A 105,569-nucleotide genomic window follows, 5' to 3' on the forward strand; every position below is an offset into this window, starting at 1 on the left:
TGCACCCCCAATTTGTTAGACCTTTCAGCAAATTCATCAATTTACCGATTACGTTCTTCGACTGCAGAGATTTGACTTCAATTACAAATCAAAATGGGACAATTTTGTTCTGATTACACATAATTGGGTCTTTTTCTCCATACCTGTGAGGTTATTTGCATTTGAAATCAACAAATAAGCCTATATAAATCTCTTGGGATTTACTTCCGAGCATACAGAATAAGATACACATATATATTTGGCAGTCAAGCCTAAACTGGAATCACTATTTGTTTTCAAGTGCTCTCAGGCGCTGTTTGAATCCGTTGCAAATACAATTACTAGATCGTGTGTCTTGAGATTATCAGTATGTATTTGTTTTCTCTCGTACATATCGATTCAGATTCGCATCTCTTTAAAGGCGAAGAGGAATACAGCTTGCTTATCTACGACGTCAGGAAATAGTGTTGGGTTGAACACAGACCTGTATGGTGCATAAGAATTTGAGAACAGCGCAACCTATGTGATTTGAATTCGTTCAAGTTACCGACCTTTGTGGATTATTTGGATATTAATGAATACATCGAGCGAGGCCAGTAAGACAGTGACTGTTTTGGTAAGAAAGTTACTAAAAACTTTTGTGACTTCTTAATGTTCATCTGTTCATACTTTTAACTATACTGTGATAAGTGTATGTCATATATGTTGTACAATGTACCACTGTATACGAAAATGTAATAGAAACAGAGCAATGCTTGTAATAAATTACTTTCTTGTTTCATTCTATATCAGTTGACATACTGCTTACGTTTGCCAGGAAGTTTTAAGAGTACTTAAAAGTCATCTTAGCCAAGAATTTTATTAGATAGCGATGTCTAGTACGAGTTCGAGATTCCTACCTAAATTGTGGCGTGTCGTTCAAATCTAAAACTATTAAACAACAAAAAGAATAAAAAAGCACATAGCTATATTACAAGGTACTCAGCACAGAGAAATATTACATGAAAATAAGATAAATAAAGCTAAAGGCATTATTTACCATTTGCAAATGAAACAAAAACCGAGCTTTCGTGCTTCAAAATAGTTCTAAAATGTGAGTTAGGGATAGAAACAACGAATGTAAATATTTAAATCAGTATAATCGATGTTAAGCATGATTAAATACAAAATTTGAACAATAGTAATAATGAAAATGTTTCTAGACTAAACCATCTACAGTTATGGTTTAGTGAGAAAATTAGTGATATCTCTATTCATCTCTGTTATCTATTTAAGGCTTTATCGCAAAATTTGTACATGGTAGGCTGTTTTGTGATACAACTGACCTACAATGTGATATTTCGACATTTTTAAAATCACTGCTTCCGATGGTAAACAGTTCCTGTAAAGTGAAGTTGAGTTGTTATTGTTGAATAAAAACATGTTAGATCCCTTTCTATTTATTGACAAATTAGGAACTGTGATGGCAGTCTACTGTATATAATTATGTAATAGATTATCCGACTGTTGTAAAGAGTGAGCTATCACGAATGAAAAATACCCCAAACTATTTTAATTACAACTAAGATATTGTATAGTATGAGAGGACATATTTATCAAGACAACGTTATGTTTTGTCCAATAGCAATAAAGTGCATTTCGGTTTTATGTTTACTCAAGGTATAAGAATTGGATCCGTACCGGACATCAAGAATGAGACACTCCATCCATCGGAAGAACAAATAGTATATTTTTATTTTTGTTTTCCGAAGGAAAATAGCACCGTCTTTAAAAACATGATTTATACCATGGAGCATTGTAGCTCCATGTTTATACCTTGTATTGTTGTCTCCATCTGATGATGAAGTCAACATCGTAATCTGAAACCAATGTCGCGTGACTCATTGTATCGAGTAGGATAACGCCTCATTAAACCACGATATTTACTTGTCAATAACATTATCTTCTCGTCACCACGACAAACAACCTTACCGGAGGATTCAAAACATCCTTTCCAAATCTTATTGAAGGCTTCGTCATCTTTTTTCAGGAAATGACTGACGGAAAATTTATGCAAAAATAAGGGGGAAAAGACAGGAAGTGGACAGTTTACTAGCAATAACAAGAGTAAAGATAATGGCATAAGACATGATGGAGGAAGAAGTCTCACCAATTTGTCTTCCATCTCGACACCTTATTATCAGAATGACTAACCAAATCATAGTTATGGGTGTTTGCTATACTAAATATATTCTATATCCTAACTACAAAAAGAAATATGTGTTAATCATTACAAGTTTGAAAGGCGATGTGTGTGTGTGTGTGTGTGTGTATTACAGATACAAATACAATGTGCACACTAAAAATTAATTACTAAGATAGTGCTTCCCGAAGTGAAGACAAGACAATTTTCATACAATTTAAGACATTTTACACATCGTATCCCTCAAAGTGAAATGGCAATGCACACTCAGTTGGCTTATAAACAAGAGTAAAATCACATTTAAAAAAAAGATATAGAAAATTAAGCAAGAACCTACAAACAAAAAATAAACACGAAATTTCAAACTTTCACGAATATCCAAACTACAAAGAAGAGTTTGTGTTCATCCAATTGCTGAACAGGCTTTGATGAGAAGCATCGTAGAAGTAGAAGTAGAAGTAGAAGAGATAACGCTCCCACTGTTATTTACTCTATAACATTACATTATCAGTGTTTTTCGCATTCTAGCAGTTGCAAGCTCTTTTCCGCATCATCATCATCATATAGATTGCAGTAATGCACTTACAGACGATTCGATCATCACGGTAATTAAACAAAATTGAAACGAGACACACGCCTAGATCTCCACTTGTGCACACAAGTGCACACAGATGCACACGCTCGAGCAAACTTCGGCAACCGTTCATGGAAAAGAGTGTAAATTATTTCTTATTCATTATTTGTTTCCTGGTGCAGTAGAGTCATCAGCACATCAAAATCTCACAATTTTCTGTCATTTGATTTGTCTGCCAAATGAGGCGTCTAAAATATTGTCTCAAAATGTCAAACGTCTCTCCCTATGCAATGATTTAAAACATTGCATTGTGGCCCATGTTAAGATTCTTTGTTGTCTGTCAATGTTTTTTAATTGACATTAATATGTCAATTAAAATAATCTTTAAAAAAAAAAGAATTATGGTCCTCCTTATTGTAGATTCCGCAACCTTACGCCAACGATTGATGAGACCTTTAAGGGATTTCTTTCTGGTTCTTAAAAAGGTGATCATACTAACAGATTGTTGAAGATTGCTTATATAATATTCCTATAAATCTTTACTCAGAGTGAAAATGATTATTATTCAGTATTAAAAGAGAGCTGGCATTCCACACAGTAAATCCTGCATCTGTCTAAACAAGATACTTTCTTAAGTCGGTAGAATCATGTTACTATGTTTGAACTGAATGCAGTTTATAATGTCATTAGATCAACCAGCTGCCGAATTCATGTCAATTATAGGAACTCATAGCATTGCCCGCGATTGACAACGGTAACAAAAAATCCTAATCCCTAAACTAACATCATTAGCAGCCAAACCCAAACGAAAACTGAATTGCTTCTTCTTTTAAATAACCAACAGCGATGAATAACCACCGATCCCATTATACGTTTGGCCACGGGATAACCATCCACTTCAATCAAAGAATTTACGATATACATGTTATTTTCGTCGGGCTATTGACCAGTGTTGGACTTTGGCGTTTCTAAGTCTCTCCCAGACATTTTAGGGTATTATTCAACGCAGACACGAGTTGTACGATGTTTTAGGATGCAAGAGACAGTGTTACAAAGAAAAAGCAAAGAGAAGGCGAATGGGTAATAAAATCCTAGCCGAATGAAGCAGTCACTCGAAGTTTGCAGTCTCATGTCCAATGGTGACCTTAGAGCAAAGATGGGATCAGAAAGTTTGATTTATTTTTCTTGTGCCCATAAGTACGTTAGCAAATACTCTATAAAAGCAATATATGTATGTATGTATATATATATATATATATATATATATATATATATATATATATATATATATATACATATATATATATATATATATATATATATATATATATATATATATATATATATAATGTGGCGCCTCATTTGTTTTTTGCTTTATACAGTTTTTCTGCATGAATTGTTTTCTCACTTCATTTGAATTTAGACATTGTTCTTTTTGTGTGTAAATGCTTTCAAAATTGTGAAAGCAAATAAAACTTTATCACGATGTTGTATATATATATATATATATATTTACATATGTTTGATACCTGTTACATTGTCTTCATTGTCACATAGATTACGAAGGGAAATTGTACACACCGACACACACATACTCGTATTCACTGCACCTTCCTGAATGCCTTCGATATTGCTGTTGCCAGTTACCGCGGCTTCTGTGGAGTATGTTCTCGTTTCACTCACTGCGAAGGCATAGGTTTTCTACACCTTGACTCAGTAAAGCGCGCTGCGTGAAGGCGATCGGGCGGCAGCATGCACACGCCACGCCATAAAAGGATGTCGGCGCCGTTTGATAGAAGATTAACACATGTGGGGATCATTCTAAATAAACCGGTTTCTCTCTCCTTCTCTCCCTGCATCATTTGCAAGTTGATAAAAGCGATTGATGTTGGAATTCCGAAGAAAATGTTGATCCGAGGTTGCTGACGGGAACACAAGGTTCCGACGCGGTTCTTTCAGTTACTACGGAGGTTTTTTTTTTTTTTTTTTTTTTTTTTTTTTTTTTTTTTTGTTCAATCACTAGGACAGCTAAGGGAGGGAGACGGTTACAGAGAGTGCTGGCTGGCAATTACATAACTTACATTAATGTTCACATTTTCAATTTTCTGCAGGAACGAATACGACGAGACGCCACAAGGGCATGCAGTTCAGCTGACAAAAGGCATAAAATTTCCGCAGATATTGTACTTTTGACAGCTAATCATCGAAAGATGCATGCAGAAATTTGCTTCCTAGTTTTGGCTCTGAAAAAAAAAACACAAAAAAAAACATCAAATTAAGAACAAACAAATAATAATAATATGTCCTTAATCAGTAACGGTCATTGACTGTTCCGAAGCGATTCTAAAGCATCAAATACATTTAAACTATTTAAGAATCATTCTTCACTACTCATCCCTCACTCACAAACGAACAAAAAAACAAACAAACAAACAAACAAGCAAGCAAACAAACAAACAAACAAACAAACAAAGCGTATAGATTGACCAAGGACGTTTGAGAATAGTGCGACGTAAAAGCTATTCTCAAGTTGATCAAAATTCCGCTATGTTTCCAAATAACTAGTGTTCAATCAACTATCGTATGATGTCTGACATAATAATTGTTCCATGTCTGGGAATAAAAGAAGGTAAATACAGTCAAGCTGAAAACAGATAGGAATAGCGAAGTATTGAGGTATGTCCAAATCTTTCTTGCGCTGTTTGTATTTTCCCCTGTTTTATTGCGGTACTCTCAATACCTGGGCAAACCGTCCTCATCTATCATACTCAGATCTGAAAGCAGTCCTTTCAGGCTTAAAACCCGCCAGATTGTCCACTGTTCTCCCCACCCCCATACAGTGCAGAGATTGCGATAAGACACATTGTCAATCGTAAATCACATTACTCACTTCTACACAAAACAGTGCTACCCTGTTTTTGATCAGTTCCTTTTACTCGTGTTGCCTTTCGGTTTTTACCCCCTCTTTCACTTTTATTCCGCGCGAATTACATTTTCCACCCTTTTCAATTCACCCAAGGACATGGACTCTGATAGGCTGTGTCTATTTAGTACTTTTTAATTTGATTCTCTGTTCCGTTGTTGCATATAGACTAAGAAGTTTTCTGGTCTAACTGGAAGACCACCACATATAGTGGTGGAGCATAGCCTCAACTAGACCAATGAGGTTCTCACCTCCCTGACTAAGTGCGGCTAACTACAAAACACATACATTTGATATTCAGTTCTCTCTATCATTCTTTCTTTCTTTCTTTCTTTTTTCTCTCTCTATTTCCCTAGTTCTCCGCTCACTCATGTCAGTGCTTTCATAATCTTTTCTCTAAAAATGGCATTAGTACAAGAAAATAAAGTCAACGTCCATCGTGATGCGTTTAGAATGCTGAAGGCATAACGTCTTCGACAAGACCAGCGATACCAAGCGTTAGAATTACAGATTGTATGCTATTTTGGTTCTGTTGTTGGCGGTGATATGCGAAGCATACTGTTTTCATTCAGGAATGTTGAACGTTCATTCTTTTTTCCCACTTCTTAAAAAAAAACTATCATAAAGATTAAAACAAATAGTGAATTGTTGTTGTTTTTTCGTTATTGTTTGCATGTCGTATCCACTGATCTGCAATATGGTTCGATCAGTCCTTCTAAATATCCGTTCGGCTCTGGAAAAAAAAAAAAAAAACCGGGGGGGGGGGGCAATTCAATTCACCTATTCTAATTCTTCTTTTTCCAACAAAACATAACGCAGAATAAACCAGGAATTACATCATAAACATAAACATTCGACTTTGCAAAAGATAAATGATACAGATAAACATAAGAATGCATACTGGCAAAAAAAAAAAAAAAAAGTTATGCTTCAGTTGAGAAAAAAAAAGAATTGAGAGGTCCACTAAAAAAAAAAAGGTCAGTACGACTCGTCTAATTTCGTCCGGTTATCTTCGAGTATATTTGTTATAAACTTTGTTTTGTACGGGGAAGGAGGAGTCACGGTGATATGTGCGGCATGTTAATACATACATATTGTATTCTCCTTCATCCCATGACTTGACTCGTACCCGATAAGTAGTATTCTGTTCAGTTCCGCCTTCCTGTCACTTGTATCGTTGTTGTTATCCTTTCTGCTCTTGTTGTTTTTCTTCTTCTTGTCATTGTTGCTGTTGTTGTTGTCCTTCTTCTTTATCTTCTTCTTCAAACTATTGTTTTTGCTCTGAAATGGTATGTTCGTGCTTTCTTTTTATATCATAAATTTTGTTTTGACCATTATAGTTAGAGAAATAGATACAAAATAGATGGAGATATACAGATCGATAGATAAACAGAGAAATCAATAATTGATATCACTACTCTCCTTGTTTCCCGTTAATTTGTCATTGTGTTTTGAGTAGTGCTGAGGAGAGGGAAGAAAGAGGGAAAACACACGAAAGGCTATACAACAATCACACAACCAGCAGCATCTTTACCGTGTGACTGCGTATTGATCTTGTAAAGCAAGATTGAATGCACTCGGTATCACCATTCCCTTCTAAATATTGACATCTCCTCACCCTTTCACCCGAAACGAGTTTCCCCTCCACAGACGCCACAATTATGTCATGTAATACACGTTATACCTTTATGGCTTTATGACCCTGTAATTAGTTATTGGTACAGGAAACACAATATGCTACAATCGCAGTCCCAAGAGAAGGTCTAGTAAGCCTTTTTCTGTTTGCCCGTGAGACGATTAGCTTCATTTTACTACTAGCTGAAAGTTTTCTCGAAGTAATACGTCTTGGGGCACTGTCCGTATAATCATTGAATAGGCTACTTCGTTGTGTCAGGATCTATCCGCTGTTTACCACCGTAAATGGACTGAGTAAAGGAAGGGGTAATAGCTGCCAGCACCTAGCTTCATTGAGAGTGTTTGGGTTCATTTAATAGTCCTTCAAATGGAGCGTAGAAAAGGGATCAATGGGCACACTTGACAATCGATAACACTCTGCAGTTGTAAAAGAGTTCACGTGCAAGTATGCAAATGACTAGAATAGCGAAGTCCTATCGAGAAAAAAAATGTGTTCGGGCCTTGGACCTTGGACGCCATGTTTCAAATCTAGAAAAAAAAAAAAGACTGAACAAAACTGGCCACGATGGCCGAGAGAGCAGACGCCTCAGCGAACTGGGAGTATCTTGTTGTATGATTACAGTACAGATTAACTTTTTATCCATGACATAGCTGGTGTTCAACACCTACTGTAGGATCTCCCATCTTGAAATCCTAAATTAGCGATTTCATTCAAACATTTGATATTATTTCATGGACAGACTGGAACCGATCAAGTTAGTTTCATCTGAACTCATATATATGAAGGTTCCTTTATCAAATATTCTGTGCAAAGTGTGTGAAGTGTGCATGTGTGTATGTATGTAAGTTTTAATTTCTGTTTCTATGAAAGAAAGTATTGCACGTGCGGGAAAGGTATCGTGTCAAAAATGTGTGACTATTGTTACTTTGTATACAGCAATATCAGCTCATTATGTTATATTTACATTGTCTGAATGTAAATGAATACTGTAAAGATTATTGAAAAATCTACCTTGTATTGGTGATGTGAATAATGATGATAAATGACGCAACGGAAGTCATATTAGATATAAGGATATGAGAATCATTTCATAAAGTATAGTGCGACAATTCAAAGGAAAGTTGATTTTTCGTACGGTATACAATGGTATATCCGACTAAGAATTGATCTCGTTCACCTTCAGTCATTTTCCAACTGTCATCCTGTGAAGCGATCATGCTAACCCTAAATTTCCTCTGCTGATCTCTGTTTCTTCAAATTATTTTCTTTTGCAGAACGTTGAAATGTTTATTATGTGAGAAGAGGGATCTCCTAGATTTGTGAATATGAGTGGTTTTCAGAGGAGACGAAAAGCAATGATTGAAAACTTGCGAGAGGATTGAGAAAGGGGGGCACGTGAAAGGGGAGAAAGCTGAGGAGAAGTTTTAAAGGCACTGTTTACCATTTGGAGCAGTGATTAAAAAAAATGTGCGAGTTATCACATTTGATGCATATGTGTAGGTCAATTGTATCACAAAACATTTTACCACATAAAACTTTCCCAGTGAAGCCTAAAATATAGGGAGATCAGAACTGTATAAGACGATTTATTCTAGAAACAATAATTATTCTAATAAAATTATTCTTAACATTTTTTATATTTAACAATACCTAGCACTAATTATACTGATCGACATTTTTGCATTGGTTGTTTCTATCCCTATAACTCACATTTTGGAACTATTCTCAAGTACTAAAGCAGGGTTTTTGTTTTATCTGTAAATGGTAAATAATACCTTTAACGGCAAAGAGTATTGACGATCAGTAAAGTACACCACGCTGAGGAGAACAGTGTTTAGCCCTTCCCCTCAGAAATATAGCAATCTCAAGAGTTCTGATACTGGACTTAACCATGGAGTTTGAATAGAATACAGCAGGTGGCAATTGCTCTGTGAAGCACCCATTTATTAGCCTTGATATGAACTACGATCATGTGACATACTTACAGACATTTGATGAACACACGTTGGCCTAGTAGAAATCTAGTTTCATGGTTTCACTTGTGTCGATGAAGCCGAGAAACACGATTGTGTGTAAACGACCGCCATATGTGAAGAAAGACGCCATTGCAAAAGGGTGAATACGTACATCTTAATCTCTCTTGATTTTTTTTTTTTTCCTATTCAGTTAAATTTTTGTATTTCGGGACAAAGCAGAACTCGCAAATAGCAACCAAAGTTATTTCGTTTTCTTGTTGCACGTAGAGACAGAAATCATTGATTTCACTTTTTCCGTTCTTCATCCGTCATTAATGGGGAAGTTTTGAGTTTTCTCCAAACCTGCTTTCACAAGCTGTGAAGGACATTTTCTACTCTTCGTTTTCTCATTTCCAGATACTCGTCAAGAGCATGTTGTAGGGGTTTAAACATTTTTGCGAGATATCTGACCTCATTAGCCTGTCAGGTCATTAATTATTCCCCAAACTATCAATTAAAATGTTCTTCTTGGCTTGTGTAGCGCCCGGGGGTACTCGGGAGGGGCGCGCTGTATCTCTCAAGCACGCCATCAATCTCGGAAACCGTGCAAATGCGCGCTGCCGACGACCGCGAGCGCAGCCCCTTGTGTGCTGGCCTAGCGCCGCCTGCTTGCCCGGGGAAGTTGAGATAATGAGTTTTCACGGGTGATAAGAAACCGGACTATATGTTTTTCTTTCTTTCTTTCTTTCTTTTTTTTTTGGTCACGAACCACAGAAGCCTGATTGACAGCCGTGAAGATTCGTTTCTATTATGATTTTCCTGTTTGTTTTGTAGGTAGGATCACCTACAATTGCATAAAATTAATTTCGAGCTGAATGTTGGCCCAAGGAGAGTGCGCAGCTTCGTTCAGAGCGAGGCAGGCTCAGTGACATGTAGTGCTTCTTTCCTCAGGACAGATCGCAAACAAGTCCTTCTTTACACCTAAATCTCACCGTTTGTTGATTATTTTGTTTGTGCTACAAAGTCAAGACACGTCACAAAGGAGCACGCTTTACACTTGTAAATTATCCAGACCATGCAGGAGGCATCAACCCCTGTACTAAAATCTAGTCATTATCGCCTTTATTTGAGATTCGGAAAGGAAAGAAAATCACATTGAAAGCCAACGATTAACACAAAAATTGAGCAAGGCACAGCTACCGCCAAGATTTAAAAACTAATGAAAGTATACTAAGGGACATGCATAAAGTAGGGGCATACCTGGTAGTATTTTTAGTATTGCTATCAAGCATGATTATCATTATCGCTATTATTTGTTTCATCCACTTTATCAATTGTAAAAACGAATTCATGCTTTAGCAGTTACATTGTAATTGTGTTATATAAAAAGTCTTATGTTGTTTCAGTGCAAAACAATCTATGAGAGGTCTAGTTCCTTTCCACTAAAATATCGCCATAGAAGATGAAGTATAGAAGCTACAATTTGCTGATTGATATATATTCGATCATTATTACCAATACGAGTAAGGATAAATTTCCGGGCTGATTAGATGAAATTAAGACTGGGGGAAGTGTCTGCCACATGACGCTGACAGTGAGGTGTCAATCATGACTCAACACATGAATTGTGGTCTTCTTGACTTAACGCGTATAGCTGTTGTCTTCAAAGAAAGGAACTAATAGCTGACAGCTATTTCGTCGGGCTGCGCCCCTTATCCCCTCATTACTAGTTAAACGTTGCTTAAGTTGTTATCCTAATCGAGCACCGCCCATAATTTATGCCATGCTTGTAACAAGAATGGGTATATTATAGCAACAACAAAAAAGTTTAATGCATAAGTGAGGGTACCTTCATTACGCATCGAGTGTAATATTGGGCGGCCCCTAAGTCACTGATATAGATTTTAACACCTTGCTTTAATATCTTTATTACGATGTGTAAGGATGAAAATCCTTGACTGCCCCCCCCCCCCCCCCCATGGTCCCCCAGCGAGGAGTAGCGAAGCCAACAACTGAAACGGGGTGTGAAAAGTGCGTGCAGTACACCGCTAGAGACTTGATTACCATCGTACCGTTTCAAGTCGGCCACAAAGAATGTCGTTAATGTTTAAATGGAGCGTCATTTCATGCCTTTGTGCAGAACTAGTCAGATAGAGCTCACTTCATTACACGCTTTGATCCGTGGTTATAATCTCATTACACCAATGCCTCCCCGTTTGTAGAGCTTCGCTAATCCCGGCAACGCTGTGAAGATCAGAGGAGGGGCGCGCCACGATCAAGGGATCCTTCGCAGTCTCGCGTTTTGTCTTCAGAGAATGGGTCCGGGTCGCCTCGAAGATAGCCACACAGGAACCATAGTAGCCCAACAATGGCCCAAGCCGCGTTTAATCAATGCCATAATAGTCCCTCAGAGACCTATCACAATATGTAAGGAACACGCTACTCAGGAGCTGGCTTTTCAGGACAGCATTCCGCGAAGCGTGTAGTTTTCTTATTCTCTTCGCTCCTTTTCTTAATGGCTTGTTTCTTTACTTTTTTTCTTTCTCTCTCTCCAAACAAAGTCGTTGTGGTAGAACAGAAGTGGAAAACAACAACAACAACGACAAAACGTATGATGAAACTCGGACTCGTCTTTTAGACAATATCAAAGTATTAGTAGTCGAAGGAGTCTTTCTCTATTACCATCGATGAATAGAGACAATCGAGGGTCTAGTTTGGTCCTAGCGCCACACAGTCTGCTGTCGAGCCCACCACCAGGGAAAGGAACATCTCCCGCCCCTTCTTCCATTCCTCCATCTGAAAGAAGGACAAAAGAAGAAGAGCGGTATTCCATGCCAAGACGTACGCTATAAGGAACTAATCTAGGCAACATCGATGTGCTTCATGACTTCGAAGTGACTAGTGCATCAGTTGTTTTGACCAATAAGGCCCTAGTCTAGTGTCTTCTTGGTTAAACAAGGGAGGTACCAGTCTAGTACCTCCTTGGTTAGACACGGGAGGTACTAGTCTAGTACCCTCTTGGTTAGACCAGGGTGTACTAGTCTAGAACCTCCTTGGTTAGACCAGGGGGTACTAGTCTAGTACCTCCTTGGTTAGACCAGGGAGGTCCTAGTCTAGTACCTCCTTGGTTAGACAAGGGAGGTCCTATTAGTATAGTACCTTCTTGGTTGAACCAGAGAGGCACTAGTCTTGTACCTTTTTGGTTGGAACAGGGAGGTACTAGTCTTGTACCTTTTTGGTTGGAACAGGAAGGTACTAGTCTAGTAGGTGCCTACCTAGTAGGCGCCTTTTTACAATTTTTCTTATCGCAAATAATTGACAAATTGCGCGACTTCGAAGAAAATAAGCTCCAATTATTCAGTGCTTTAGTAGTAGCCATTATATAAAAAATTTTTCAATTTGTCTACCATTTACTAAAAAAAAAAAAAAAAAAAAAAAAAAAAAAAAAAAAACAAACACAAGAATTTATTGATTTGAATACACACATAGCATTATCATCGTCATTCTGGTTCTTTCTCTTTCTTTTTGTCCATTCCTTTACTCTGTAGTTATAGAATGTTGTTGTTTTTTTTTGTTTTTTGTCTTTGTTTTGTTTTGTTTTGTTTTTTGTTTTTGGTTTTTGGTTTTATTGGCGTGTATAACTCAGGATTGAGTATTTACGTCCATAAGAAGAGAAAAAAGAATTTAGAAGAAATGTAGACTTTCATCAATACGTTTTCGCAACGGAGTGACACTCACTTGTTGGAAATGTCGAAATGAGAAACGCACACACACACACACACACACACACACACACACACACGCACACACACACACACACACACACACAAACACAAATATCGATATTCGATATAGAGTATTTAGAGTGCAACAAATGAAACGTGACATACTTACAGCACCCAATTTCTAATACAGAATTGTAATCAAACATCTCACAGATTGAGGTTTGAGACGGCAACACACACATACGCAATTAACACACTCATAATATGATGCACGCTCAAATTCTGACGAACTTGTGTGTGTGGTCACAACCATTTGCAACACACATGATTTCAGGCTGAATGAAAAGAATTTTACAATACTCTGGCCTGTAATATCAATAGTTTATTGTGCTGCTGGAACATGTGGCACATTCTAAGCAAAACATACACGACGTTTTAATGATTACACTTGCGTAAATGACGCATCATTGTTCGGGATCCGCTAGTAATTTGTAAGAAATTTCGTCTAAGAATTATTCATTCAAGAAGTCATAAGCAGAGTTTGATCGCAAAAAGGATTAAGCGACATTTTCACACAATAAAGTAAGTCCTTCATCAGGCAGAGCAAAATATTTTTTTTCACTAATGTCTAACTTGTCCCATAACAAGGAATATTTTTTAAGTTATGATTAAAGGTATCCCATATTTTCTATTTTTGAAGTTTTTTTTAGCAAATATCTGATATTATCAATAACGAATTCAATTCCTTTCGTGACCAAACTCTTCATATCATTATATTTGTCTTTGTGCGTGTTTGCGGGTGCATCAGTTTCTTCCTTAAAATGCATGTGCACTTGTGGATGAATTAGGCTCGATGACAATCCGGTTAACTTTATTGCGTATATAAAGTATGCAGCAATTCATCTACTTTCTCTTTCATTTTCCCATTTTTCTTTTCTGGCGTTTTCTGTCTTTTTTTCTTTCGTTGTTGTATCGGCCTCAGTGTAGCAACACGGCTTAACTAGGAGCAAGTAACTAACTTAACCAGCATCCTGGAATCCCTAGGCTAAACATGGTTTATTGTTCTTTAAGAATATTCGAGAATGTTCGAGTGAGTACAATATGCGCGCATTGTGTGTTAATAATGTGTATATTATGCCATAAAATTCAGTTCTCCGTTTTGATCAGCCACTCTGGAATGTCAAGAAGTGACAGTAAAACTGTATAAACACTCAGTTGTCGCATGTATCTTCCATTTACTGATAGTAGTAACTATGACCAAATTATGATAACCGATTGTATATTCCTATTGAAAGTCAGTATGGGATAAAGCAAGAATGAAAAAAAAAACAAAACACGCTCCATTCTGTTATATTGGTACCATGACAAGTTTTGAGATGTATTCTAAGCCATGCTGTTAAATTGCGTAGATAAAAGTATCAGATACACAGCATGCAGGAGACTCTACATACACTCACCTGATGATATCCCACCAGAATACCACAAGGGAAGACATACAAACAGTAAAATCAACCTTCAAAATGCACCGCGTCGCTCTCCGTATACATCTTGGCGCCTTATGTTTTTTTACACACTTTATTTCACTCGGCGCATTACTTGTTTTAAAATAGTCTGTCTTCAAGACCCAATACTGAGTCCCTGCGATATCTTTCAAACACATCAAGGCAAGTTTCAGTGCTTGTTTTGCTTGTAAAAGACGAGACGAGAGATTCATCACTTTCAAGAAGTTAAAGAAAAATTGTTAACGTTACTAGCCCAGTGCGTGCCTATTATGTTCCTCTGGCAGTGGCGATGCCATCGATCTAAAGATCCAACGACTTGATGGAAAGTAATTCCCTACCCCATTGATCGTTCTCAATTGATACCAACACAACTAAAATACGTCTTCAAGAGGGACAAAAATATATGCCATATCATTTATCAAATGAAAGAGGATTTTAATAATCGTATCTCTCAGAGCGCTGTCTCTGTAATAGTGAAAACGATAAGATATCTCAACCGCCCCCCCCCCCCCAAAAAAATGAAATAAAAAAAAAGAATAGTGACAGTAATTTGTACCTCTCTCGAAATGTACCTCAGTTCTTGGAATGATGCCATCATTAATGATTACAAATCACAATAGGTATTTTCATGTCGAGCAAGCACCTCAACTGAAATCAATTTTGTGTTGGTGAGCCAGGGGCGACGCCCTGAACATACAATGTTCGTGGGTATCAATTTTAAACACACGTGCAGATAAATAACCGTATATCTTCACCGACTTACACTGTAAGTACTCTGCAAGAAAATGAATTTATCTGTTTGGTGACGCGGTATAATCGATACCACTAAACTATAACTTAACTATAGTTATATGAAGAATCATAAAATTATCGCTTTGTGCTTAGGTACGTATGTTTCTGTTTGTTTGTGTGTGTGTTTATTCATCTGTTTATTTTCTTTGGCTCTACAATTTGACTGAGAGAGCAAGAACATCTAAAGCCGTCTTGAGTAGCTACTAAGTTCACGGTAAAGGTTGAACATTTGTTTTGGCATTAGGTAAAGATGATATGAGGTAAATTTTGCATGAATTTGGCAAATAACTGTAAAAAGAATGAAAAAAAAAATACGTACTTGTAGATCATGCAAACAAAATTGAGATGTTGACGACTGAAAAAGAAACACCTCGAAGATGTAAATGACCAACAAAAAAAAGCAAGCGTATGTGAAAACTCAACTGGTTTGATAGACAAAAATAATATACCTCTGTCATCTCATGTTCTTCTTCACTTACGAGGAGAAGAAATGACAATTAGACAGTGACAGCAGTCAGATAAGTAAGTATTCTGAGAAGCAAAACGTCAAGACAAATGTCAAGAGCTGTTGCAGGTAGTCGTGATAATGAAAGCACAATGCTGCCATCATAGACTCGTCCTTTACAGACTGTACCTGTGTACTGTCAGAGTTGATGGAGTGTGCTTTAAAGGATGTTACACTACAGCTCGCTCCTGCTGTGACGTTATGTCACGTGTTGTGTATGACGTCACACATGAATAATTGCCGCCTCGTTTGTAACAACATCCCTACGATTTCCTGTAAGATGGTAATCAAGTGAATGGTGCGACATATAGTTCACACAGAGTCAACATTGCTGAGTTCATGCCATACAGTTCAAAGCAATGTATCATTTACTAGTAAGTAGTCTTCACAAATCATTCATGAATAAAGAACATTTCCATTCTTTAAAGCATATAGTGATGTGATGGGTACTACATCAAAATCCTTGTCACTAAGCATTGGTAGACAAAATAATGTTAGCACCTTTCGTCAACGTGTAATTCATTCTTCAATCGCCTTCGCCGAAGCAGAGAGAATGCACACACAATGTAGCAAATGAATCAATACAAAAAAAAAAAAAAAACAAACAAACAACTCGCTATCTTTCGTGACATACTATACGGACTTGGTCCATTTACACGCATATAGCAGCGGCAGCAATTACCGATCCCATGCTCAGAGAGAGTAAGACAGACAGACAGACAGACAGACACATAGACAGACGAACAGACAGAGGGTGAGGGAGTGGGAGGTGAAAAAAAAAAGAACAAAAAATATCATAACAAGACAAGGTACACATTATAACTGATAGCTAGATACATACAATTTAGACACAATAAACTCTTCACAAATAAAGGTATATTATATGACTATTTATAACTCTTAAAGCATTTATCCCTCGTTCTTTGTCACTAATCTACAGGTGTTTATACTGTGAATTATACAGTAATCACATACTATCTTTTTGGTTTAAACTTTATCACACACAAAATTTTTATATTTTGACACTGCCAAACGTATACACGCTTGAGTGTTTCGGGCCAGTGCTGATACGACGTATCACAGTGAAGCACAACATGAAACCTTGCTGAATTGCACAATTAAGTTTGAGCAATTACAAGAGACAAGATTGAATTCGAAAACAAAATAAAGGCAACAAAATAATACAATTTCGTGGTGCACTATTTACATCTATGACATGATGTGTCTTCGACTTCTGGAGAAAAAAAAAATATACGAGAAATTATTTTCGTAAGTGGACAAGTGCGAGATATGAGCACAGAGCACTGTATGAGACAGTGCAGAGACTTCTTCATGGTTACATTTGAGCACAAAGAGTCATTCTATGTATAGACATTAGGAATTGCACCTCACTTTACGCAAGCTTACTATCCACCGAACAACATCGGTTATCAATAACACAATCACAGTTATTGTTACGACAACCAATACTGACGTGAATGTTCGTTTTTACGTTAAATATGTCTCACACTTTGCTCAATACATTGGGATGGTGAAACATGCTTTAATTCATCAATCTTGGTGTTATCATTAGAGTATGCATCCAGTCGTCTTCACAAGAAAGTGTTTGTAGTGTAGAAGTGTGGAAAAACGCGTTGATTAAGCTGAGTACATTCAGAAACTCGCGGTTCACACGTCTTTGTTTTTAAATATTGTGCGCCATTTGCGGTACGCCCATGTACTGCGCTCTGGAATCCATGTTTTGTCCGTACCAGGCGTACTGTGGATGGGAATGATGGTACGAGTGAGAATGAGGTGCGGCTGAATGCTGGGCTACATGCGAGTGATAGTAATTATCTCTCATGGCGACTGGCATGTCCATGGACGAGCCGATGTTTCCCCCGTGAGCGCCAACGGCGTTCCCACCCGTGGCAGGCGCCCCACCACCGGCGCTGCTTCTGCCCGACTCGCTCGTTTCCCAGCGGGCTGCTGATGGGATACCGCAGCCGAGTCCCGGGGGAGTGAGTGGGTGGCTCATGGTCATATTGTGATGCGGCTGAGTGCCGTGGTGCTGCGCCACTTGGCCGAGCGGCGGAGAGGTCGACTGTCCCTCGACGTGACCCATCGGTGTCGGAGGCTGCTGATGAGAGGCTGAGTTTCGGGGTAGCGGAGGGGCCTGTGGTTGTGGCTGCAGTTGCTGATGTTGAGGCGTAGGAGGGGTCTGTCCACCATGTTGCGAGTTCTGCTGGTGTGGTTGGCTCCCAGGTCCTTGTTGTTGACTCATTTCATTTTGAGAGGACGAGTTGCTGTTGTTGTTGTTGCTATTGATTTGGTTTTGTTGTTTGAGAATCTTCTTATATTTTGACCGTCGATTTTGGAACCATATTTTGACCTGTAAGTTAAATGGAAATATAAGGACAGAAAAGGATGGAAACATCAAAGCGATACAATTTTACCCAAACTCTGATGACGTAATGGCACAATCCATGCACTTTGGCTAGCAAGGCTTACCTAAATGAAGATATTGCAGAAGTGCATTTCAAAAACTTTTATCAACTTGCAGAAAGCAACACATGTTATATGTCAAATTGATTGGTTAATTACAGGAAAAGTAGATGATAAGTGTCGGATAACGTATAATTGCTAAATGAAGTCAATGAATATAACAGTGACACAGAGTGAGAGGGTTCACAGAAACAAGAAATGTCGCCTCTGATATGAATTGGGCAAGAAAACAACAAACAAATTTCGACGTTTGCTTATCGGTATAAGAACACGTCTAGTTTTTATATTAGCGAAAGGGGAGAAGATAAGGGAGGATTGACTCCTCTATTTTCATCTCTCTCTCCGTCTCCCCGCCCTTTCTCATTTTCTTTCTCCGTTACTTTGAAAGCGAACTAAGCAGCTAGGATACCTGATGAATATTCATTAGACGACTTTATGGCCAAGTCCGTGCTATATGTACAACACGGAAGAAGTGCCCAAAAACATTGAGCGGTGGTTCCTTCTCAACAAAATTAGTAAACAATAATCTCATCATACACGTGTATGTATTTATTATGAGTTTGATCTGGCAAGCCTTGTATCGGAAGGTTTCTATCGCCTTCTCTTTCTTGCTCTTTCTGTCTCTCCTATTATCCCCCTTATCCACGAGCATCATGTTGGACCCCCCTTCTCTTATTGCATTAACGTATTGTATCATCGGTTGCCAAAAGGTATTGGCGACCGTTCTGTATGGTAATTCATAACACATGTACTGTAATTATGTCACATAATGTATTTGTAATCAAAATTGTTGAAATTGTAGAAACTGGTTATAATGAGTATCATATTTGTATTATAGTATGTTTGATTATGTTGATAAAAATTGGTAAATGATGCCATACGGAGAATAAATAAATCAAATCAAATCAAATCAAATCAAGTCAGCCGACCTGAAGTGAGACTGCCGAGTATTCAGTATGATTATCGGAAATTAACATAAGTATTAATTCAAAAACAAGGGAAAATGACACGAGATGCAGTAATAAAATTTCTGGAATACAGACTAATCGGAAGCATTCTAAAGAGAGAAAAGTCTGTAATCATAACATTCATGTCGAAGGATTACAACGAGGAGGTTTGTGTGTGTGCTTCCATACAAATTCAATATTATTCAGTCATTCGTTCTATCAATTATACTTCTCCGTTTACTTAAAAAGCCAAGTGAAGTGTTATTGTGTAATTCGAAAGATAAGGCCGTAAAGGAGACGATTAGCTATTACTATTCAATAGTTGAAAGGAAAAGTATTCGCTTTTTCTTTTTGAATAATTCAGTTCATGTGTAGATTCGCAGCTCTGTTACTAAAACACGCTGTATCTTTTTATCAATTCGGAAACAGATTTCTTCTCACTTTTGTTTTCATTGTATTTTGCTAAAAAATGAACTGCCACAAAATTTGATAACATAGTCAAACATTCAACAATGTTCAAACTCAATTTCATTGTTCTGGTAACAACCTTGCACTGTTAACAAAATATTTTAACAAAACATTGGTAATATAAGAAAAAATGACAACACTTGTAAGGATTGAGAAGTTATGAGAAACTGGCTTGAATTCTTATCTTGACATAAATCTTTTCGTGATCCATCAATCAATTACAATTGAAAAGAACAGAAGCCGTCGTTCAGAGGTGTTGTCGGGAAAAAAAATGGGGAAAATCCTTAGGCATCTTTGTAACAAGACAAGGTATAACCGGGGTTGACTTGGTATGCGCACAGGAAGCGGAGAAACAAGCAAATTAGCATTGATATGAAAGCAGCTTCAATTAGCCTCGGGGTCTGCAGACTCGTAAGCTCGTGTTAAATGCGATTAATTGGTCGGCAAGTGATTGTCAAAATTGAAAAGGTGTACCCACAGCTCACACGATTTGTTGTCGTGAAAGAGTGGAGTAAGCCCGTCGCTGATACAATCACAAACACCAAAGAACAATTTGGCGCGAGGTCAGGCGTAATTGTGACGATCCATGAGACATAACTAATCTTGTTTCTTTATGCCTTGGTCGTTGAAGATTGAAGAACATGGTCTCAAAATACTGTTGAAATTTCCTTGACGTGTCAAACAGCAGTCTGACGAGCAATCTTACTCTACATTTAAAAACGAATTTGTCATTTCCTTGATCGAAAAACTGGCCATTACTAACTTTGTGTAATTTCTGATAATTTTGATTACCTGTTATAGTAAAAACAATTCAAAAGTGGCGATGGATTTATTTTAGCCTTATTCTAACTTAAATAGTTATGTGCAAGGCACACCACAGCACCCTGACTGTTGATTCCCCGTAATATATCATGGCATCCCAGTCACAACTGTATTCGAACTTCAAGAATAATAAAGTATAAAAGAAAGTGTAAGTGCTGTCCCAACATGCTTCACAACGGTCAAAGACGGCGCGCCGCGGCGTCGGTAGGGCCTAAATAGAACACGCAAATATTGTCATCTATTTGAGTGCATTCCGACAGATTAGCACCTCGTTTGGCCCAAGAAATCGAAGTGGAGTGCCAAAGTAAATACGAATGATTTGCAAAGAGTGCATGATAGCAAGGACCTTTTCATGTTGAACCAACATGATTATACCGGGCGTCGGGCTTCAATGCGCAGTATATCCGCGTATACCCTCTCACTTGAATAACGTTGTACCTCCCCTTAAGAGTCGTCAACTTTACTTAATCTGCTTTGACTTTTCGACTAAACCATTAGTAATTAATCCTCCGCTGTGGGGATCAGTCCCACGCGGATGAAGAAAAATGAGTCTCGGCATATGTTGCATACATGAAAATGAAGTATTAGGGGAGATGAACATACAAATATATGATTAATATATAATAGGGCCAACTTCACGCGAAAAACTGATATGCATTCCGGGTTGGGTTAGGAGAGGGGCAGGAGATTAAGATTATTGGCGAGGAATTAAGAGAAGTTACTCATCAATCCGTTCTTGTCATGGATTATACCTGAAGATGGCATTTAATCTCAATCATGTCTCAATGATAGTCATTGCAAATCCTAATAAGGTAAGTAAGTGGCATTCAGGTTCCTAATGAACGTGATTGTGTGTCTCAAATAAAAGAAAAAAAAAGAGGAAGAAAAGTCACTACATACCACTGACAATTTTAGATGTATGCATTATAAATTTGCTACCTACCGTGCATTCTTTTTTTTTTTCTTTGCTATGCTTCATTAATATTTTTGTTCACACATAACAATATGTTGATGTATTTTCCCGTTCGGTCTGTTCCTGGCTGGCGTAGGAAAGGTGGAAGACTAAAAATGATGTCAAAATAGATTAGTAATTTTATCGAATTAAGTGGAATAAACCAAACAGAAGATAAAAGCTTGCATCAATCGCCTCGCAAGTTTCAAGATTCTCTGCAAATAATTCTCTCAAATATTCCTTTGCTCATTAAAACAAAAAAGAATGAAATTGATAACATGTATGCCCCTTGCATTAAGTTATTACAGATTTTCGGTAACTTCGCAATAAAGGCTTCTGAGGAAATAAGAGAATGATTGCTAAAGAATCGACCAAAGACAAGATTTTAGGATGTTTTTTCAACAATAAATGTGAACTGATGACGTCATTCCCTCGTCCGCGTTATATGTCTGGTTAAGACCAAAATAAATGACTCGTGCAAACATGCAATACTTTCAAGGGGAATGAAGCCTGCACTTACATGTGGATTGAGTGCGTGCAGAAGTAGTAGAAGAACACATCAGTTAAAGCTTGAAGAATATTGAACAATCATTTCAAAAGTTATGAATTTTTAAAGTTTTGATGCAGCCATCGCTGGATGAGGAGACTGCAACACTGTGTGAAGCATGGGAATTGAATAACGAAAATGTCAAGAAAGTCAAACATATTTCGATTTTCTAGTATAATGAAAGACCTCTTGATTTACCTCTTATAGAGAGCAGGGTGAATTATATTGTTCTTAAAATAGCTTGTCGTTTTAGAGTCACAGGGATGTGTACTTTTCATTAAACACAAACTTTTGTGGAATTGTCTTTATATTGTCATTATATCGTTTTCCATATGCGACGCCCCGAACTGTAGCAAGTTTCATTTAACGATGACAGCACCAAAACTTTAAAAATGTATAACTTTTGAATGGAACTTTCAATGGTGTGTTCTAGTAACAGTGTTAAATTCACTCAATGTAAAATCATATTCGCGTTTTATTCCTCTTTAAGATTGTCTTCTTTTTCTCCCATAGTATCATTTTTTTACCTAGAGTATAAAGATTCATTTAACGACATTTAACCTGTTGTTCAGCAACTATGCAAACAAAGAAAAAATGGTTCATTCAGGAATTTATATGTCAGATCTGGTTCTCTTTTAGTCATTATTATCACTGCCAATACCTCGTTAATTTATATCACATAAGTCGATGATCTAGCCAGTGGGACGTTTGTCCCTAGCGCAATGACTCCCGGAAGATTGACCGCTAGTGACCATCTCGCTGTCACGCCTTTGTGAACGCCCATGGCGAAATGGTTAAACAGTGGCCTGATCCACAGTGACAAACAAGGACCCCATTCTCTGTGATTTCAAAGGCATCAAGGGTATTTTAATTAACGCGTAACCGATGACACGGTTCCTACACGGCAAGCTTTATTCCGACGGGACATTGTGTCTCTGGTGTATACAGGGCCTCCATCCATAGCATGTAACGTCAATCAATGATCGAGTTCATGCATGCATTTTTTTTTCCAAGGCGCATCGCAGAAACAGTCATCGGCGACGCCACATTGGCTAGCTTGCGTTGAAAGGGTTGTATACTTAATACACTGTGTTTAATGAACACATGAATTGTGCCCAACTTCCGCCTGTAAATAACATGTAGTGCGTATATTATGTTAGTCCTGATTAATGGTGCAACCACTGCGATTAAGGCGTAATCCCGGATTCCTAGCTCAATCCTGGCCCAGACGCTGTTTTGTTGTCACTGAAAGTCGGTTTATCTTTGCTTCTGTCTTACAATGGAAGAGTAATGATGTCCCCACCCCCCCCCCAAAAAAAAATAGATAACGTGTCGTCCTTGATACTAGATCGGATACATCATTTACAAGGTGATAGTAATGAAAGGAACAATAATTTGCACTGAAAGGAAAGTAAAGGAAATGGAATTAAATGATCTCAAAAGACATGGAAACTCTTCTGCACTTTCAGATTTTAGTGCTGTTCATGTTCGTCAGTTATTTTAGTATGCTTCGTTGAACAAGATATTACAAACTAGTCACCATTTTATAGATAATAATATAATCTCTAGTACTATTTATTGCACATGCGAGGGAAATCGATAATGATACAGCCAAATTATTACTTACTTTTAGCATGCGATAAAAAAAAAATCTCTAACTGAATTACTAGTTTACCTTTACAATCATTTCTTAATTATGAATGCTGATAAACTATTATGATTAAATGACGAAGAATGCTTAAACGGATACACGACAGTTACAAAGTACAGATATGCCCAATAAGGTAAGAAATCAAATCGTTTCCCCGCAATTGAAGGAAGCACAACTATCCAATTTGTTCACACGAGCATTGTAGTTTGTATTCTATCCTCTGTTTTTTTCTCGGGTGATGATATCAGTATGAAATGCAACATGCTGAACAGTTACATTCTAATCATGTCTACTAACAGTTTTAATGTTAGTGCTACAATAGCTATTGCAAAAGGATATGGAAACCCGACAGCGTGTTCGTCAAAGCCAAAGTTAAAGGCAAAGCAGAAGTAACGGGTAATTCTAAGGGCTGCTTCGATTTTGTAAAAAAATAAGTATGAAGGATATCATTATAGCTTTATTATCTAGTGCTCTTGCTTCCCATTATTAAGCTGTGCTTTAGAATGAACTATTTTTATTTGTTTATTACTTTGCTTTAAAACCCCATCACTTGATAAAAAGATAAAAAATGAAGAGTTTGTTCGCAAAAACCGATAAGTCCATTTTTGAAGATTTTGAAGTACGGTCTCTGTCATAAAGTACAAAATAATACCTTTTAAATGATATATTGGTCACTACATAAAAAGGTACATTTTTTAAGTCATGGTCAAAAGAAGCAAAAGTTTTCTTATTATTCTCTTTATTTTTCTTGACCTTTAATCACAAATATCTCCATTTGGCAAATATGGACTTCTCGGTTTTTGCGAACAAACTCTTCAAATCTTCCAAACAACATTTGGCGATAGTCACTTTCAAAAGAGGAGATTTTAACAAACCAACAACAACATGTTAGACTTCTTATGCATAGTCCTTTTCTTGCTTTATTCTTGAGTGAACAAACAGAGAGATGCATCAAGAAATAAAACATAACTACTGTCAAATCGTTTCCTCCCTATACATCTAACAAAGCATACGTTGAAAATTTGAGCACTTCCGTCGATTGTCTATGAATATCAAACATCGGTTAATGTCAACTTGTGATAAGTCTATTAGTGTGACATAACTGACTGTAAAGAGGTTTAAAAGAGAATCATTCATTCATTCATTTCATTCCATTTCATTTCCGACGAAAGTATGCAATATTACTTTTGCATATATAAAAGGAAAGTACAAAGTGACTTTTGCACACTCAAGTGAGATCTAAACGCAGGCCATTTTTTTTTTTTTTACAATAAAACAAAACATACTTCTGTATAGATAAAGAAATGCATGGGCAAATTGTAACTGAATCGTAACATTATTCATGGAATTGTAGTGCTCGTCAGAGAAAAGCAAATACAAAAATATCAATAGTGTCTGGGAGACTGAAATTAATCAAAAACGACATGAAGTCACTTGAAACTGATGAGAATATTCTTTTCCATAATTGCTGGCTAAGCACATTGACAGAACCAAAAACTGTGAAATAATCTCGTGACTTTTCATAATCATATTCATTTCTTATAAAGTCACTGACCTATGAATCCCCCAAGCCATTTACAAATACAACTGATATAACAATTGAATCCTTCAAAACTTATTTGACCTGTTCAAATGGTCTTGAATGCCACTGCGCAATAGAAGGAAAAACCGAAAAGCTATACAAAAGGGGTAGTCAGAATTGATAAGAAACAAGGCGACAAAGTCTAATGAATCACATTCGATTAGTGACTACGACAGAGATTATTATGAGGTAATTTGGCTTTCACAAAAACAACAAACAAGCTCAGTTAACTTAAAATATTTGAAAATACTATCATATGTGTCAAATATAAGTCAATATATGAGAATACATGACTTTAAAATTATGCTCTTAAAAAAGAAATTCCCCCATGTTTAAGTTAACCCTTAAATAAATCCCCTAAGTATGACGCCCTAGGTACTCGATCGCAAGCTTTTAGTTTATACATCACTGTTCATGTTTGAAATTATTCGCGAGTACCGGTATGCTTTATCATGATACTGCTTAGTTCTGACCCTTCAAAGCACAGCAGTGACGAAATTTTATTGCTTCGGAATTTTTAGATTTCTTTCAACTTTCAACTTTCAACTTTATTTTCACCTCCATCAAAATGAACAAAGAAATTTATTTACATTGCATATACACGGGATATTTGTGATATAGAACAAAATTTGAAAAGGTACATAAGAAAATTATGAAAATGAATAGTAGATGTGATTACATCTTTGTTAAATACATAAAGCGTATAATACAAGTCAACTAAGGATGAGGATGGAAGTGGAGGGTCCCACTAAGAAGCAAAGCTTGTACGATATGGGACCCTCAGAAAAATACACAAAACATCAATATAAAACACAATAAACGAACCGATGTCAACTGACATCAAAATGATTGGGAAGAGGAAAAAGAGAGAAAAGGAAAGGAAAGCAAAAGAGGAAAAAAAGAGGAAAAAAAGGGAGAAAAAAAAGGGAACTACAGCATGTGCCATCGTGGACGCAAGCAATCTGGATTTCATAATGTAAAATAAGTGATAAAATACAAGCTGGATTGAATGTAATGCAAAACATTTTTTATACGTAGTTATGTTGGTAAGAATGCAGGAGAAAAAAAAAAAACACATCGTTATATTTAGAACACAAACAGGGACATAGTTTAATAGAAGGACTTATGTAAAAAAGAATGATGACTTGACTGAGATGATAAAGGGAAACTAACTCTGTTGGATGTTATAAAGTTTCAATAAAAATGATTTTAATTTATTCTTAAAGGAATTCAGAGATTGAGCTGTAGTAATGTTACTGGGAAGTGAATTCCAGTACTTTGGCCCGTCGTAAATAAATGTGTTTTGAGCCAACAAAGTTCTCATAAATGGCAAATGGAAATCATTTGATCGCCGTGTTGGATAATTATGAATGGATTGATTTCTTTGAAACATTGTGTCAAATATATTTGGGAGATTATTTTTATTATAATTATACATAAATTGTCCTAGATTAAACAAATGCAAATCATTAATTTTCAATATTTTATGCTCATAAAATAGTGGGTCAGTATGGGACAAAAATGCTGCAGTATGACATATAACACGGAGTGATTTCTTTTGCAATAAAAGTAATTTATCTAAGAATGTTTTATATGTATTTCCCCACGCGAGAATACCGTAACTTAAATATGGCAATATTAAGGATGAATATAATACGAGCAGGGACGACAAAGGAAAACAAAACTTAAGCTTATTAATTATACCAATATTACGTGAAATAATTTTACATATACTGTCAATATGAAATTTCCAGGACAGCTTATTGTCAACTGTTACTCCAAGAAATTTTATATGGGAAACATTTTCGAGTGGAGTACCATCTAAAACAATATCAACAGGTAATGCCTCAGTAGAATTGCTAAAAAGCATATATTTAGTTTTTTGAAGATTAAGAGATAACTTATTTGCTTTTATCCACTGGGCAACATTTTCTAATTCTAAATTTATTGTATTAACAAGGGTAAAAAGATTATTGTGTGAAAAAAATAGATTTGAGTCGTCTGCAAAAAGAATAAAAGAAAGAACATCTGATGATCTACAAAAATCATTTATGTAAACAGTAAACAACAGTGGACCTAATAAACTTCCCTGTGGCACCCCACATTTAATATTTAATATTTGTGAATTACAACCATTTAAAGAAACATATTGTTTCCTGTTCATGAGGTAGCTCCTGAACCACTCCAAGGCCTTCCCACGCACTCCATAATGGTGTAATTTGTTAAGTAAAATATCATGATTGATGGTGTCGAAGGCCTTGGAGAAGTCCAGGAACAAACCTATCAAATGAGAAGATTTATCGATAGCATGTGCCACTTTTTCTATAAAACTCAATAATGCATGTGTGGTGCTATGTTTCTCCCTAAATCCAAACTGAGAATTCGTAAATATATTATTAAATTTAAAGAAATTAATAGTTCTTTTATAAATAATTTTTTCAAGAATTTTTGACAATGCACTTAACAAAGAAATTGGTCGGTAATTATTTACATCTAATTTGTCACCTTTTTTAAACAAGGGGATGACTTTTGCTATTTTCATACTTTCGGGAAAGGTGCCATTAAAAAGGGATAGATTAAATATATGAGCTAAGGGATCCGCAATTGACGATATTACCCCCTTTAAAAGAAAATTGCTGATGTCATCGTGTCCAGCACTTTTTTTGGAACTGAAATCAGAGACAATATTAATTATCTCCTGAGTGTATGTTGGATTAAAAAATATTGAACTAGAATTTGGGGGACCCAAAAATTCGGAAAAATGTTTTGTGGAGGGAGGAATATTACTTGCCAGGCTTTCCCCAATTGAAGAAAAATGGTTATTCAAAATATCACAAATTTGTTGAGAATCTTCAACAATTTCACCATCAAATCTAATTTTTGTAATATTTGACTTAACATTTGATATATTCATGGCTTGCTTTAAAACTTTCCATGTATTTTGCATATCATGCCTGTAAAATTGTAACTGATTAGTATAATATTTTTTCTTTTCTATTCGTATAATTTTCGTCAAAGTATTTTTGTAACTAGTGTATTTCAACTTTGATTGCTCAGTACGTTTCATTTTAAATCTGTAATATAAATTATTCTTTCTATTTATTGAACGCAGGAGTGATTTTGAAATCCATGGGAGCCTGGGTATTTTTTTGTAATTAGCTGATTTTTCTCTACGTTTTGGAATACAAATGTCCAAATGTTGGATAAAAATCTTCATAAAATATTCATAACTCATCACTTAAACCCAATATTTCATTTTTGTTTGCTAGTTCAATTTTAAAGTCTTCGCTGCCATTCGACATCATTCTATTAAATATAAATATCGTTGTGCCATGAGGTAACTAGTTAGATTGCACAAGTAAAAGAATGTTTTAGTATCAATTTTCTTATATTAATGTAACTAACAAACTAAGCTGGCCTCTGTTCCTTGAAATTTATGTTAGTACTATAATGTTACAAAACTTAACTTTAAAATGTCGAAAAATGGAATAAACCAAGAAGTTTACAACAAAAAATTAAACGGAAAACCTGCAGTCAGATAATATTCTGGCAGCCTAGGTCCAAAGCTTAATATTGTCTTACGCGATATTTACCTGAGTTTGAGTTAGACCGAGCGAGGCTGCAATCTCGGCGCGCTCGGGCAGGGCAAGGTACTGGGTTTGCTGAAACCGCTGGTTCAGCTGCTGTAGTTGTAGGCTGGTGTATATGGTCCGAGGCTTGCGTAATTTTTTCCCCCTGAGGGTCATCTTGGTCTCAATGGAAGTCTCACTGTCGCTTTTGTGGTCCATGAAACCTGGCAAACGCGACCACAAGAGGCGACATTACAGGTGATCAGCATGGATGGAGTATTTTCAAAGCAGAACATGATTTAGCTATTACATGACTATTAAAAAGTTCCATTCCCATTTTCCCAAGTATTTCATATTGAAACTGCACAAAAGGTACTAAGCCTACTGCAATTTGACTAAAACTTATGAAACAAGCTATAAACATGCACTAACACATTGAATTGAATATTTATCAGTGTTTCTCTAAAAACACTAAAAAATCAGATCCATCAGACTCGAGGAATCTGATTTCTCGTCCTCAATGAAACTCTGAACCACTTTTAGCAACATTTGAATGAAATTCAAATCAAGAATGACATAAAAAGAACATATCACTTCATTTCCTTCAGTGACATCTACCCCCATTCCAGAGTGAGCAACTGAAGGAGATCATGACCAAATTTCTCAACTTTTGAAGTCTTGGTCGAACAGAGACAAACTAGCGTCTGCTGTACAAAATTATCGTTTGTATTTCCCACCTTTGACTTTTTCCTAATATTTTGAGTTTTTCTACTGTCAATTCATTGTCAGCATATGAGGTAGGGATTTCAATATTGGTGTAAGACAAGGAACTATTCAAATCAAACCTAGAGACTAAAATAGTTCCTTCAATAGCAGCATTCTTTTGGGTTTCAACCGCAGATACATCTGTGTCCACACAGCATTGTAAACATATGTTTGTTTTTATTCTTTTGCTTTACTTACACAACCTTTGGCGTTGCTAACTGTTGTCATTTTTTGTCTTATTTTGATAAAAGATAGCAGTCACGCGTAACGTAAGTGTAAGAAGTTGACATAAAGACGCACGTAAAGCAGCTGTCTATCTTGCTCATACACCATTAGTGGAGAAAGTCAGAGCTGTGCACCATTCGAAAGATTGATGAACAGTTAATGTTTTATCTTTTGTGAATATGTAACTGTAATCGTCGAGTATATTTTTGTGTTATGTAAAGGTATATTAAAAGCATTATTTACCATTTCCTGAAACAAAAACCCAGCTTTAGTGCTTCATAATAGTTTAAAAGATGTGAGTTAGGGATAGAAACAACCAATGTAAACATTTAAATCAGTATAAACAATGTTCAGTATATGGTTAAATATACAGAATGTGAACATTAGTTATAACAAAAATGTTTCTAGACTAAACGTCTACAATTATGGTTTATTCAGAAAAATAGTGATATCTCCTTATATTTCAAGCTTTTTTGTGTGATAGGGTGTTTTGTGATACAACTGGCCTACACATATGCATCAAATGTGATATCTCGATAATTTTTTTTTAAGTCATTGCTCCCAGTGGTCAACAGTAACTTTAAGATATTATTCCGTATCATCTATTTACAATGCTGTGACACGAATCTGTTATGTACCTTCTCTTTTTTTTTTTGTCTGTGCCTTGTGACTCCTGCTTATCCCATGGGACAGCCTAGATAGGCTTTGCATATGACATTGTTTTGATAAAGAATACTAAAAAAAACTACATACATATAATCAATTTATACATATATCATTTTTTATAAATATGTCTAGATGTCTTTGCTTTTTTTATTCGTTTTGTTCAAGTGATTATCAATCGTAAGAGATCGTGTAAGAATTCACAACCAGTTACAACCACCGGCAGCAAGACAAGTAGAGGATTCTATTTTCTGTAAAAACGTGTTTTAATATTAAAGAAATAAGTATATTATTCTGCATAGCTTTTTACATCATTGCGTAAGATCCACTCCTTAAAATCTCGCTATGTTCTGTATGCTGACCTATCAAAATAGATGGCTATAATCTCAAATAGGATCTCGAGTTATTAGCGACACTGCGTCCGGAAGAGAACTTTAATGAGGGTCTAATAGACACTCCATCAGCACTTCATATAGGGCAGCATCGTCACTCTCGGTTTCATATCATGCATGAAATCATCGAGATTTTGGACAGTGATAAAATTTTAATTTCAATAATATCGTATCCAAAGAAAGAATGTGAGGATTGGTGGAGGTTGGAAAGATTATTGTAGATGTTGGAACCATGATTGCATTCTTATCGCGAATCATGTCTCATATGAAAGCTTGGACAAAGCACAATCAGAGTTCGGTTGGATATCAAGCTATGTGATCTTACTTTTACTTCTTTGACAAGTGGGGGGGGGGGGCGCCTTGCTGTTGAAAAAAGATACCCGAGAGATGGAAATATATGTGTATATATATATATATATTGCTTGGACGAGGATGTATATCTATATATATATATATATATATATATATATATATATATATATTCATATATATAACTATGAGAGGGAGAAATCGATGGATAGATTTATAAATGAGGGGACGAATAGACGAGGAGATTGGTATGTAAGCAGACAGGAAAGGAGATTAAAAGAAAATTACTTTTGGGAGAGAAAGAAGGACGATTGATGGAGTGAGAGAAAAAATGCATTGCATTATAAAGGGCTACAAACCCAGTAATGACTACAGCCGGATCGATATTTATGTACTGTGGTACCTTTTACACACGACTGCGCAAGATTTGATGGTATACATTCTATTTGTTGAAATACAAATTATCTTTATAACAACTTTCTATTCGCTTCATATGTTGTCTCGGATTTCAAGTTGCAATTTCGTGGAGATGTGTTGAATGGAAACGAAGTTAGTGCAGAGTTAACGTGACTAAAGAACCAACGGGCTCTGGTGGTTTTACGTTTCAAATAGCTCCCTTCCTTAAAAAAAAAAAAAAAAAAAAAAAGGAGCAGAATTACGCGAAGGCGCTAATCCCGTTAGCTTACAAGGGATCAATGCGTAGATGTGTATACCGCGCTATTAGTGAGTCTATTTGCCCCGCTGTTCTCCCTTTCTCCTGTTTGTTCAATTTCAAAAAACCCGAGTTGCGTGAATTTGGAATCAATGCGGCTAATCGGGTTTGTCGATATTTTGTCAGGGGAGCAACCTCTTAATAGTTTCAACCACAGCGCCCACAGAGGGGGAGATCTGCACCCCTCTCCAACCCTCTCAATTACATGGAATTTCTACCATTGGTCAACGTGACACAACTCAATAATCGGACAACGGTAAAAATGAATGAATACACACACACACACACACAAGCCGCTGCTTGACCGAAAACACTAAGATAAATGACTTTGCAATGAACTTTATTCAATACAATTTGCCCATCGCTTTATGGGACACAAACGTAGCTTACACATTCAGGTCAATTTCTTATGCATAGACTATTGGTGTGGATTCACGTATGGGTAAGTCCCAAATAGCCCGCTACAGATGCTATAAAAGGTAGAAATCACACACCCCTATTGTAGAGAAAAGCAACAAATGAAACTGTACAAAATATGACTCCCATAATAAATCATCTATTCAATATGAAGTGAACGTGTGAATACCTCGGAAGTCAATCCTGCCCTGTGGCTGCTCTGTAAAGTTGCTTTTTTTTTTCCTGTAAAGATGTTTTATTCGTATACTTCGAAACTTCATCGGAAAAAGACTTACAGCACCGTTCACAGTAGTTTATCGCTTTTCTGAATTAAAGAAATAACTTATATTTTCTTTTGTCGTAATTGACACGACAGGTGTGGTTATTTTTTTTTTGAATCTTTTTCAATCTAAAACACGTTTGTGTTTTTTTTAAACAAGACACGATATGCTTTTATATCATTACCATCATATTATATCAACTATCGAATGCTCTAACGGTCATTATATAAATTTTGCATATATATATATATATATATATATACATATAATTATATATAAATGTATTGTGATCCACGCCTTACAAGTTCCATTTTTCAGTGGATCATTTTTCCTTCGCTAAAAGAATTTCTGTTACCATATAGCAAGGTCTGCGTTCTTCTCGCTATATAATTATCCCTACATATACTTTGTATTGCACTTTGACTTTAATTTCTTTCAAATTGCATAACAATATGATTTGACAATAATGTATACTTTGTATGTTGCGTCACTCTTTGTTTGATAGAAATAAAGCACAATTGAATTGAATTGGCAAAAGAAAAAAAAAATAACAGAAGAATTAAGTAGTCAGTATTTGTGCTGCCAAGAAGATAGAACATCAATCTATAGTTTGTGTTTAATGATATATGCTGAATGACTGTAGCACACTTGTGATATCAAATGCTTTCTAATTTCACTGCTGATTTTTTTTTTTTTATGAGATGCTATATCAATATTCCTAATAGTAATTTTTGTAATCCTTCAACAAAAAAGAACAAGCAAACAACTAAATCTTGAAATGTGTCTGTGTTCAACTCGCAAATGATCAATACGAGTTCCTTCTATAATGTTTGGAGAGTCAAGTCAGTACGATGCAGTACGATGAACGTCATTGTTCATGTAAAATTGCTCGACGGTGAAAAAAATTATGAAAAGTGACAAGTTGTTATAGTTGTGACAAGCTACTGAAATCCTTGCATCTGATTGGCTGAGAGAAAATTTGTCATAGATATGTGACAGTTGTCACTGATAACAAGTTTTATGAAACGGGGCCCAGATGTGATGATGAAACAGACTGAAAGACACAGTGAAATGGCAAGCACCCTTTTTCGATGGATGGCGCCATCAGTGAAACAGTTGTGTGTTTTACATCAATTATATAGCGCAGTGCTAGAAAAAAATCCGGTCTTTGACTATAACAGAATAAATCGATGATTCCTTCAACAAATGTCGGATTGTATCGGAATGATAGTCACGGCTTAGTTATTATTTTCAATCGATTTACACCGCACATGCCACTTATACGTATAATGGTCATTCTTGTCACAAATCTTTCTATTTACTTTTCAAGCTACCATCTCAGCTGAAAGTAGTGTGTCAAAAGCATTTGACACTTACAAAGTAAGAATAATTAGCAAACTCTTATAATTGCAGTCATTTTTGGTCTTCATTGTGAACGTAATATTTTTTTATTGATGGAAGCAAGGAACAATGACTCGGGTTAAATTAGAACACTTTAAAACACTGCTAATATAGTATAACAATGCAGTAATGACAATTAAAATGATTGCTAAATTTGTTCCCAGGGGGTAATATTTCGTATCAATTTTCTCATCATTATCTGGGAACTTTTTGCTTCTATGAAAGATTGTCTTTAATATCATGGTAACATCGTCCTTCAAGAGGTGGGATTTCAACCAGAATTTAATGTTCACCTGTTGCACGTGCACTTAAGATGTTTCAAACACATTCTGAAGGTTTGAGAACAGGGGGAGTTCTTTGCGCATTTACAACACACGAGCAAATGAATTCTCAGTCGATGAATGATCACACACACACACACACACGCACACACACAAATATCTAATGCTGTCTTTCAAGATGAAGTAGACTGCGCTACATTTTGTCATTGAAAATGAAGGAGCGAAGCCTTCATCCACTCTTGATTAGCCATTGTTAGGAATCTTAATGATGTATGGTATTGGGTTTTACGACAGTAGCCCTACATGTAGGAATGAGATCAGCATATGAAAACAGCATTAATCACTTGATTATGGGTCTGGAGGGATAATTACAGAGCAGTTTTAAGGTCCAGCGATGCGGCTCAATAAAGAACAGAACATTCCATAAAACGACCCAACGCTGCTGTATAGGAGACCATATCGATTTGAATTTTTGGCAATCGGTGGACAAGACATAAGAACAGTTCCATGAAGTCTCTCCTATTATGTAAACCACATGCTGATAGAGAAAGAAAATGCCCATCGGCATGCGCTGTCTCACAAGAAGACGCAGTAAAATTTTGCATTTCCATGTACATTGCTATTCAACAGTTAAAGGTCTCTAGGAAACGTCATCAAAGATTAATGTGATGAAAGCCACAAATTAAAATACACCCCATAGACTAGGAAATAGAATTTATATAATGTTATATTAATAGTCAGTAATCAAATGCAATCAAATTAGAGTTATATTTTGCACATATTATTAAACGAATCATTTCTAAACGTTATTTCCTTGAGAATGCATTTCTCAACTACAGAAAAAGGACCACCTAGCTACACTGATTGCATCGCAGGGACTTTGTACAGAATGTAACAGACATAACAGACATAGACACCATAATTTTGGACAGAGATGCATGCATGCCGTGGTGTTGTGTTCCCTTTGCTGGATGCTTCCACCATGGGGTCCATGCTTCCGCTAAGTATTCATAGTAGGGTGTAAACTGTACCCCCTTCCCTTAAATGAACAGGGGTAGACTTAACACTTGCAATTACTGAAGAACCGAAGTATCCTGACGAATAAGATTACATGTTCTCTGTCTAGAAGAACCAGTTAACTAAACACTTGTACTCCCTTAGGAACTGGACCATCCTCAGGATTAAATAATGACTATTCATTTTTTTCACAATACTGTCAAGATTGTATCGGTCCTTTTCTATCGACGTGAAATGATATCAAACGCAATCAATAGTGATATTCTCATATGTCTATACGGACATTCAAAGTATGTTACTTTCATTTTAGCAAATGATTCAATTTAGAAAGAACGTGGAGACATAATTTTAATGCAGTATTTTGTGTTCTTAAAATTACCGTTAATATCATTCCCATCTAGGTAAAGTGATACAATATAATCATCAACATGATAACAGTTTTGGTGTATACAATGTGAAAAGTCCTGGAAAGGACTGTGGAAAGAAGAGATATAACCATTAGTCTGATCTTCTCACGACCTCGATATTCCCTTTTGTTTCATAGATTCAAGAAAAATCTATGTGTATCTGAATTTGTTTAAAGATGTCCTGAGGAATAACAGTAATTCAAATGTGATATGTAAAGTCTAAGAGTGTACAGAAATGTCATTGCTGCTAATATTCTGAAGGGAATCATTATATTTCCGTAAGTGTATGAATCCACTACATTTCTAGTTGCAAACTGAATCTGAACTAAAAGCACTTATGAAGTAAAAGCCCCTGATGAAAATGTTAATAGCAAGGTGTGGCTTGTAAATTTCAATTTATCAATTATAACAATTTCACTAAGCCAAGACATGAATCACATTTTTGGTAGAGCTAAGTGATGCATTGCAGTTTTTTTTTTCAACTTAGAAGATTCCTTGCTAACTTTCATGAGGTACGAAGAGAGATAATACGAGTAACCTGTTGAGCAGGTCATAAAAATTTCAAGTATCATTAGTCCCAGATAAAGAAATGCATGTTTCTCTTGATAAGCACAGTTTCAGCTGCAAGGATTCGCCAGCTATTCCGACGAAATTTCTTGCTCATCCATTTTAAGATCCCTCATTATCAGCTTGTTATAGGTATTTACATACTAGGTAACAATTTACAGTCGTGTCACGTGGGTTCGTATTTCTGTCCTGTTTGTCCTGTAATATCTGTCCTGTTTTTAATTATTTGATATTTTACTTTTGTAATTAAGAAAACCCAGGTTTTAGGATCAGTTGCCTGAGTAATAAACAATCAACAATCTATAATTTTTTTGTTTTGTTTTACCTATCACTTTTAATCTCAGAGCATAAATGAGGCAATACGACTGGCTTGAAACCCTGTATACATATACATTCTTTTGATTTGTTGATTACCACCAATTCTTATCTTGCAGTCTACAAATGTATACAACGGCCATTTTTAATTCTTTTTTTTTTATTTCATGCTCTGTGGGGAAAAAAAATGAAAAAATGAATTGATTGGAAAATTACCTTCGTCACTCCGCTCTTTTATGAATGAACACATGACAGTGTTTAAATAATGGTGAAAGTTCAGTATTTATGACTCAAATGCGGTTGAATTTATGAGCTCATATGCATCAATCTATCTGATTCACAAATGAATTTGTATCAGTGCATAGATTTACTTGTTTCTACAAAGTTTTCCGGTGTATAATTCTAGACCTTTCTAATTGATTCTAAACGAGACGTACAGCTGCGATACATTACTTTATCTTACCTTTTCGACAAAAAATACAAGAGATGGGGAATTTTGTATGTTTTACTTTTGTGGATATCTCCTGTCTTTCTTGAAGTAAAAACAAAAAGCTATTGTTTAAGAAATGCTATATCATCTCGGCCATGGAAAGGAGTTGAATTCGCTAACATCCTTACTTAATGATTTCGTCATTTTAATGACGAGCTAATATACAAGAATATTGCATAGCTATAAAGCATGCTGTTGATGAAATTCGCTGCATATGCGATGTTCTGCACTTAAGATGCATCAGCGTTCCTCGCTACTATAAATTATGCAATGATATGATGATTCCCACTAATCGCACTGCCATCTAAAAAAAAAATGCGAGATGGGAAACTTTTTAAAGACCCATTGGTCAATGGCTTTGAAGTTGGATGCATGGTAGAGCTGAAATGTATTGTAAATATGCGAGGAGCTGTGGAGGGGAGTCCAAGCTCATCACTAACATTGCGTGAGCAGAAGGAATAATTACCAGCTGTAGCCATGTGTGAAATTGTATGGACTTTTGCTGATAACTTTGAAGTTCTTTTGCGATGACTAATCTTTTTTTTTCTCTCTCTCTCTCTCTCTTTAGTTGACCGCTTATCACAGACACTGGTCATTTTTTTTTCAATAAAGGTACACCCAAATGCTGAACAAGTATTTTTTTTATACTTGCCATCCCCTTTTCATGGTGGCAAACAGAGCATGTCACTGTTGTTATTTGAAAAATTAGTGTTAAAGTTGCAACGTCAGGTCCAGAAGACTCTAATTTTCTCCTTTTTTTGGCAATTGTTTCGTTCGTTCATCTTCGAAATAAGAATAAACGACACCTTTTAACTGAATGTATCATGCAATAGGGTTGATTAGAAGCCATGTCTTGTGTTAACGTTTTGCAGTTGCTCGGATTCTCTCCGCTAGACAAATGAGATATGATCTGTATTAAACTTACCGTTTTTGTTTTCGGTTTTTATGTCATCTTGAAATTTAATCTGTCATACTCCAATACATTTTCTATGCATTTGATTACATGCAACATTTAGGTTATGAAGCTCGGAAACCGGTAGCAATCACTGGCTAATAGCACTTGAATAGAACCACCTTAACATAAAACATCGTTGAACTCACACGAAAAAGAACAGAATACAGTATGGCCAGAGTTTGGTATGTATGATAAACTAAACTTGTGATAGTTACGTGGAAATGCTGCACTTGGGCCTAATTAAAGATGTCTTGTGTATCTATATCTACTGTGGATATTTACCTTCTTTCGTTGACAGGGATGTTATATGATCCGGTGAGTCGTAAATCGGAGGATGCCCAGCCATTGGAGTGTTCATGAAATGGTAACTGAAGTGTCTTGTCTGGCCCATCGGCCCCATGCCACTCAGGGACGGGTGAGTGTCCGGGCCGCTGGAGTTAGCCATCGGCCTCCTACCAACGGCGCTGTATGGCATTGGGCGGGAATACGGCGCCCCTGCTCCGGCAGCAGTTGGGTGGTGGTGGTGATACGCCATCGGTTGCTGGATCTCAGTGAAGGCCGAGCGGCTGGCGATGTGCTGGTATTCCCCGTAGCCGTCAACCATGTGGTTCATCTTGCCGATCTCGAACGAATACATCAATTCTGAGCCAGGATGGGACAAACGACTAGAAGTTCCGGCAAAACATTCAGGCCAGTGACGGCGTGTTAAAACTCCAAGTTTGATGACAAATGACGACTGGTGTCCTTCCTAGAGCGTCTGTATTTCTCTTCCCTCTTTTGCCCACGAAGAAGTGAACAGTAGTAGGCCTACCACTCGCTTTCGCAACAGAGCTAATGTCGCTTATACTGCACCGAGAATCCAGACCAACTACGTTCATACCAGTTGTGCATTTCAATCGATTTGGTATCTTTGGAATAGGCAAAGTTATCTATTCAACGTTAAAAAGTTAAGATGTCATCATTGAACATACCTGACTCCTTCGAGCGTCGAGGGAAAAGGCTTTAACTAAGGTTTGATTGAAAAAGAGAAATAAAAATCGTTCATGGAATACTGTCGATGGAGACAGACAGGCCAGGACCAGCGTACGACAATTTTTTTAATGTAAATCACACATAATAGATTTCAAACATGAAACCATTTCTTCTTCCGAATAAAAACACTTTAGCTCCGTCCAGCCTGACTAAGCTCGATTTGTAGTCCCTGTGGTGCGATAAATCGGTTTTGTTTTCTCCTGCGGATTGCGCTTTGTGTCGCCCCGACCGCTAGCTCGCCGCGGTGACTCCCGTCTCAGACAGTGAAATGACCACCCTGGTAGCTTCGATGAGTCTCGCACAACACAAAACAGGTCGTGCCAACAATAGAATGCGTGTGAGGGACTATCGGCAGGGAGAATAGCACCGGTCGAGGCCGTACAAAGCAAGGCACGTTATGAGTGAGTGCCACACTAGTCATAAGAGCATTGGTCGGCAGAGCCACCGGCGCCAACGTGACAAGACACGCCGCCCTCACCGCTTTCACTCAAAAGGCGTCGCACTTGTCTCTTTTCTTCCACTCTCAGGGATGTAGACATGCAATGAAGATAGTCAAACGGGGGCGACAGGCCATTAAAAAAGAAATAAAAAGTAAAACCAAAGTGACTCTCATATCAGGTTGTGTTTGTCATCGGCGAAGATTTTCTGGCATAACGGTCCATGATTCAGATTAGCATGAGTGACTTTTACAATGCTGTTGTTGCCTTGCTTTGGATTATTTGGTCCACTGCCTACCTTTCGGTCCATCAAGAAATAATAAAATTAGGTAGATATTGTTGCTGCAGGGTTAAAAGAGCTCCAATGAGTCATGGCTCCATTCATTTTGATATTGCTTAAAAGATGAATACATATTTTATACAATGTTATGGCAATAATGAAATATGATATGTTATGTTTTAGCATTAAAGCAAAAGTTGTGGTATCAAAGCGATATTCTACTATTTCATTTGGTCAGTTCTTGACATGATTAAAAGTGAAATACCGTTGCCTATGGACGCTATTGATTTTGTTTGTTGCTGTTGATTCCATTTTGATTTGGTTGTTAATATTGTATTTTTGTGTCCTGCTTCGGAGCAAACGCAGTGGCGCAAAGTGAGCAATATCCAGAGAATAAAAAAGAGGCGTAATTGAGAGTGCAATATATGACGATCAACTTCGCTGGCTGCATATTGAATGTACCCGTTTTTTGATTGGTTGTCGGGAGCCAGTTGTGGAGGGGGAGGGGGCAGTGTGCAACCAATAGTCGCGATACAACCAGGGAGGTAAGCACCTCCCTGATAACACAACGCATGATTGGTACACATGTATTAGGAGTGTCCCGTTCTATCACCAGATCACAAGGAATAGACTTGCAGGTTTTCTTCATGTTATTACATTTTCTCTTATTTTTTTAAAGTAATATTACGCCTGCAACTTCCATGTAGACCTACTGCCTTATATTCTTTTACAAGGTCTGTTTTCAATGCATATTTGATTTAATAAGGAACTACTTCTCAAACTTGTTCAATCTCTCATTTTCAAGCGATTTCTTAAAGACGTGAAAAAAAAGACGAAAGCAAAAAAAAAAAAAAAGCTTGTTGGTTGCATGATGCTCACAGGAAGTAAGTAGCAGCACTTTTACCGCAATTAAGGAATATGTTGACTTTAAAATTAAACATCGTCTCTACCCGACTTACTAATGCTTTCAGCCAGATACCATCAATATGGTATCCTAAGCTGCTTAAAGCAGATTGCATCTTTAGAATTCATCCATACATAAGATCATAAATATGGGTCTAGTCTCTCTCACACAATCTTATTCTTTATCTCTTTCTCTCCTATCTTCCTCCTCCAGACTAGTTTGCATGTATGAACATATTTTCAAAATGCAATTAAATGTAGATGTATATTATATAACTATATATACATATATATATATATATATATATATATATATATATATATACCCTCACGCACGCACACACACACACACACACATATATATATATATATATATATATATATATATATATATATATATATATATGCACAATCGATATAATCTAAATGATGTCCCTTAACTAAATGTTTATACATATTCATTTCATTTCGTGTGTTGAATCTTGCATCTTCGTCAAATGTGTTAAATCTTCTACATGATAGAATGTGTTACAAGGCAGTGATTCATGTTTCATGATTTGGATATGAACAAAATGAACATGAATGTGTCTGTGTATCAGAGAAGTGAGATTACGTCAAATTTTACGAAACATGGATAAGTTTCCCCCGGATTTTAGGATACAAACACAAGCGTGAACATATCGACGAACACTCAGACTTACCCAAGTTTTGCTTTTTGTTTTTTACACCACAGTGATCACACATTTAAGATTGATACATTCCGTCCAAAATCAAACAAAACAATGATTATCATTCAGTGGAGGATCCAGAGAGGGCGCCCCTCTTTATTTTGTGTAAAACAATAGAAATAAAAAGAAAAATGGGGCGCGTGTGCCTCCCCCTTAAATTTTGTAAAGGCGCCTCCCCTTTACCATGTTTACAGAATTTGTGGATCCGCCCCTGTTAGTGCATAAGTGACAGAACAAAAAACAAACAAACAAACAAACAACCTCTCCATAGTTTTCGTCTCTCTACTCGTTCGTGGAAAAGATGACAGATTTGGCACATGATTATAATTGTAAGACACCTGGGCGTTTAAGCGTTTAATATCTTTTTCATTTCAATAGTGACAGGCTGATGACAAGCCACTTTGTAAATACACCTGATGAGATCTTGACATTGTAATCGTTTGACACATACACATACTATCGAAATGATAATTCCTTATCCTTCCCAGTGAAAATACACTCATTTTGTAGTTTAAAAAAAAAAGAAATTCGGGGGAGATGCTAAAAACAAAAACACTTCAACAAGTGAAATTTGCTCAACTGTGAGTTATTGTGCTGAAATCAACGACATAACATTATGTCATGTTGATGATTCTATGAAAAACAAGTGGTATTGTAACTAGCAGACAACAATGTGATGGCGATTCTTTTCATTTCGCTGGAAAGCGTTGGGCGGTTTTAATTATTTCTATGAAAATATTGAAATCGGTTAAGGTGTGTTCTTCCTCCTGTACGAGTCCTCGGCCAACGAGAGCCGTGGACGGGGTAGGCCCGGCTGTGAACCGACCGGCACCGCTCGGTGAGCAAGACTGACGCGAATGCGGTTAAGCAGGTCCCCCCGACGAGCGTCAGTAAAAGGATTATAGCGACGAAAGGAATAGGGACGAAATCCATGAGGTAACTCTTTTTCTTCGATCACCGTTCCCCCACCATTGTCGTTATCATTCTCGGTGGCGTCAATGGCCGTTGGCTCTTCGCTAACAGTTTGTTGATCATCATTATAATTGCCCTGGTTTCCATGATTGTTGACGCCCTCGTCTTCATGGTTGCCATGGTTACCTCCATTTGATTGATGGTTGTGATTTTGACCAGTGCCACTGTCAGTCTGTGGACTAGACGAAGTGCTTCCATGTGACGGTATTGTTGTATGTGGTTTCATATTTCCCTGTGACGTTGTTGCAGTGAGTGGTGCATTTACACGAGTTGACATCTCCATTTGTTGTTGCGGGTTGCCATGCGGTAGCATGGATTGTTGCTGCATGTCCCCATGTGGCGGCATGACCGTTTGTTGCTTAGGAGTTGGGTGTGGCTCCATGGCCGTTTGTTGCTTTGGAGTTGGGTGTGGCGGCATAGCCGTTTGTTTCTTTGTAGTTGCGTGTGGTGACATAGCCGTAGCGTGGATAGCAACGCCATGTGGTGGAATCGATGTCTGGGAGCTTTGCCCGCCCTCTTGTAGGAGATCAATGGCTTCATCTATGTCGTCAGCCGCGTTGTCCAAGAGTTGTTTTGCCATGTCCACTTGGCTACCACTCTCTGCTGATGTTGATGTAGGTTGTGGTGTTGGCAGCGAAGTTGTAGTCGATGGCGCTTTGGGCGTTGGTTCCGGTCTGACAGGAAAGAGCGACCCTAAGACGTTGCCAACTCCGATGGCGGTTTCGACCGCTGCCAGTCTGCTATTCAGCAGGTATTCTATACATAGGAGAGTTTGTCGGTTAATGGTCACGTCAATTCTAGTCGACACGAAGCAAAACTTCTGGAAATCGAATATAGATGATTGAAATTTCTCTTTTGACATCTTTGAAAAAATTTCTTTGCATTTTGATTTCCAAAGCATATAGCAAACATTGATGTGTTGACTTTGGACTGTGGTCCATGGGTTTTTCTTAAAGCCCAAGACTAGTTGTAGTTATATTACTTTAATGCCACTAAGTGGACTAAGTGGATGATAGACAGTTCAAATTCCCTTCTTTATCTGGTATTTGTGGATGCGCCCATATTCAACGACATTAACAAATCTGGCTGCAGCCTATGTAAGATAATGCAAGCCCACAAACATTCTACTGTCAAGCTAATCTTAGATTTGTAGGGTATATAATGGGGCAAAGGAGCAAAGAGTACAGCACTAGTTAAGAGTATTTATAAGCACATCTCAAAATTGGCTGTTTTCCGTAAACCATTGAATCAGAAAAAGGCTGACATAGTGACATTAACGTGCAGAAATACTGCTAATTTCTCATATCTCTTCACTTCCCACAAGTTCAGAACTCACGCCACTATTGTTGAAATTTAAAACAAAAACCAAACAAGCAAGCCAGTAACAACACCTCAAGCGACTGACTGTACCATCACTTGATTGCTTTTGCTTGTCTTTCGGGAGTGTCAAGAAGCTTACCCTGTTGGAAAGAACGCAGTGCCCCACAGTGTGATAAATACAGTATGAAACACAGTGTGAAATCTCTTTACATTGTTAAATTCGAACGTTTTAACAGTGTGAACACAATGCTAGTCATCAATTCACAGTGTGAAACAAAGCATTACTTTGTGAACTTGTGAACACTATATGAACACCACACCACAGTGTGAAATCATCTTCACATTGTTAAATTCGAGCGTTTTCACATAGCTAACTATGTGAACACACTGTGGGACACTTTGTTCTTTCCAGTAGGGTCGGCTTGAATGGAACTTGATTCATTGCCAGTTGGTTGTGAATTTGTAGTAAGTTTACTCTTACGACTTCTCATCAGTTCCTTGATGTTCTCGGCCAGGGTGAACAGTCGGGCGTTGATGTCATTCACCATCGATGCCAGCACTACAAAACAACACCAAGCAAGATCCCGTCATCATTTTCTTTTCTGAATTCATTTCTCAACTGCCATGGTTCTGCTACTCGAAGTATTTTGAGAAGAGCAGATGCGCACAATTTGGGATCGTAGAAACAGAACTGATGATGCGTCAGTAAGATGAGTGAACATTTTACGGGAAACATGAATTCTTACTTGCGACTATCGGTTGCAAAATTTGGCGCCATAATTATTCGATTGTTCATTTACTTGCTGTTGTTGTTACTTCCATCATTTATGAACAACTCAGTCTTTTCTTTTTTTTTTAAATCTTCTGTTCTTTCCTAAATCTCTGTTTAGATTTTTTTCAATCTCTTCTTTTTCCAAATTCGGTGAGTGTTCATATTCATAATCTGGACCCTGGTATTATTTTCAGCCTCTTTAAAGCATTTGAGTGAGTCAACATATGACAGTTAAAAAAAAGAAATGGAATGATTATTATGGTATTATGGAAGAGAGGTGACACGAATATCAAGTATAAACATAGCTATATACTCACTCTCTGCAGCCTCTCGGTCGATCCTGGCCTGGGCTGCATCTGTAACGTTCACATTAGATTTGTGTGAGAGAGCTGTAATACTGCTCCCATAAGGAGAATTTTGTCTCTTAAAGTTTACATTGATTTCTTCTTAATTTTGGATCACCAGTGTTCCATCGTATGTATGTTTGTTGATATTGTGTATTCTACTAGCTTTCATTTCAGTTCAACATGTACGAACAAATTTATGAAACTGTTCTTGCTATCAGTTTTGACGTCCGCGTTTTGTATATATTACGCGCTATCGTGTAGTCCCACCAAGAAGGAACTAGACAGGCGAGGTCCCACTCTATTTGCTGAAATTGCCACCGAGAGGAAGCCCGCAGAAGACCCCGCGTCTATCGCCGGTGAGTGTACCGTACGTCAAGAGGTCGCCTACCCTTCCCAGATGTCAAGTTCAGTGCCGCATGCCTTCTATTACCTTAACAATGAGTGCACCTCGATCACTTCACGTATTCTGTCAAAGAACTTTAAGGGGCACGTAACATCAGAGGTTCGGAGTTAACACTGGACGCAATATGCGTTACCAAGGAATGCGGTGTGTGGAGAAGTCGTGGATGTCGGGCATGTGCTAAACTGGGGCATGCAGGTTGCAGTGTGGATGTGTGATTATGTCTGCATAATTTTAGATTTTTATTCAAATTTTAGATTTTTATTTAAATATTGATTAATGGTTACAGAATTATTCATTAAACATGCTTATACAATGGTGATATACGAATAGATTTTTTTTTTCATGTATTGCTTTCTATACAGTATCGGTCCAGTGATTTTTTTTTTCTGATGTTTTGCAAAGTATATCTTTAGAATAAATAATTTGACAGTTTCGTTGTTTTGTTTTGTTTTGTTTTGGTTTTTTTTTTTTTTTTGGGGGGGGGGGCTTAAGTATATATATGAAGGATGCTGCGTAATACACCTTTATCTATACTCGGTGTTTGTTTTTTTTTTGTGTGTGTAAAATATGTGGTGCTATTTTTTGTGCAATATCGGTATACCTATTTGTACTTAATTGTGATTTCTTATGTGGATGTTATGTATGATCGTTCAACGTGTTCTATTTAAGTTGTAGGTATTTATATGTCATTGCAATGTATTTTAGTCTTCCTTTTGATATAATCAGTTTTTTATGAAAATCGAATGAAAATGAAAATGGAGTCTTGCGGGAAAACTATCTCGATGAAAGTGACTGCTATAGAACATTTACTGTTTCTTGGGAACGTGAAAGGTATGTTATTAATCTTGAAAGATCTCGGAAAGGACATTTATGGTATGACTCTGCTATCACGATCCGTCAAGACAAGGAATAATGACACACTTCAAACAGCTATTCTTGCACATATCAACAGCTATACGTAGCGATCTCTTTATGTTTACGCCATATGATAAAATGTGCAATAGAAGTTGCATGGCGGAGACGGGGGTATTTTCAGACTACACTGATTTGAAGACGGTAAAGTCAGGTACAGTCAAACCTGCCTTAGCGGCCACCTGTCTATAGCGGCCACTGAAAAATCCCCCCGAGAGAAAAGCCCTGTTAAAGACCCTGTGTATAGCGGCCACCTGTCTGACGCGGCCAGCGGCCACAAATTTTGTTTCCCGCGGTAGATTTTAACCTGTCTATAGCGGCCACAGAGCCGGTAATTCAGCGTGTTTTTCTGACTTGTGGCCGTGCCAGACATTCATGGGCAACTTTCAGTGATCGCCACCGCTGCAATCGTCACTTATTCAGTCATAATAATGCACTAGTGTTAAGCTTTCTTCACGACTGTACAACATGCTACTATAATGTATATGCAACAATTCATGAACACCGGCATTGTTCAATGCATGAAACACACGTGTGCATACGGACGCATGTACATGTACACTAAGTACATATTATACCTATGCGATGTATACAGCGATGATACATGTACATGCATAGGCAATGCACACATATAGTTGGATAACCTGTCTATAGCGGCCACCTGTCTATAACGGCCACTTTTTTTCGTTTCCCTTGGGTGGCCGCTATAGACAGGTTTGACTGTATATTGATCTTGTCCTTCGCGTTTTCATATGGTCATATTTACCAAGTGTCTTTATTTTCAGGCTTTTATATACGAATACCATACATGTAATTGCTGATATCACAGTCAGTCAACATGAGATTGAACTTGCATGGGCTACCGTAAAAAGAGGCTTCAACAATACTTTGAAGACAATCGATTTATGTGCAAAAAGACTGCATTATTACAAAAAGACATAAAGCGTTCTACTTTGCGATGTGTCGACAAACCTAGATACTACCACGTTCAAGATTATTGTCCAGACAATAATCGTTGTCCAAATAATGAGTTATCTATAATTTCATAATTGTCATTGTAAAAAGAAAAAGTGATGTTTCCCTTGCGTGTCGAAATAAGAGACAAGACTAATCAATAATCGTTTAATCATTGATATTAGGTCGAAACTCACCGTCTACTGCATCGTCGTCATCACCGTTCCCATTTATTTGACCTTGACCGTGACTGTGACCGTTGTCATCGTCGTCGAGATGCATATCTTTGTCTCTCCTAAGGAAATGGACCATTGCCTCCTTGACGTCAAGACGGTACGACGACGGGTCGATCTGTATCATCGCGTAAATAGATTTATAAGGATATCACGTGCTGCGGGGTTTTGTGGGTTTTTTCAACCTTTCTAATGTTATCTGACTTGAGGGTCAAATTAATAAAAGAAAATGGTCAATTGACAAATGGATAATGAGTAATGTATCTTACGTGGGGAGTTTGAAATAAATATAAGGAAATTGCAATAAAAATTTGATGAAACAGTTTCAATAGACACATTCTTGCTTTTTCTTCTTTCACTTTGTTGTTACGCTGCGTTTCCTCCGACTCTACTATTTGTGGACAAATTGATGTAAATTTAATGAACGAACAAATTAATGGATAATGCAAAAATGGTAATGAATAATGTAAATAACAAATATCCTTTCACACTACGTTTCTGCCTCTCTCTTTTTTTTTTTAAAGTCTATAAAAAGCAAGCAGTCCGTAATTCTACCCTAAAACCGTTGAAAATTCGACCGCCAGCTACATGTAAAACCTATGCTTTTGAGTGTGGTCGAATCTTGGTGCAAGATTTTACATTAATGAGTGTTCGAAGGACCCTGAGATTATGTAAATTTAGTACACTAGATCGAACAACATATGAGTAAAGGTGATGAACAATTGTTAATCAGGAAGAAAAACGAAACAGTACTCCACCATGTCCACGAAGTTACGCATTTTATGGGCTCATAACATGCTCAGGGTTAAACATGATTGGAGAAAGAGAAGGGCTGACTAAATGAATTTGTCGCTTTCGGGGCGTGCCAGGAGTATACAACACACGTTAAATGCTTGAGTCAAGTGCACATCCAACGTTACACATCAGCGTAAGTTTACGGAATGTCGATGCATCTTCAAGAAAGACAAGCAATGTTTGCCTACCATATCTGCACTTCTTCGACTACGGTCGGGTCGTTGCTCGTCCTTGATCTCCAACGTTGCCATATACGCCTTGGCCTTGACATCGCACACATTGTAGGCGAGCACCGCTAAGACAAACCAAAGGCAAGCCGGAGACATGATAAAGTTTTGTCTTCTTCCTTTCTTCATGTTCTTGATGCTTCAATGTCTTTTGAATGTTTGCTGCTTATGATATCGCGCCACCTTCAGCATGCAAATGCCCGACTGGGTCTGACGCTATGCACGAACAGATGATGGATATACCGAAAACACAATCTTCATGCAAATATGAGCAGGCTTCATCCATACAGGAGGACTGCCACTTTGCCCTGTACACAGCATTGTACAGAAATACAGAAATTTATGCACACGTCTTTAACAAAGCTTGCACGTGACAATTACAAGGCATGCTTTAGCTGTTTAGCTTTGCCCGACATGGTAACAACTATGCATACAAACGACATTCCTAACATTTAAATGCATTCAAGATGTACATAGTAGCCCAGTACTCTCACAGCAAGGAGAATATTCATAAATTCCAATACTAATGGTCTCTGTACTAACATCATGTCGAGGTCGATCCTCAAATGCTTTGCTCTCTGTAGTCACATTTGTCACTGCACGCTGGTGACATTCCTTGATGAGGCATGGTAGGATTTTGATAATCAGGGGGAGAATGCTAGGTCAGGGAGACGGTTGTATGTATAAAGGGCTCCCGCTCCTTATCATATGGGCCCTATTTTGGAAACTATGATATGTTATCACTTTCGTTTGTCTGATGACAAGACGTTAAAACAGCGTCACCGGGAATAGATAACATGCTGAAAATACAAGCATTTCTTTTGTCCTTTTTTGTGACCTTTGCCATGCGAGATTCTGGTATATGAGGCCTGACAATTAACCGTACGCATGGCATCTTGTTAGCAATTTAGATTTTGCTATTCATGATATGACATTTAATGTCGTGGCACAATTCTTATAGGTGTATTGTCGTACACTTATAGTAACTTAAACTTAAAATGCACTTAAGGCCGTGTCACACCATTCCGGGCAAGCTACGCGGGCTTGTGGCGAGGAGGTAGTTTCCACCACGTAGAAGATTTTCAGCGGGCGAACAAGAAATGTTTGCAATTTTCATTCATGCCTTGTCATACCGTACGGGGAAGTTTTGCGGCTTGATTTGCGGGGAAATAAATTTACTCCCCGGAGCTCTCCGCAGTTGGTCCGCACCTGACAGTATCTAGCGTGTAGTTGGCCGGAGGTGCTCACGCAAGTCCGATTTAACCGCAGCCAAGTTTTGAGCATGACCAAAACTTTTTCCGGGTGAGTCGCGGGAATGCCCGTAGAGGTCCACGCAGAACGCCAGTAGGAGGCCCTTACCGGCAGCACTTCCCAGGCAACTCCCACGCAGGCACTTCGCAGTCCCGTATGCAGCCAAGATAATGAAATTCTGTGGGATTTCAGACATTCCATTAGAGGAATTCCTTCACTGAGTTGTCAGCCTCCATGCGACTGGTACAAAGGTCACACAGTATACTCGCAAGTATGATTTAAGTAGAACGCGTTCAGCAAGTAAGACACATGCGCTGACTCGCTCAAGTCCTTTTCCGCCCTCAGGAATGTCCGGTATGCTAGAAAATCCCTACACGTAACAAGCCCGAGCAGCTTGCCCGGAAAGGTGTGACAGGGCCTAAACACGGTTGCGGGTAATATGCGTGCGCACCTCCGGGCGACTACTCTGCCCTACTTTGGCAAAAGGAAGCAAGTGACATACCATCCGAATTTGAGTTATTGGTGTTTTCATAATTCACATAATGAGCTCTTCTTCCAGGCCAAATTTCATGCAGAAACACTCATCCTACTAAGAGATATGTTAGATATCATGAGTGTCCATTGACGTCAGTGTAAATGACAGACACATTTTGCTCTTTTACGAGAAATGTCACTTTTGTCACTTGCTTCCTTTTGCCAAAGTAGGGCAGTACTGTTGAGATACATGCTAGGTACTGTCATGTGCGGATCATCCTCCGGGTAGTCAAAAATGCTCTTTGCAAGTCGCACGCAAGGCTTGCCCGGAAAGGTGTGACACGGCCTTTACAGTTGCATGCATGTAAGAGACACTGCCTAGCAAAACTCTTTACTCTTTACCAACAACAACTCGATTGGGTCTATTACAATTTCCTAATATTTTTTTTTTAATCTGGCCAAGAGAATGTGATAATTTAGTGTGGGGTTGAAGAAAAATTAAGTCCGCAGTAAATGAAATTCAAATCTCCATTTGTTTGCAAATATCGGTATCGAATATTACTCTCTAGTAAATGTAATTTTCCTCTTAAAGACTGCCTTCGACCTTTTCATCTACCATCTGAAATGTTCTCTAACTTATGGGCATGCTTATAGAATGTCTGCCTCGTTTTCTTTTCTCCTCGGAGAAAGAGAACACTCCACCTGTGCATATAAATCTGTTTCCATATCTTTCGAACAAAAAAAAAAACCAAAACATTAATGTGAATAAATGATATCATGCGTAAAAAGAACACCAGCTAAACACGGTGGCTTGGTAGGTAGCATGTGCCTGCCTAGCAATCAAGAAGCCTGGGTTTGAGCCTATTTCAATAAAATACCTTGTCTTATTATGGCATACCCCCTGGTAAGAAGGAAAAAACTGTCCCTCAGACAGGATATCAAATGAGGATCCCATTTGGGAGGCAGTCGACTCTTTCACGAAAAAAAAAAAGGATCCAATTTTACAGAAAAGGGTGCAACCTCGATGAAGTGGTCCGTCCGCCACACGCCGAGGAAGACGAGCGAAAAATACCGGCACCTTGTGATTCGCAACAACTGTCTCAACAAACGGTATCAACCCGACCAGCCATGGCTTAGGAACAAACAAAATAACGAAGTTTGTATTCAAATTTGTGAACGTCTTCAACTGAATAATTCAGCATTCTTTCCACCTTACAATTACATATCCACGGATGGAATTCGTTTTTCTCGTAGTGGTTGTTGCTAGGTCGCGCAAGCTTCGAGCAAAGATCGCGTGATCTTAATCGTTGCTATGGAGATAGACTCAGTTAAATGACGCGGGCATATTGGATACATAATCAAACCAATTACCGGACAGCATACAGGGTTTACTGAAAAATATTGACATGCAGGGGCATAAACTGCACTTTCTTCATACACTGTATATTGAAACTTCTTTCAATGATTAGCCGTGATAGCATGGCCATCAAGGTTGAAGTATCTTTCGACGTTGCCTTTCAGAAGTAATCTATTCTTTTACCACAAGTATCATACTGACATACCTAATTTAGGTGAACGCCAAACCAAAATTTCCCAATCTGTTGCCTCAAACAACAACTAAAGGCACACCAGACAAGATAATAGAAACATTACCATGACGTCAAAGAACAATAAATGGATGCAACCCAAAACGCTCCCCCTAAAAAAATAAAAAAAAAATAATAATTAAAAACAAAAAAATATATATATATATATGTATATATATTATGCTTTATGAGGGCGTTTTGGAGTTGAACTCATAAGTGAGAAGAGTCATCTCACTGACAAAGCTTAGAATTCCCTTTGCCATGTTTGCAGTAATCACGTTATCTGGATTAAATATGTTTGTTTTCACCGTCCCTTTCAGCAACTTAGAGCCATTATCTCATTTCTTTCATTTCGCTTTGAGCATTTTCTTTTATAAAGATACAGGTAAATCTGTACCCGTCTTGTTTCGAAAATATCATTCCAGCTGACAGGATCTTCTTCCTGTCAGTGAGTTGATAACGGTTTTATTTTGTTTTGACATGGTGAGAGAACATGCAAGTTCTGCTGGGTCGAGGGGAAGGTGCATTCCAATGTCTTTTGTTAAACATTTCAGTACTTTGGCAATGATTGACAGATGAGGTCATCTCAAAAATATCAATATTGAATGGTTTGGAAGGATTTCTTGTGGGCTTTGCCAAGTAATCTGAAGAAAAATAGAAGAAAAATCGTTAAAAATGTATGGAATGTTTCTAGATATTCGTTTTACCGCAAAAGTGATGTTGAGGGTATCATAAATCAACACAAATCAACGTGCATTTGGATTTCAGGGCCCCTTTAACATGATCAAACATTGTTAATCGTATCATAGTCAATGACGAACAGGACTTACTCTGACGTGGCCCAACATCGCAAAATCTTATGCACGCAACTTGGATTCCAAATTTTGAATGTATTTAGTGCAGACAGGTGAAATGTAAACCTCGTTACTCTGTCCTAGGGAAACTATATGATGATTTTTTTTTTAATACACTAGAAATTTTGCCTTTTGTCCTCCTACCTGACCTTGTAAGACTGCAATTCATTGATTAGCCCTGATGAAGAGAATTTCTTACCAATCACCAGAATATATGGTATCTTATTGAAATCAATTTATTACGGGACTGAAACGAAGCAAGACAGTCACAATATATTGTTCCAGTAAACCAGAAATGTATCGCCAAAGAAGAAACAAAAGCCAAACTCTGGAACCATTAAATGTTGATGTATTGGTATTGCGCTCACAAAAATCGGTTAAATGTCTTTGCTCGGTCACCAATAAGAACGTTTTCAGTCAGTGAAATTTTAAATTGACTTCTTACTAAAGAGTGTACAAGAAGCTTAGATGTGTGTCTTTGATGTGGTCAATACAGTAAGACTAACATCTAAAAACAGACTGGACAGGGGCAGGAGTAGTCTTACAGTTTAAAGGACAAGTTCACCTTCATAGACATGTGGGTTTAGTGAATGCAGCAATATTAGTAGAATACATCAGTGAAAGTTTGAGGAAAATCGGACAATCCGTTCAGAAGTTTTTTTTTTGTTTTGTTTTTTTGTTTTTTTGGAGTTTCTGCTCAGTCACGGCTGGATGAAAAGACTACTATAGCTTGTGATGTCACATGTGTACAACGTTATAAAGAAAGAATAAAGAAAATTCAACATATTTCCATTTTTCTCGCATAACAAAAGAACACTCGACTTCTCTCTTTCAGAAGGCAGGGGGAGTAATATTACCCTTAACATACGTCAGTAACAAGTCGAAGAAATGTGCACTTTATTCAAAAAGTAAAGTTTTGTGAAATTCCCTTTTTATTTTCCTTATATCGTTGTACGCATGTGACATCATACACTGTAGTAGTCTTCTTATCCAGCAGTGACTGCGCAGATATTTAAAAAATTAATAACTTTTGAACGGATTGTCCGATTTTCCTCAAACTTTCACTGATGTGTTCTACTAATATTGCTGCATTCTCTCAATCCTTATGTATATGAAGGTGGACTTATCCTTTAACTATGGAGCGTAGTTAACTATAGCTTTGAATAGAAATGTAAGTTCAACCATGGAGCTGGTAGCTCCATGGTTCACTAGATATGAAGAAGTTTTGAAATAGACATTTGAAAGAAGGGTACTTTTGGTACAAAAGGACATTTGGGGGCAATACTTTATATTATTTTCATCAAGCCAATTCCTCTTATTTATTCAAGATATATACCAGAAGACTCTCACTTTGTTGCAAGGTAATGTAAATGTGGGTCATTATCACCTTAAAGGGAAGGTAAACCCAAAGAGCAATGTGGATTGCGTGAAAGCAGCAACGTTAGTAGAACACATCAGTGAAAGTTTGAGAAAAATCGGACAATCGATGCAAAAGTTATGAATTTTTAAAATTTTGGTGTTGGAACCGCTGGATGAGGAGACTACTAGAGGATATGACGTATGAGTGGACAACAATACAAAGAAAATATAAAGGATATTCAACAAAAATTCACTTTTCTAGAATTATGAAAGAGCAGTGGACCAACCGCTTTCAGAAAGCAGGGGGAATAATTGCTACCCTTAACATATGTCAATATCAAGTTGATGGAATTTGTAATTTTCATGAAAAATGGATTTTTGTAGTATTTTCTTTATTTTCTTCATATTGTAGTTCACTCATACGTCATAACCTCTAGTAGTCTCCTCATCCAGCGGTTCCAACACCAAAACTTTAAAATTCATAACTTTTGCATCGATTGTCCGATTTTCTTCAAACTTTCACTGATGTGTTCTACTAATGTTGCTGCTTTCACTCAATCCACATTGTTCTTGGGGTTTATCTTCCCTTTAAATCAAAAGGTAGCATGAAACTTGACCTTGTCATAATCGTTAGTTATGATTTATGTATACGAACCAGTGCATAGTGAAATCAATCCATTTACAGCTTTACATATACATGTAAACTACTATTTTATGTATAACAAAAGGTTTCTACTCGGAGTCTACGAAAATATATAGTTCAGAACAGGAGTAATTAAGGAAACTCCCTTAAAGACGTTGTTTTAACGAATTTTCGCCCATAGGGCTTTGTCAAGTGAATGGCACATTTTTCTTCAAAATAAAATCTGTTTGTGTGTTTTTATTGTTCCATATTCCACATTTCAACAAATACATAAAACAAACATCACAATACAAAAGCATGGATGAATTGTCAAGTACAGCTTATAAGATAATAAAAAAAAAACATGTGGAATATGAGGAATCTACATAGAAGCATTGCTTGTAGGGTGTAGATTCCATTGACTTGATAAAGCCCTAGGGTGAAAATTCGTTAAAACAACGTCTTTCACGGAGTTTCCTTAATTACTACTGTTGTGAAATATAATTATATATAAATATATATATATATACATATATATATATATATTCAAGTATGTTTATACGAAAGAGAGAGAGAGAGATTTTGTACCGTGTTATATATGTATGTCGGTATGCATGAATGAAAGATGCGTGTGTGTGTGTGTGTGTGTGTGTGTCAACTTTCATGCCCGATTACTCCCTTTCGTTCATCAATCGTAAGCACGCATACACAAAACGATTTGTAAAAAAAAAATGAACTCGAGAGAACGGTTTTATTCTTTGACACAAAGAGCTTTTTCAGCACTCGCAGAAGAGCCATGGAACAATATTGATACGAGACATTATATCAGACTGCGATAATGGTTGAGAAAACCATAGAGTCGAACCTGAAAAAAAAATGAAATGCTTGTAAGATGTAGCAAGCTTTGGTTATCACAAATTCAGAAATACTGACATTCTGGCACTGCAAAGATTTTTCAATTTTTCAATAGGAAGTGATGACTTTTTTCAGTTTAACTAAGCCACCGACGAAGTCTTTTATTTGCACGTCGTGAAGACGAGAGGGATTAAATTCTTCAGACATTGTTCTCGGTACCTTTATGATCTACACTGCAGTGTTTGTTATGTCATCTTTCGCAAGAAATTGTGTCCAAAAGCTAGAAACTTTTTCTTTTAGATGACAGAATAGGTTTCCACTGGATGTGTGGAATCTTCCGTACAAGGGAGAAACAGCAACTTTTTTTATTACTTTTCATCATCTCAAATTAGCTAGCCCCGTCTTCAAAAGAAGACGGAAAGTAAAGGTTTTCCATTTGACAAATATTGCCTTGAAATATAATTCAAATCCTACAAGTTCCCTTCTTAATTCTAGACTTGTAAAGTCCATGAAACCTTAGAACAGGGAGGTGGGGGGGGGGGGGGTTCTTCCACCTCCCTGCTTAGAAGAAGTCACGGCAATTTGTTCTGGTTTACTTAATTCCAATCAGGGAGGTCCTTATTTCTTCCACCTCCCTGTTCCAATTAAACAAATTCCACCTTGACTGATTTCCACAATACAGCATACGGGATACAAGACATTAATGCATCGGGATGATAATTGTGGACGGAGAATAATCACATGTAATGCTTGGAGCAGCAATTGGGTAATATATGCCATCCATATATTATATAAATCATTATACATGATAAAATAAACGCTTTTCGATATGGCAGGGAGTGTAAAAGGCACTATGATGACATAGTAATCGTTAGTCATTTAAAACAAATCTATTTCTTCAGCAACGACAACAAAAATATTTCCTTGGTCGATTCCAAACTGCATTCTTTTTTTTTTTTTATAGAAATGGTCCCTTTCAACACAATATTTACCAAGTTAATATTCTCATTTGATGAACGGCGCATTATTAAACACAATAGTCCCATTTTTATACAGCTTATCTATACCGCTCCAGTCGCCTTGGTTCTAACGGTTTCTGGAATGTTGGCTGCTGTAGCGTCTGGTGGTAGTGTCGTCGATAACATTAACACTACCTCTTCTCCTTTCGTGTTACTGCCATGACTTGCGACACTAGAGACCGCCGATGGCTCACCTGTCCCCGTCATTGTCAATTTCTGCTCTTGCGTTGTTGTTTCTTTCGCTGTCGTCTCTTCGGAACTTTCCGTCGTAGGCACCATAGATGCCTCTGCGTAAGTCGGCGGTGTGGTGGTCGAAGTTGTCTTCGCTGTCGGTGGTTGTTGCACCGTAGTGGGGATCGAGTGGATGGACCACTGATCATCTCCCTTCTCTGACGTCGGCACTGGAGTTGAAGACTTTTCAATGACGTAATGGCAAACGAGTTTGGTCACCACTGGCTTGGCTGTCGGTGGGGGCGAGTCTATGATGAAAGTGACCGTCTCACTCGCCGGCTCGGTGGTGATAGCTGTGCTAGTGGTGGAGGTTGTTGCTTTCGTCGACGTTCGCTCATTCTGGCTCGTTGTTGAGGGCGTAGCCGTTGTCTCGATATACCCTCCATTGTCTCCCTTTAAATTCTCGCCACCGAGAGTTATCTCCTCGGGCTCGTGGTCGGCTTCGTTCTCGGGATATTCAAGGTGGGTGGTCTCATCACCGCCGTGGGCGTATTGTTGTTGTGACGCAAAGAGGTAGTTGATTTGATCCTGGAGGTAATCCAAAACTGGAACTGAAAACACGAAAAGAGAGAAGAGAGAAGGTCCAAAGTGGAAATGATAGATAACTGAGAGAAAGTTGATTAGTCGAAAACAGGAATCGGAATTGATGCAAGGGTAAGATCTAAGCTTAAAATATTATTTGAATCATTTACAAATATGGATGAGAAAGAGTTTAATAAAGATCGTTAAGAAGGGAGAGAAAAGAAGGAGAGAGGAGAGGGAGAGGAGAGGGGGAGAGAGGGGGGAGGGGTGGAGAGCGCGTGGGAGCTTGCCTGTAGTTTGAATCAAATCCGTTCAGATAGGCATTACGCATGAAATAATGATTGAACAGAAACACTAAACGAAAAATCTGGAATCTATTTACATGAACCAATAGGAAGAACATGATTGACCGAAACAGAAAACAAACGGACAGAAAGGCACCAAAAAGATGGCGCTCAACTGAGAAAAAAACAAACAAACATATAAAGTGAAAAAAACAGATAGACAACAATTGAAAGAGAAGGATTCAAAAACAGGAAGCGAAGAGTTATATTGGAAAAACAAGGACAATGTCCGATATCAGAATTGAAATGTGTCAAGAAAAACGAGAGAAAAACATCATCGATGCAGTCCTTTATGTATCTCTGATTTCCTTCTTCTTTCAAACTGATCTATAGCTTTGGTAACCACTTTTTCATCTATATTTTGATAAACAGGCCTATCTTATAACAATATTAAAAAAAAAACAAGTACTTAGATTGACGACAAGAAACGCCTCGAACGCAGAACAAAGCATGTCCCTCACATGTCCCTCATTCGATTCTTGAAAAGAACGTACCTAAGTTTTCTAGCTCGATCAATCGCTGTTCAAAACTTTGCAATGAGTCCATCATCGTCATCAGCTTGTCATTCACATCTGAAGGAAAAGAAAAACGTAAGTGGCATCAGTCTCGTTCCCCGCAGATTTACTGGTTATATTAAAGGGATGGTCTACAGTTTCGGTTGAGTTGGGGCTTCAGGTTTCCAACGTTTTTTATGATGATTTTTTTTTTAAAGATAATGAGAAACTTCTCATGGAATATGAAGAAACCTATAATTCTAAGAGGAATCAAAATTTTGTTTAATGAAAATTGGTTAAAAAATGGCTGAGATATCCAAAACAAAGCAATCCTAACAAAAGGTGTGACCCGTCTTTATTATATGGCTTTGTTTTACTTTTCTTTTTGGACATCTCAGCCATTTCAAAACCGTTTTTCATCAAATAAACTTTGATTTCCTCTGAGAATTGTATGCTCTTTAACATTTCATCTTGTGGTTTCTAAGTATCTCAGAAAAAAAAGTTAAAAGCTAAATCCTCACCTCAACCAAATCTATAGCATTCCTTTAACCACAAGTAATCAAAAATTATAAATATCCCATTCAGATGATCATAAATTTTCGACAGTAGCATTGCAACGTCATTTCTACGTAAATGACTGCGTCTTCGAAAGCCATGAACATGAATGGAAGTAAATAATTGGTCTTTTTCATCTACGTCACTACATATCCAGTGACGAGGTTCATTAGAAACTGTTGCAAAATGCGTGGTGTAATTTTGTATTGTGAGGGACATGCTTTGTTCTGCGTTCTAATCGTAGGCACAAAGTGATGCCTAGATTGCAAAAGGTTTATCGCATTATCATAAACAAGATTATACCAGTAGCACAGACATTGCGATGTCATTTAAGTCATTAAAGCGCAATTACACACCATGTTTAAGTTATCTTCAATAGAGTATAAGAGCAATAATAAAGTAATAGATAAATGATAGTGGTTTCATCACAATCGGGCATGAATAAAAAAAAAAAAGGTTAGATTGGGAAATTTACATATTCTAACTAATCAGTGACACTATTATGGACAACCACACCTTCAAATTAACACAGGTGACATTGAATTTTACATAATCTTCATGAATATTCCTGTTTCTTTTGGTATGAAGTCTATAAAAGTAAGATGTATCCTTTGCGTGAAGTCATCGTGGTCTTGTAGTAAAATCAGTAACGATGAATTTTAGTAGTAGTCGCAGCTGCCAAATCATCGATGAACACACGATTTTGTTAGTTTTGCGAAGAGAGCCACTGGGATGGTTGTCATCACCATCAGTGGCAGCAAAATTATCGATTTCCCGGTTTTCATTTAGTCTTGTTGTTATGCATCTATTTCATTTTACTTATCGCTATTTCTCAACATCCACTTGAGTCTTTGGTATCTTTACTATTAAGCCAGTTCGGGGATCCAGTTTGCGCATGAGGAGAAAATGGTCATTGTACTGAGCGACAGGTTGGTTTTTAAATTCACTTAGATAAGCATCTGTGATGGAATTATTAATTATTGATGGTGCCTGGCAGTATATCCACCTGACAGCAAGCCTGGTATTTGGCAATGTTAACAGAAAAAAAAAAATAATGCATTCAACAAAGCACAATGAAATTGATGCTTCCCAACAGGCGCGGAGGAGCACCCCAATTTTCATCTCATTATCGCCCCGTTCTATTTGAATTTCCAACTGGCATCCACGGCTGCCCGAAACGGTGTGCATGAAAAAGTCAAATCTTTACCTTCTCCTTGTGCCGCTATGCGTGCCGCTAGTAAACCCAAACTTCATACACTATCTAAGTTTTTAAAAACCTTCCTTTTGATGAAAAAATTTTGAAATTTGTTGCTCTAGAACTTGAGATATTAAAGCGTTTTGAAAATCACCTCTCGCAAAACATGCTCTCTGTTTTTTTTTTTTCCGACTGGACTATGGCCGGGCTCCAATGTGTCCGAATTTGGCAAAATAAGTTCATCAGGCCTCAATCCATATATGGTGAAAGTTTTCGCTTGGTTCCACCTGTACTTTTTGAGAAATCAACTTGTTTCTACAGGGTTTGGAATAGAAAATTGTAGTCAGCGAAACAATTGAAAATGACGTCATTTCTTTTCCCGTAATATTGGGCATGCGTGGTACATGAGATTCAGGATTTCGTGCTTATTGTTGGTTTGCATGTGACGCAGTCAATTTTGCTGAGTGTCGCACGGCGGTGACTGCTAAGCTGCTGCCGCGCACGCTGCATGCAGCAATGCGTTGTGTGTGCTGTGACATGCAACGCTACAGTGACGCGATTACATATACATGGGACCGACCTGTACGCTTTGCGTTCGTGTCATTTTTGACATCACCTTCTGTTTTTTTTTTTTTCCGACACAACCATGGCTGGGAATATTACGGTATGAAATGTAAAATGCAAGCAGATAAATAAATTTCGGTGTACTTTGTTCGAATGGCGCTTTGGTTCCGCAATCACACTTCGTGAATTTTAGGATGATTTTCACGGCATATTTTTGGTAATTTTGCTCGCCAGGTTTTCGCTAAAATTTCACATTTTATCATTGTCAAATCCTTTAATATGTTATATGTGCATATTCGGACATGTTTTCAAATTCAAACTAACTCAATTTTAATCCGAAAATAGGTTTCCTTAAATTGTTATTGGCTTGAGAAGTTGTTTACTTTTTCTCAACTACGCGAGTACATGTTGTTTACTTTACGCAAATGAGGCTCGGCTGCCGATGGATTTCTGCGAGATAATTGGGGTGCTCCACCGCGCCTGCCAAAGTGTTGATTGACGAACCATTCTGGTCACTTGATCTACACAGGTTCATTCTTTGTTTGAATACGAGTTCCTTGAATTGCTATGTGGGGCAAATTGATGCATTATATCGCTTTGAATCCAGTGAAGTGCCTAACCAACTGAGAAAAATGAAAGGGTCATTTGTACCCAATTGCACATGAGCTACTCCGAACTAGCTTATTGCCATGTAACCACACTTTCAGGAATGTTTACATGATTCTACTCGATGTTTCTGAAAATAATAATGATGATAATAATAATAATAATCATCATCATCATCATCATCATCTCTCACCCGTGAAGGTCTGGAAGCAGCCGTCTTCATCGTTGCCGTTGCCGCAGTCCACATGTCCGTCGCATCTTCTGCCCGGGGCGCAGTAATTGTTGCCACAGTCGACCTCATAAGGCCCACATTCCAGAATAGGTGGAGGGCATCCATTCTCGTCGAGTCCGTTGGAGCAGTCTGTCCGTCCGTCGCATCGAGCCCCGACAACACAGTAGCCGTTGCCGCAGTTCACTTCGTCTGGGAGACAGCCCGTAAACGGTGGTGGACAGTCCCTCTCGTCGGCACCATTGTTGCAATCGGTGCGTCCGTCGCATCTAGCCCCGATAACACAGTAACCGTTGCCGCAGTCCACTTCGTGTGGTAGACAACCCGTAAACGGTGGTGGACAGTCCCTCTCGTCGGCACCATTGTTGCAATCTGTCCGTCCGTCGCATCTAGCCCCGACAACACAATAGCCGTTGCCGCAGTCCACTTCGTGTGGAAGACAGCCCGTAAACGGTGGTGGACAGTCCCTCTCGTCGGCACCATTGTTGCAATCCGTGCGTCCGTCGCATCTCGCCCCAGTAACACAGTAGCCGTTGCCGCAGTCCACTTCGTCTGGGAGACAGCCCGTAAACGGTGGTGGACAGTCCCTCTCGTCGGCACCATTGTTGCAATCTGTCCGTCCGTCGCATCTAGCCCCGACAACACAATAGCCGTTGCCGCAGTCCACTTCGTGTGGAAGACAGCCCGTTAATGGCGGTGGACAGCCCCTCTCGTCCGCACCGTTGTTGCAATCCGTGCGTCCGTCGCATCTAGCCCCAGTAACACAGTAGCCGTTGCCGCAGTCCACTTCGTGTGGTAGACAACCCGTAAATGGTGGTGGACAGTCCCTCTCGTCCGCACCGTTGTTGCAATCCGTGCGCCCGTCGCATCTAGCCCCAGTAACACAGTAGCCGTTACCGCAGTCCACTTCGTGTGATAGACAGCCCGTTAATGGCGGTGGACAGCCCCTCTCGTCCGCACCGTTGTTGCAATCCGTGCGTCCGTCGCATCTAGCCCCAGTAACACAGTAGCCGTTGCCGCAGTCCACTTCGTGTGGTAGACAACCCGTAAATGGTGGTGGACAGTCCCTCTCGTCCGCACCGTTGTTGCAATCCGTGCGTCCGTCGCATCTAGCCCCGACAACACAATAGCCGTTGCCGCAGTCCACTTCGCGTGGTAGACAGCCCGTTAATGGTGGTGGACAGTTCTTCTCGTCCACACCGTTGTCGCAGTCTTCTACCCCATCGCACCTGGAGCCTACAGCGCAATAATTGTCGCCACAATCCACCTCATACGTCGAACAGATCCTCGTTGTTGGCGGGCAGCCTAACTCGTCTTCGCCATCGTTGCAGTCGACTCGTCCGTCGCAGCGACCTCCAACGACACAATAGTTGATGCCACAGAGCACTTGTCCGAGAGGGCAAGTAGGCGAGGGTTGGATGTTCTGCACGGGCTGCGAGCATTCGCGTTCGTCCGCTCCGTTTGGACAATCACTATAGCCATCACACCGGGCCGACAGGGGGAGGCAGGTCACCCCACCATCACCGCAGTCGAACAGGTTTCCGGGACAGGCAGTGAGGGCGCAATTTTGCTCGTCGATACCGTCGTTGCAGTCCGGATAGCCGTCGCACTGACGGCCGATGTCGATGCAGCGACCGTAGCCACAATAAAACTCGGCTGCTGAACACGGGTCTGTGTCTACGATCTGAAAAGAAGTGACATCATTCACAAATTTGTTTTACGTTTCATTTGAACAAAGTACCAATAAGCTAAAAGATGTGTTTTTGTGTTCATATTACTATAAAAAAAAAAAAATAGGCAGCTCAGAAAGGAAGCTGGCGATTGATGTGTAACATGTATGGAAAGATCAGTTACTTTTCTTATTCATCACTAACTTATTTATCTTAAAGAGACATTCCAGATAATTTGTGTAATTTCACATCATTGTCATACATGAATTAATAGTGCCATGTATAGATTTGTGGAATTTATTGTGGTCCGTGAGTAGATAAACTAATAGTTTGAAAAAACAGAAAGTATGATACACTGAAGAAGGATGATATAGACGTACATATACTCCAGTAATGTAGCAATAGTATCATTCATTACAGCACCCTTTGCTGCGGTGTAGAATTTATGCATGCGTTCTTTTTTCTTTCTCTTTTTTTTTTCTGCTTCCTTGAGGGCCCAGTCATGTATTCTTACGTGAACCTGCTTCGTCATCACCCTTGTTCATTGTGATTTGTTGTAAATGTTGCAGAGGAAAAATAATATATTCCTCATCCCAGTCGCTACAACTTATTCTGAAACTCAGTCTGTACCCAGTACAACCAATTTATAGATTTTCAATTGCAATGTTTAATTCATCAGAAGGTCTCAATCAATGCACTATTATCATTTCTTCTTTTTTTTTCAGTTCCCTTCGATACGTTTTGTGAACCTCGTCTTTAGAACGATGCATATGGTGTGCCACGTGGTTTAGTGAGGGGGAAGAAGAATATGCCGAACTCACAGGTTGCGAGCATCCTGCTTCATCCTCACCGAAGCCGCAGTCTGGATCCCCATCACACCGCCAGCTTTGAGGCAAGCACCTACCATTGTAACACGTGAACCAGTGGGAGGGGCACTCTGTTTGACCACACCCATCCTCGTCCTCCCCGAAGACCGACTTGCAATCGAACGGGAAACCGTCGCAAGCCCGATAGAGCGGTATGCAATGGCCGTTAAGACACTTGAACTCTTCCTCCGTGCACTCGCGAAGGCAGCCATCCTCGTCGTCTCCCCGTAGAGGGCAGTCTTTCTTCCCGTCACATCGTTCGTTGATATCGATGCACAGTCCTGGCGGGCAACAACGGGAGTATTATGAATACTTACCCGCAAGCAGGATGGTGGCAGTCTTAGTAGACTTGCTAAGGGGGTAAACGCTGCATTTTTTAGTACAAATGTCCTACTTGGCACAGATGTTCCCTAGGGCAAATGGAAAATTTTCATCTAAAGAGACAATCTGTATCTATGCAAATAAGCCTTAATTTGCATAATTTATGCAGAAATACATATAAAAATCATTTAAAAATATATGTGCATCCAGGAGAAGTACCTAATTTGGTAGAATTATTTTATAGAGTAAGTGGAAACATTCCTGCAAAAATCTGTTTCATACCTATGTAAATAAACATAAAATTTGCATAATCATGCAAGTTATTGTGCAAAAATCTGCATTTTTGAAAGAATTTCTAATCTATTAAGCACTGGATCTTGTAGTACAAAGTTTGAACCTGGGATGGATGTTCCTTGGGTCAAAACCAAATGATTCATCTAAAGAAACAAACTGCCTCTATGCAAACAACTTGTTATTTGCATAATAAATTATGTATATCAAAATCTACACATAGATAATCAGAACAAACAAAAAGCAATTATGTGAAAATGTCTTAAATCGCTTTGAACTTAAAGGGATGGTACAGTATTGGTGGAGATGAGAATTGTGCTTTTAACTTTTTGCGAGATACCAAGAAAACACTTATGATATAGTACAGAGCATACCATTTTAAGAGGACTTCAAAGTTTATTTGATGAAAATCGGGTTTGGGATGACTGGAACATCCAAAAACAAAGTAAAACAAAGCGATCGTAATAAAGTGTGGGTGCCACACTTTATTAGAATCACTCTTTTGGGATATCTCAGCCATTTCAAATCCAATTTTCATCAATATAAACATTGAATTCCTCATAGAATTATATGCTCTTTCATATTTCAGAAGAGATTTCTCATTATCTCACCAAAAAATGTTAGAAACCTGAAATTAGGTCTCAACCAAAACTATACCATCCCTTTAATATCCAAAAAGATTATAGAATAAGACAATATTCTCACAACAACACTTTTCAGTTGCTTAAGTTGTTTCCATATTATTTAATTAACTGTGATAGGGATTTTATGCATGAATTATGTTAATAAGTATACAAGACGTGAAATTTCGAAACATACTGATCTTTGAAATGATATTTACTGTCAATTTTCCCTCATTGCATAAATGATTTGCAGGATGGGAAAAAAAGCAATCGATAGTGACACTCTTTAAATAGGATTATGCAAATATAAAAGTAGGGCCTACCTAGGAACAGATGCAATCGGAACAATATTGCTTACAAAAGGATTGTTTTTCCCTTGCAAACAGTACACAACTAAGGTCATGGTTAGAAATCATTACAAAAAACACTACTATAGCGAAAATTCTGATTTTCATTGTGTTTTGTAGGCACTCAAGCGAAGCGAATAAGGGGCTTTTTATATCAAACTGATTATAAGCTTGTGTAAATTATGTGGATTATGTGGATTAAGGGTATCTGCGCACAATAAGAACTTACAAGCTTGAGTTAGGAACAAAGTCTGTTTCTGAAAAAAAAAAATGTTCCCTCAGCATACTATGAGCTGCTATGGCATGGAAACTATGCTAGGAAATTTATACACAATAACATTTTGATAAGGCAATAATTTATACAAAAATTGTCATGTGAACATTAGTCTTAGTCTCTGACTTTAAATCAGACAATTTCAACAATAAATCAAAGCAGAAATAATATGTTCATAGCCATAAAAGAGTATATTAGATGGCGTTTACAATTACTAGGATGTGATTTGTCAACAGATTGTCACATGCTACTGTTTACGAGGATGGTAAATATCATATTCTCTCTGGTTGTGATTGTTTTCCCTTTGGATAATGTAACTCCCTGGCGGTCCAAAGAATGTTGTATTCATACCAGCTAATGCCTGTATAGATGATTATGACCTACATGATCTTGAAGCTTTTTCCAAAAAACATGATTATGTTAACTGGTTTTGTGTAAAGATGTCAGAGGTTAAAATAAAAAGGATGCACAGGTAAAAATGTAAAAGGTAAGAATGTCAGAGGTTATACATGTGTACATCAAAATTAACTTTCATGCGACCCATACATTAAATGCAATGACGGTGATGACTATACCATGTCACTGAATTCCATGTCCTTTCCTGCTTATCAAGAGGAAACAAAAACACTTGAGAGGGGAGGGCTTAACATTTTTTTCGATAATCAAGAAGGGTATCACTGTCAGGAAAGAACATGCACAAATATGTACTAAGTTTCATGATACCTTGATTCACATTCAAGATATGGAAGAAAAAGTGAAATATAGCACTTTCATCAGAGCTTTGACCTTTTGTCAGGAAATTTCCCAGAGAATCTCCATTAGGTAATACATGTATATATTAAGTTTCAAGAAAAATCCTACAAGAATTGCAAAAATATGAGGGAAATAGTGAAATTTTGAGAGCTCAATTGACCTTAATCTTTGACCCTTGACCTTTGACAAATTACCCCTAAATTCCCAAGAAAATCCCTGCCAGTACCTCGTTCCATGAAGACATCTTGAACCATTTGCGAGATACAGAGACAAAAGTGAAATTTTAACATTTTCACCTGACCTTTGACCTTTGACTTCTTGACCTGAAACTCTCTGAAGAATCTTATTTTGATATGTATATATATATATATATATATATAGTATGCAGTCACTAAGTTTCAAGAAAATACCTTTAGGCATTGCATAGATATGGGGGACATAATGAAATTTTAGCATTGACCTTGAACTTTTTGACCTTTGACCTCTTTGCCGATTTTACTTAAAAACTGCTTAATTAATTGCCCAATCATACGTCATCCTTGGACCAAGTTTGGTGAAATTTGCTTAATCCAGTCTTGAGTTATCGCGTAAACTGAAACAAGTCGACCTTGACCATTGACTTCTGGTACATTCGGGTATTAATATGCACAATATGCTAATTAGGTGGTATTTGCATAGAGAAATAGTGTTTTGATATTACAAACGAGAAATAATGTTTTGGTATTTCAAACCATTTCCTTTTGACTAAAGGATATGCATAATACTTTGGTAGTTTTCATCATAAAATGCAGTCCTATACTGTAAGAAAAACTTTTAAAAATAATGTTTTTACTTTACTTTCTTTACTAATTATGTAAATTAGCTGGTAATGATGGTTTAATAATTCAAACTCTTTTGTCATTTTCTAAAGGGTTATATCTATCTAGGAAGAGCTTTAAGGGGGCTTTCATTGTTTACAAATCCATTTGAATAACTCGCATAATTATGCAAATTCTATGTTTATTTACATAGGTATGAAATCAATTTTTGCAGGAATTGTTCCCATATACTCTATAGAATACTTCTACCACATTGGGTATTTCTGCTGGATGCATATATATTTTTAAACAATTTTTATATGTATTTTTACATACATTATGCAAATTAAGGCTTATTTGCATAGATACAGATTGTCTCTTTAGATGGAAAAATTCCAATTGTACCGAGGAACATATGTGCCAAATAGGACATTTGTACTATAAAATGCAGCGATCACCCCTTTTTTCGCCCTTAGCAAGCCTACTATCTATGGAGACCACACCAGAGTTTGACACTTAGAATAACAGCAATAAGTCCTGATATCAAATTTAAAACAGAAATTGATATATCACAAATATCTCAGAACGTCAAAACGGCATAGCATTGTTATAAAATCAACATAGAAAGACACCATCACTGCGCGATTCTTAAAAGACCATATACACAAAATTGGATTTCCTATTTAAATTTTGTTTCAAGTTACAATCGTGATTCCACTGATACCCTTAACTGTGCACCATACCGCTTTCGCACTGAAATTCGTTGGATAAGCAGGTTGTCAAGCCACATGCATCCTCGTCCGCTCCGCCGGGACAGTCGACGACCCCGTTGCAGCGTTTCCGACGATGCAAGCAGACGTAGGTTGCCTCGCAGTAGAATTCACGGAGATGGCATCCGTGTTCGTCGAGGCAGTTCTCTTCGTCCTCGTTCTCGTCGTCCTCGTCTTCCGAGTTGCAATCCTGGGGGACGAGAATAAGTTCGAGAGTTTTTACTTTTAGCTCTTCTGACAACGTTTCGAGTTGCGCGAGATTGTTTTCTTTCGGCACACTGAAATTATACACTATGTATGGCGAACAAATCCGTATGATGTCATTATAAACTTAGAGAAGTAATCGTGCCTGGAAAGTTATGTGTATTCACCAAATTATTCCGTATGGGTTTCAAGTTTCAAGTTCATCAACTCAACCATTTTGTGGGGTATGTGAGTTCAACAACAAAGTCATAATACAAGCTTTGAAAACAAACTATTATAAATGGCAGTGGCAAGATCAACTTCACAAAACCTAACAAAGATAAATTTATTAATGGAAAATGAGAAAAGAAAATGGAATTTCATCAGAATGATAAATTTCATTAAGTTTGGTAACAGTAAAGCTCAAGAGTACGTAAATATACTAAGGAATATACATACTTACTACTAAGGTAAAAATGCAAACATACAGGTATGTTAGAGGCACCGCATGCATATCATCTGATCACTAAGATATCAACTCATAGATACAAGGGTTGATATAGTAGAAACTCCTTGAGGTCTGACACAGTGCCATGTGTAAGCCTTGAGTTAGACATTATAATTACAAATCATTCATGTTTTAACAACAAGAAAAAGAGAATATCGTATTTTCCTTTTTGCTCTAACTGCTCTCTGAATACTTCAATTTCTGAATACTTTAGTGTGCGAAAGAAGTAGACGTGGTTTGGTAACCGTACATTGTTGCCGTCGCAGATCTGTTCCAGAAGAATGCACGAGCCGTCGTCACATCGGAATTGCCCCGACGTACACGGGTAAGTGTGAGCCACGCAGTCAACCTCGTCATCGCAGTAACGACAGTCGCAATGCTTGTCGCAGATCAGATCGCGGTCGATGCACACCTGAAGAGTAGATTGAACATCTTAAGCAGCATAAACACATCAAGGCTCTTAATTCGGTGAAAACACACTTACCCAAGACGCGAACAGTAGGTGTGAAAGCATGTTGTAGGCCAATCGTTGCAAACAAGCCAGTTCGGGGTTCCATTTTTGGCATGGGTAGAGAAAGGCCGTTTGTTCTAACACGGCATGTGGGGTTTTAAATATACTGACATAAGTATCTGCGATGTAATGTTTATCCTTTATAAATGGCACCTGCTAGCACATCCACCTGACAGCGAGATTGGTATTTGGCAATGCATGTATCAATAGAAAAAGATTCATTTAATGCAAAATGATAAAATGAATGCTATTCCAAAGTGCCAATTAACGGACCTTTGGTTACCTGATCTGCGAAATTTCAGTGTTTGTTTGAACATGAGTGAAGAATTCGTACGATTTTACTTCGGGCAAGCTTATGCATTATGCCACCTTGAAAACGAGTGAAGTAAAGATGCAAGATCATTTTGTAAGCACATGCACATGAGCTAACTCTGAACTGGCCTGTTACCCCCCCCCCCCCGCCCCTTCTCTGCACTCGTGTTTCTGTCTTCACTCGTATAACGTATATAGTGACATTTTGTATCACTTCACACATTTCTTGACATTTCTCTATAATGTTTTGCATACATGTGTACCTGTTACTTCTATTATATGCAAATATTATGGATGGCCTATTAAAGGACTGGTCTAGTATTGGTTGAGGTGAGAATTCAGCTTTTAACTTTTTGCAAGATATTAAGAAACCACTTTATGAAATGTTAAGAAGTCTCCAAATCTAAAAGGAATTCAAAGTTTATTTGATGAAAATCGGTTTTGAAATGGCTGAGATATCAACAACAACAAAGTAAAACAAAGCGATTCTAATAAAAAGGTGGGTCCCACCTTTTATTAGGATTATTAGTTATTTCATAACCAATTTTCATCAAATAAACGTTTAATTCCTTCTATAATTATAGGATCTTTCATGTTTCATAGGAGGTTTCTCATTATCTCTAAAAATCATCTTCAAAAAAAAGTTGGAAACCTCAAGGACCACCTCAACCGAAACTGTACCATCTCTTTAACATGGAAGTGCTAGATCGCAGATAGTGTATGTGAATAATTTCCGTCCTTTACCGAGTTGTTACAGTGAAATCTTCGGACGTCGCCGGGGCAGCGATCTCCACACAGCTCCTCGTCCTCGTCCTCCCCGCCGAACTCGCAGTCGATCCGTTTACCATCGCACGTCAACTCCCACGGGATACATCGTCCGTTGTTACACTCGAACGTGCTACATGGCTTGAAGGCAAAACGTATAGGACAGGAAGCCATGTTGATGAGATAGCTGACAAGAAACCATTTTAGGCGAGGCCCTACCCGAAATGGAAGTCCTCCAAATTGAGAAAAGTGTACTTAGAACATTAAAACATCATTGCCCAGATAACTTTCTGCAAAATTTGTTACGATTTTTGTCATGAATTGTGATGGATGTCTTTCTAAGAGAAAGACATCTGTATTTTTGTCTTTGCAATTTTGCTACCACGTCGTTCTTGTCTTTGACTGTGTTCTCTGCATTCCACTAGCACTTGCTTTACCTCTCAGTTTGTCTTTTGTTGTCTGTCTGTCTGTCTGTCTATGTGTTTGTCAAACTTGTAAATACGTGTATTTCTAATTAATTTCTTCTCGAAAATGACGAGCTTTTATGGGGCGCACTGCAAAGGAGATTGACCCAGTGCATTAGAACAAGCCGTTTACGAGCGACTTGACAGACACAAGAAAGCAGAAATTAAGCTGTTTAAGATCTCAGTATAGTCTACTTTGTGTACAACATTCATAATATTTTGATAAACAAACGCTTCCGAGTTGTCGCCGGTTGTGATCTCACCCTTGCGATGTTGGTATTGGGCGAACAGTACGACGTCTTTTCGTCATCAGCTGTTGTCATGGAGTCCGTGCAGTCTGGTTCGCCATCGCACACTCGTCTCAACTCCACACAACCACCGTTGCTGCACCGGAAACCACGAGACCCGTCGAATCGGTGGCAGAAAGCTACAGATGGAATACAGTCAGTCATTCAATTGGCATGATCCCTTTTCAAACACACTTTCCTAAATAGATCGCAATTTTAAAATGCGGATACTAGCCACAGAATGATTTCACCTGCATTTGCTACACGAAAACCACAGCAAACGTGAAACGTGAAACAGCGTCAAAATGAAATTATGCCCTAAATGGTCAAGAAGTTGAGTGTGTAGAGAATTATCACCATATACTCTTTTCAGCACTGAAAATCCTGAAAACTCTTTGGGAATCAATTATAGGTCAACGTGTTTAGAGCAAGAGCGCCATCTGTACGCGTACGTCGGTAAACTTACGGAGCTTGCCAAGTACTTGTGGCTGAACTTGTCGCTTGACGCTCTCATTAGGATCCTGAGATGGTGGGGTGGGGGGGGGGGGGGAGAAATGAGGAAAGAATCGAGATGTGTAACTTTTAACATGAGAATTTATATCTATTTCATTTCGAACAGAATAACTAGGAATACAATGAAATGTTCACATGATTATACAGATAATGTCAAGAAATCGGTAAAATGTGATGAACATAATAACATGTAATAAAGACACAGGTAAATTATTAACAGATACAAATAAATTTCATGTCATTATGGTAAAGTCAGAAACAAAATTGCTGGAAATGGAGGGACTACTAAAAAGCAGAACTTGTAGTATGCAGTCCCTCATAAAAATGGGGAAGTCAAATTGAAATTTGACAAGGACATTTGCCTAAGAGTAGTAAACACATACATGCACACACAAGGACGCACATTAACAATTACGAGGCAGCTCTCTTGTGAGGAAAAAAAAAGATAAGTAGATATAAAGATTAGTGAGGAAGGTAGTGAGTCCGAGGTGGACAAAAAAGGGGGAAGGTGAAGGAAAAGAAGGAAAAGGAGAAGAAATTTTTCAATTTGAATCTATTCTCTCGTTCTTACGAGGTTAATTTTTTATCTGTAACCTTTGAAGAGGTTCCAAATATTCCACATAATTATACATTGTACATTCCATAAAGTTTGCTAGAGACTCGCCTAATGCAGCAACAACGGATTACTGCTACATGAATTCCTGCCTTTAAGAAACGTAATTGTAGGGTGCAGGCGCCTAAAATAGTTCGATGATAGTCTTATAGGAATAGAATCATCCATGAATTTGATACATTTCAGAAACGGTCTAATATGGAACACAACATTTCCACTGAACGCAGGCTGTCACAAGCATCCTGCAGTGAGATTGATTAGCCTATTCATCCGTAACTATTTATTATGCTAAATATTCTTCCTCTTTTTAGATAAGGTCCCTGCACTCAAAATGCATGGTAACCTCTATTTACGTCTTTTGGTCAATTCATAACCAAATCACTTAATACCTCATGAAAAATATGCATCATATATGTATATATATATATATATATATATATATATATATATATATAAAGACTTTTTTCAGTATTTTTCGCACCCTGTTAAGCCCCACCTCTAAAAAAATAAATAAATAAAAATTAAAAAAAAGAGGGAAAAATTCTTCAGATGATCTTTATTCATATCCCTGTCCTGACATCATCTGCCTGCAACATTTGAAATGAACAATAGACACGGTTACGTTCAAACATTTGTCAGAAACATTTGCATGAAAAAGAACATGTGATACAGAGAAGCGCAGATAGTAATGACAATCAATGTTAGACACGTAACTGAGTGTATTGTTCAGCTCAAGTGTTACAGTATACATGATGGTGTCACAACAGGAATATGAATGATGATGATCTGGATAATTTTTAAAAGGTAATAGACATTTTCATGAAATATTTAGCAAATTGGTTATGTACAGACCAAAAGGCATCTATAAAGGTCATTGGACTTCAGGGACCTTTTGAGGATGGGTCTGTAATACCTCGGCGTATGATCAAGACCGAAAAAAAAAAAAAAAAACCTCCTGTGCATGTCATTGACACCACTGTTGTATGTATGTACATTCATTAGCACAGTGTGCCTTCGTGGTCAGTAGAATGGGGATTCTTATCGACAGGATTATCAGTGTATTCAAATCTATGGTGTTTGTCTCTACGGATACAGTAGCGAACAATGCATTTCATCTGCTCCTCTTGAATACACGTCAATTCTGGAATATACTTTGCATAAATCAGTTGTTGTTTTTATTCTACCCCCCCCCCCCCCCCCACCACTCCCCGATGTAGGCCGGGGCAAGATATCTGGGTATTAAATCCGCATTATTACAGGTATGCATAAATTTTGACTATAAATATTGTGACCCAATCTATTCGGTGCATCTTGCCGGCAAATGTATGTAAATCCCAAACGATATGAATCAGACCTTTGTTTCAAGAGAGTTAGTTCACAGTCAAATGAATTGGATTGTATGTATAGTCCTTGCAGCCATGGTGACAGTGGCTTACCAAGCGCGAAGACACGAAAATGCAACGAAACACGATTAATCGATTATTTCTTTTCCTGTAATAGCAATGCAGCCAGTGATTGTAAATAACGTGTAAACTTATCTATTTTTAGTTTCGTATTCCAACTGAAACTGTTCTGAATGACTTCTTAGATGGCGAGGAGTGGGCTTGGAATATTGGAATTATGTAAAAATCCCATATTCAGATGCAATAGTTTACTAAACGAAACAAAATCAAAAAAGCACTTTGCTGAATACAGTTCACACAGGTAACTTACTCAAATAGTTTTATTTACACAGAAGCTTGCGTCGCACATGTGAAAAAAAAACCCAACAAAACAAACACAAAGGAATACGAATGCAAAATTAATGAGAGGACGTTAAAATTCTTCGCTGCACCTGTCAATCAATAATCGAATAACCATGGAAACTGCAGATTGTTTTTGTTATTGCTTTCATCTCATTTCATCATCGACTGTAGCTCTACAGCAAAGACAGACTCGATTAGATTTTGATTAGGTTTTAAAAAAAAAAACTTGAAATGTCAATTCAGACACGAATTAAGCAATTTGCAATCGTGATAAAAACAATGCGTATTTGTGGCCTATAGAGTTTAAGTGAGTGATGATAAATTGCCTTCCAAATTTATGTTACAGCGTCCCACCATAATATCACCCAAAAAAAAAGGTAATGTGTAATTTACCAAATGCAAAAATCAGGGGTTAGTACGCCTATTTATGCTTCTCATTTCAAACTATGTCGCTTCTACACTTTGTTCTGATACAAACGGGTTATTCCGGACTAGAGTTGTGTTAATTCCAGCCTTAAAGATGTCACCTTTGATGCAAAGCTTCAAAATGCCAAGAGTAATTTCGGATCAGGTAACAGTCTGACTGAAAAGGAAAGAGTAGATTTTAATGAGCACAATCGTGAAATTTTTATCAGAGTCGGTTAAGAAGTCGGGAAGTTATGAAATTGTGAAGTTTCGCAAAATTCTTGAAAAGTTAGCATAAATACCAGTATTATTTGTGTCATCCACCCACAGCTGGCTATAGAGTATGTACACAAAATCTTGAAATTGCCTTCATTTTCTTTTTCAAATGCAATTATGCCTCAGTCTAAATCCTTATACATCTGAATGATCACTTTTTATTCAGAAAGCAGTAAATAACATTGCCCTTTATTTTTTAGGTGGAATATTAAACTTTCGTCGTTTTTTGTGTGTACATGATTAAATTTAGTGGAAAATTGTGTGGTGATGACATCACCTCACTCATATCTAAATTCATATTAAATGTTTTGCAAAAAAAAATCACAATTTCATATCTTCCTTAATTTTCATCCATTTTGATCAAATGTTGACTGTTGTGTTGATAGAATTTTACTCTTTCTCTTTGATTAAATCTAACTAGTTCGGAATTGCCCTGTAATTAAAAAACAAATGAAGGAATTAGTAGGTATGAGTACATGTAGATGTAAATGTGTAGGTCGAAAACGAAACACCTTCTTTTCCTCTTTCCTCGACCGTAAATTTGGGGAACGAATTGAACGTTGTTTAATGAGGAAGTTGATATTTTCTTTTCAAAGCTTTCATAAAAATCAGCATTTCATTTTCTAATCACCTGGCAACATTCGTAGCCTGAGAAGATGGTTTTGTTGTGTGCTTACTGGCTGCCGTAATATCGGGCATATCTAGTGTCGTGGTCACACATGAACGCACTCCCGACAAACACGGTATGTCGATTAGGCTGCTTTCACATAGAAGTATACTATTCGGGTATTCGGGCTCGTTTTTCGAGGGCACGCGAATAGCTTGAATCGAACGATAGGATTTCCTCACACCGGTTCACATAAGAGGGCACTATTCGAAAGTACCGAATACCTGCGAAAAGTATAGCAAAGTGGGAATCGAGCTTGTTCGATTTTCTTGCAGCGTATACCGTCTCTCGTTTATGAAATAATGGCACTTTTGGTCTGGATTTGCCCGTTAGCAAATATAAGCATGTAGACCGACATTCTGATGCAGTTTAGAAATTGTTGATAAGATTTGCTGCGATGTAGGAGGAAGAAATCCTCACCACATGGGATGGTGAGTTGACGGTGCGGGTGATGGTGTATTCGGTGCTCGAATAGCGAATAGCGAATAGCGAATACCGAATACCGAATACTTCTATGTGAAAGCAGCCTTATTCTAGTCGCAAACGAGTGATGGCGCGTCTTCTTTGACTCCCCCTTTTTTATCTTGACTCTAAAACATCATTCACATCTTGCTGTTGAGTTATCAATGAATTAACAAGATTGATGCCAGAATTTGAAAAGGCGTTCTCCCGTTTTGAAACTGATGAATATTGATTACACGTAAATTTTACCGTGAAATAAAACCTTGGTTCTATGTTCTAGGCCAGCAATAATTCTTTTATAGAAAATCGATAATATAATCTGTTTATGATATCAGCGGGTGTGCTTTGAAGCAAGTCTCTATCTTCAAAGCAATTATCGAGTTTATCGTAAATGTTTTAAATCAAGCTCGGGCTCACTATTGAAAAGCAAAGGGTAAATTTAAATAATTGTAGGCCAACACGCGAAAATGCAAATAATTATCTGTTCCTTTGAAGATGTGGAGAAATCATCTCCACACCTGAGAATAAGGTAAAAATTTAATGAATAATCGACACGATTTGCTTGTTATTATCTTCCATCAGATTCTAAACTTAAACTATAGTAAGGTTCTGCAGTTATCAAAATCCCTCAATATGTCAATTAGATTTGAATTATGACCCTATCCATAAGCTTAAATTTTACACACGTATTGAGTTATAATTTATCTATCCTCATTGGGAAGCCGCTTACTTTATCAAATTATATTTCTTGAAGTAACTTTTATTGCATTAGGTGTGATTTGGGGTGGCGGCTCATAACAATTATCAAATAACAAAATTTAATCTGGATCTGAAAAATGGCCGTGCCGTTTACATTAAAACGTCCACACTCCAACTTGTCTGATCATTAACATGAGAGGCAAAGAACTGCAACATTTCTTAATACCCTCCGACCATACGTTATATCAAGCAATAGAGTAAATTTAGTCTATGACCGCAAAGTCACTCATATTAATCTAGTTATTACGCGAACTAGGTATCCGTGTGTTAACTCTATGGAGCCCTAACTGAATTAAAGCTAGAAGACAGCAAGTTTAAAAGTCAATTCAAACAATGACTTCGCGGCTCTTTCTATGGCTATGCTACTCACTTTGGCGTCATTCCCGAGCAATTCGTGATTGTTGAGGCTAGCTGCGTACGAAAGTTGTTTGGAGCAAACGCCGACTACTATTAGAAGGACCAATGCGACACGACCAACGCCCATGCTTGCTGAACGTTCAGTGGAGCCCCAGCTATACACTATGGAATGTTCTTAGCCTGAGTACAACTTCGTACAGTTGCCGCGGGTCCAGGAACCAAATGAGAAGAGCTCGACCCCAATTGTCAACGTCTGGCTCTGTAATGTATCACATGATGGCGTCACGAATAACTTGCATATTATCGTTTCGCATAGTTCAGTTGGCTCAAAATACTACGCATGTGATTATACATCCATGTCATGGACATCTGTTTGCATGCATATGAATGCGAGAACTCTTCTTTTTTCTTGTCATGTGAGTTGTGAGGCAAATGAAGATGAATATTTTATCATGTTCCTATTTAAAGCTTATTCCAGCTAAATCATTTTGCTGACATCATAAATGTGTCATAGTAATGAATTATCAATAATGTCTATAACCAACGAAAAGAGTTAACCAAGAATGTGATTTTTATATGTGCAATCTTTATGAAAACTTGAAAGAAAACGTGTTTGCACGAACATAATTAGTATTCTGAGGGAGGTGGTTTGCGTTATCACGAAATGTCGCAAAATTTTAAAGCCAGAGTGACATGGAGAGCTATGAGTGATCGAAGGTGAGATGAAAGAAATGATCCAACAATCCCGTCCTCTATTTCCAAACTAGCGCTAGGGCTAGGTTGGTGTGGTTCTATCAGCAGGGTCCATGTTTAAAGTGTTAAAGGTTGAGATTAAGGTAAATGCTAGAGGGTCATCTTTGATCTGTTGTTGAGTTTTTATATTGTTTTGTTTTGTTGAGTGTTATTCTTCTGTAGTTGTTTTCGTATTAGGCAAGTTGATGGGTGTGGATAGGTTATATTGATTGGACCAGATGGCATATGGCCTACAGCATTATCCATTTATCATCGACTTTAGCAGCTGAGTTTGCTGGAGATGACGTCAAGAAAAGGAAGCGAGAATTGATTAAGGCTGAAATTAGTGGGTGTAGACAAAAAAAAAGTACATCATGAAAATCTGTAATAGATACATCAAATACATTCATGAATGTATGATGTGGGAACCTGTTTACATGAGCCAAAGTCAACATAAAGACCGCAGGAGACCTAACACGGCAGGAACATCTGGGCACGCGAGAATTGGTGTGTATGCGCCTTTGGTTGTAATATCCATATGGTATCCCACTATCTGCTCACCGATACACTTCATACTTGATCAATCAACCTAATGCAGCATGTAGCCTAATACGCCATTGAAGCAGACCAGTGAGCATCATGCGAATAAAAGTAGGGGGTTTATATTCACATGAGAATAAGAAGAGAAAGCACAACAAGCTATAGCCGTAAGACGCAGAAAGATCGAGATCATGTTTGACAACCACGGTACACAATGTTCGTACAAAGGAAGCGAGTTCTTTTTGGGCGGGAAGAGAAGCAGTTTTCACCGTCTGAGAATTTATCCAATTTCCCAGACCAGTCTCCAAGGAGTGAGAGACACGTGAGAGTGACACGGTCAATTCCACGGTGACCCACTACAACTCCTTGCCTCTGTGTGGCGCTATCATGAAATATTCACGCCTGACACATCTTGGCAGATAATGGCATAACCACATCATTCATTTCCAAACAGGCTCCTCACAATTTGGGATTAGGAAAGTCTCGAGCAGACATTATTCGTCCATGTTGGCGGTGTAACGAGGGATCAATTATGTTTTCTCCTAAATGGGATGCAGGTCCTTACACTGTAGGTACTTTTAATGTGTAAGTCATAATTCAAACTTCAGCGTTAACAGCATCAGGTATTATTGGCATCTTCCTGTTTCGCTTTTTTTTTTTCTTCTGTAGGATAATGAGACTGAATGTCATATAGTATGCTATGACTTCTACTGCACAATATGCGTGTTGTCGCTGATGACACCATAACAGTTTGAAAGAATGGAAAGAAAAAAGGAGAAACATGAAACTCTTCTTCTCAGAATAAAATTCATATTGGCAACAGTCAAGAGGGCGAATAGGGACAATAATGACGTTTCCTCTCAAAATATTCAATTTAATGGCATGTGTTGCCGTTTATCATATTAATCCATGCAATAAAAATGTGAAAAAAAAATCGCCATTGCGCTGGATAGGCAAGTAAGACGAGACGATAAGAGCATCGTTTTTATGATAATCGGAACAATGTATTCATACCGAGGTGGGACGTTATTTTACCCAGAAACTCTAAGTGAACGTTTTTCTTCTACACGACATGACGGATCCCATTAGGAAAGCTCTTAACAAACGTTCGACCTGTCATTACGCGAGCTCTATTTGGAAAAGCTGTTTTGAATATCATTTATTATGACTAATGCAAACACCATGCATTACATTACCATCTTATCTCTGTAGCCGTTTAAGCCGAGGGTATGCCATCCCAGTGATTGAAAAATTGGGAGGGGAGGGGAAGGAAATTGCCTTGATAAGATGTGAAAACTGTCAAGAGATCCATTTCTTTGGCTGACTTCATATTTTGAATGTGAAATATATCTAATTAGTATATAGCTATATATTGTTCATGATGACATCGCCTAATAATGTAAGTACTCAACACGATGTCTTGCATTAGCAGCAAATTAAGATAACATGAGCAAACGAGAGGTGCCACCCCCCCCCCCCCCCCGAGCAAAAAGAGACAATCCCAAAGGAGAATAGATCTAAAATAATCATGAAGAAAATCTAACTACGAGAGCGCTTGAGCACTAACACTCGGGTTCACTCACGCTTTTTTCACACTGGATGATGTCAAGTTCTGTGAGAGTGTTGGTGTTCATGTTATTTTAACACGAACACCAACGATAACTTTGAATTTTATATCAGTCCGTGTTTAATAGCGAGTTGACCTCTAAAATATGACGTAGTTCCTGGAGCTAGTGTTGGGTCCGAAACATAATGTTGTATTTGAGAACTTCTGAGAAATTAGTGGCATTTTAATTCTTCTTCCACGTTACCTGTCTAATACAACACATTCATATCTACATCTTTTCTTATTTGACGTGAAGCAAGCGCAATTACCTTTTTTTTTTCGTCTTACATTTTTATTCCAAGGCGACTTCGCTGTAGTGTGAAGCTGACATTCGCTTTGGGGATCGATAATATTGTTTATGATCGGTACCGCTTGCTTTAGGCCGACCGTCGATGTTGAAGCTCGATTCAAAGGAGAATGAAACTCAAATATACATGCGGGTTGAGTGAATGCAGCACTGATTATTGGTAGAACACATTAGTGAGAGTTTTTTACGAAAATTAGACAATCCTTTCAAAAATTATGCATTTTAAAACATTCTGTGCAGCCATCCGTGGATGAGAAGACCACTACAGTTCGTGACGCCACGTATGAAAAACGATATAAAGAAAATATAAAGTACAAATTCCTTTGACTTGTTACTGACGTATGAAAAGGGTAATATCCCCTTCTTTCTGTCAAGTGCTCTTTCATCACGCTAGACAAGTGAAATATGCTGAATTTTCCTTATTTTCTTTTTATCGGTGTCCATACGTGACGTTATGGATAGTTGTAGTCTTCTCATTTAGCGATGCACATGTATATTTGGGTTTCATTCCCCTTAAATGGGCGCAAATGCCCATTATGCATGAAACGGGGGTCATTACCTTTTATTGTTCTCCTTTAAGGCAAGTTGTTTGCCAACACCAGTCTCGGCACGGGCACTGAACTTGAAATTACCAGTTAAATGTATAGTTTACCATTGGTAGCAGTGATTAAAAAAAAATGTTCGAGTTATCAAATTTGGTGCATATGTGTAGGTCAGTTGTATCACAAAAGATCCTCTCATAAGAATTTTGTAATAAAGGTGCAAATATGAAGAGATGTCACCTTTTTTCTCAATAAACTTTAACTGAAGACGGTTTATTCTAGAAACAATTTACTATCACTATTGTTCACATTTCCATATTAAACAATACTTAACATTGATTATACTGATTAACATTTTTACATTGGTTGTTTTTATCTCTAACTCACATTATAGAATTATTTTGAAGCACTAAAGCTGGACAATTGTTTTATCTGCAAATGGTAAATAATGCCTTTAAAGTGTGAGGTACACCTTTGTTTGTTTAGTGTTGAAAACAGATGGCTCAACGTTTGCTGCTAAAACTGTGTTGCCATGATAAAATGGGTCACATTATGTTACTTCGTTCCATTATGTCCAGTTATAAGAAATGTTATCACTTATTCGACAGGGGCTTCTAATAGCAAAATTGTACTGTAATAGTAAAATACCAAGACTTGGATATGCAAACAACAGTACTGCAAGTTTGTTTGTTTGTTTTTGTTTGTTTGTTTGTTTGTTTGTTTGTTTGTTTGTTTGTTTGTTTGTTTGTTTGTTTTGAAGGTTCGTTATTCCGAAGGTTCATTATTCCAATGGTTCATGATTCCGATAATGAAATGAGGTTCGTTATTCCGAAGGATCGTTAATCCGAAAATGAAATGTGGTTCGTAATTCCAAAAATGAAATAAACTTAATCTACTGACAAAATATGATTATAAAAGGGTAGAATTCTGGGCAATAAGTACATTTAGGAAGTACCCCGTTATTTTCTCCCAAAGACAAAATACTCTTACAATGTCAATTTTTACCCCCACAGTGCTGACTGAATAAAGCAAAACATAAGATGAATATCTCCCACAATGTACGCCGATATCAACACGAATACACGCATGCATGTGTGTAAATAAACACATTCCCACACGATACACAGTATTTGAAGAATTGAAATACAATCGTATAATCTGTAATTGTGTAATTCATGCAAAAAAAAAGAAGTAGTTCTCCTCCCCCTTACCTCCTCTTCTGTGCAACATAATCAGGATGAACCATACATGATGTATAGAAACAATTGCGATAAGAAGGCACTCAAAGGCAGGAAAATAAAATCCACATGCATATACTGATCATCTCCTTTGAAAGGATCCTGGGTACTCCCCTGGTCATGATAGATCAGCCCCTTCCACTCTCATTACTACTCGATAGAAAAGATGACCACCCCCCCCCCCCCCCTCGTCTTCACTACAGGTTGTTCACATTTCGGAACAACGAACCTTTTTTTGATTTTGCAGAATAACGAATGTTACTTTGTTTTCGGATTAATGAACCTTCGGAATAACGAACCCTGCTTCATTTTGTATTGAAGCGTCTTTTGAATAACGAATCTTGTTTAATTTTCAGATTAACAAGCCAACAAAATAACGCGTGAAACAAAAAATGTTCGGATTAAAGAGACCTTTTTTTTTTTCATTTTCAGATTAACGAACCTCTGGGTAACGGAAATTAGTGTGTTTCGGAATGACGAACCTTCAGAATAATGAATAAAGACCGTAATGCAATTCAACTATTTTATTATAAATAATGGTCCAAAAATGTCCATGGAACATTATTTCGAACTGAGTAATCGAATGTGAAGGATCACAGTTTAAAAGTACCACTGACAATACTCTGTATTCATTCGGTCATTTTGCTTGCTAAAACACCTTTTTCTTTTATTGAAAACCTTTTAAATATACATTGACCAAAATTTATGCCGTGACCTATGATAATTGAAACACGAATACACTAGAAAATTATATCAATCAAACAAAAGCAGGAAAATGCTACAATAGTGATGTATCTAAGATCCTTAAAGTCTAAACAGAAGGCAAAAAAAGAGTAAATCTCGCTATTAATAAATATCCACCGTTTTCAGCATTCTGATTTATCGAATACAACAGAAAGATTAAATTTTAGTCCATTAATGGAGCATGCATATCATGATCAAGATATGTGTATAACAAAATGTCTCAAATAAATTCCCTGTTAACGATTCCTATTTACAAAACTTCAAAATACAAATTGTAAATACATTGCATGTACAGTATTGTTGTTATTTGCCTATGGAAAACCGCTTCAAAGTGCGAATCAAGCTTCCCCCGAAATATTCTGTACTTTTATCCGAAGGTTGATGCAAACTAAGTGTTTTACCCTTGATCGTGAGACGTAAGTGGCACCAGTCGGGATGTGCCTTCTGTTGGACTATAGAAGGCAAACACTTTTTTTTCTCCCAGTAATCTATATTTCTGATTCGGTGTGATGCAATTCAAATTTGCACAATTCCTTTGAAGTGTAAATCAAATAATTACAATAAAAGATAGTTCAAAATATTTTGCACAAGTCTATGCTTGATACTGGATCATTGCGAAAAGGAAAAGACGCATGCAAAAGTGAACAAACAGCTTTACAGAATCGAATGTCTAAACACGCACACACACACAAACACACATACACACAATCTCGCGCTCACAAAGTTACAAGTGTATCCGTACGCACGTTCATCCACACTCAGGCTGAACCTTACTGAGAAAACATGTCACTATAATTATAGCCACTCCAGCTGTTTTCCATTTCAAATCTTCATGTGTATACGAGTCATGCGACTTATTAATTTCCCGTTTTCGAGGAGCAGTCATTAAAAGTGAAATAGCGGCACTTTTTAATGACAACAAGTGAAAAACTCCACAGCCCATTGCCTAGTGCCAGGGGGTTGTATATTGTGTCTGCAGTGATAGAGTATTTCACCAAGTGAAAACCTTGGGGACATGTAACGAATAATATCATAATCTGAAAATAACCAGATGACCGAATTATACTTATCATTGACGAAACAGTGAGAGAGAAGAATAAAAAACAAAAACAAAGCAAAAAAAGGGGTTGGAACGATTCGTCATCACCTATAAGCGTACTCCAACCTACAACAAGTACTTACAAACAATAATAAAGCAAAAGAATCCAGTACGAGTCCTCGGCTTTCGTATTACAGAAGACGCGCCTTCGTTTGGTTGAAGATATATTCACATGATGCCTTTTAAGGTTATTTGTTCATAGTAAGAACATAATTACGCAATCTGATAACGCTTCATGGGTAGCAAAATGATCATTATTTCAGGCAAAAACCATAGCGAGGAGTGTTAGCAGAAGTGATAACAAGGGTGACCGAAGAATGGGGTGGTGATGGAGAAGAAAAGAAACAGAGGTCAAAAAGATCAGTGGTAGATGACTGCAATGAAAACATTGGTGATAAATACGAGGCTGATGATCTTGATAAGTATGATGATATTGATTTCCTTAGTAAATCATGAAGGACTTACATCTACTTAATTTATGTAGTATGAGCTCATTGATATCACTGGAAAACAATAATAGGGATTGAATGTAATTATTATTGGTATCATTATTATTGTTATTGTTATCATTATTACTAGAACTACTAAAGCTAGTTGTAGAAGTAGGAATATATATGTATATATATATATACATATATATATATATACATATATATATATATATACATATATATATATATGAAGGGTTTGTTTGCAAAAACCGATAAGTCCATTTTTGAAGATTTTGAAGTACGATCTCTGTCATAAAGAACAAAATAATACCTCTTAAATGATATATTGGTCACTACATATAAAGGTATATTTTTTAAGTTATGGTCAAAAGAAGCAAAACATTTCTTATTATTCTCTTTATTTTTCTTGACCTTTAATCGCAAATATCTCCATTTGGCAAATATGGACTTATCGGTTTTTGCAAACAAACTCTTCATATATATATATATATATATATATATATATATATATATATATACATATATATGACAACACAGCATTACAATGAATGCACTGATCTCGATAATGTTTTGTTTGACCGTGGCATTATGGATGCACTCCATGGAGGTCAACGGACAGAAAAAAAAAACAAAAACAAAACCAGAACTAAATCCCTATGCCCACTAGGTCTTACTTTCACCCTTATCAAATGCAACTCAAAGAGATCATTAAAGGGAAGGTAAACCCAAAGAGCAATGTGGATTGAGTGAAAGCAGCAACATTAGCAGAACACATCAGTGAAAGTTTGAGGAAAATCGGACTATCGATGCAAAAGTTATGAATTTTTAAAGTTTTGGTGTTGGAACCGCTGGACGAGGAGACTACTAGAGGATATGACGTATGAGTGGACAACAATACAAAGAAAATATAAAGGAAATTCAACAAAAATTCACTTTTCTAGAATTATGAAAGAGTAATGGACCAACCACTTTCAGAAAGCAGGGGGAATAATTGCTACCCTTAACATACGTCAATATGAAGTTGATGGAATTTGTAATTTTCATGAAAAATGGATTTTTGTAGTATTTTCTTTGTATTTTCTTGGTATTGTTGTCCACTCATACGTCATAACCTCTGGTAGTCTCCTCATCCAGCGGTTCCAACATCAAAACTTTAAAAATTCATAACTTTTGCATCGATTGCCCGATTTTCTTCAAACTTTCACTGATGTGTTCTACTAATGTTGCTGCTTTCACTCAATGCACATTGCTCTTGGGGTTTATCTTCCCTTTAACAACCCAGATGGATCTCACAAACTAATATACTACTCAAAAAAGTTAAGGACCACTTTTTAACGTACATAAAGATGTAGAGACTAAAGACAGAAAATGCATTTGAATCCACATTTGTACCACTTCACAATGGGCCCACTTTTCAGGATATGCAATAATGCGAGAGACATCATGCAACAACTGAAACCACCCATGTGTGAAATTGTTACAGGGTGTTTGAGGAGATTCAAGACAGCCATATTCGGGTATTTCTAGAAATACAACACCCGGTTTGAAAATTGTATACACACATTAAAAAGTGGTCCTTAACTTTTTTTGAGTAGTGTAGTTACGACACGTTATAAAGAGTATCAGTAGTCAGCAAGTGTTAACAAAAATCTTGTATAGTGGAAGATCATAAGATATGTTTGATATAACTCATCACTAATTTACTCCTGTCCGTCTTAATCCACGCAACTTCCCATCGCTGCTCCGTCGCTGGTCCGCCTACGTAATACCGCCAGTCAACGGCCAGGGGATGACGCGAGCTCACCCACCACGTCATATGACAAACACGATCAGGAAGAGCAGGCGGCTAGATCAGGCGAGAGTCGCTACGATCATAGCTGACTGATTGAAAATGTCATTGGCGTGACAGCCAGGAGAAGGCTCACTACCGTGAAATGTCAGGCGACCCGACTCGGGAGATAAACTCATCAAGGCGGCGCACGGGCATCCGCTATGTCCATGTAATTATGAACAATGTTCCCCATTAATTAAATGCATAAACGCTCGATAATCACCCGTAAGAGATGCGTTGGGGCAGAGTTCAATAAGAAAGGTGGGTAGGAGGGGAGAGCAAGGTAGTGGAGCGAAGGGAGAAAGGTTCTAGAGGTAAATATATGAATTGACACACACAGACACACACACACACACACACACACAATCTCTCCCTCTCTCTCTCTCTCTCTCTCTCTTCGCGTCAATCATATCATAATTATGAATATACAGCTGTAATCAAAGCGAACCGCACGATTTGGATGTCCAAATAAACGTAGGCCTACTATCATAAGCAAAAGGACAAAAACAAAGTCATGATGAATGATTAACTGATCATGATGAACGTCTCATAAGTAACAAATTGAAAAGATGTGTCAAAATGGCTGGAGATGATGCTATGAATTGCATGTATATAGTCTGAGACCATTGTACTTCCGTTTGTTTTTGTTTTTTTAGACAGGAAGTAATTGAAACATCGGTAATGGTCAGTCATTACTGTACATCTCACAGTATTTGTTTGGTCTTCAGCCGTCTTGTTCGTGGAATGAACATGTACAAACAAGTAAACAAATTGCATCCATTTTAACCTTTTCTTTGTTTCCTATGGGAGGACTTCGCAATTTGGGCTAATGTAGCAGAAGAAACAACAACGATATCAACAAAAGTTTCTGTCCAAAGGAGAAAACAAGAAGGCAGTATTCGACCGAGATTACCGTGCCAAGCAGGGGGATATCTCAAACGCACTTTTGCTGGATTACACGCGCTTAGCCGTGGCTCCAGCGGATACTAGAAAGAGATCTCATTTCCCGAAGGCGCCAGTCTCGAGATCATGAGAAATGCTTTTTTGAATGACAGAAAAGGGGGAAACCCACCGCCACAAACGCGTACACTTGTCTTCTTCCGTTTCACGTTAGGAGTACCGATATGAGGTAATGCCATTTCTACTAGTGGCGGTGTCGGAGTTGTAGCTTTAAAGTGGCGTTCCATTATCACGAGACAGCTATAAAGTGGGTATGCCATAATTAAGCTTCACTGCACAAATTTCCGGGTTTTACACGAACAAGTAGATTCAGTATGATAAAAATGTTCCAGCCTTCAGTCTTTTCGAACGCAATAAATCCGGCAGAATCATTGATGAAAAAATACAAGCAGATACCAGCGACGAAATTAACATAAAACAGTAATAGTTACAAAGTAAATTAGCAAGGAGGGAGCGAAAGATAAAGGAAAAAGACAAAAGAAATGCTTTAAAAAAAACAGACAGCTGTTTGTTCTTATGAATCTTTTCCTTTACTTCGTCATCATTATCTTCTGGAAGAGACCAGTTAAGACGACTCCTTTTCTTTTCATTCAAAGATATCTTGGAGAAAACGCACTGAAAATAACGTAAGATTCTGGGGAAATATGCCCTTTCACCGCCTTCTAACAGCTACTGATTACTGCATAGAGAAAGTTCGCTCAGGTACTTCCGAGTGTTAAGAAGTATGTAAAGCAATTTCCATATCATCATATCCATGCACTGGCGAGGATGATGTAACAGGTTTTTTGGGGGTGAAGTCTTGAATCGTATATGATCTTGTGGATGAAAGCGACTCTTTCGACCATCGTGTTGTTTCTGCAATCATCTCGACGTTGAACGGGGCCGAGAAGGAAAAGCACAAGGAGCTGATATTGATTCATACACCTGTGATTGATTTTTCACTGTGGATATTATACCTGATATTACAGTGATCCTATTTCAGAGCTACGGGGAAGAAATTATCTCATGGACGCCCTCGACTTGACCTACAAACTGCCGTTAAAATATTTAACTCCACAATCTCTGTGCCAACTGCCTTTGAATACCAATGAGAAGTGGATGATCCTGCTGAGGTAAGCAAATCTTACTGCGAAATCTTCCACTTGGCCTCGGAGATTTACGACCGAATCACTGAGGCAGATGCTGCCTACTGCATTTGCACGACATCTATGTTGTCCATTCTTCACATAACAGGCCCCGATTTAATAAACGTCTTTGACATTTGTCACACACACAAAAAAAAAAAATGAATCGCCACAGCTTCAAATTTTTCCCTTTCCATGAATCATATTATAATCCGTAGGATCATGCCTTCATGATCACAAGTCATACTCGTTAGCTACCTCAATGATATGTCTTTGCGTGCTTTCGTATCCGGTCTATACAGTTGTAAAGCGTATATAGGTTACCTCCAGTATTTTACTCTCGTGATACCTTTCGTCTTCAGATGCTGCTTTGAAATCCAGAATTTCACTTTGAAGCCATAACATTATTTGTCATTAAAAAAAAAAGGAATGTGAGTACATCCTTTGAAATAGTCTTAGAAAGAAGAGAAAAGACACTTGGGTCCCTCACGCGCATTTTCTTTTACCTACCTTTTTTTTTTCAATCTCCAAGTTACACAGGATTACAATGCGTTCTTTGTAGAAAAATGTTATACGAAGATACATTTCATCGTTATGGCCCATTCTGGTGATAGTGAGATGGCAGATAGATTGCGATAACTCTTCTGTTAACTTTCACATCCATGGGGTTTGCCTTGCCTTTCTTTCTAAAGTCACTCTCAGCTTCGTTAACATCAACAAACAACGAAAGCAAAGTTCGCACGAAATCTGTGTCAATGTATTTTTGTAGATGGGAGAATCATAGAATGTCATCTGTGATAGCCAAGAATGAAACGTTCCCAAAAATATGATTACTTCGAGCATGCAAGAACATCGTCATGTCAGCTACAACATAGTCCTGAGTTGTTATGACGACGATCTGAAACATTGAAAAATTCTACGATTTGATAAATAATCTGCTAACGACAAACAGGAAACAACTAATTGGAAAAAAAAACACGAATATTACAATACACTTAAGATATTACATTGTAAGATGCTATACAATAAAGACGAAATGATAAGAATTTCAGCAGGAAATCCTGAAACTGCGAAGGGCAACCGCAAGGGACTAATCCATTACCCATTCTTTTCATCATCATGACTGCAGGGATGTATAAGATTCAACTAGGAGAGAGAGCAAACGGAATTGTGTTGTTCTTTTTATTCGTTCCTTCTTTCTCTCCCGCGCTCTCTCTCTCTCGCTACCTGTTTATCTATTCATTTATTTATCTATCTATTTGTCTATTTCCCACTACGTATATATCAAAGATATACATATTTACATATATTGTATATATATATATATATTATATGTAATTATATAGTGAAAACGGTGAGCAAAGAAAATGGGTTTCCATCCCTATTATATACAGTATATATATATATATATATATATATATATATATATATATGAAATACATGTAAATTATGATATATAATTATATAGATGATATATAATCAAAATAATGATATACTATGATTATACAGTATATACAGACGTGCATTATGTACATGTGTGCCTCTTTGTTCTCCTTTTTTCTCTCTTCTTGTCTCTCTTTCTCTCTCTCTCCCTCTCTCTCTCTCCCCCCATTTTGCGTGGTCAACTCTGTGAGTTGCGAAACTCAGACTGTATCTAGCTGGAGAATATAGCGTAAGTTAAGGCATTGATTAAAGAGAGGTTGTTGTTGTTATGTTTTTGGCGTATGACTCGTGTGCCGAATATTGACGCCATCTATACGTGCTGGTTTCTGTGTCTTTTTGGCTTGTTCTCGTTTTACTTTTCGTTTTACGTTTTACTTTAGGCGTTTGTTGTTCTTTTTATTTCATTTCCAACAAAAATGCAATTGCAATAAAACATTTGAATACAAGTCGTGATGACAAAAAAAAAAGATAATACAACAATGTAATAAAGTAAAATACTGTGAACTGAAATGAATAAATGTGTGTGACTTTCCGATGTACAATAGGCATAATTATATAAAACGGATGATGTAGTAATGTTAGTTCACATTCACGACTGTAAGGTATCTATACAACCAAGGTGCGGCAACAATCTGTGACAAAAGAAATCTTACAGAATGTTAGATATCACGCTAAAATGTCACAAATCACTGCATTAACATTGTTATAACAGCCGCATGTTGCAATTGAAAAAAAAAATATCTTCTCATAAATCTGTACTGAAATTAAGCTTCAGTGTCTAAAGATGCAAGCTCATAATATTGTCCAGTATTTCTTTAACTCCGTTCACTTTTTTGTATGATATCTGAGGCGTCAAAAATTGCATACTTAAACGTATTCAAACAATTAAGCTAACAACATGTCTGCGTTTTCATGCATTTCGATACAAATAACACTACAATTAAAACATTCGGCAAATGGAAGATAAGTCGATCTCACATTTTAACAATTAAAAAATTGCATACACGTTATTCATCCGCCACAGATCGCAGTGAAATTGTGTAATAAATTCTGATCATATCGTGATACGTACATATTGGTAAGTTGATATTTGAGAATGGACTATAAAAGTCATCAAAATAAAGATTTGTAAAAAGAGGTGTATGTTTCTTATGTTCATGTTTATTGTTAATACATTGTGTTTATATATATATATATATATATATATACATTGTATATTATATATATATATACAATGTATATATATATATATATATATATATATATATATACAATAAAGTGTAAATGGTGCATGAAAATAAAACGTCACGTTCGTTTTAGTTACCTGCAAAGTCGTTAATCAAGATATCAAGTTTCAATGCATTGATATCTATTTTCATAGTTATCAGATTCTACATAGAAGCAGTTACGTTCATAAGATGGCGATATCCCATTATTTTCATATATCTCTGCGACTGAAAAAGGTAATGTCGTTAAAATGTAATCACATATTAAAATGTAACATACTCATCTGTCGGTAATGGGATCAGACATTCGCAGTGGCATCTGAAATTGTCAAGAATGTAAATTTGCCTCCAAACAGGTCTCTGAGGAATGTGTTTTATTGGGTTTCAAAAAATCTTTCATCAAAAAGCAACTCCAGACGAGATAAACACGCATATCCCATTACCGCCGTTTTTTTTTCTTAACTCTCACTTTTTCTTGTCTGTATGAATCACATCGGAATGTTGTGGAATTCAGACAGAATACGGGCGATTGAAAATGTTACCATGGAGCCATATCGCTGTGTGTTGTAGCTCTATAATGTTACTTTGTCCTACTCTCAGAGTGTACGATGTAATATACATCTATCGAAATCTTAGCTCTGCTGATAGGGATGAGGAGTTTGAGCAAGGAGGTAGGCTTGCTTTGATAGGCCTACCTCCCTGGGTGAAAAAGCTAGAGATGACTTAACCCAAGTCATGATGTCACATTCAAGTTCGCTGGTCGCCAAGGTAATACCGCATGAATACTTCTGCTTGTTTACTTTTTTTTTCTGCAGTTCTTTTACGCTATCCCCTATGTATCACCCTCGCTTTTTTGGCAAGTCATGAATAATTAATGTAGTCACGTACCGAAAGGCACTGATTCGCTTGGTACCTCTGCGGTAGATCTTATCGGGTATATAGGGAAGGAGCTGTGATAAACAAGGGACATGCGTGCCAAGCCATAACTAGATTTCTGTCTGCACAGAGGCAAATCCTAACAGCTTAAACCACTGGCCAGGAATTCCGTCCCAGGGCGCCAGTCGTAGCATTTTATTCGTTTCCTATCTATTGTTTTGTTATCTGTCGTTAACGGTTCGAAAGATATGTTCACGTTGTCTGTGGCTCTTAAAAAAAAACAAACCTCCATTCTACAACGCAGTTAGATTACATAAAGTTATGTGTTCAAAAGCGTAGCTGAACACACATACATGAAAAAAAAAAACAACTTAAACAGCGCATCTATCTAAATGTACTCATGTACTTGTACCCATGTATATCAACACTGATAAAAGACAATGTTCATTACACACCGTTCATATGATCTGTGATATCCATCTATTATGTATGTATGTATCTATCTATCTATATAGATACTTACGTATATAATCCGTATTCAACGCGCATACTATACACGTAATTATATATATTTCTTTTAACTATACTCTTGTTTATGTTTTCATATGAAAATTGTTGATTTTGTTATACTGATTTCATTTGTACAAGTGAAGAAATAAAACAAACTGAAACTGGAAAAACTCCTGAAATGATATACTTATATGATAATATCACGGATGTTATCTGCCTTCAGCGCTGTAATGTTTATGCACATGCCACAATGCTTTCATTGTCAAATCCCGCGGTTCCCCCCCCCCCCCCTTCTTGATTTTGGAACGAAAAAGAGGTTATGTCGAGAAATGCTGTAATGATATGAACGTTAGAGATATTTTTGTATTATAACATACTTTTGATTTGAGTGTCTTCATTCCACAACCAGGGACAAGGGCATTACCAGATCTATAATTTCGTAACCAACACGAAATCCGTTTTGTGCGTCGGGTAACATGATGAACTTTCTGTGACATAAGTGTACTATGTTAACTTACGAAAGAGTGACACACACACACACGCAAAAGAAAAAGAAATAGAATAATGTGTATGTATGTGTGTGTGGGTGTGTGGATGTGTGTGTGTGGGGGGGGGGGGGGGTTGTTAGTCATTCGTGGTGATGATACAACCATTCCAGGTCGCCATGCAAAGAACAAGCTCATTGTAAGCCTTCTGGTAAGATCCCTGGATCATGTTAATGGCTGAAATTGCTACATAGCCACCTTAATATTCGACGACCATTAAGGATGCCGGTTCGGCTTGAATTACACTGGCAATATACTGAGTACACATCATTCAGTCATACCGAAGATAACATTTTCCATTTGTTTTTATACCAAAAAAAAAAAAGAAATATGGTCTATAATGTTTCAATAAACCTGCAGCTGATAACAAACAACAACAACAGCAAACCTTGCAGCAGACCGACTAAAATAACCTACAAGAAATTTTTACGTCACTAAGAAAGGAATGACTGTTGCTTAAAAAAAAAAGAACAAGAAGAAGAAAGAAAACGGGGAAGGGGAGAGAACACAGGCAGAGAGAGAGAGAGGGAGAGATGGGGGGGGGGGAGAGAAACCATGCTTGTTTAGCCTCGATCCTTACTACCGAATTAATTTAGTAACTGTCGCTGCGGGCAATCTTACCCATAAAAAAAAAGGAAATACATGGATATATCCTAGCGATGATCAGCTTGTATTAATGAGCTTTTTATCAAGAAACGTGCCCATTGGTCACTTATAGTGGTCATATTTCGTCTGCCCGGCAGATTTATTTTACCTCTGTATTACATTATCACTCTTATTATATGATAATATATATATATATAGCGCAGATTGTGCATCCCTTATCTTCTGCAGGAATTGTACATAATGATAGTAGACAAGTGATGTCACACCCGTTATGCGTTTATATGTTTGAGTTGGGTATGTTGCAGTGATCTAAAATCCTGTTCAAAATAATGAAATACTTGCGTCGAGTTATTTTTATTGCAAGTGATTGACAAATATTGCCCTACATCGACGTAAATAAGCACCAAATCAATCAGTGTTTAGGTAGTAGCCATGATCATGGACACATATGACTGGATTCAAATCAACAACCACCTGATCACTGGACAGGTCTACGTCTTATCTACTGGTTCACCGAGCTTCCCCCGGACAGCCAGTGCTAGTTCAAATCCGGCAGTACCCGCTCCTTGCTATACGGATTAGAACCAGCACTGGCTGCCAGGTGGAAGCTCGGTGGACTAGTGGATAAGACTACTGAAGCAGAGCGTGAAAAGTTCGTTGGCCAATTATGGTATCGCAACAACAGCAAAGAAAAAAAAAATGTCATTTCGTCGGAAAGATTGGCTCCTTTGCCTGTAGTAGACTGATACTGGAATTTCAAGAATGATGCATGAAATGACTGCTGCTACCATATACACTTATGACAAAATATACAATTTTAACTCAGTTGTCTCGTCATTTTTCTCAGAAAAACTCTCACGGGAAACTGGATTGCAGCAATTTGTTGATTAAAGTTAAACCCACATGAGAAACAAAATGTAGCAGACACTTATTTTGTAAGACATGCTAATGACTACCGGAGCAGAAAGAAAAAATATCCGCCTACAACTATTGGATGACTGTAGCCGCAGAATTTTTTTCTCGCTATATTTTCATTTGTTATTCTTGTCCGGGGGTAATGCGCTGATGACAGATATCTAAACATATTCGGGAGTATTTGATAGCATCGCCGCATCACTTGAGATTAGTGGGGATGCGAGCGAGAGGGGGCGAACCCTTCTGCTAGCCTTTACATCTCTTCTCGTTTGCTCGACTCAAGTTACATACGTTATCGCGCCTCCAGAAGCGAAAGCAATATGCATATTATTGCAAGACAGAGAAATGCAGGAAATTGCGTCTAAAAGTGATATCTTAGCATATATTGTTAGAGGCTACGTCATGTTATTCATTTCATCGGCACGAGTGAAAAAATGGGTGAGTACATTGTCGATCATATCATGTTTTACCGTCGCAGCCGGCGTGACAGATAAAGACAGCACCGCCCTGAGGTGTTTCCCTGGGTGATTGTACGGACAAGAAAAGACTTTAAAGGCACATCTATCTTCACACCTTCTTCGCTTCTGACAGTGTGCACTATACGGCAATTAACGTCAGAGCTACATTGGAAAGGGGAAAAACACCAGCAATATTATGAACATAAAATCATTTTGATGGATTCGACAAAATGGCCACCTAATGAAAGCGTCTGTTTGATTAAAATGACGCAAAACATGTGTGATATCACGCGGATCGGCATTCTCTCAGACAGGCTAGAATAAAAACATTGGAAAGTTGTTCTGTCAGTGTTGGTTATGCAAGCAACACTGCAGTGGACCTTTACAGACCTATCTATAGACACACAAACACATACACCTGACAACAATCTTCTTTCAGTCTAATTCAAAACTCAAGTCAATGACACAGGAGATTCCCATGACGTAAGGCATTCAAGGTGAATGCATTGTTTTGTTTTGTTTTGTTTTGTTTTGTTCTTCTTTTGTTGTGTTTGTTTATGCGCTGTCATTATCCTTTCACAGACACAAATGAGAGCATGGCAATTATCGGTCGCAGTAACATTCAGAGGGACATTATAACTTTTTATTTCATTTCAATTCTTTTATAGGTTTTTGCAACTTTTTCGTGAACACAAATTTTACAAAGAAAATACATATTCAAAATACGAAAGTAAGAGTAGGCCTACATGTCAACCGTGTGATACAACATAACACGGTCTTATCAAAGTAAATGAGTAATAAAATTTTGTTTTCTAATGTATCCTCAGATTTTATGGGGTTGCAGGGATTAACACAAAAAAGCAGTGCTTGAGAGCGTAACAACCCTGACAGAAGTCCATAATCTGTATTTACTTTGAAAACTAAATACAAGAGGTGTAGGTACCAGTGCGGGGGGTGCTGGAGACCGGTCTGGGGAGATTCGCACTTAATGTGTTTTAGAATTCTTTATCTGAAGTTTAGGAGTAAAATAAACAAATAGAAATGATTACAATACGCAATACACCAAAAATCCTATAGAACTAAGACTTATTCAATTCATTAGATATTGAATTCATTACTTATTTTAAATAAGTCAGAAAGTTTAGTCTGTTTGAGGGAATTCGATGATGAATTCCATGATAGAAATTATGTCAGGTCCAAGATGTCTACGGGCTTTATGTGCTAATAATATCATAGGATGATTTTAAGCAGATATTGTTGCATGTACGTGTTGTGTATGAATGTAGATTGCTATGGCATAAAGAAAAATAAGAATAGTAAGGGAAGTGTTTTGCAATTATATCTACACATAAAAATAGCTAAACATCTGTTGAGTATTTACATCATGTATCTTGAAGGTTTGGGTTTTTTTTTTTTTTTCAAACGATTGAATAGAGGATCCGACTGCGAGAGATTTTGTGAAAATCCTTACCGCTTTCTTTTGTAATTTGGTTTGGTCTTATAGAACAAAATCTTCAAATGATATTGCAATCATCAATATACGGTAAAATCAAGGCATTGTAATAATTAGATGAGAATGCTCTGACACAAACAATATTTTAATTCATACACTAATTCCTTTAGCTACCAAAGAAGATACATTGTAATACACGTTGGCACAATGATAGATTCCTACCTGTTGTAACAATTTATATTATCATTTTTTTATCTAAAGGGAGATTATCAACAATAATATTTTAAGACAAAGTCACATTTCTACGAGTAGTTTTGAAATGCATTACATAAGTTTTGCTTACTTTAAAAAAAGATGTTTACATTAAACCATAATGAAATATCATTCAATTATGAATTCATAACATTAATGGGATTCACACGTACGCAAATTAGCGGGATACAAATCTCTACATTTGAATGGTGATCGTCATCCCGCTTTTTTGTAGGTGTAACTGGCTAATTGATTAATAAGTACTAATATAAAGCGTTATGCACATTAATAGCTCCGCTTCTAGAGTTGGAACATCGTATGTAATGATCTATGCCTCCTTCGACGGGTCACATACAAACATTATAGAGGAATCAAAGCAAACACACACACACACACACACACACACGAAAGGAAATGATAATAGTTGGCGTGTTGTCATGAATGCCGCTTTTTTTGTGGGTGTGACCGACTAATTGATTAATAAGTACTAATATAAAGCGTTATGCACATTAATAGCTCCGCTTCTAGAGTTGGAACATCGTATGTAATGATCTATGCCTCCTTCGACGGGTCACATACAAACATTATAGAGGAATCAAAGCAAACACACACACACACACACACGAAAGGAAATGATAATAGTTGGCGTGTTGTCATGAATGCCGCTATTTTGTGGGTGTGACCGACTAATTGATTAATAAGTACTAATATAAAGCGTTATGCACATTAATAGCTCCGCTTCTAGAGTTGGGACATCGTATGCAATGATCTATGCCTCCTTTGACGGGTCACATACAAGCATTATAGAGGAATCAAAGCAAACACACACACACACACACACACACACACACACACACACACACACCGATGCAATGACATGATAGTTGGTGTGTTGTCACGACTGACTTCTGTGACGTAGTGCCCCCATCCACCACCTGTCTACCACCTCTCGCTATATGCGCACACCCCGTCACGGTTGGCCGCCTCCCAGCCAGGAATCCAATATCAAAGTCAGTGATATGTGTCCAAATCTTCCTAAGATGGGTCATCCTGCACAACAGCCTCCCCTCGAGGCCGCCGATGATCGCAACCCATGGTATTTTCCAACGTCAGGCACCAGTACGTCAAATACCAATAATATGATATAAGTCGTATGTTTTAGAATGAGATATTAGCCATCGGCTTGTTCACTGTGGAGTCTTTGTATGTGTGTGTGTGTGTGCGCGTGTGCGCGTGTGTGCGTGCGAGTATGAGTGTGTATGTTTGTTTGTGTGTGTGTGTGTGTGTTTACGACAAGGCCCCATAATATGCGTGATGACGATTGTGTGTGTGTGCTTATACAGTATATTTGTGTGTGTTTGTGAGTTTTTATATCTATGTGTATTTGTGATGGTGTGTGTGTGTGTGTGTGTGTGTGTGTGTGTGTGTGTGTGTGTGTGTGTTTGTGCGTTTTCATGGCCATCCGACCTGGAAGAATCATTTTCACAGCTAATTCATGTCAGAAAATCAAAGAAATATGTCACAAGAATTTTTCTTGTTTTTCTCTGCTATCTTTGTCGTTGTTTCCGTTATTACAATAGTTGATAGTTTTCTTTTCATTTAGGATTACTTTTCGGAAGTAAAAAAAGGCGAAAAAAATTCTGGGCCATAAATGCATGTCCTCGAGAGTTAAAACAACTCCTACACCTCTTTCACGCAAGCATCCATTCAAGGAAAATTGCAGGAAATCATTATATGTTCTCAGTTAAAGCAAAAGTACAAAATAGGTTTACTTTGACATCATCAGATGTTAACAGAGGATGTCAAATATTGTCTTCAATCTGAGCATATGGTACATGCACGTTACACACAATTCTTCACTATATTGAGTCATGCTAAAGTAGGATATTTGTTGTGGCGGTGTTAAACTCATGCAAGAACACCATGAACGTTCTTTAGACCGGTACTTCGCTGTTTCTTTTTTTTTCCCTTCTTTTTAAGTCAGACTCCCGAGATGATTATCATTGCCTACAAGAAGGAAATTTCGGCATAAATTCTGGTTAATCGTGCATCTAATTAAATCGCGTCACTTAGCGATGGTTCGCTTTTTAGCTGCGGGTTTGAGATCTCTGCAGCCACACGATGTCCCTGCTGCTCGCCACAAGTGCACGCGTCTTTCTCTTGAATCTCATTCACAACCCCCAATTAGGTCATTACACGTCCGTCAACGCGTCTCAGCTCGGCGAAAGCAAATTCGCGCGTCAGCCGACCTCGTCCTAGTCACAGCGACGGGAGAGAAAAGCAGTAAAAAGAAAAAAGAAGAAGAAAACAACGACAGCAACATCACGGAGAGAGCGTCGGCGGACCGGAGCGTGGGATTGGTGGACGGGATGAAGAGTAGAGCGAGCTGCCTGCATTGTGGAGGGTGGACGTTACTGCAGTCACTGGGCCAGAGAGTGAGTATGAGAGCGCCATACGGCCGGAAGAGCTCTCCACCAAGCTTTTTTGAGTATTTCGCGACAGTGGTGAAAGTGCGAGCAACCAAATTAGCTGGAACAATTTTTTTAGCGAGCCGAAATTTTTAGGAAGTGCAGGAAACATTCAAAAGGTGTTATTCTGTTGTTCCACAACATCATATCTGTCACCACACTCGTCTCCTGGTTTAGTCTAACAAGGTTCTTCATTGTCATTGGCCCTTTGTGGTCATAGGGTAAGTTGTGAGTCGGTATATATCTATATCTGTGTTTTGTTCTGTTTTCTGTTTAGTTTTTTTATGTCAGCCATTGGCTTTTCGCTTACTTATGTCGTTCTCATTTCCTTGGTGAATGTAGATGAATCTTGTTTCATTATTTACTAGCTGTATTAAAAAGTGAGTTTCCTTCTGTTGTCATATTTGCTTTTATGTGTCGTCATCAGCATATGTTCAACGCTGTAATCAACTAATTTGCCGCTAGCTAAAAAAAAACAAAACAAAAACAAAACAAAACAACTGTCGTCTAAGGTTCATCGCTCATTTGTAACATGTCAGTATGTTCGTTTTGCCACGTGGCAGGTGACTGGTGAGAATGATTATCATTCACATAAACCACTGATTATGCGCCATCGCCTATCCCAGATTTGTGTTTGTGTGTGTGTCCACAAGCTGTAGACAAAAATCATGCATTTATTACAATGCTGTCTTGCAAAGTGACCACTTTGTTCATCTGTTCGTTCTTCTGGTTGGTCCATTGTTTGCTAAGTATTTGTTCCAAGACAAGAATGCCCATTCACCATGAGCTATTCCCAACGTTTCCCGAAAAAAGGCCTACAAATATATAAATATTGGAATATATAGATATATGATTATATAGATATATAAACATATAAATGCATAAATATATGAATAAACATATACATTACAAAAAATGTTATATAAATCATGCACAACAGTTGGGTACACAGAAACATGGAGGGCATAGAAAAAAAAAATATTACGTCTGTGCGAACATGTTAATGTAGTTAGTACATTGAGAAAACTGGAGGTCACAATAATAATGGTTATGTTGGCTTTGTATGTACAAACATCACTTGTGCCCTCCATGAATAGTACAATAGATGTATTATGACCCTTGCTCGGTAGGTGCCGCAAGTCGACACATCAGCCGTATCCTTTCTATACCACTGTAGTACGCAAGTCACCCGTTGTTTGCCCGACAGTTTCAGGTTCGTTTTAATTTCCTGCGCGGCTGTACTCCCAGCAGACTTTCGACACGTTTTTCCCTTCGTATGTCACGGCTGTTGTCCGTTTGACGAAAGCTATTAGCTTTCTGATTCGCAAATAGATCGAAATGGCCACCAGCATATTACGTGAAGATTGGAACTGGCAAGAGAGTTATAAGAAACTTCATTAATCTTGTGGTCTTTCTAAATTTAGAAGCCGAACTCGATAGATATTTGATCCAGATGGATAGATAGACCCAAAAAATAACGGAAATACATGAAACCAAGCAAGCAAGCAAGCAAGCGAGAAAGAGAATATTCTAGTAAAGGGTGGCGTTTGTAAGATAGCGACAACTATGGTGTGGTGTGTATCAAGTATGTGTTCAACACAACATCGAAAAAAAAATCGATTAATTGCCCAGGACTTGAAAATATAGGATTTGGGTATGACTGAAGTTTCAATGTTTGACAAGGCTTTGGTATGACCAGTCTGTCGCTATTTTCCCATGGATAATAGAAAACAAGTTATTATTTCATAGCCTGACTCAAAATTCCAGGCACGATTGTGTGGATGGCTGTGGTATCTCAGAGATACGATACATTATATTCACATTACACTCCATCAAAGAGTAGCACAAACACAGTTTACTCAGAGAATTCGATTGATCCGTATCAGGTCATTTAAGCGTTTTACTTCAAAAATTAAATCACAAATGTAAGTATTATTCTTGAGAAATTCATTCTAATATTAAAATGTTCATCGAAGCGTAAGCCTAAATTGCTTTTTACACGTTTCACATTGCCAAGTGACTCGAAAATGTAACGAATGCAGTGCATGGTCGTGAAAAAGCAAATGGCAGTTAATGGAACCTGGAAATACCTTCCCCTTGTTAAACCTCACAGGCATTTTGAGCAACAATAAACACGACGTCAAATGTTAGGCACGATTTTCAACAACCCGACAAAATCGTTCCTCGATGAATGGCCTGATTGAACGTCATGCTGACACTTCTCCAATTCTAGGCTGAACTCCCGAGGGTACATTTGAAAGGTTCTCAGTTATCTGACGTGTGTTACATTATTTTCAAAGAATTTCAGTATGCAGGTGTTGATTCAAAAACGTGATATGTCAACGAGCGATATTGAAAAGTGAAAGAAAATCCGATATAACTCCAGAACACGATGAAGCAAAACACAACTGACCATTTTGAAAAAGACTTTTATACAGTGTGATGAGTGCAAACTAATCAGCCAAACTGTGAGCAGGTTAGGTCCATCGTAATTTTGTTGGTCAACTAATACATTGTTTACTGAGTACAGCTGGTCCTGTTTTATGAAGAGTTAAAAGTGATTATAATGTTGATTCCTATCATGAGTCTATGGCAGCCTTTGTGTTAAGGAAATTTAAACTCGATTATATTTTTTGATAAAACAGGGCCCTGGAATAGTTATACAATTTTGCTTAATCTACCTACTTTTCATGCCTTTTGCATGAAATGGCAAATATTTCTTTGTATACATTTGCTTATATACAGTGTATTTCTAAAATTTGGCTGGAACTTTATTGAGACTTTCATGCTATCAAGATTCAGTAAGAAATGTAAGATATATTCAGACAAAACAAACAGATATGACAAAATATGACATGTGGCTTTGGGTGTATGCGTGACCGTATAGTGGGAGTCTAGGCAAGAGTGAGTAGACAGGATAAACGACGGTTATCAGCTAAGATGCTAAAAACTCTGCATTTTGGTAATGACAGTATTAGGTTAGTAGTAGAACGTACCTGCCAGAAGCTGAAATCATGATGGCAGGTGATAGAGAAACGAAAAAAAAAAAAAGTCAGAAGCAACAGGACCGATATTCATATCCTTTGCAGCTGAAATTGAAATGATTAAAAAGAAATTCGATTGTTAATTTTGAAATGAATTTTATGAATTTTGAATGTATCTCATGCTTTTAAAATGGGATGGTATCGTGTGTGTGTGTTGTTGTTGTTGTTTTTTTTTTTTCGCTCACCGCCCATCCTGTCCTCAGATCATAAATAGGGGGTTCAGGGGCTCGAACGAACCCCCACCCCCACCGCCCGCTGGCGAGTAGGGTACGCTTGAGCAAAATGAAAAAAAAAATAAAATAAAACTAAATAAAAACAAATCCCAAAATCTTCGCATGCAACAGAAGAGGGACATTTTTAATCAAACAACAACAACGCAACAGACAAACAAACAACATCCAACTTTGATACGTTTACCCCCCCCCCCCCATTCCATTCCGTTAGCGTTCATCGTGTTTATGGTTGAGAGTCTGACTCCGAGTGAATGCCTGAGTGAGATATCTTGAGAACCATGGTTTTCTTTAGACTCGGATATTAGATTTTCATAATATAATTTGAACAGTAAATAAGAAGATTAATGAACTATCAAAGAATCATTTTTTCATTCTATTTTCTAAGTACATTTCTTGCTATCCTATATTATGAGGAAACTCATCATACAAATGACATTACCGTGATATATGTCACTGCTCCACTACCTGCAGTTCATTTGTCATTGCCGGTGAGCGCTGTCCATTTCCATTGACTATAATGCAAAGTGAAGAACCACGCCTATATAACAAGAGGTATTCCCCTTCCCCCTTCTGTCATTACCCTTAGATATTATGGGATTTCAAACACTTGGATCATCATTGAGATAATCCCCCACAATAATAGAATGAAGTTTGTTGGGTGTTGTTTTTCTTGCAGCTTAGAATAAGTAATCAACGTACTGTATAGTCTTACATTTTTGATCAAAACCTTCCCAAATATTCCACATAAAGTGCGCATCAGATGATTGAATTTTAATCCAAAAATGCACAAATTTCCTCCTGTGGGAGGAGGTATCGCCCTACTTCATCCCCCTCCTAACTTCCGATCTCTGAGGCCAATCATCATTGAGATAATCCCACAACTATTATAAAATTTGATATGGCTTTTCTTGGAACTTGGAATAAGTAACCAACGTGTAGTCTTACACGTTTTCATTGAAACTTTCCCAAATATTACATGTAATTAATGCGCACCAGATCGTTGAATTTCAGTAAAAAAAAAAAAAAAAAAAAATGCAAAAACTCCCTCGTGTGGGAGGGGGGTATCTCCTACCTCACCCTCCCCCGCTCTGTCGCATTGCTTAGTTTACCATGAGATTTCAAATGATTTAACCAACGTTGATATAATCACAAAACAAATTTATATAGAAGTATAGAAGTTTTTAGGTGTTTTTTTTTTCTTGCAATGTAAGATAAGTAACCAACGAATCGTCTTACATTTTTCATTGAAGATTTATATTCCAACAAAAGTATGCACTATCGTTGAATTTCAGTTCTGAAAGTGCAAAGGATCCCTCGTGTCCACTCTCCCCTGCTCAATCGCTGGTTCTTTATTTCTTCACATCCATGTTCTCCCAAATATACTGAATATATCATATCCTTATACTCCCCACTCCCCCCCCCCCCCAATACATTTCTGCGTAGGGCCACGAACTCTAGTAACACCTCTTGAACTCCTTTGCATTCAAGAATAAAAAGATTTCGCACGAGATTTTTTTAAAAAAGTTTGACAATACAGAGCAAATTTAAGTGTAACTATCAATTAACTTCTCGTTCAAGACTAAACAACCCCACACTTAAATTTGCTCTGTATTGTCAAACTTTTTTAAAAAATTCTCGTGCGAATTTTTTTCTGAAGAGAAGACGCTCTGTTTGTACAGTTACTGGCCCTGGCTCATGTTTGCGTGTGTGTGTGTGTTCTTTTGTTCGGTTGTTTACTTGCTCAGATGCAAGCAAGATTGTATTAATACGTCGTCATTTCTTTTTCTGCGGCCTAAATCATTTCAAGGCAAATAGGGAGAGGATAAAAGGATTTGAAGTTTTCAAGGCAATATAGTTTTCCTACGATTGACTAAAATGTGCATTCCAAACGATATATCTGTAACGACAATGAAGACTGCTAAAGTTAAGCAGGTAGTAAGAGAATTTCCGTATTACTGTGATGCACGCTGCCATTTCTATCACTGGATGTGGAGACGAAGGAGATACTAATAATAAATTTAATGTTAGATTTATTAATATAATTTTTATAATAATCATAATATATATGATGAATAAATATGATGATAAGTATATTATGATAACGTTTACTGGTAATAAATGTAATACCAACATCGGGAATAAGATCTATAAAGGCGGCTGACAAGAAGAGAAAATGTCCATGAACATTCCCAAATAAAAATAAAACCTCGTAAAAACCTTAAACATAACCGCAGCTAATGCATGCTACAGCTGCAAAGGTATTGAAGGTTTAGAGAAAAGGCAAGAGGGCAAATTAATAAGGGAAGCAAGGACGTGATGGGGGGGGGGGGCTCACAATAGATGGGGCTGGTGAAGACCAAATAACTATCTCCAAGCGATATGAAGAGCTAAAAGGTTTGCTTGCTTACCCCCCCCCCCTTGCCTTTTAAACACTAAAGGGATGGTATAGTTTTGGTTGAGATGGGGGATTCAGATTTTAACTTTTTGCCACATATTTAGACCCCAGTTATGAAATACTAATGAGCGTACAATTCTAAGAGATATTCAAAGTTTGTTTGATGAAAATCGGGTTTAAAATGGCCGAGACATCCAAAAACAAGTGGTCCGAGAAAAACAAAAACAAACGGTGGGTGCCATCTTTTATAACGACCTCTTTGTTGCTGGATATCTCATGAAATGATTTCATATCAAATGAACTTTAAATTCCTCTTAGAATTGTATGTTCTTTCATAATATTTTGATAAGAGCTTCCTCATTATCTCACAAAAAAGTTGAAAACCTTAAGCCCCCATCTCCACCACAACCATAGTCACCACCCCTTTAAGTGATAGAAGGCAAGGGGAGGGGCACCTAACGTCTTCTTTCTACTTCTAGTCTGCGATGGCCATCGGCTGGTGACTGCCCGATTAACTCCTGGCCGCTTTGCTAGCCGTCTGAGGATGTTTGCACTAGCCTGCCATCTCCTTATACCCGTCTGACATTTCGGCAGAGAACTTAGCGTATTCCGGCCCCAATAGCTCTAGTTTGCTAAATGATCCGTGAATGGAAGATCTTCTTTTTTTTTTCCTGGCAGCTCAATTACAAGCAATTGTCATATTATCTGGACTGAACGGTTACAATTATGCAGTCATCGCATAGAAAAAGTAAGACAAGCCAATAAACAGCAAACAAAACAAAACAAAACAAAACTGAGGAAATCAATACAATACTCCAGCATAATGTCATAAATTTGTTAATTGGATGGACGATCACTACTCTTTTATCAAATACAATTCAATTATAGATTTCCAGGGTAAGAGAAGGAAAAAATTGTAATACAGAGTATATATTGTACAAATTAAAAATTTGTTAACCGTGTGTTAGATGTACGTATACTGCAGTAGTACAAGGTGAATCATAAGGTATAGTACAAAATTTCAGTACGAGTGACTAAAATAACAAGAGAAACAATGAATACTTTGCAATGCTGACAGAAAAGTAAATAATAATGATGGAACAGAGAAATCCATTGAAAAGCAGTGCTTTATCAATTTCTAGAAACCCTTTACCAGTAAATCATCAAAAATAGGAATATGACACCTGTTTTCATACAAAATGCAATCCAAAGTGTTTAAGGGGCTTCACAAAATCAATGTAATTATTGATAATAATGTATACCGTTCTAGGAATGAGAGTGCTTTGTAAAGACTTCTAACCACATTGAGGTATTTTGTTTTTATTTGAAAGTTATTTCTTTCCTGATATCCCTCCACATGCCAGACAATTAAAGTTGCATTGTAA

General features: G+C 37.6%; 4 protein-coding genes across 4 annotated transcripts; all 4 read right to left on the minus strand.

Moving 5' to 3' along the window:
- Positions 1 to 17,457: 17,457 nt before the first annotated feature.
- LOC140237826 (uncharacterized) lies at positions 17,458 to 38,608 on the minus strand. Its single transcript, XM_072317755.1, has 3 exons — positions 38,254 to 38,608; positions 28,820 to 29,019; positions 17,458 to 18,144 (listed from the first exon to the last, which is right to left on the minus strand). The coding sequence occupies exons 1-3, from the start codon at positions 38,606 to 38,608 to the stop codon at positions 17,458 to 17,460; spliced, it is 1,242 nt and encodes a 413-aa protein (XP_072173856.1).
- Positions 38,609 to 41,672: 3,064 nt separating this feature from the next.
- Positions 41,673 to 48,579, minus strand: LOC140237924 (uncharacterized). Its single transcript, XM_072317854.1, has 5 exons — positions 48,248 to 48,579; positions 47,229 to 47,382; positions 44,733 to 44,771; positions 44,125 to 44,202; positions 41,673 to 43,079 (listed from the first exon to the last, which is right to left on the minus strand). The coding sequence occupies exons 1-5, from the start codon at positions 48,413 to 48,415 to the stop codon at positions 42,100 to 42,102; spliced, it is 1,419 nt and encodes a 472-aa protein (XP_072173955.1). The 5' UTR covers positions 48,416 to 48,579; the 3' UTR covers positions 41,673 to 42,099.
- Positions 48,580 to 56,254: 7,675 nt separating this feature from the next.
- Positions 56,255 to 57,995, minus strand: LOC140237980 (uncharacterized). The gene is made up of 2 exons (XM_072317910.1): positions 57,898 to 57,995; positions 56,255 to 57,088 (listed from the first exon to the last, which is right to left on the minus strand). Exons 1-2 carry the CDS (start codon positions 57,956 to 57,958, stop codon positions 56,349 to 56,351), a joined length of 801 nt encoding a protein of 266 aa, XP_072174011.1. The 5' UTR covers positions 57,959 to 57,995; the 3' UTR covers positions 56,255 to 56,348.
- Positions 57,996 to 60,999: 3,004 nt separating this feature from the next.
- On the minus strand, positions 61,000 to 76,832 carry LOC140237926 (uncharacterized). Its single transcript, XM_072317855.1, has 8 exons — positions 76,599 to 76,832; positions 71,255 to 71,309; positions 70,765 to 70,928; positions 70,017 to 70,178; positions 68,700 to 68,861; positions 67,732 to 67,948; positions 63,538 to 63,863; positions 61,000 to 62,730 (listed from the first exon to the last, which is right to left on the minus strand). Exons 1-8 carry the CDS (start codon positions 76,710 to 76,712, stop codon positions 61,000 to 61,002), a joined length of 2,931 nt encoding a protein of 976 aa, XP_072173956.1. The 5' UTR covers positions 76,713 to 76,832.
- Between the last annotated feature and the right edge of the window lie 28,737 nt (positions 76,833 to 105,569).

Source organism: Diadema setosum, chromosome 14 (assembly GCF_964275005.1).
Source record: "Diadema setosum chromosome 14, eeDiaSeto1, whole genome shotgun sequence".
Classification (NCBI taxonomy): Eukaryota; Metazoa; Echinodermata; class Echinoidea; order Diadematoida; family Diadematidae; genus Diadema; species Diadema setosum.

What these genes read in the sequence shown, in the direction of transcription:
- LOC140237826 (XM_072317755.1), bottom strand. Translation starts at nt 38,608, where the DNA reads ATGTATTCGTTCGAGATCGGCAAGATGAACCACATGGTTGACGGCTAC. An exon ending in ATCCCTGTCAACGAAAGAAG is followed by an intron (nt 29,020 to 38,253) that starts GTAAATATCCAC and finishes CGCGTTTGCCAG; the next exon opens with GTTTCATGGACCACAAAAGC. An exon ending in TCGGTCTAACTCAAACTCAG is followed by an intron (nt 18,145 to 28,819) that starts GTAAATATCGCG and finishes TTTAACTTACAG; the next exon opens with GTCAAAATATGGTTCCAAAA.
- LOC140237924 (XM_072317854.1), bottom strand. Translation starts at nt 48,415, where the DNA reads ATGAAGAAAGGAAGAAGACAAAACTTTATCATGTCTCCGGCTTGCCTT. An exon ending in TGACGACGATGCAGTAGACG is followed by an intron (nt 44,772 to 47,228) that starts GTGAGTTTCGAC and finishes TGAACGTTACAG; the next exon opens with ATGCAGCCCAGGCCAGGATC. An exon ending in CGACCGAGAGGCTGCAGAGA is followed by an intron (nt 44,203 to 44,732) that starts GTGAGTATATAG and finishes GTTGTTTTGTAG; the next exon opens with TGCTGGCATCGATGGTGAAT.
- LOC140237980 (XM_072317910.1), bottom strand. Translation starts at nt 57,958, where the DNA reads ATGACGATGATGGACTCATTGCAAAGTTTTGAACAGCGATTGATCGAG. An exon ending in GATCGAGCTAGAAAACTTAG is followed by an intron (nt 57,089 to 57,897) that starts GTACGTTCTTTT and finishes TCGTGTTTTCAG; the next exon opens with TTCCAGTTTTGGATTACCTC.
- LOC140237926 (XM_072317855.1), bottom strand. Translation starts at nt 76,712, where the DNA reads ATGGGCGTTGGTCGTGTCGCATTGGTCCTTCTAATAGTAGTCGGCGTT. An exon ending in CCAATACCAACATCGCAAGG is followed by an intron (nt 70,179 to 70,764) that starts GTGAGATCACAA and finishes TTTGCCTTCAAG; the next exon opens with CCATGTAGCACGTTCGAGTG. An exon ending in AAGCAGGATGCTCGCAACCT is followed by an intron (nt 62,731 to 63,537) that starts GTGAGTTCGGCA and finishes ACTTCTTTTCAG; the next exon opens with ATCGTAGACACAGACCCGTG.